The 123,446-nt window shown below is 45.8% G+C and overlaps 6 protein-coding genes across 10 annotated transcripts in view; 3 read left to right on the forward strand and 3 right to left on the reverse strand.

The window, feature by feature from the left end:
• Positions 1-2,914, reverse strand: part of CHP2 (calcineurin like EF-hand protein 2) — a 3,275-nt gene extending 361 nt beyond the window's left edge. Inside the window, exons 1-7 of the mRNA XM_032843982.1 lie at positions 2,711-2,914; positions 2,269-2,341; positions 2,067-2,147; positions 1,814-1,944; positions 1,340-1,401; positions 207-329; positions 1-15 (exon numbers count right to left, since the gene is read on the reverse strand). The exon at positions 1-15 is cut by the window's left edge and continues 361 nt beyond it. Of these exons, the coding sequence (XP_032699873.1) occupies positions 1-15; positions 207-329; positions 1,340-1,401; positions 1,814-1,944; positions 2,067-2,147; positions 2,269-2,341; positions 2,711-2,777 (552 nt within the window). The 5' untranslated portion in view covers positions 2,778-2,914. The remainder of the gene's footprint in view (positions 16-206; positions 330-1,339; positions 1,402-1,813; positions 1,945-2,066; positions 2,148-2,268; positions 2,342-2,710) is intronic.
• An 18,500-nt stretch (positions 2,915-21,414) lies between these two features.
• Positions 21,415-36,135, forward strand: ERN2 (endoplasmic reticulum to nucleus signaling 2). The gene is made up of 22 exons (XM_032843943.1): positions 21,415-21,510; positions 23,068-23,173; positions 23,515-23,548; positions 23,796-23,868; positions 24,805-24,877; positions 25,018-25,125; positions 25,363-25,464; positions 26,390-26,654; positions 28,413-28,491; positions 28,579-28,726; positions 28,838-28,959; positions 29,835-29,990; positions 30,253-30,418; positions 32,556-32,640; positions 32,788-32,977; positions 33,055-33,154; positions 33,246-33,448; positions 34,591-34,738; positions 34,836-34,963; positions 35,552-35,675; positions 35,757-35,824; positions 35,907-36,135. Exons 1-22 carry the CDS (start codon positions 21,415-21,417, stop codon positions 36,111-36,113), a joined length of 2,781 nt encoding a protein of 926 aa, XP_032699834.1. The 3' UTR covers positions 36,114-36,135.
• A 123-nt stretch (positions 36,136-36,258) lies between these two features.
• PLK1 (polo like kinase 1) lies at positions 36,259-46,636 on the reverse strand. 2 transcript variants are annotated; one of them, XM_032843942.1, is made up of 10 exons: positions 45,830-46,631; positions 44,987-45,155; positions 44,111-44,255; positions 43,145-43,238; positions 41,602-41,821; positions 38,849-39,004; positions 37,638-37,715; positions 37,293-37,447; positions 36,999-37,181; positions 36,259-36,769 (listed from the first exon to the last, which is right to left on the reverse strand). In XM_032843942.1, the coding sequence occupies exons 1-10, from the start codon at positions 46,235-46,237 to the stop codon at positions 36,563-36,565; spliced, it is 1,815 nt and encodes a 604-aa protein (XP_032699833.1). In that variant the 5' UTR covers positions 46,238-46,631; the 3' UTR covers positions 36,259-36,562. The 2 variants fall into 2 exon arrangements, with proteins under 2 accessions (XP_032699833.1, XP_032699832.1); XM_032843941.1 differs by having other exon boundaries at positions 36,999-37,447; positions 45,830-46,636.
• A 12,935-nt stretch (positions 46,637-59,571) lies between these two features.
• On the reverse strand, positions 59,572-77,113 carry DCTN5 (dynactin subunit 5). Its single transcript, XM_032844047.1, has 6 exons — positions 76,975-77,113; positions 76,166-76,234; positions 69,638-69,756; positions 66,543-66,654; positions 62,864-62,966; positions 59,572-59,789 (listed from the first exon to the last, which is right to left on the reverse strand). The coding sequence occupies exons 1-6, from the start codon at positions 77,020-77,022 to the stop codon at positions 59,692-59,694; spliced, it is 549 nt and encodes a 182-aa protein (XP_032699938.1). The 5' UTR covers positions 77,023-77,113; the 3' UTR covers positions 59,572-59,691.
• Positions 77,114-77,276: 163 nt separating this feature from the next.
• Positions 77,277-104,020, forward strand: PALB2 (partner and localizer of BRCA2). Of its 4 annotated transcripts, none has more exons than XM_032844043.1 (13): positions 77,280-77,469; positions 79,086-79,145; positions 79,283-79,385; positions 82,399-83,886; positions 86,628-87,430; positions 88,001-88,072; positions 90,081-90,242; positions 91,963-92,048; positions 92,833-92,994; positions 94,019-94,135; positions 98,680-98,767; positions 101,019-101,167; positions 103,531-104,020. In XM_032844043.1, the coding sequence occupies exons 1-13, from the start codon at positions 77,422-77,424 to the stop codon at positions 103,736-103,738; spliced, it is 3,546 nt and encodes a 1,181-aa protein (XP_032699934.1). In that variant the 5' UTR covers positions 77,280-77,421; the 3' UTR covers positions 103,739-104,020. The 4 variants fall into 4 exon arrangements, with proteins under 4 accessions (XP_032699937.1, XP_032699936.1, XP_032699934.1 ...); XM_032844044.1 differs by having other exon boundaries at positions 82,399-83,868; XM_032844045.1 differs by lacking the exon at positions 92,833-92,994 and having other exon boundaries at positions 77,279-77,469.
• Positions 104,021-108,532: 4,512 nt separating this feature from the next.
• Positions 108,533-118,172, forward strand: NDUFAB1 (NADH:ubiquinone oxidoreductase subunit AB1). The gene is made up of 5 exons (XM_032844042.1): positions 108,533-108,735; positions 114,521-114,637; positions 116,126-116,213; positions 117,136-117,235; positions 118,010-118,172. The coding sequence occupies exons 1-4, from the start codon at positions 108,568-108,570 to the stop codon at positions 117,225-117,227; spliced, it is 465 nt and encodes a 154-aa protein (XP_032699933.1). The 5' UTR covers positions 108,533-108,567; the 3' UTR covers positions 117,228-117,235; positions 118,010-118,172.
• The last annotated feature ends 5,274 nt before the right edge of the window (positions 118,173-123,446 follow it).

Below are 123,446 nucleotides of genomic sequence, written 5' to 3' on the forward strand. Positions count from 1 at the left end.
CATCTTCTCTAAGGACTGGTGGGGGGAGATGGGAGGTAGTCAGGAGCTCGGTCCTCTAGGCTTCTAACTTCCTCTCCCATCCCCAAAGCCCCACCTTTCCTCGGCGACCCCAGTCTTTCTGCCCACCTCCTCCCCAGTTCCTGTCCCAGGTCCATCTGTCCTGGGGACTCCTGATGTCAACTACCCAGGCCTAAGGGCATTCTGACCTTGGTGAACTCCAGGAAGGACACAGCCCCATCCCCATCTTCATCCGCTTCCTGTACCGTGCGGTCGGTGATGCTCTCCAACTGCTCTTCTGTCACCTGCACCCCAACCATCAGCCGGAGGACCTGGGAGGCATGGAGGGGGACAGCCATAAAGAGGAGGCCCTAGGGGCGCCTGGGTAGCTCAGTTGTTAAGCATCTGCCTTTGGCTCAGGTCCAGGATCCCAGGGTCCTGGGATCAAGTCCCCCACATCAGGCTCCCTGCTCAGTGGGAGACCTGCTTCTCCCTCTCCCACTCCCCCTGCTTGTGTTCCCTCTCTCACTGCCTTTCTCTCTGTCAAATAAATAAATAAAATCTTTAAAAAAAATAAAACTAAAAAAAAAAAGAGGAGACCTTAGCCCCATTCCCCAAACCTCGCCCACATCATCCGAAATGATATTACCTATTTTGTAATCTATCCCTCATCCATTTTTTTCACTCCCCACCATATCCCCCCAGTAATGTCCCCTACGGCTTCTCCATTTGAACCCCCACTTGTCTATTTTACACTCACTTGAACAGTATACCCAAACTCATTACCCAACTCCATATCTTATAACCCAGCTTCCCTCCATCTTCCACCCCATCCCCCACCTCATCTTCCGACTATTCCCCATTCCACCCTCCCCCCCACCCCGGCCACTCACTTCATCATATCTATTGCAGAGTTTCTGAATCTCAGCATTCTTGACATTTGGGGCCAGGTAACTCCTTATGGGCGTAAAGGAGTCTATCCTTTGTATTGAAAGATGTTTGGCAACATTTTTTACTTCTACCTACCAGATGCTGGTATTACTGTCCACTCCCCAAGTTGTGACAACTAAAAATGTCTCTGGATATTGCCAACAGCATTTAGGAGGCAAAATCACCCCCCCCCCCCCCCTTAAGAACCACTGATCTATTTCCAACCTCACCCCCAACTCTTCCCCATCCCATTTTCCAACTAAACCCACCCAGTGAGGGATTCCCACTTAATACCCCCCCCACCGGCATCTGCACCCCCATTGACCCGTCACCCGCCCCATCCCCCCACAACCTTTCACTTCAACCAACCACACTTCACACATCACATCCTTTGTCCTTTTGTTCTTCTAACCTGTAGCATCTCATGCCTGGAGATCTTTCCATCTCGATCCAGGTCATAGAGCTGAAATGCGACTAGAAGAGAATGGAAGGGGACAGAAAGGTGGGTCTTCTCTGGTACTCTTCCAGCAGAAGGTCACCCTGTCAGGTGTGTGTGTGTGTGGGGGGGTCATCTAGAGGCTCGCTAAGAGAGGGGGGTGCCGGGGCGCCTGGGTGGCTCAGTGGTTAAAGCCTCTGCCTTCGGCTCAGGTCATGATCTCAGGGTCCTGGGATCGAGTTCCGCATCGGGCTCTCTGCTCATCAGGGAGCCTGCCTCCTCCTCCTCTCTCTCTCTCTGCCTGCCTCTCTGCCTACTGATCTCTCTCTATCAAAATAAAATAAATAAAACCTTAAAAGAGAGAGAGAGAGAGAGAGAGGGGTGCCCAGGGCCTCTTTCTGGTGCGGTATATCTAGGGTCTCTCTTGTGGGGGGATCGCCACAAACTCACAACGAAGTTTGTTCATTCTGCTGTTGAGGGGTTCAGGTTGCTTGGGATCTCGCATGCCTGAGTCGTCGTCATCGACAGGTCGAAAATGAGCCAGGACTCTGACAAAGCCTGGGAAATCCACTCGCAGATTCCTGGGGGTAATGGAGCAGAGGCAGTGATCCCCTTCGGCCTCCCTCTGCTTCTGTCCCTAACTCTTCCCAAGCCCTCCCCCAAAAGTCCCCCCGCCACCCCGCCGCCCCCAGCGAGACCTCACCCGTCAGGGAAGAAGCTGTCTATAATGCGTTCCCCCAGGGGGTTCACGGCCAGCGCCCCAATCTGTTGCAGATCCACGCGGCTGTCAGGTCAAAGTTCAAGCGGGGTAGGTGGGGCAAAGACAGGAGATGGAGGGTTAGTTAAAGAGGGGAGTGGGCCCAGAGAGACAGAGGTGGCAGGTCCTGAAGCCGGCGCCCCCTCACCTCAGGTAGCCCTTCTTGTTCCTGTCCAGTGCCCGAAACCGGTGGTAGAGGCGGAGCAGACTGGCCTGCGAGACTGCGGGGCGAAAGGTGGAAGGGTGACAGGCCCGCCGGCGCTGGGGACGCGCGGCGGGACCCTCCCTGGGCGACCCCGGGCCGCGGGCGGGGGACACGAGCCCGCTGAAGGAGACGCCCCGGGAACCCCGGCGGGGCTGCGGGGGGCGTGGCGACGCGCTCCCGCGGGGGATCCGAGCCACCAGGGGCTGCCCCCTCCGTCCTCACCCCCCTCCCTCCCCGCACTGCAGAGCTCGAGGACACCTGGCTGCCCGGCTCCACCTGGCCGCCGGGAGCCCGGGTTCCCGCGCCCGCCATCCCGCACGCCCCCTGGAGCCGCCCCGGCTCCGGACCCCCCGCGTCCCGGCTCGGAGCCCGGCTCCCCGCTCACAGCCGGTCTCCCGCCGGATGCTGTCCCCGTCGGGAATGCGCGCGGCGTGGGAACCTCGGGAGCCCATGGCTGCGTGGGCTGAGCCTCCCGGCCCCGCACGCTCGCCTCCCGCTCCCGGGCGCGGCCGCCCCAGTGGCCCCAGGGCCGAAGGCCGCAGGCCTGGAGCCGAGCCAGGCTCGGGAACCCCTGCGTGCCTCGCCTCCCACCCGCGACCCGGGCGAACAGAGAACAATGCCCAGGGTGGCGGGGTCAGAGGGGCGGCGCGAACAACGGGGCGTTTCATCCCGAGCGGGTGAGGTCGCCAGGGCCCCGCCTGCCCCACGCCCGCCCGCCTTGCGTTTTCAAGCTGCAAGACAACCGACCCACGCCCCCCGCGCCCCCAGCCTCCCGCTCCGGCTCCCGGTAAGGCTGGGATCCCTACTTATCATCCAAAGAAGGAATCCACGTCCTTCTGGGAAGGGGACAGGTGGTGGGGAGGGGCGCTGGACCGCTTTGTCCCAATCCCCGGAAGGGTCCAGCCTGGGGCCCCTTCCCCAGGCAAGAAGACAGAGAAGAGGCATCGAAGGACCAGCCCCCCCCCCCAAGAAGGGTGGAGTAGGGAGAATCGTGAGCGGTAGAGGGGAGACTGGGTCGCGTGGAGGGATCCGTGGATTTGGAAAGAAGTGGATTGGAATCCCAGCTATGCGATTAACCCTGGACAAGTCAGTATGACTGGGCTTCATCTCTTTTGTTCCCTCCACATCGCCTAACTGTTGATGTTTAATTGGGTCAGTGTACAAATCAGGAGCTTTTTTTTTTTAAAGATCTTATTTATTCACTTGACAGATCACAAGTAGACAGAGAGAGAGAAGCAGGCCCCCTACCAAGCAGAGAGCCTGATGTGGGGCTTGATCCCAGAACCCTGAGATCATGACCTGAGCTGAAGGCAGAGGCTTTAACCCACTGAGCCACCCAGGCACCCCTACAAATCAGGAGCTTTAAGGAGAAATCCAGTTCCCAGCTTCTGAGAAATCAAGAGTTCAGACGCCACCAGACCCCCTTTCATGCCTGGCACACCTGGCCAACCCTGGGGAACAGTTGTCAAGGGTAAATAGGGCGCTGCTGCCTGTCCACTGGCTCCAGTCCCCAACCAGCTCAGGTCCTTCCTTACCTACCCCGTCGGGTGTCTGGTAGAAGCTCCAGGTTGAAATGCCTTGGATGTCTGGCCAGCCCTCAAGCACCACGGGAACCCACAGTCTGAGAAGTGCTTATAAACATCACTGTGACCAAACTTAATATAATACTAATGGCAACAACAAGGGCTGTTGTTTTGCCCTCACCATGCACCAAGCACTTTGTGAAACACAATGTACACGATTAGCTCACACTCCTCAAAGCACCTGCTAGACTGCCTGCCTCCCCCTTGTACATGGTGAAGGCCGCTGAGGGGATGCTTATGACCTACTGAGAAGCACGTATCCTCAGTAGGAGACATATCTACCCCAGGGGGCAAAAAATCCTAGTATTCTTGTGTACCAAACACAGATACACATATAGTGCATAGCCTATAGTATATCTGTGGTATTGAAACTTCACAGTATTAAAATTCCATGATTAGGAAAAATAGTCTGGAAACCCTATTAAGTGAGGGCCGTAATGAGGAAAGTGTGGAGAAACTCAGTTGTAAAGGAAAAGGCACCACAGGTGTCCAGTTTTAAATCTTCCATTATCCCATCTTCCCCCATCATAATCACACATTCACACAAATTTCCTAGGGGGAAAAATATATATAAGCCATTTATTACAGGAATTCAAGTTCATAGCCACCCTGGAGAGAAAAAAGCTGGAAAAACGATGGATCTCCAGTCGAAGCCTCCATGCAGAGACTTGGGTCAGATCAGCCTTGAAAATATTGATCTAAGAAGTGTTTACTTTTCTTTCAGATACCCCAGGGACTGAACAACAGGCATAAGGAAAGCTTGATTCCCTTTCAGATGTCCCCCAAGGACTGAACTGTGCGGGAAACCACATGGCTCCCTAATGCAGCCCAGCAACCACTCCTGTCCGAGGCTCTGAGTCAAGCTGTCAGTGTAGTTTGGGTTAGATTCTGAACCCAGGGAGGCTCAGAGTCCCTGGGATCTAAGCAGTAATCACCTCAAGCCAGCTGGCAATGTTGATCTTGGAAAGAGCCACTCCAGCCTTAATCTCTGAGTCAGCACTACACTAAAGTAAAGTGGGCCAGAGATTAATTAACAAATCCCATCCACACACCATCAACAAGCCTAGAGGAAAACACTGTGCTAAAATGCATTCCTGCTATATGCACATAAGTAGGCTTTTTAAAAAAATATTTTATTTATTTATTTGATAGAGCAAGCACAAGCTGGGGATGGGTGTGTGTAGGAAAGGGAGAAGCAGGCTCCCCACTGAACAGGGAGCCTGATGCATCCCAGGACCCTGGGGTCATGCCCTGAGCCAAAGGCAGATGCTTAACTAACTGAACCACCCAGGAGCCTGCAAGCGGGGTTTAAATCAACTTCAAAATATGCACAACTGCATCTTTTTGGGCCATTTAAAGGAGAGATGCTTTGGGGAGAATTTCATCTACTTTGAGGAGAATCTATCTGGCCTGGATTCAGGATGAACATTTGGGGTTTTTTGGTTTGTTTGTTGCTAGAAAGCCACATAAAAGTTGCTAGCCAATTTTGATGAGGCAATACTGAAGTTTAAATGGAAAAATGCAGATGTAAAAGTAACTGGGGGCGGGGGGGGGCGCCTGACTGGCTCAGTCAGCAGAGCATGCAACTCTTGATCTTGGGGTTGTGAATTCAAGTCCCACCGTGGGTATAGAGATTACTTAAAACAACAACAACAACAAACAAACAAACTTGGGGCATGTGGGTGGCTCAGTGGGTTAAAGCCTCTGCCTTCGGCTCAGGTCATGATCCCAGGGTCCAAGGATCGAGCCCCGCATCAGGCTCTCTACTTGGCGGCAAGTCTGCTTCCCCCTCCCTCTCTCTCTCTCTCTCTGCCTGCCTCTCTGTCTACTTTTGATCTCTGTCTGTCAGATAAATAAGTAAAAAAAAAAAAAAAAACTTAAAAAAAAAGAGTAGTCAGGAAAATATAAATCTCTTACAACTCAATAACAAAAAATGAACCCAATTTTTAAATGAGCAAAAGAACTCGAATAAGCATTTCTCCAAAGAAGATATACGAATGGCCAATAAGCCCATCGGCTTATTGCTTACCATTATTAGCCATCAGGGAAATACAAATAAAATTGCAATGAGATCATCACTTCAAACTCACTAGACTGGCTAGAATTACAACAAAAACAAACGCAAAAACCCAACAGAACAAACCAAAACCCAAACTCAAGACACAGTAAATAACAAGTCTCAGCCAGGAGGTGGAGAAATTGGAACTCTTTCATGCATTCCTGGTAGAAATGTAAAATGGTGCAGCTGCTGTGGGAAACGGTTTGGAGTTTTCTCAGTAAGTTAAACAGAATCACTGTATGAGTAATTCCACTGCTAGGACATGCTATAAAGAATTGGAAACATACATTCACCACAAACACTTGAACATGAATGTTCATAGCAGCATTATTCAGAGTAGCTACCAGGAGGAAATGACCCAAATGTCCACTGACGAGTGGATAAACAAAATGCAGTATGTCCATGAAATGGCATATCATTCAGCCATAAGAGGAAGAAAGTACTAATGCGCCCCACAGCATGGGAGAACCTTGAAGACACTATGCTAAGTAAAATCAACAAGACCACATATTCTATAATCCCATTTATTATGAGACATCAAGAATAGTAAAATCTATAGAGACAGAATGTAGACTAATGGTTGTTGAGGGCTGGGGGATAAGGGAATAAGGGAATGAAGCTAAAGGGTTTGAGGTTTGGGGGTTTTTTTTGAAGATTTATTTATTTATTTATTTATTTATTTATTTATGTATTTGACACAGAGAGAGAGAGAGAGAGAATAGAGAGATCACAAGTAGGCAGAGAGGCAGGCAGAGAGAGGGGGAAGCAGGCTCCCTGCTGAGCAGAGAGCCCGATGCGGGGCTGGATCCCAGGACTCCGGGATCATGACCTGAGCAGAAGGCAGAGGCTTTAACCCACTGAGCCACCCAGGTGCCCCATGAGGTTTATTTCTGAGGTGATGAAAATGTTTTAAAATTGACTGTGATGTTACGATTCCCGTTTAATATTTTGACTACATTTGTATGTCCTCTTAAACCACATTTAAAATTGCTTTAGGGCACCTGGGTGGCTCAGTCATTGGCCATCTGTCTTCGACTCAGGTCATGATCCCAGGGTAGTGGGATCAAGTCCCATATCAGGCTCCCTGCTCAGCGGGAAGCCTGCTTCCCTCTCTTTCCCTCCCCCTGCTTGTGTTCCCTCTCTTGTTGTGTCTCTTTCTGTTAAATAAATAAATTAAAATCTTAAAAAAAAAATAAAATTGACTGTGATGATGGTTGCCCTCTGAACATGCTAAACCCATTGAATTGGATGCTGTAAAGGGAAATTGCATGCTGTGTAAGTTAAATCTTAATAAAGCTGTTTTGTTTTGTTTTTTAAAGAATATCCAGGAAAGCTCTGAAAAGTAAAAGTAATGAAGGCAAACTAGCTTGAGCAGATTTTTAAATAGACTATTAAAGTATAATAACCCATGTGGTAATAGTGCAGGGGTCAACAGATTTAAAAAAAAATGGACAGGAAAGTCAGAAATAGACCCCAAAAACATACATGAATTTCACATGTGATATAAGTGGCATCTCAGATCAGCGGGGGAAATGTGGATTACTTAATAAATGTCATTTTGGGACATCTATCTTTTGGGGGGGATTTAAAGCTGTACCCTTACCTCCTTACGCCAAAATTAACTCCAGATAGAATGAAGGTTTAAATGCAAAATGTAATTGTGCAAAACTTGAAGAAGTCTCAGAATTTGCCATAATCTTGAACTGGAGAAGGTCTTTTTAAACATGAAACAAAGCCCAGAAACCATACAGAAAAGACTGGCAAACTCACAATGTGAAATTAAAACTTCTATATGGTCAGAAAGACAAACGGGAAAAACGTTAACAGTCTATATCAAAGATAAAAGATAATTTCCTTTAAAAAATTTTTTTAGATTAAAAATTTTTTTTTTAAAATAATAACTGTGTATTCTGAGCCCAAAGCACCCACTCCACACTCTCAGGACTAACCACCAGGGAGAAAGGCAAAAGATAATTTCCTTTAGAATACAAAGATATCTTAAAAAAAAAAAAAAAAAAAAAAAAAAAAAAACAAAAAGGAAAACAACAACAACAACAACAAAACCCCACCTTTTATTTATTAGGAAAAAAACTGATAAGATGTGAAATAAAAAGGGTAAAGAAGTCTACAAAGATACCTCAACATCACAAAATTTAAAGTACAAATTAAAACAGGAATTTTGGGGGGGCACCTGGGTGGCTCAGTTGGTTGGGCATCTGTCTTCGGCTCAGGTCATGATCCCAGGACCTTGGGGGCAGGGGGGCCCCTCCTCAGCAGGGCCTGCCGCTCCCCTGCTTGTGCTCTTTCTCTGTGTTAAATAAATAAAATCTTTTTAAAAAATAAAACAGATTTTTTTTTTAAAGATTTATTTATTTATTTAAGAGGAAGAGTGGCAGAGGAGCAAGGGAAGGGTAGAAGCAGACTCCCTCGCTGAGCAAGGCATATTGAGTATCGTGAAGCCAACGGACAGCAATGGGAACAAGTGGCTTTCACCCATCCATCCCAAGCCATCATTCTGGTAGACCTTTAGGACATGCTTATCCATCCCGGGAGGGAATCTCAGAAGTAAAGCCAAACTGTTCCCCACGCACACTCTGTTCTTCCTATCCATTCACATGAAGAGTAGTTACTGAGCAGGCATGGGCTGCATGAAGAGGGTCCCAGCTCTGGGATTTTCACTTCATATTATGCCACTGATGGTCAGCCTGATCATGGAAGGTCCTTATAATTCATGGTTTTGGCTCGACCAGTATTCACAGTGTGACGTCTGCGCAATCCACTCTCCCACTGATGGGCACCCAGATTTCAGTCCTCATGAATGATGCTGATACGAATATCCTTGTCCGTGTTCAGGAGTTTTCCTTGGGTAGAAGGCACATTTCTTGGTGAGGAAGGACTAAAATTGCTCCATCACAGAATATGTGAATATTTAACCCGAGGTCATAAAGCCAAACTGGGTTCCATAGACTGTGTTGCCCACAGTGTTGTATATGATTTTACACTTCTGTCACCAACGTATAAGCATCCCATATATTTGTAACCCAAATGCTCAGGATTTGTTGAACGACATTAAATAATTAAAGAAGAGGAGTATTAGGGTAAGGATCAGAGGAATCTCATGCAAACATAGAGTAGGCAGCTCTCTAGCGACGCAGCTCCCTTTGGGGCAGATCAGTTTCCATCCCTGTTTTCTTCTTTCAGGGTATTCCTCTCTCCCTCTGCAGGTCAGTATCCTCTAAAAGGCGCCCAGTGCCCCTCCGCTCCGTAATTTAGAACTGCCCTTGACTTTGGTTTCCACAACATCAGCTCTGGCTCCAATTCCACAGTATCTCACCATTCTAATGCTCCCCAAACTCTCCTTCTATTCATTCAGATTTTTAAGAAGAATAGACCTAGTTGGCTTAGCTGGGCTTAGCCAGTCCACTCTGAGGTCAAGCAGTCTTGGTCACTTTGAGACAAATGTGACTCCCTAGGTCCACACTTCTGCAGGGACTCCAAGGGCTATTCTAAAGGAAGAATTACACGTGAGACATGCATCCCCAAGGTGTTTTCCGCCTACCTTTGCCTCCCTCTCTCTCTGCCCCTTCTCCTTTTCCCCTTTCTATAAATAAAGGAATAAATAAATAAACGGGTATTTCATCCCTAATGCTTTTCATCCATGACTATCTATGTAAGGGTATCCTATCAAAATAATTACGCTGAGTGAAAGAAGCCAGAATCTCCTCGCCACCCCAAAAGTAGATCCTGTCTGATGCCATTTATATAAAACTCCACAAACTACAAACTTATCTATAGTGACAGAAAGCAGATGGGTGGTTGCTTGGGGAGAGGGGGTAGGCAGGAAGTGTGGGGAGAAGCAATTATAAAGGGGCACCAGAAAGCTTTTGTGTATGATGGAAATGTTTACTCTCTTGATTGCCTGATGGTTTTTTGGGCATATACATATGTCAAAACGTATTAAATCATGCACTTTTAATATGTGCAGCTCATGGCTGATCACACCTTACCTCAACACAGCTTTTTTTTTTTTTTTTTTTTTTTAAACAAAGCGTTTTGTGGGACGCCTGAGTAGCTCAGTCGGTTAAGTGACTGCCTTCTGCTCAGGATCCCGCATCGGGCTCCTTGCTTAGCGGGGAGCCTGCTTCTCCCTCTGTCTGTTGCTCTCTCTGACAAATAAATAAAATCTTAAAAAAAAAAAATGTTTTGTAAAGTTAATGTCACCATTTCCTGTATTTTTTATTTCGCTTTGTTATGTTTTGTAACATATATATCCATAATTTAGAACGGGGATTGTGAATGTAATTCAGCAATAAGTTTACATATACTTGAGGGTGCACGTTCGAAAACCTTCTGGCTGAGTGAGGTGTGTAATCAGGAGCATCCGGGAACGACCGATTGAAGCCACGGCAAGCCCCACTGACCGCTGCACTCTACTGCCCCCTGCTGTAAGTAGGTTTGTAGCCACCTTTACACTCACGCTCAGGATTTTAATGATGAGGATGACTTGAGAGATGTACCTAGAAACAAACTCTTCTAAACGACATGCACGCACATGCACACACACGCACACACACACATACATACACATATGAATGCGTTCACACATATTGCACACAAGCACACATGCACTCACGTATACATATACCACACACACTCGCATGAGCACACGCGCCCGTATACATACTCACATGCATGAGCCTGCATTCACACACGCACAGCAGGAAGCACCTCCACATCTTTTCACCACCACACAGCCTCAAGGGAGAGCAGGGGAGCAATTCGAAGCCACGAATGAGGAAAAAAACAAAACCAAAACAAAACCAAACAAACAAAACAAAAACAAAAACAAACCTTTTCAATGGGGGGACCTGGTTGCAAAGGGCTCTTGGACCCCTCTCCTGCCTAGCATTTCCCTTCATCCTTTCTCACAGTAGCTCAGAGACTTAAAACCAAACCCTTCGTCAGCCAGCCGACACGAAAAGTTAACCCTAAGAACTGTCCTGGCCATAGTCTGAGAACGACTCCCCAGTGAGCTCTGAAAGAAGCCCATGCTCAGGGCAGGACCAGGCAGGGGCCTCTTCCCTGTTGTTTCCAAGCACTTCCAAGATGGGCAAGTCCACTGCTTCCATCTAGGTTTGGGTTTGGGGGCAAATTAAGTTCTCTTTTATGATGTAATTAAATTTTAGGAAGAAAACAAAACGAAACTCTATGTATGAGACCCCTCACACTTTGACTGGAAGAGCACAGCTCCACAGGTCTGCTTCTCTGCTTGTTTTTAACCTTTTACAGAAATATAATCAGACACACGACCTGGTAAATTTCCAACAACCAGCTTTCCAGATGTAGTTCTGAAGTGCACATGGATTGATATTTTTATTTGCATTAACAAGGAAGTGAAAAGTAACACAGCAAAGACGTATTTTCGAACTTCCCAGTTCTTCAATGACGTGAACAATGTCTTTGCTAAAACAGATAAGAGGTTTCCAAGACCAGAAGAATATTTCTCTCATTTTTTTTATAGCATTCGCAGACAAAAAGCTTTTCTTTTCTTTCTTTCTTTTTTTTTTTTTTTTTTTTTTAGGTTGGCTCCATGTCCAGCATGGAGCCCAATGCCAGGCTTGAACTCATCACCCTAAGATCAAGACCTGAGTTGAGATCAAGAGTCAGATGCTTATCCCACTGAGCCACCGAGGCGCCCCATAAAGCACTTTTTTTTTTCATAAAGCACTTTTAAACTTCATCTACATCATTAACATTTTCTGCACTTTCTTCAGCCCAGGCAGTCAACAAAACAATAAATCAAGCCCAGCTTTGCAGTATCTGATGACTTACTTCTGTGATGTAAATTCTCCCGCTGCCTCTGGTTTCAAGCTGCTAATGAGATGTCGCCCAGCGTGCAGCTGGAATTCGAGGCACAGTAGCGATCATTCCATACTATTTCCACCACGCAGATAGCACGTATGCTAATCATCTCAAGAGCAGAGAGGACAGTAAAATGATTACGAAGTGATGCGTTTTGAGTACTTATTACATTCATTTTAAATATAATGTATTTAATCGTAGGTTTATAAAGTTAATTTTTTACGATGGTTGTGCTTCACGAACACTCACAGAATTCTGGAAAATAGAACAGTGGGCTCTCACGAACCTATTCTGGCACACCGATAGAACATACACAAAGACGTGCCATACAATCAGCACGCATCTCAGATTCCCTCAAGCAGACCGCGAGCCTCCTCGCTGTCGCTAGCCTCCTCTCCACCGCCCCGTTGGTGGGTAACCAATCCGCTGACTTCGACTGCACGGACTAACGGTGTACCGGCTTTTGCAGGTGACACAAGAGGAATCATAAACCTGCAGTTTGAAGTCCCACCGCTAGAGGCCTCTCGAGAGGCAGACAGAAGGCTCCTCCCAAACCCACTCCTGGGAGCTTACTCAATTCCCTCCGGTGCAAGGAGGCCGTGTGTTACTCATGACCCAAGCTGGGAGGAGATGGAGAAATAACTGAGCACTCATTCTGAGCATGGGTGAGTCCCCGGAGGAGATCTAGAACCACAAGTTTCCCAGGCGGAGATCTGGGGACCAAGTTTGGGCAGAGGAATCTCAGCTGGGCATTTGACCTCAAACCCCAGTGTGGTCTGCCCAGTGAGCTAGCTGGGCAATGAGCAATGAGGACTGCTTCTGCCTGGCTCAGAACAGGCGCCGCTGCCCCAGTGCCTCGTTTATCTAGACAAGGTGAACCCTCTGAAAAACACACCGAGGGAAGAATAGAGGAAGGAAAGTGTAACACAGAGGTTAAGTTCTGGGACCCGGGGGCCGAGCAGAACTAGCTTTGAAATCACCGTCTCTTCACTTCTAGCTTTGTACACTTGGGCGATTTGCTTACTTCTCTGAGACTTAGTTTGTTCATCTGTAGAATGGGAACAATAAAACTCTCCTTGCAAGCTGGCTAAGGGATTAAGTAAGATCATATATGGGAAGCAAAAGTCATATATATTTTTAAAGATTTTATTTATTTATTTGACAGAGAGAGAGATCACAAGTAGGCAGAGAGGCAGGCAGAGAGAGATGGGGGGAAGCAGGCTCCCTGCTGAGCAGAGAGCCTGATGCGGGGCTTGATGTGGGGCTCGATCCCAGGACCCTGAGATCATGACCTGAGCCGAAGGTAGAGGCTTTAACCCACTGAGCCACCCAGGTGCCCCAGTCATATATAATTTTAACGGTGGTTATTGTTATACCCAGAGGATGAAGAGAGGACTTCTATTTTGTTTGTGAAGGCGTCCTGTGAGCTGAACTCCTATGGACAGAACTGCCAGGGTATGAAACAGGGAAATTAACGCTGCTCTGTGTAGTATATAAACAGGTGCTTTGTTTGGGCAAGGACTTAGAAGCATACCAGTGCACATACCCCCCACATATGTACGCTGACTTTTTCATAAAGAGAATAGATGATTTTTTTGGAACAGCTTTTAATTTTTTTGCCACTTTTACCTCTTTCTGAATATAATATATTCCTGTCAGCATATCATAGAATCTTTGTCTACAAACCAATACATTGCATTCTATATTTTTATCCATGTTTGCAAAAAATAATTTACACATAGGGGCACCTGGATGGCTCACTCAGTTAAGCATCTGCCTTCAGTTCAGGTTGTGATCTCGGGTCCTGTGATCGAGCCCCGCATGGGGCTCCCTGCTCAGAGGGGAGTCTGCTTGTCCTTCTCCCTCTGCCCCTCCCACTGCTCGTGCTCACTCTCTCATTCTTGCTCTCTCTCTCAAATAAATAAATAAAATAAAATAATTTGCACATATATACATATGCATGGTTTTACCAAAACAGGTTCCTATCATGCTCTTTTCTGCATCTTGTTATTTTTTTTTAAAGATTTTATTTATTTGTCAGAGAGAGAGAGAGAGATCACAAGTAGGTGAAGAGGCAGGCAGAGGTAGAGGGAGAAGCAGGCTCCCGGCCAAGCAAGGAGCCCGATATGGGACTCGATCCTAGGACTCTGGGATCATGACCTGAGCCGAAGGCAGCCGCTTAACCAACTGAGCCACCCAGGCGTCCTGCATCTTGCTATTCTTAATAAAACATAAAGATCTTCCTGAATTAACAGATCTATTTTTTTTAAGATTTATTTATTTATTTATTTATTTATTTATTTGACAGACAGAGATCACAAGTAGGCAGAGAGGCCAGCCAGCAGAGAGAGAAGGGGAAGCAGGCTCCCCGCCGAGCAGAGAGCCCGATGCTGGGCTGGATCCCAGACCCTGGGATCATGACCTGAGCTGAAGGCAGAGGCTTTAACCCACTGAGCCACCCAGGTGTCCCCAGATCTATTATTTTTAGTGGCCATGTAATACTCTGAGGTGCCAATGTTGTGTTAACTAGGTCAGCTGTTTTTCAGTTGAAGAGTACTTGCTTTGCTTCTCCTTTGCACAAAGAACAATGCTGTGGTAAGTGCTCTTAGACCTCCACCATTAGAAGCCTTTAAAAAATATTTTCAATGTGTTTTTTTTAATATAAACTCTTCTATTGTTACGGGAAGGATTTCCCAAGCATAAGTTTTCCAGGTCAAGGGGGTTATGTGGTTTTTATTCTAAGTAAATTATTTCCAGATTGCATTCACAAAAGTCTATAACAATTTCCATCCCCAGTAGCCCCATATAAGAGTATGCTTGTCCCCAGATCCCTGTCAGCAAGAGGCTTAGCCTTATTTTTTCTTTGTTTAGACTTTTTTACTTCTTTTGATTATGGACATTTTCAATCTTGAAAGCAAATAGAATAGTATCATGAACCCCCAGATACTCACGACTCAGCTTCAGCAATTATCAGCCTTCTGCCATTACTTAGCCTTCATTTTAATTTTTGCAAATTTATGGGCATAAAGTGATATACTTGTTACTTTTTTAAAAATCTTGTTTTTACATTTCTCTGCTCATGATTTTGAGCACATTTTCACATGTTTGGAGTGGATCTTATGTAAGTTCTTATTCATAGCCTTTGCATATTTTTTGGTTGTTTTTCTTTTTCTTGCCAGTTTATAGGAGAAGTTTGTAGTATAGATGTTAATTCCTGTTTGTCTTCTGTCTTGCCAGTATTTTTCTAATCTGATGTTTGTTTATGGTATCTTTTGCCCTCCTAAAGTTTTTTATTTTTTAATTTTTATTTACTTATTTATTTATTTTTAAAAGATTTTATTTTTTATTTACTTTATTTATTTGTCAGAGAGAGAGAGCATAAGCAGGGGGAGCGGCATGGCAGAGGGAGAAGCAGGCTCCCTGCTGAGCAAGGAGTCCAAAATGGGACTTGATCCCAAGATCTGGCATCATGACCTGAGCGGAAGGCAGACACTTAACTGGTTAAGTCACCCAGGCATCCCTAAAGTGTTTTTTTTTTTTTAATATTTCAAATATATCCGGGTTTTCTTTTCTCTTTTCTCTTTTATAGTTCTGTATTTTCTTTAGTGTGTAAGAAACTACCCACCACTACCAACACCAAATGTAAGCTGGTAAAATCACTTTGGAAAATTGCTCAGCAAAATCTACTGGAGCTGGACATACACATATCCTATGACCCTAGCAGGTCTGTGCCTAAGGAGATAAGCAACAGAAATGCATAGATATGATTACCAAGAGACATGTGCAAGAATATTCATAACATTCCATAGTAGCCAAAAACTGGTAGGAAAAACATCAAATGCCCATCAAGGTCAATTACCAGTACAATGAGGTAACTGGTAATTGTGGTAATTCGTATAATGTAATATAATACAGGAAGGAGAGTGAACTACCAGTACATTTGGCTACATGGACAATCTCACAAAAATAATATTGAAAAAAGAGCCAGACATAGAAGAGAACATATGGTATGATACCATTGGTATAAAAAAATCAGCATAACTCATTTATGGTGTTACATGTCAGGATAGAAGTTACTCTTAGAACGGGTCCTAGGCAACCTTCCTGGGGCTGCTGGTCGTGTTTTATTTCTTGATCCGTGTACGGGTCAAATAGATGCGTTCCCTGTGTGACCACGATTTGTACACTTTTCTGTAAGTTTGATGTATTTTAATAAGAAACTGACAAGATCCACTTGAAAGCCTGTGTTTATAGCAGTTTTATTCATTACTCCCGAGACTGGGAAGTAATCAAAATGCCCTTCAGTGTAAATGGATAAATAAGCTGTGTTGCCTCCAGATAAAAGAATATTATTCAGTGCTAAAAAGTAAGCTATCAAGCCACGAAAAGACATGGTGGAAACTTAAATGCATATTACTGAAGAAGACCATTTGGTCTTCATCTGGTTAAGCCTCTGCCTTCAGCTCAGGTCATGATCACGGGTCCTGGTATTGAGCCCCATATTGGGCTCCTTGCTTAGCAGGAAACATGCTTCTCCCTCTACCTGCCACTCCCCCTGCCAGTGCTGTATCTCTCTCTGTCAAAATAAATAAATGAAAATATTTTTAAAGATTTTATTTATTTATTTGGCAGAGAGAGATCACAAGTAGGGATAGAGACAGGCAGGCAGAGACAGATGGGGAAGCAGGCTCCCCACTGAGCAGAGAGCCTGATGCAGGGCTCAACTCCAGGACCCCAGGGTCATGACCTGACCCGAAGGCAGAGGCTTTAACCCACTGAGCCACCCAGGCACCTACTAAATGAAATATTTTTAAAAATAAAATAGAGAAGGGAAGCCTGGGAGGCTCAGTCAGTTAAGCGGCTGCCTTCAGCTTGGGTCATGATCCCAGCGTCCTGGGATCGAGTCCCAAACCAGGCTCCTTGCTCCGCGGGGAACCTGCTTCTCCCTCTGCCTCTGCCTGCCACTCTGCCTGCCTCTCTCTCTCTCTCCCTCTCTCTCTGACAAATAAATAAATAAAACCTTTAAAAAAATAAAATAAAGAAGGCCACCTGAACAGGTTGCATACTCTACGATTCCAACTATATGACATTCTGGAAAAGGCAAAACTATGGAGACAGTGAAAAGATCATTGGTTGCCAAGGATTAAAGAGGACAGAGTCGGGGGCACCTGGTTGGCTCAGTTGGTTAAGCATCTGATTCTTGGTTTCAGCTCAGGTCACAATCTCAGGGTCCTGATATCAAGCCCCACATCAGGCTCCACGCTCAGTGCAGAGTCTGCTTGTCTCTGCCTCTGCCCTTCCCCCTGATCTCTCTCTCTCTCGTAAATAAATAAAAATCTTAAAAAAAAAAAAGTAAGAGGAGGGAGGGAATCATAGGCAGAACACAGAGGATTTTTAGGACAGTGAAAATACTTTGTATTACTTTTTAATGGTGGATACATACCATTATACATTAGTCCAAACTCATAAAATGTACAACCCAAGTGTGACCCCCCCCAATGTAGACTGTGGACCTTGGATGGTAGTGACGTCAGTGTGGGTTCATCGACTGTCACAAAGGTACCCCTCTAGTGGGGGGACATTGATAATAGGGGTAGCTTATGAATGTGTGGAGCAGAGGATATATAGGAAATCTCTGGACTTTCTACTCAGTTTTGCTGTGAATCTAAAATGGCTCTGAAAAATCAAATGTATGTTAAAGAAAGAGAGAAAGGTCACAGATGGAAGCTCCCTTTGCAGATGGCACAGCACCAGGAACAAGAGTTGTTGAAACCCTGGACCACACACCTAAGACTAATGTAACATTGTGTCAACTAGACTTCAGTGTTTAAAAATGCAAATCCAAGAGAAAGAAAGAGAGAGAGAGAGAGATTTACTTTCTTCCTGGTACGTAAATAATAATGCCAAGGCACTTTCTAAATTTCCCATTGAGGGGGGCCTGGGTGGCTCCGTCGGTTAAGCATCTGGGATCAAGTCCTATGTCAAGCTCCCTGCTTAGCGGGGAGCTTGCTTCTCCTTCTCCCTCTGCTCTCTCCTTGCTTGCGTGCTTTCTCTCTCTCTGTCAAATAAATAAATAAAATCTTAAAAATAAATTTCCCATTGCATTAAAATATCATCTTTGTCATTTATTAAATTCTCCCAAATACTGATATATATTTATGGATTCTCTGTTTGGTCCAACCGATATATTTCTCTGTTTGTCAGTTCCCATGAGGAAATGACATTGATACTGTACTTTTTTTTTTTTTATAATTTTATTTTTTATAAACATATATATATATATATATATATTTTTCCCCCAGGGGTACTGATACTGTACTTTTATCAGGTATTCTGATATCTGGTAACATAAGCACCCTTCCCATTTTTCTTTATTTTCACACTTTTCTCAACTATTCTCAGGCATTTATTCTTGCATATGATCTTTATGTTAGCCAAGTTTTAAAAACCCTGGGTTAATAGAATTTCATTATACTTGGAACTAATTTGGAGAAAATTGACATTTTAATTATGTTAAATCTTCCCACATAGGGTCACGTCTTTCCATTTGTTCACATTTTTGTTTTATATCCTTCATAAAACTTTATAGTTTTCCTCATAGAGGTCCTGTGCCTCTCTAGTTAAATTCATTCCTAAGCATTTTCTTTTTATTGCTATCATGCTCAGAATATTTCACCCATTACTGTTTCTGTTTTCTCCCCTCTTTTGCTAGAATGGAGGAAGGCTATTGGTTTATGTGTACTTGTCTAGAAGCAGAGCACATAATAGCACAAATTGACGTCGGAGAAGAAATGTAGCTTTATTTCTATATAACTCAATTTTACTTTTTATTTCAAGCTCCTTTTGTGACAGGTGGAAGAAATTCAGCCCCATCTGTTTTCTCCCGGCTCTTTTTCAGGGTGGGTTTAAGTTCCATGGAGTTTACATAATGCCAAGAGGCAAGAGGGCACTGAGTCCTTGTCATCATCATTGCCCATACCAGCTGGTGTCTCTTGAGATGCCATGCGGTCTTGCTTCCGCCATTGGGTCTGGTCTCTTGTCCTTATTAGTCTCTGCTGCATTGTTCCTCCTTTTTTTTTTTTTAAGATTTTTAATGTAATCATTAGAGAGAGAGAGCACGGGCAGGGGGAGGAGCAGAGGGAGAAGCAGGCTCCCCGCTGAGCAAGCAGCCCCACGTGGGGTTCAATCCCATGACCTTGGGATCACAACCTGAGCAGAAGGCAGACACCCAACCAACTGAGCCACCCAGGCGCCCCTTGTTCCTCTTTCTTTCCAAGGACTTTCTCTCCCCACCCCCTCTCTCCAGCTCCTCCTCGGGCATTTGGAAAACATTTTCCCACCTCTACATCACACTAGACAGTGGGAACCTCCCCAACACCCCCGTCTGCCCAGACACAGCATGTGGTGTCTCCAGGGCTCACTACCTCTCCAGATACAAAGCCCCTCTCCTCTTGATCCCACAAAGCTACACGGGGGCCGGTCCTTGGGTGACGAGGCTCTAGCAAGTTCTCACCCCCTACTCCTCCTTATTTTCCTTCTCTCTGAGCCTGGGAAGCGACTTTTCCACTTTTCTGCTCTCATTATTTATTCTCTCAGGTCTAGGTTCATGCTCTGAAGTGTTCAAAAACAAAAGCTAGAAGAAGCTTTGTTTTCTCTCTGTCCCTCCTCCTCCCTTCTCAGAGGCAATAAATTCAGAGCAGCCTCACCTGAAGAGAAGAGCTATCGGGGGGAAAAGAAGCTCTGGAGGAAGGAAAACATCATTAGTGTTTGAACATAGTAGCCCCCTAAAGCATATAGGCATAGGAAAAAACAAAACACAGGAGGAACTATGACAGAATGTTAACAAAGGTACTGTTTCCAGGAGGTGGAACCATGAATGAATTTTCTTCTTCCTATTTATATTTTCCTGAATGTTAGAAAGTCTCTACAGTGTGTATTATTCATATCATCACACACACAAATGATTTATTCGGGTTTTGTAGGTTGTCTATGCAAATTGAATGGATTTGCATGAGACATGACTATGAATCCAAGCATGATGAACAAACACCATATACATTTCAAAGTGGATGTACAGTATACAAAATACAAAGCATAAAGGAGGACTCATTCACACCGTCAGGAGCTTGGGCTGGTTTCTAGAGTGACAAGCAATCACTTCTGTTAGGAAATTAGGACCACCTGGCCAATTGGGAGTATTGGAGCAGCTAAGCTTGAAGGAGTAACCACGTAAACCAAAGACTTTATGATGTACACGTTCCTAGAAGAGGCTTCTTGCCACGAGGCAGTTGGGTTTTCTAAGGCTGCACTTGATGAAAATGGGATGACAAGGTGCCTCAGATCAGGTAGGTTCTTAAAAACAGAGCCTGAGGCAGGGGTTCTGACTCAAGCTGAGGTTGCGCCCTGGGAAGAACTCTCTAAGAGAAGGGGAGTGAGTGAAGGACAGGGACCTCCGCAACCCAAATTGTACCTCAGAGTTGGTTCCAGCTTGAGGGAAAGGGGCCAGTCTTTTGTTTCCCCATGTCAGTCAGTCGTGGGTAGGAGGGCACAGGATGCTTCAGTCAGCCAAGGACAATTCTGTGGAGAAAGCAGGGACCTGTGAGCTCTCAGCAGCCCATCCTTGGAGCAGCAGAGGGATGGGGGTGCCAGCCTAGCAAGTTGGGGTTACTTGGACAAGCCTAGGAAATCGAGAGTTAATCACATGCTGGGGCATGTGCAGCAGCAGGTGACACTAAAGACACCAGTGATGGTGGCATATTTGGGGTGGAGGCTGTGAGCCAGCTAGCAAACTCTTCTGTGACTATGGGGGCATGCCCAGGAGGGCCAGGGATGCCCAGAGAGGCAGAGGCAGAGAGGGGCAGAGCCGAGCTGCATGATCCTCAGATCAGCAGTGATTTTTACACCAGGAAGAAAGAGAAATGAATGAGCCCAAACGTGAAAACTAATGGGATCCCTGCAGGCCCTCTCTGAACCAAGTCAGGGAGGTCTGCCTGCAGCAAGGACCGGAACCACCACAGCAAGGAGTGCTGGATGCTGCCCAGTCTGGTATCTAAGGCATAGGAGGCTGTGAGTTCTGCAAAGACAGGTACTCTATCTCTCCTGCCTCCCGGACTGCTTAATAGATCAATATTTATTGAATGAATGTGTCCATCAGTTCATCCATATTCCACAGTCTCTCAATGAAAGATGCCTTAGCACAGTAACAAAGAGCACACGCTCTGAGGGCAGACGTCTGACCTTGAATTCCAGTGCCCAGCCTCTGCTTTTCCATCGGTAGTGCTGGGACCGTTGAATAACGGGGGAGGATGCGGAGCGCTTGGTAGAGTACTTGGTGCCTGGGACCGTCAGTCTGCATGAATGGCCTCGGCTGCTAACCTCCCCGCACTCTCTCTCTAGCAGAGTGACTGGGGGTGCCGTTGTGGGTGTGATGGGAAGGGCAGGCGGGGCGGGGGTGAGGGGGAAGGGCGGGACACCAGCTGAGGTTGCGCTCTGGCTACTGTGTACCAAGTGGCCCAGCCCAGGGCGGAGTCTCCTCCTGGCTAGGCAGGGTCCTTGCTGTCCCCTGGAGGCACTGAGGGACCTACTATGGTGAGTGCAGCCGGGGGCTGCGGCCCATGGCCCCCGCTCCGCCTCGGGCTCCTGCTCCAGCTCGTGGCGCTGCTCCGGTCGCCAGGGCCACAGGTGAGACATGGGGCGGTGGCGGGACCTCCAAGTTCTGGGCCTCGGACTGGGGGCGGGGGCAGTTGCTAAGCCATCGGGTTGAGGGTGGGGAGTTGAGGCCACAGGAGGCGCCTTCCCCTCCTCCAGGTCCAGAGGGCCTCAAATCAGACCCTGGCCAGGAAAAGCCTCCTAGGTTTGAGGGCTTGAGATGGCCCCACAAACACCCAGCTGGAGAGATGTGCCAGCATGGAAAGGCACTGAACAGGTGCCCCCTTCTGCAGTGTGGGGGTGCAGGTGGAGAGAACAGCATGGACTGGGTGGGGGGCCTCCTAAAAGTCCTGGGATCCCTGGTGGAGACACAGGGTCCACTTAAGTGTCCTCTGTCGAGAAATTCAGGTGGTTCATGGCCATTCTCCCTTACCCACACCTGGACCCTGGGTTCAGAACCTCTGGGATAAATAACTAGGAGTTGTGGGGATCAGGTCCTGTCCTGCCAGCAGGTAAGAGTCCAGTTGTACAGAAATGCAGGAAGAAGGCAAAGGCACCCAGAATAAAATTGACTTGTTCAGCCTGCAGTCCCCAGAATGGCAAACGGGATCATGGTGGGTTCGCCGTTCACGCCAGACCCCTGCCCCGCATCCCACTCTGGGTCCACCCGTGACTGCCGAGTAGGAATGAGAGACCAGGGTGGCCAGAGCAGGTGTTTCCAGAAAAATGAGAAAAACTAGAAAGGAGAAAAATTAGAAATCTTGACTTTAAAAAATGGAAATAGTTCCAATTGTAAAAATGGTTAGCTAATCAAAAACAAATGTGTAGGCATGATGATGGTCAACCCACCTCAGCTGTGGGCAACCTGTCTGCAGCTTCTTCTCAGACCAGAAAACAGGCTTCGAAAAGAGAGGGGTTAAGAGGCAGTTTTCCAACTCACCATCAAAACCACTGGCGTAGCTCCAAACCTGAGGGTCCCGGAGCAGGATGTGGCTTTTGCAGGGGTGTGGCTGGGCCACCCGGATGTTAGGTTTCCTGCTGGGCACTCAGCCTCACCCTGTTTGCTCAAGGAGGGGCTAGAGCAGGTGAGTTAGCCCAGCAGGGGCCCGATGCAAGGGCAGCTCCAGCCCTCCATCCCTTGGCTGCCCCCAAGCCTTGGTCCAGAGGACCCCAAGACCTGGCACCAAAAGCAGCTGGACTGGTCTGGGGAGGCAGAAAGGGGTCATCCCAAGAGAGCCAGACAGTGTGGCAAACGAGTATGGGATCAGGCCCTGTAATCAGAGGCTTGGTGGTTCAAGTACCCATTCTGTGTGGTCTTAGGCTCATTACCTACCCTGTGTAAGTCTTAGTCTCTCGCCCTCATTTATATAATTTACATAGTGCTGGGGACAAGAGCACTGGTCTTATTGGGAGGCTGTGAAGTCCTCTCATAAAGGCCCCAGTCTTCTCTAGAAAACCAGAAAGAATTGAGTGGTGGGGAAGGGGAGGGACTTTAGAGAGCCTCCCACCTCCCATCAATGGGGGAGCCAGTCATGCTTCCTTCTTTGTCTGTCCCCTTCTGCGAGAAGGTGACTTTGTTTCCCACTTCAGGTCCAGACCCTCAGGCCAGAGAGCCTCCTGCTAGTGTCCACCCTGGACGGAAGTCTCCACGCACTGAGCAAGCAGACGGGGGACTTGAAGTGGACACTGAAGGATGGTGAGCAGCGGGCAATCCCCTTCCTTCCTTGGACCTGTGACGTAGAAGATAAGTGTCTGGGATCTAGAATCCAATAAGCCGGTGTCTGCAGGCAACTGGACCACTTCCCAGCTGTGTAGCCTTGGGAAAGTCACTTCCCCTCTCTGAGCCTCCATATCCTCACCCATAAAATAGGGCCAAGGGTGAGGACCCTACAGAGCTCTTTGGGAGGATTAAATTACATGCAGACGAATGTTTGGCTCCGTGTCTGGCACACACTTAAGCACACAATGAACATGAGCTAGGCTTATCAGTGGGGAGTTGGAGGAGGTTACTCACGCTTCATGTCCCTGTGCCTGCAGATCCCGTCATCCAGGGGCCAATGTATGTCACCGAGTAAGTGAACCTGCGGTCTTTGAAGGAGAGGGGGTCTGGGAGATGTGGAAGCCACGGTTGTGTGGAGGGAGTTGGGTGGAGTGGGCATGGGGGCATGTTGGAAGGAAGGGAAGAGTTTGGCTATGGAGCTCTGTGGTGCCTCCCACAGAGTGGGCTCCTACCAGCTGGGAAGATGGAGGGAACTGGGGCACCCATGAACCCAGGGCGTGTGTGTCTAACTCTCCCCCTGTTCTCCTCTGCCCCACAGGACAGCCTTTCTCTCAGACCCAGCTGATGGCAGCCTGTACATCTTGGGGACCCAGAAACAACAGGGATTAATGGTGTGTTTCCTACAGTGTTTGGGGTAGAGAGAGAGAGCCCAGGCTGGAGCACCGAGGGGGCTGCATGGTTGGTGTCTGAGGGTCCTGCAGAGGGCCTCCTGCAGAGGACATTATGGGAAGGCTTTCCAGAGGCACCTGTTGAAAGGGGGTGGTGGGAGCAGCAGACTGTCGGGCCCCTGAGGGTGTCACAAGGCTTCTTCAGGACGCTGGGGGCTTCAAGGGGGAAACTTCCATCAGTTAGCTTTTACTAAATAAATAGTCACCCTGCAACTCAATGGCTTAAAAATACCAGCCGTTGATTTAACTCACCATTTTGTGGGATCACAGTTTTGGCTGGACTCAGCTGGGTGGTCTTGACTGAGCTTGCTCCGGCGTCTGTGGTCAGCTGGATGGCTGTCTTTCTGAAAGTTGGTTGGTGGTTGGCAGGCTTCTGAGAGGGACAGCTGGGCCAGGCATCGCTCATCCTCATCAGGAGAGCTTGGGCTTGTCCACGTGGTAGCAACAAGGGAACCAGAGAAAGGGCAAGGCCAGTGCACAAACCCTTGTCCAACTTTGCTTGTTATCACCTTTGCTAACGTCTTGCCAGCCAAAGCAAGTCCTGTGGCCAAGTGCAGAGTCAAGCGGTGAAGAGATAGATTGCACTTGGTTATGGACATGGCTGACAGGTCGCCTTACAAAGGGACATGCACACAGGGGAGAGAAGGCGTTCGTCTTCCACAGCGGGACTCCAATGGGGTCTATGGAATAGCACTCTGGATTTGTCACAGGGAATGGGGTGGAATGTTTGTTAGAACTTTATCCCATTGGAAGCCTGCTGTGTGACAACAGCCAAGTTACTGACACTCTCTGGGAAATGAAAATGATACTGATTGCCTCTAGTGACAGGTTGTATGTGTTTTTCTGCCCTTTCTCTTTCCTGGAAATGTTCCTTCTCAGAGGCTGCCCTTCACCATCCCTGAGCTGGTTCATGCCTCCCCATGTCGCAGCTCTGATGGCGTCTTCTACACGGGTAAGCATCTCTCCAGCCCGTGGGTCCAGGTCCAGGAGAGGACCTTGTTATGGGGGGTGGGGACAGCTGGGTACAGGACAGCAGGTAGCACACCCTGTCCCAGGCCATCTTGAGGGCTGGGCCACTTTCCACCTCCATAGGCCGGAAGCAGGATGCCTGGTTTGTGGTGGACCCTGAGTCAGGAAAGACACAGATGACACTGACCACAGAGGGTCACTCTACCCCACGCCTCTACATTGGCCGAACACGTGAGTCATGTCCCAGCGGCTCCTGGAAATTGCTTTCCAAGTTGAATCCTGCCCAGTCAGTCAATCTGTCAGTCTGCAAACATTGCCCTGAGCTGAAGAGACAGCGGTGACCCAGACAGATTGTGACCCTCGCTGACTCTGGCCTCCAGGATGGGTGCACAATGACATCCCCTAGGGTGGGTGTGGGAGGAATATCATACGGGCATTCCTGGTCACCCTGCTTCTGGGCATTCGCAGAGTACACGGTCACCATGCACGACCACCGGACCCCGGCCCTGCGCTGGAACACGACCTACCGACGCTACTCGGCACCCCCCATGGACAGCTTGCCTGGAAAATGTGAGTGCTGCCTTTCCCTGGCTCCAGCTTTTGAGCAAGTTCTCCGACTCAGGGAACGCTTACCAAGCCTCACCACATTCTGAATGACACACCCTTGGTGGACAACCCTAAGTGACCCCCCTCAACCCCCGCCAGACCCTCCTTTACCCTGAGCCGTCTTTAACATCCTCACTCCTCCATATTCCAAAGGAGCTAAGCCAGGTAACCCTGTGTGGCCCCTGTTGTCCTGAGTGACCCCAAGCAACCCACAAACACTCTGATGGGTCCTCACTGACCCTCAAAGTTGAACAACTCCTGAGAGATGACCCTAAGTGAACTCCCACAAGATTAACCTCCCCCAGATAATTCTGACCACCCCCTTGATACTATGACCATCCCATCCAACGGCCTGAGTGACCTTACAGGGGTCCCCAAGCCACCCCTTTTACCCCGACTTCATTTTGCATGGAACCCACACAAGTAACCATAACATATCCCAGCTGACACCCCCAGGGCCCCTGACTCAGCCCCTTCTCACCCAACTGACTCCCAAGTGACCCACATGCCTCCAGGCCACCTGATTATCTCCTGGGTGACCTTAATCAGACCATGGCTGACTACCCCACATTCTAAGTGACCTCTCTCAAGTGACCTGGACTGAGTCACACACCTAAGTCAGTTCTAGATGACCCTGACTGACCCCCATATCTTACATACCTCCCCGGTTGACCCTGACTGATCCCCTGATGGATCAAGGTGACCCAATACACTCTGACTGAGCTTCCCATGTCCTCCTAACCCTCCAGGGGATCTCACCTGACCCCCACACATGTGAGTGCCCTCCTGATGGCCTACCCTCCGAGGAATTCCCCCCACCTCCCAAAACGCTCTGAGATGCCTCAGGTCAGAGCTCCTTGCCCACACCTCCCTGGGGTCTTTCTTGCAGACATGAGCCACCTGGCATCCTGTGGGATGGGCCTGCTGCTCACTGTGGACCCGGGAAGCGGGGCGGTGCTGTGGACACAGGACTTGGGCATGCCAGTGATGGGAATCTACACCTGGCACCAGGACAGCCTGCGCCAGCTGCCCCACCTCACGCTGGCTCGGGACACCCTGCATTTCCTTGCCCTCCGCTGGGGCCACATCCGACTGCCTGCTTCAGGCCCTCGGGACACGGCTACTGACTTTTCCACCTCAGACACTCCGCTCCTGTAGGTGCCCATCCCTGAGGACTGGGGAGGAGCCCCCTGGGCGGACTGGAAGTTTAAGCATGACACACCTATACAGCTGAACCAGGAGCCAAAATATTTCAAACTGGGTATTTACAAAACTGATTGGCAAATAACCAGTGGCCAGCACCCCGCACCCCCCAGCCCCCACGGTGTCCCAGGACCTTTGGGATAGCCTTCTATTTGGCAACTGTAGAGCAAAATTGGCCTACAGGGGGCCTCTGGGTCTCCACTCCAGTGTATGGATGGTGCTTGTTCTGCGTGGCAGGTGCTGTGCCTTAGTGACTGTTAAAGACAAACCTTTCCCTTTTCCTACAGTACTGAATGCTTTAGAGTCCCCATCTTAGGGGACAAAGAGACAGGCTGGAAAAATAACAGATTACCCATTCATTCATTACACAAGTATTAATTGAGCACTTACTGTGTATTAGTTACCTGTCAGGCTCTGGAAGTACAATAATACAGCCTGTGTTCTTACCTAAAGAGATCTTAGAGTCTAGTGTGGAAGATGGGTGTGTAAGAGGACAATTGTAATAAGTATGATAGAGAATGATAAAAGAGAAGTATAGATTTGCCATGGGAATGTATAGGAAGGTTACCTAAATTGATACTGGGGGCAGGATGCAGTCATGGAAGGCTTCCTGGAAGAAAGGACATCTAAATTGAAACCTGAAGGATGAGTAGAAAGCGAGAGAGAGAGAGAGAGCGAGTGAAAGCTAGCATGCACATGGCAACCAGGGAACAGAAATTAAATAAGTCTGGAACATAGATCTGAGCATGGAATAAGGTCAGAGGGTGTTAAGCAGGGATCTTGTAGGATCATTGAAATGTTTGGACATTTTCTCCTAAGGCTAAGGAAAAGACATTGGACAGTTTTAAGCAAAAAAGTGATTAGAATCATCTTTTTTCATTTTAGAAAGACAACTCTGGTTGCAGTGTGGAGAACATCATAGAGTGGTAGAGCAAGGAAGTGTCCATGCATAGAATACTGCATTAGTTCAGACATGAGATGAAGGCCCTTTGGAATAAGGTGGAAATGCTAGAAATGGAAATAAGTGGAAAGTAAGAGATATGAAGGGGGGAAAACAGTAAGAATTTGGTGATCAGGGAATTTGGCGGTTGTGGGCAAGGAATCAAGGTCTGTGAGCAAGTGCTCCAGTTTCTAGAAGCACATAAGTGCTGTCCTTTTCAGAGGTAGGGAGCTCTAGAGGAGGAAGGGGGTGTAAGGAATGAAGTGCCAACTTCACACTTAGAAAACTGAGCTCTTGAAAAAGGTCTGGGCTAGACACAGATTTAGAAATCGTGACTCTAGAGTTTGTATCTGTTAGCTTCTGCCACATAACAAAGTACTCCCAAAACCTAGAGCTTAAAAACAATGAACATTAGTTATTTTTCAAGATTCTGTGAGTCAGCTGGGTGGTTTTCTGATGTGGGCAATCTGGTGGCTTGGCTGAGTCTGGATAGTTTAAGATGACCTCTTTCAACTCTATCATAATTGGTGGAATATTTGGCCTAGGGTGTGTCAAATGAGGTCCTCTCGTGCCCCAGCAGGCTAGCTGAGCCCTTCTCAAGCCACTGCTTATGATACATTTGCTATTGTCTCATTCTCCAAAGCAAGTCACATGGTTAAGACCAGAGTCAGTGTCGGAGAGCGCAACACAAAGACACAGGTACAGTGGTAACTGAAACTACCCACCACCATCACTCATCCTTCTCCCCTTTTTTCTTCTCCCTCACTAGGATGACACTGTATGTGGGGAAGGATGAAACCGGCTTCTATGTTTCTAAAGCACTGGTTCATACAGGGGTGGCCCTAGTGGTGAGAAGGGGTCTCTGAGGGGGCTGGAAAGAGGGGATGGGGTAGGAGAGGAGCCCCTCACTCATGACTCTCTATCTTCTGCCACAGCCTCGTGGACTGACCCTGGCCCCCATGGATGGCCCCACCACAGAAGAAGTGACACTCCAAGTCTCAGGAGAACGAAAGGGCTCACCTAGCACTGCTGTCAGATATCCCTCAGGCAGTATAGCCCTTCCTAGCCAGTGGCTGCTCATCGGTGAGATTCTCCTGGCTCAAATTTTGAGTAGATGAAGGGCCTATGAGCCCTGCTTCTGAGCTGGAAGGCTGATGTCACCTTCAGCCAGCTGACCTTTGCTCTGCCCCTTAGGATACCATGAGCCACCCCCAGTCCTGCATACTACCATGCTGAGGGTGCATCCCACCCCACAGAGTGGGACTGCTGAGAACAGACTCTCAGAAAACACACAGGCCCCCACCCTCTTCCTGGAGGTCAGTGCTAGAAGGGCAGAGGACATGGCGGGGACGGGGGGCTTGGCAGGTTGGGAGGGAGCCATTGGTATTGGACCTTCCCCTCAGGCTTCTAGGAGTACATCTGGGTGTGGGTCAACTGACATCACACAATCTCCTGGAAGAAAAACATACATATATGTTGTTATTGCCAGAAACATATTAGAAGTATCAAAGGATATTGGTTATCTAAATTGTGAAATAAGAATCACAGTTTTAATTTTACAGTGTATAAATTACAGAATATTTCTCAAGTTAGGAAATGTAAACAGAAAAACTATAAAACCATGCTCTACTGGGAGAGGGTTGGGCAAGAATCCCTAGTGGTTCAAGGTTAGAACAGCCATGACCTGCTCCCTCTCCCTCTGCCCCTACCCCCGCCCCACTCTCTTTCACTCTCAAATAAACAAATACATCTTTCAAAAAAAGAGAGAGAGCGGAAGGATGGAAGGAAGGAAAAACAACAGCAACAACAACAACAAACAAAAACAAACAAAAAACCCTAGCCATGAGGTGGAGCAGTAATTCTCAAATCTGGTTGCTCATTAGAGTAACTGGGAAGCCCACTCAGTCCCCACTGAACTGGAGATGGATATCTGAATTTTTTGGTGATTTCCCAAGAGTATCTGTGTTTTTTAGTGATGCCAAACCTTCCCACCCCCAGTTGCCCCAGATGCTGGTCGGTCATCAGCTAGTTTTGGAAGACCACACTTCTGGGACACCATGATGCTTCAGCACCATGGAGAGCACCCAGGCTATGGCCTCATGGATACTCTCTGCCCAGCCTGTGTACTGGGTGATGGAGAAGGGTTAGGGTTTCCATAGTGTGCTAAGAGTGAAAGCTCCTTTGTCCTCAGCTCCTGAGCCTGAGCCGTGAGAAACCTTGGAACCTGGAGAGGCATCCTGAAGAGAAAACCCCAGACTTGTATCCAGGGCTGGGACCCCAAGACCTGTTGGCAGCTAGCCTCACTGCTGTCCTCCTGGGAGGATGGATTATTTTCCTAATGAGGCAGGTAGGCCTATCACCCCTGACCTCAAGTCCATCTTAAGGTTTTCCTTGGGGGAACCCTGCCCCTCCTCTCCAAGACCACTCAGTAGCTCTCTCTCTCACCCAGCTCTGATTCTATCCCGTCTTTCTCCCAGCAGCTCCCTGGGCCTCTGCTACTATGTTCTGTATGTTCTTGGTCTGGTGCCAGGCTGTCTCAGGCACGACTGCTGGGCCCCACCACAGCAGGACCTGCCCACGGCTGAGTCCTCTTGTGCCCTGTATTTCAGCAGCAACAGCTGGTGGAGAAGGAGCAGCAGACCCTCTTGGCACCAGCAGACCATCCTCACATCTCACAGAATGCTCAGCCCCCACCATCAGGGGCCACCCCCCAGGGCCAGAAGAAGAGCCTTCCAAGCCCCGCAGAGCAAGCCCAGGCAGTCGAAGACCCAGAAGGTGAGCTTAAGTGAACAGGAAAGGGCAGAGTCAGGCACAGAGAACAGATGGGGCAGGTTTAGCTTCAAAGTTGTTTATTAGAAGTCACTATAGTACAGCACTTAAACCTGAGTAATAAGAGAGGATTTACAGCCTCCTAGAGAGTTAAGCACTCTAGAAATGTCCGCCATCATTCTTTATTTTTACCTTCAAGGACTCTCCGGCGGAGATAGAACTGGGTATAGATCTAACTCCACTAGCTGTTCACTTTGACAGGTGCCTTCCTCCTCTGAGCTTTGATTTTCTCATCTTTCAAATGGGAGTAACAACACCCACCTCATTGTATCACCTCATTATGAGAAGTTACCGGTATCATTATTATTAAATCAGTCTTACGTGATGTTAATAATATTTGTGTTAGTTTAACATCATATTTGGTGACAGTACCAGTAAATTACCTAAGTCTCATTTTTTTTTCCCTTTGTTTCTCTCTTTAGGACTTTTTACTTTTAAACATTTCTCTTTTGTCAATTAGACCTTATAAATGAGCCCTTTCAAGCTCCCCCTAGTATCTGAAGATGGCCCCAGGGGGGGGGCTTTTCCATGCTCTTATTGGTCAGCCTAGGCTACTTCTCCTGCTTCTTTGGCTCTGGGCTGGACTGGCCTTCAGTCCTTTGCATGAGCTGCTGCTGGCACCTCCTGGTCTCTGCTCAAACCACTGCCTCGTGCTGTTGTCCCCTTAACTCAGGCTGAATTGCGCCCCACTCTTGGCCTGATGTTTCAGTGCTGCTCCCCGCATCCACTCTGTGTTCACCCTGCCCCTGCAGAGACAGAGCAGCTCCCCTTCCTGAGGGGCTGGCTCCTCTAGCAGGTACCCACCGCACCTGCAAAGGTAGCCTGAGCCCCAAGGGGTTGCAGCTCTTGTCAGTTTACTGGCTCTGGGGGGGTTCACTTAATACTCACTCCCTGCACCCTGAAACACTCATCTCCTGGGGTCTTCAGACTCGAGTTGGATCTCTCCCCAGACAGGCCACACTCCATCTTTTCCCAAAATGGCTCTCGTCTAAGCACCCTGTTGTTCTTCTTGACATTGTCCTCCATTCGCTCCTCACCACCAGAGTCCGTCAGAGCCCGGCAACTCTGTCCCTGCCTTCTGAGCTTCCCACTCCCACCTGTGTTTCCAGGCCCTGAGCCCAGCCACTCCTGGGGGCTCCGGGTACACAAATCTATGTTACTGCCTGTATCTTGAGAGATGAGAGTGAAGTTTTCCTAAAATAACCCAGAGCAATGCTAAGGAACAGCTCGGTACTTTTCTCACTGATCTTGGTGCAGATTCTCATTTGCTTTTCCTAGAGCTAGTTGCAGAGACAGAAGTGGGCAGCCCTTCCAGAGTAGAGTATTCTTGGGGCCACCGCACTGCACAACTCTTGGGGCACAATGTATGTTTAGCTGTATGCATGGTGTCCCTTGGAGCTGAACAGGGCACAGCCTGGCCAGACATGTGTGGGTCGTTGTGAGGGGTGTCTCACAAGCTACCCAAAGGGAAGAGCAATAACTGTCCAAGCCTATAGACCTCTGCCTGCCTGCGTCAACCCCATCCTTCTTAATAGGAAACCAAGGCATTCCGGGGGCTCCCTGGTCCCCTAGAACAAACTCTGGGACAGCTTTGCATCCAAATGCCCATTGCTGTTCTGTCCTATCCCGGGGGGTCAGTCTTTCCTGGAACTGCACTCACCCTCACCATACTGACAGTTGCCAAGCCCACCTTCCTATTTGAAGCCAATTCCTCAATGAAAAGGGTTTGTTATTAATTGGTGGAGGTGGAGAGAGTGGCAGAGGAAGTAAATAAAGAAATCTGGGCAGAAAATGCCAGAAGAGGGAGAAGGATAAGGAAGATAATATAGTAGCCCATACCCCCACTCTCCTTCCACACATTCATTTAACCTACGGTAATGCTGTGTGGGATCATCAACATGAGTTCTACTTTACAAATGAGAAAACTGAGGGCACTGAGGTGAAGTCACTTCCCAAACACACACAAGGAAGCGGCAGCCCCAGGCTGGGCATGAAGGGTGGGAGACCAGAGAAAGGTGGAGGCAGTGGTGGGTCTGGACTGAGCAGCCGCTCCCTGAGACGGTGCCCTCTTCTCTCCCCTCAGCTGAGCAGCTTACCGTGGTGGGCAAGATTTCCTTCAACCCCAAAGATGTGCTGGGCCGTGGGGCAGGCGGGACGTTCGTTTTCCGGTGAGTAGGTAACCAGAAGCTGGGCTGGACAGGTGACTCTCATGGCACTTTGGGCCAGTCCTTCGGGCGGGCCAGTCTTTCAAAGGCTCCCAGAGGCGGGTGCAGAAAGGAATCTTTTCCTTCGTCTTCCTTCTCTGATCGCCCCAGGGGCCAGCTGGAGGGGCGGGCAGTGGCTGTGAAGCGGCTGCTCCGGGAATGCTTTGGCCTGGTCCGGAGGGAGGTCCAGCTGCTGCAGGAATCGGACAGGCACCCTAATGTGCTCCGCTACTTTTGTACCGAGCGGGGACCCCAGTTCCACTACATTGCCCTAGAACTCTGCCAGGCCTCCTTGCAGGAGGTGAGCCAGAGCTTGGGGGGTGGTGGGGTGGTAGCGGGGGTCCCAGGTTGCACAGTGATGCTCTGTCCCCTCTTCAGTACGTGGAAAACCCAGAGCTGGAGCGCTGGGGTCTGACGCCCTTGACGGCGCTGCAGCAGCTGATGTCCGGCCTGGCGCACCTGCATTCCCTACACATAGGTAGGCCCTGCCCCTGCCTCTCCTTCCACCCCACCCTCCAGCCCTGGCCCTGCCTTCCCCACAGCCCTGCTCAGCTCTGCTCTGCTCTTAGTGCACCGGGACCTGAAGCCGGCCAATGTCCTCATCGCTGGGCCTGATGGCCCTGATGGCACAGGCAGGGTGGTGCTCTCAGACTTCGGCCTCTGCAAGAAGCTGCCTGCTGGCCGCTGTAGCTTCAGCCTCCGCTCAGGCATCCCCGGCACGGAAGGCTGGATGGCCCCCGAGCTCCTACAGCTCCTGCCCTCTGACAGTCCTGTGAGTCCTTCCCTGGCCCCGTGCCTCTCCTGCTGTGGCCAAGCCTATTTCTTCATCTGTAAAGTGGCATAGTTCATCCCTTCTTACCTAGAGCAGTGGCTCTCATCCAGGGACCATTTCACTGTCCAGGGGGCATTGGGCTCTGTCTAGAGACACTCTTAGTTGTCACACCTGGTGGGTAGCGGCCTGGGATGCTGCTGGAGATCCTACAGCGCACAGGACAGTGCCTCATATTGTGTGGTAGGGGGAGGGGCGGTGTTGGAGCATCTGGCCCCAAATGTCAATAGTACGAGGGTTAAGGAATCCTGAGCTAGAAAAGGGTTTTCAATCTGCACTGTGCTGCAGAATCATTGGTAACCTTAAGAGAGTCAGAAGCCCAGGCCCCACATCCAGGGATTCTGACCAGACTAGCCTGGAGCACGTGACTCTAATAGGTAGCCAGGGAAAACCACTGGTGTCCAGGGTTTGGGGAGCACCAGAGGAGCGAATATAGTTGAAGCCCAGAGAAGTGTCTGACCCCCAGAAACCCCAGGATTATGGATTTCTGAGTTGTCAGTGTGTGGGTGGAAGATGAAATCATGCACACAGATGAGAGCACAGGAAAGGTCGTCGCTAGGCAAACCCCTGTCTAAATCAAGAGAAAGCAGGAAGTGGCCACCCAGAGATCCAAGGACTAAAGGATCTGATGTTATGAACTTGTACAGATTTTAATTAGTGGCCAGTATTTTAACTCTTGGGAAATTCCACATAACAATCTTGATTTTGGATCCTTTGGAAAAATCACAGCTCTGCACGTGGGAGAGTCCCCTGGAGTCCAAAAGGTCTCACTGCCGCTTCATTCCCTCACACCCGGCCAGCCTCACTCGCTTCTGTTACCTGCTATGCTAGGCCTGGAGGAATGCAGCTTGCACACGTGCACTAGCAGCTCAGGAGGGCCAAGATTTTGGACGAAAACCGTGGGCCCTTTCCGGTGGTGCAGAAGGCGGGAGGTCTCAGGTCGAGGAGATGGTGCTCAGGAAGCATCCTTGAGTTCTAGTCTGAACCAAACCCTTGGCGGACATAACAGCTTGTGGGAGAATTGAATCTGGCAGGCTTCCCGGAAGCAGGGACTGCCTCCTTATGTTGGTCTCTCTGGCCCCCAGACAAGCGCAGTGGACATCTTCTCTGCAGGCTGTGTGTTCTACTACGTGCTTTCTGGTGGCAGCCACCCTTTTGGAGAGAGTCTTTATCGCCAGGCCAACATCCTTGTAGGGACTCCCAGCCTGACTCACCTGGAGGAAGAGGCACATGGTAAGGGGGGATGGGGCCTGGCAGGGAATGGAGGAGGCAGGGCATGGGGCTGGGCGGGCCTGAAGCCATCCCTCCGACTCTCCATTTGCCCCTACAGACAAGGTGGTTGCCAGGAACCTGGTGGAGGCCATGCTGAGCCCCCTGCCCCAGGCCCGCCCCTTGGCTCACCAGGTGCTAGCCCACCCCTTCTTCTGGAGCAGAGCCAAGCAGCTCCAGTTCTTCCAGGTCAGAGGGAAATCTTGGGGATGGCCCCAACTAAGTCAAGTGTGGGTACTGAGTGATAAAGAGGAGTCCAGAGTGGCTGGGAAAAGAGACTTGTCTGCCTGTTCCAGAAAGCCCAGCTCCTTCTCGGAACCAAGCTCGGGCCTAGGCACCTATACGTTGCCATGCCGGCCCTCCACGGTCTGCTCACGACCAGACTTCCCAGCCCCAGCCTCCACCCCACACCCCTACTCACCCCTAACCCCCCAACCCCCCATAACACATGCGCCATGCCATTCAACCCTAGTTGTCACTCATGCTACACTGGTGCCCAGATAGCCCATCCCACTTGTGTGAACTTGAGCAAGGGACTTGGTGCCTCTGAGCCTGCTTGCTCACCTGTAAAATGAGGACAAGTGTACCTACCTCACTGGTTGATGAAGACCTAGCAGGTAACATGGAGACAAGGCACCAGGAAGCTGTACTCGAGGGGTAACAATCCTTTCCTAAACCAAGAAGCTTTTGCCGTTTTGCTCCCCCAAGCCATAGGGCACTCCTGGGCCTTGGCCTCTGAAACTGGTCATAAGGCTCAAGAGCTCTGTGGGATCCTAGGACGTCAGCGACTGGCTGGAGAAGGAGTCTGAGCGAGGGCCCCTGGTGGCGACGCTGGAGGCGGGGGGCTCCGTGGTGGTCCGGGGCGACTGGCATAAGCACATCTCTGTGCCGCTGCAGACAGGTAGAGGCCGGCCTTGGGGTGGGGCTGCCAAATGGAGGGGAACCCAGTGGGGGCAGCCTTGCCAGAGTTTCCTGCCCACAGATCTGAGACGGTTCCGGACATATAAGGGGACGTCAGTGCGAGACCTGCTCCGTGCTCTGAGGAACAAGGTGTGCTCTAGGGTCTGCATGGGGCCTGGGTCACAGGGCATCCTGGTCATGGCTAAGCAGGGCCCTCTCACCCTTCCTCCAGAAGCACCACTACAGGGAGCTCCCGGTGGAGGTCCAGCAGGCACTCGGCCATGTCCCCGACAGCTTCGTCCAGTACTTCACGGCCCGCTTCCCACGGCTGCTGCTCCACACGTACGGCGCCATGAGGAGCTGTGCCTCCGAGAGCCTCTTCCTGCCCTACTACCCACCGGCCTCAAGGGCCGGGAAGTCATGCCCAGCCGGGAGCTGAGGCCGCCAGACCAGGAGTGGGGCCCATGGCTGAGGCCAGCCTCGGTGGCAAAAAAAACTGGCAGAGTCTTGGCAGCCCAGGGCTTCTGGAGCAAAGATGTGTCCAGAGCCCAGAAGCCAGGCACTCTCAGGGATTACAGAAGAAATAGAAGATTCACATGTGTTTAATGTATATAAAGGCAAGGAAAGGACAGTCCCAGATTCAAGAGCAGTATTCTGTACAATGCATATGGTGGGGCTGAGGGGCAAGGGGAAGAGGCCATAGAACCCACACCCGAACATGTACAAAAATAACTTACACGACGACCCCCACCAGCAAGGATGATGGAGCTCTCCCCAGCCCCCAGGGCTGGGGGGCATATTCTAGAAAACGGCGCGAGGGGAGCTAACCAGTGCAAGCCAAGGTGCTGTGGGGGTGAGAAGGGGTGCCAGTCCGGAGGGGAGGAAGGCCTACGAGGAGGCCTTGAGGCGGCTGGCGGCCGAGCGGGAGCTCAGCAGTTTGTCCACCATGGTGCGGGCATAGCGGAGCCGGCTGGCCAGCTCCTTGGAGCAGCCGTATTCCTCCAGCAGGCTCAGGCGGTACGTGCGGAAGTCCCGCCTCTCGTCGATGTAGGTCACAGCTGCCATCAGTGGGCACAGGATGAGTTTGGTATGGTCCTAGGAGGGGAGACAGAGTTACCAGTGGCCTGAAGGTCCCAGCTGCTAGTACAGGCCAGGGAGTAGAGGGGAGACATTCCAGCTGACGAGGGGGGTTCCCGCCCCCACTCCTGCTCTTCCTATTGCCTGATGCCAAGCACAGGTCCCACACCTCCCACTCCCCACCCTACTCTGGGGGCCTGTGGACAGGTACAGGTACCTCACCCCGACCCTGCCCACCCCGCTTCACCTGGAAGAAGTTGATCTGCACACAGCCATTGCTGAGGTGCAGGATGATGGCGCTGCGGGTGCGAAACCAGGTGCGCAGGTAGGGTAGCCGGGCGAGCTCATCGCCTTCCCGGGGCGTGATGTTGGCCCCCGCCTTCAGCAAGTGTTCACTCATGTAGTTCCGGAAATACTTCAGGAGGGTGATCTGGTTGGAAAAGGAGGGAGGGAGGCCAGAGTTAGAGCCTAACCGCCCTGCACGTGCCTCCCTCTCGGCAGCCCCAGACCACGTGGCCACCAGCCACCGGCTGGCGCTCACCTTCTTCATCAGGGAGTTGGGATGGGAGCTCACGGTGAGGTAGGACTCGGTGCCATCACGCTCTATGTACTGCAGGCTGTCACCGTCATTGTAGAGGATCAGGCGTGTCGAGTCATTGAAGAGCACCCCCACGCTGTTGTCACATAGCTGGTACCCTGGTGGGTGGAGGGAGACCTCAGGAAGTGGGAGAAGGGAGCAGGGCAGGGCACTAGTGAGAGGCCTGGGATGGAGACAGGAGACTGTTGACAGCAGAGGACCAAGGAGCCAAAAAAGGCAAGAACCTGGAACAGCTCAAAGGGGCACCTGGCTATACCCGAGCCACCGCCCATTCTGGAAGCAACCTACCGAGGCCGTACTTGTCCGAATAGTCCACCCACTTGCTGACCCAGAAGATGGGGATGCAGGCAGGATCCTCAGCCTCCTCTGTGACAGAAACAGACAGATGGTTGGTCAGCACCCACATCTTCCCCTCCATTCCACTCATGTGGCCCATGCCAGGGAGGATTGCTGGGCACCCCACCCAGGCTCTTTCAAGAGTCCTGGGGCCCCAGAGAAAAGCCAAGCAGGGCCTGTGCCACCACCAAGCCCTCGAAAGCAGCAGGACAGAAAAGTTCCAGTTCCATTCATTCATTCATTCCGTCCATCCATGCATCAAAGGCCCACCCTGGACCAGGCACTGTCAACAGGTGCAATGAGCAATGGCATAAAACCCAGCCTTCAAGGAACTTACATTCTCATTATAGGGACAGAGGCTGATCAACATAAATATGGACAAAATAAATGTTATTTCTATCATGACGAGAGTCAGTGGCTAATGGATTATCTAAGTTTTTGGTTCTGAGTTATTAAGAAATTATCGGAGTATATACAATTCCAAATACATCAAAATGTTATGTTCGGGGAGCCTGCGTGGCTGTTCGTTATGTGTCTGACTTCGGCTCAGGTCATTATCTCAGGTTCACGGGATCAAGCCCTGTGTAGGGCTCAGTGGGGAGCCTGCTTCTCCCTCTCCCCCTGCTTGTGCTCTCTCTCAAATAAATAAAAATCTTTTAAAAAAAACTGTTGTGTTTAGTGCATGTGATAATCCCTTATTTAAATACAGGGGAGTAAGAAGTGCTCAGAGTTGGGGGCCAGGGAAATGCTCATGGAGGGACACTGGGGCAGACATCTGAAGGAGGTGAGTATGAGCCTTGCATATATGTGGAGGAAGTACATTCCAGAAGAAGGGAACAGTATGAGCAAGAGCCCTGAGTCTCTTGAAGACTAAGCAGGAATCCCCTTGACAGCTGAAGGAGCATATGAAGATGTATAAGGTACCACATGGAGGTGCTGGAAGATGGAGCACTTGCAGAGGTAGAACACATGAATCAGAAAAAGACAGGCGGGGCCTTGAGTGTCAGGCTAACCCATTTGGATTTTAATCTATAGAAAAGCGGGGAACTAACGGTATTATGGAGACAGGGCCTGGACAAAGCCCCAGACACTCTGCGGTGGCGACTTCCCCGCCCTCTCCAGGTGCACAGGCAACCCCATCCCCAGGCCCCTACCATGCCCACCTTGCCTCACCAGCCCCCGCTCTGAGGGCTTGGATGCATTGACGCTGTGTAGCTGCTGTAGCATATCGCCCAGGTGGCAGTCAACCACCTCATTGGTCTCCCGGACCCCTGGCTCCTCTTTTTCCCGGGGCCGCTCAGGCATGGGGTTCTCCGTGCCTGTGAAGAAGATGATGCATAGTCATTAGCTGGGCACAAAGGCAGCAGGTGGGAGGGGAATGGGACCCTCCGCCATAGCTGGTACTCTCCCCAGAGAAAAATTATTTTAGCTGCCATTGCTTTGGGTCAACTGAGTCAGTGCTGGGTTACAGAGCAGCAACAGCCACACTCATGTGACAGGAGCATGGGACTCATACCTCTAGGGCCAAGCCAAGCCCTTAAGGAAGGTTTCATGGTCACACACACCAAAGAGCTTCAGATGCTCTGGCCTCTCCCCCCATACTGGGCCCTCCAGGACACCACCAGTCACTCTGGGAGACGGTGTGAAGGCACCACCAGCTCGGAGCTGCCCAGCCAAAAATTAAAACCCAGAAAAACAGGAGGGCTTGGTTAATCGTATACAGCTCATCAACAAAATGGATTAAGCAGGCATTTGTTGAAAACATGAGATTTTTTTTCCACCCCCAAGTTTTATACAAACGTCCAAAGAGTCTGAAAAGATACACTTTCAGATTTTCTCATTGGTTATATTTGGGTTAGAAAAGCACAGATGGTTTTTTTATTGTCTTTATGCTCTAATGTTTCTTTCCCAACCAACACATGTTAGTTCTCCTTGTAGAATACGGAATTTGTCTTAGAATATTTTTAAGATCAGAGTTTTTAACTTAAAAATACTATGCTGTGGTAAGAACTGAAATGTGAAATAATATATTTGGGACTTGCTTTAAAAACCCTAGCAAAGGGGCGCCTGGGTGGCTCAGTGGGTTAAAGCCTCTGCCTTCGGCTCAGGTCATGATCCCAAGGTCCTGGGATCGAGCCCCGCATCGGGCTCTCTGCTCAGCATGGAGCCTGCTTCCCCTCCTCTCTCTCTGCCTGCCTCTCTGTCTACTTGTGAGCTCTCTCTCTGTCAAATAAATAAATAAAATATTTAAAAAACAAAAAACAAAAAACACCCTAGCAAAGGAGGGGCGCCTATATGGCTATCAGCTAAGCATCTGTCTTTGGCTCAGGTGTTGATCTCAGGGTCCTGGGATGGAGCCCTACATCGGGCTCTCTGCTCAGCAGGGGCGTCTGCCTCCCCCCTTCTCTCTGCCTGCCTCTCTGCCTACTTGTGATCTCTGTCAAATAAATAAATAAATAAATAAAAATCTTAAAAAATAAAATAACAATATTTTATACATTATAGGCCAAAGAATAAATCCATGAGTACATATTGATACAATTAACGGAATAAATACTTGAGAGAGAAGCGACAGCTCTTCCTTAGAGAAGAGTTCTGATAAATTAACTTAGAAGGAGTGGGGAAGAGAGAGGAATCTCCACTAGAATAACACATTAGCAACTGCCTTAGTGAGATCCCAGGGGATCCACCGAGATCCACCAAGGATACAAGAGTTTGAGGAGAAACAAGATTGTCTCAAAGTAGCTCAAGCAAAGGTATCTGATTAGTTACGAAGGGAAAAATTGGAACTCTGAATCAGACCCCACTCTAACCAACTGCTCAAGATTAATATTACCAATAAAAAGAAATGGCAAAAATAAACAAAAAAAGGAATCCTTAACGGTTTAATTATCAAAAAAAAAAACCCACCCCAAAACCAAAACAATATTAGATTACAACAGAAACAAATGAATTTATATGTTAAATTGGTGCTATATCCACACAGAGGAAAAAAAATATTTCAAATAACCTTTTTAAAAGCACTAAATACCCTTAGTGAAATATTCTAAAGACAAATGGACTTGAACAAGCTAAAACATCACTTGAAAAGAAAAACAGTAAGAGGAACTAGTTTATAGATGTTGAAAAATATATGCATGTTAGTATAAGGAAACAAGATTGTCAGTTGAGATACAAGAACAAAATCAAAGAAATAAAAATCTTAATATTGTATTTGAACTGGACACTCATAAATTACAAAAAGTAGTAACTCCACAATAGACAAAACAATATTGTACCAGTGTTAAGTTTCTTGAACTTGCTGTGTCATGTGCTACAGTTATGTGAAAGAATCTTTGTTTTTAGAAAAAATACACTGAAGTATTAAGTGGTCAAGGGCAGGACATATACAACTTACTTTTAAGTGGTTAGGGAAAAAAACTGGGTGTATACACACACACACACATGCACATACACACTTATATATATACTAAAGAGAAAAAGGTAAAGTTTAAAAAAATATTAATTGGTGGAGAAAAGGGAGCTTTTGTCTATTCTTCCATCTTTACATAATCTGACTGTTGAATGTGGTGGGGGGGTCCACTGCATTATGCCCTACATATATATTTGAAATTTTCCATATTTATTTTCAATGAGCCATCATTGTGTGATGTTAGGAATTTTTTACATGCTAAGAGTTTTTCAGGTGTGGCATTCAGTCCACTTGCCTTTTTCTAGGTGACAGGTCTGATCCATCCATGGTTAAAGGCCCTGTCTTTCCCCACTAGGGCCCACCCAGGGGCAGGGCAGTTTGCCCTGAGTGGGGTGGGGGCTGTGGATTCAAGGACAGGGGCGGGTCCTACACACGCCTGGGCTCTGGGAGCCACCTATCCACACAGCTAAAGCCTAGGCTCTCTCTGGGGGCCTACTGTTTTACCTTTATTGAGGACTGTGAGAGGTTTCCGGCTGTTGGGGTCCAGACTGCTGGGAGCAATGGAAAACCGGGGTGCAATTGTGAGACAGGTGATGGGGAGCCGGGCAGGGATGTAGCCGGAAGTAAAGAACTCGTCATTGAGCAGCTCATGAATGGTGGGGCGGGCAGTAGGATCTGTCTGAAGCATCTTCTGGATGAGGGAGGCGGCCACAGGGTTGACATGCTGGAGCAGAGAGGGAGCGCAGTGAGTGGGACATAATGGGGAACCCAAGCGCAATGCTGTCATAGGCACTGCAGCCCCTGGCTCACATACACCCTGTGAGCCATGTTTCCCAAACTGGCTTTACTGAGTTGACACATGTCAATCTAAGCTGTGAGAATGATCACTTCTCTTTTTTTGAGCCTCAAGAGTCCTCGGATTTCCCTTGAATTTATTCCAGGGCAACTTAACTTGTTCACCACTAGGGTAGCACTTGAGAACATAGGTTGTGGGGTCTTAAAGACTTGATTAGCTCCCAGTACTCTCCCTAGTACTGCCCGTGATAGAAGCTATGGCAAGTAACCCGACATGCTCAGGACTTTGTGTCTTCATCTGGAAAGTAAGGACATAGCAACGAGCCTAGAGTCCTACTAGGATTCGATGGGGTTTAACCCAGCACAGGTCAAAAGCATAGTAACAGCTTAGCATTAGCTGTACACTTACTATGTGCCAGGACAGTGTTCCAAGCTGTCATGTGTATTAACTTGCTTACCCTTCACAAAAACACCTAAAGGGGCAGAGGTCTCTATTACCATCTCTCTTTCGCAGAGAAGGAAATGGAGCACAGAGAGGTTAAACGCCTTTCTAAGAATATGTATTTAAAGTGGTGAAGTCGGCACCCACTCCAAACCCTCGAGGGTCTGTCCATCTGAGAGTTAAATGATGCTTCGTGAGAGATTTTGTCTGTCCTCATGCAGACAGGGCCCTTGACTTCATAGGAGTCAAGGCTACCAAACCGGAAAGCAGCCACGTGTCAGGCTTCTGCACAAACAGGCTATTCCTTTCAATGCACTGACGCCAGTGGTTGTGAAAATGCACATCACTTTGGATTTGGGGTGGTTCAGGACTTGCTTACTGTACACAAGGTACCCTGTGAGCCGCTCCCTTTTATAAATGGAAACTAGAGTTCAAAAGATTCAGGCCACTTGCCCAGTTATCTGGCTACTACGTGGCAGAGCCCAGTTAAATCAAGGTCCATTCCCTGAGGTTAAGCAGCACTTCTGTGTCTGCCTCCAGCTCCCTCCCCATTTTTTTTTTCTCTTTCCACATCTTTTGGGTCATCTACCCAACGTCTGAGAATCTATAAACTCTCTCCTCTTAGAAAAAATGCTTCTGTGCACACATGTCAAGCTCTGTATGTTTTAGTCAGAGCCCTGTGGCTATCCTAGGGGTAGGGGTGACCTAGCTCTGTCCCCAGGATATGGCTCGGCTCAATAAACAGCTTTTGGGGGGAAAACCCCTCAAAACAAAATATATTTAAACTTTAAAAAAAAGTGCTTTAGTCACCTTGGGAATACTGTAGTCATTCTTCTTGATCCGGAGGTAGGTCTCTTTAAGGCAAGAGGTCTCAAAAGGTGGTTTGCCCACTAACAATGTATACCTGTAAGCACAAGGGGGCGGATTTGGCTCAAGGCTCCCAACCAAAACCTACCTGCCAGAGGAATCATCTCAGGGTGGGCATCTGGAAATTCTGACTTTGGGGTCCTTGAGGATAGTCATCAAGTCCACAGGAGCCAGGGCATGGGTGGGGCTGAGCCCTCAGAAGAAGACAGGTGACAGCACCAGGACTCTTAAGGCCAGTAGTGACTTTCCAGCTGGAGCCTGTAGAAATCCAGGGCCCCAGAGGCTGCAGGCCAGTATAAAACAGGTCCCAGTGTGCAGGCTACCTGTCCTTATAGAGACAGCCCCACTTTGATGGCTCTGAACTGAAGGCATGAAGTTTTCATTTGAAAAACTCTACTGCAGAGAAGTCTGGAAGCCACTGCTACAACTCACTTTTAGTTCTCCAGTACCTCGGCCAACAACAACCAAACAAGAGAACACCCAAAAAGGCCCAACCCTCTGCCCACCACCCACCTGCTTTAAGAGGCCTTGATCAAGACTTTACTGTGCATGGAAATCACCTAGGGATTTTGTTAAAATCCAGATTCTGAGCCAGTCAGTAGCCTGCGTCCTGAGATTCTGCATTTCTAACAAGTTTCTGGGCAATGCTGCTGCTCTGTGGACCACACTTTGAGCAGCAAGGGCTTAGAGCTGCTTTGTGGAGGTCCCCCCACCCCCATAGCCCAGGCCGCTGCAAGAATCCCACAGGATACACCAGTGACAAGAAAAGATATGGAAGTCAGGCTTTGTTTTTGGGCAAATCTGTTCTCTGGAGCAGCCTCTCCATAGGCAGAAAGGTCCGAAGGATAAAGTCAGCCAGGTAAGATGTCCAAAAGGGCCAGGTGGGTCTGAAGACAACTCCCAACTTACATGATACACCCAATGGACCACACGTCCACCTCGAAACTGTGCCCTTTCTTGCTCAGCACCTCAGGAGCTATGTAATTGGGAGTCCCGCACAAGGTCTTCTTGCGTTCCCCGTCATATTCCACTTTGGTTGCCAGTCCAAAATCCCCTGGGACAGAGGGAGGAAGAGGGGGTATTCAGTTGCTAGCCTGTCCTCTGCCAATGCAGAAAGCTGGTACAGATGTGACTGTCAAGAACCAGGGTCATTTGATCCCTCTGGCTCCTACTCCTCATAAGCAGCAAGGCTTGTCCTGGATTCTTCCCACCATGATGGCTCAGGGCAGTGCCCCTCCTTGGCCCTACCCTTAGAAAGGAGGGCCACATTTCTAAAAGGGAACAGATGGAAATGGCACAACTCAAATGCCCTCAAGGAATCAAGCAAGTAAAGGTCAGCACTGCTATTTGGCAAGTTTGTGAGTTAAGAGCAGGGAGAGCTGGGGGCTGTGGCAAATCTGAGGGAGCCTAAGGTGAACAGCAGCTTTTTAGCACAGCAAAGAGCTGCGTGAGGGCATACTGTCTTAGAACTGCAGGGGCTTCCAATTGTTTAAAGAGAGTTCCAAATCTTAATTTTTATAACAAGCATCCCAATTTATGTCAATGGAAACGAATTCAAATTCTTTTAAAAAGTACTGTGTAGGAGCACTAAAAAATGCATCTGCAGGATACAGGCTTGGGCTCCGTTTTAAATTTCTGTGCTAAAGAGAGGATTCTAGAGGCCATCAACAGCCCAGACTTCTACCATCCTCTTCCTCCCTCCTTTGTCTCCTTCCTATTTCCTCTCCCAGCCTCCTCATTTCGGCTTCTGGGGGTGTCAAGCACCCCTGCAGGCCCAGCACTCACCTATTTTCACCTCCAGATCCTCATTCAGGAAAAGGTTGCCCAGCTTAAGGTCCCGGTGAATAACCCGGTTTCGGTGCAGGTACTGGCAGCCAAGGACAATCTGCCGAAGGTAGTAGCGGGCTTCCGGCTCGGTCAGTGCTTTCCTCCGTTTGTGCAGCTCCAGGAGAGACTGAGTGGGGGAAGGAGAGGAGCAATGGGGAGCCGGTACCAAGGCACAGAGGGAAGGGCTTGTCATTAAAGCAGCCCAGGACACCCCCCACCCTCCAGGAGAGCTAGGAGCTGTTCTCTCCCTAAGACTGGCCCCTACCGCTCATAGCACCCCTTCTCCCACTAGCTGCCTCCCAACCCTTCTACCTGGAGCACCTCTTTCAGCTGCGCTCCCCTCCCGGAAGCTCGGAGTCCACAGTATCCCTCCCTAGGCCTTTGCGCAGCAGGAGATCCCTCTCCAGCCGCCTCTCTTTCCGGAAGCTCCGAAGCCAGCTCCAACCACCCTCTCCCCGACCCAACCCTACCCCGGAAGCTCCCGACTCGCAGCACCCCTTCCCCGGGACTCCTCCCTTAGCAACTCCGGAAGCCCCTGCGTCCAGTACCAGGATTCTCCTCCCACTCGCGCCTCCCCCGCTCCGCTCAACACCTAGGTTCAGGAGCCTCCTTTTCCACCAGCAACAGTTCTCAGGCACCACTTAACCGGAACCCCCTCCCCTAGCGTCTCCAAGTGCCAAGCACCCTCTCCCCTCTCCTCAAGACCTTTACAACCCCTAGCTCGAGGTTCCCAGCACCTCTTCTCTAGCAGCTCCAAGCTCCTGGAGCCCCCTGCCCTGGTCCCGAGGCAGCGACACTCACCCTCCGGCGGCAGAGCTCCAACACCACGAATACGAAGTCATTGTCCTCGAAAAAGCCGTGGAAGCCTACGATGTGCTGGTGGGCGAGGCTGCGGTGAATGGAAATCTCCATGGACATCTTCTCCTTCTGGTGCGGCTTGAGCAGCAGAGACTTAGGCACGATCTTGCCCGCGAACACCTCCTTAGTGTCAGCGTCCGAGATTTCGAAGCACTTAGCAAAGCCTCCCTTCCCCAGAAAGCGTCCCCGCAGGTAGCGCCGCCGGCTGCGCGGGTCCACTAGGACCTCCGGGATCTCTTTCGCCGGCGGAGCAGCCGCCGGGGCCCCGGGAGCTGCACCTCCGGGACCCCCGGCTTTCCCTGGGTCCGCTGGTGCCCGCGCCAGCTTCCCTGCAGTTGCCGCCGCACTCATGTTCCCGGAGCTGCTCCACGGACCTAGCAGAGTCTGGGTAGAGGCTTGGCACCGCTTCGCTCCTCCTCGAATTCAAACGCGGCGCCGGGAACGTTACAAGAGCCTGCGCGCCACTGATTGGCCGCGGGGATTTAAAATCCAAACCCGCCCGCCGCGCGGCACGATGGGAGCGCTCTACACCGCGGCCTCCTTTAAACCCGTCCGCAGCCCGGGTGGCTTGGGGAGAGAAGCTTGATTGACAGGGACTCGTGCACAGCCGACACGTGGGAAACCTGGGAAACCGTACCCAGCGAGCGGATGCCGAGACCGGCCGGAGGAGATCAGGGAGTTCAGGGTTTCTTCCTTTCTCTGCGGCCGGGAAAGGTCCTGCAGTTCCCATGTACCTCCTCCAGGAAGCTTTCCCCAATACCTTCCTCCAACCCCACCCCGCCTTCTAGACTATAAGCTCTTGAGAATAGAGATCTGTCAGGGCAGCCTCAGGCAGCCGCCTCCGAGACAGCTGAGCTGTGCTCAGCAATGTTCCCAGACACCCCAATAAGCTAAAATCCAAGTAAAAACATGGAGCTTGCCAGGCTGATGCACTTTCGTGGCTCGGTCCCTACCTCCGGGGTAACAGCTGCTCCTAAGTCCCTCCAGAATATAGAGCAACTCCACTCAAGCATATATGGTTCAGGGACCACCAGCATTACCATCACCTGGGAACTTGTTAGAAAATTTCAGGCCTTACCGCAGACCTCCTGACTCCGGAGTCTGCCTTTCAATGTGACTGCCAGGTGATTCCCACACATTCTGATGTTCCAGACGCACACTACCAGGGCCCCCCACGATGCAAGAAAGTTGTCTGGCTTGCTCACTGCTGTATTTCCCAGGGCATAAAATAGTGGACCCTCAAGTCTCTGGTGAGAGGAAGGACGGCTGGTTGGCAGAATGCCCAGCAAACTGGCAGGCCAAGGCCATACAGCTCGCAGGGGTGTGTTTTGTTTGGCCTCCCATTTTTGAAAAATTGGATTCATTTACAGCACTTAAAAATCAAGACAGCTCACATAAAAATTCAGATTGGTGTTTTTTCCTAACAAAAACTAGAAGGTCCCGCTGCTCTATGTCTACCTATTTTCCCAGCTTGTGATAGTGCCCAGCTATTTCCCTCTCTGCCCATTTCCCTGACTTCCCAAAGTACTGGAGTGGCAGACCTGGAACAGCAAAAAGCCAGTTCGAAGCCCTTTTTCTGTGCACCCTTGTACCCTATGATGTCTCGGGTAGAGCCCACCAAGTATCAACCATAGTCTAAGTATCTCTTTACCTGCCTCCCAATAAACTGAGAGGTGATGATGACATCTTTCCTAGCCCATGTCCCAAGCTCCCAGAGCAATGCCTAGTAAAAAGGAGTAACTGAAATGTTTGCTGAATAAAAGGAAGTTTTTTTAAAAAAGTTATTATTTTTTATCCTTGTGGTGGGTAATCTTTTTATTGAAGTTTAAGATACGTAGAGAAAAAGTTCACATAACTGTACAGCTCAATGAATTTTCAAAACGTGAACCCACCCCACGTAAACAACACCCAAAATGAGGAAGAGAACACCACCAACACCCAGAAGCCCCCCGTGTGCCCTGTTTTGGGAGCCCCCAAAACCAGCCCACAGTTTGATGACTACTCACAGGACTCAGCATAGAGTCTTACTGTCATCAGGCTATAATTTATTACAGCGAAAGGCTACCAGGCAAAATCAGCAAAGGGAAAAGGTACAGAGAACAAAGTGCCGAGGAAACTGGGCACAAACTTCCCAGAGCCCTCTCCCAGTGGAGTCACACAGGACACACTTAATTTCTCCAGCAGTGAGTTACGATAACAAGTGTGAAATGTTATTTGCCAGGGAAGCTCCTTAGAGACTCAGTACCCAGGGCTTTTACTGGGGGCTGGTCAAGTAGGCACCCTCTGTCTAGCACATAACAAAATTCTGGATTCCTGGAAGGAAAGCAGGTATTCAGCATAAACCATATTGTTTTACACAGTTCAGGCACAGGGAGCCACTCATATCATTCAAGGAGAACCCTCTCCACATCCAATTATCCAGGTGTCAGCAAAGGGTCAGCCTTGCAGACAAAGAGAGCAGTGTCAGGCCTACTCTATTAACTCTCTTCTGTACTGGCCTCCACCTAGGCTGTTGGCCCAGGCTTCGATACAGCAAATTTATTATCATTAGGACCCCATGCAAAAGGATGAGACCAACCTGCAGTATACTGATCTCAGTTATGTTCCTTAGGGGTCCCGTGTTTAAGCCAGTTAAAATAAATCCCATTAACAATACAAGTCTATTTTAGATATGGTATAAGTGAACTATACCTCAAATTTAAAAATAAAAAACAAAAAACAAACAAAAAAACACAGTCTATCTTAGAATGCCAAGTGGCTTCCTCCAAACTTCTGTATGATTCATTTCTACCTGGCCCGAGGTACCAATTCAAGTCCAGCACAGCCGGTACGTTCAAGCTGATCTGAAGCCTTCCAGGACTGAGGCAGTGTGGCAAGAGGGCACAAAGACAGAAGTACAATCCCAGAGGGCAGAAGGTCCCCCGGGAAACGAGTTTGCAATGTTAGGGTACCTCAAGCAGGACATATGTTAGGCAGTGGAGGTTAACAGGGGGCCCATGTAAGCCTCCTGCCATGTGGCCTCCTGCCCAGGAGTTTCCAGTCCAATCTGAAAGATCCAACCAGCCCTTGGTTCTGCTTGTCCATGATACAAGTTTATGCATCTCGTGAGTGTCTGTTGCATGTGGAAAGTAGAGGAGCCCGGGCCCTTCAGTCAGCGGTGCCAGCTGTGAGCACAGGCTTGGCGGTCTGAACTTCAAGCACTCCAGTGCGTGCAAGGGCAGCTCTGGAGTCTGATGTCAGGAAGAGCAGAAAGCTTCCAGATAGAGTTCTGAAGAACCAAGATTGTAAATGCCACCCCCCGACTTGCCCAAGGCTCCCCAGGTGTCAGGACTTTTTTCCACTGTTACAAAATCTACAGCCCCGACGTTCAGCAACCCAACAACATTCTTTCAATTACTCTTCTCCTCCTCCAGGCCTTTTATCTGCAAGGGTATGTATGCAGGAGGCACAAATATATTTTTGCGGATAAACATTTTTATCTCACTTAGCCAGAAAGACAAATTCAGGAATTGGTCGGGATGTGGGCTGAACTGTATCCCTAACCACCCCCTTACCACCAATTCCTATGCTGAAGCCCTCACCCACAGTACCTCAGAATGTGACTGTATTGGGAGACAGGGCTTTCAAAGAGATGATTCAATTAAAATGGGGTCACTAAGGTGGGCCCTCATCTGACCTGACTGGCGTCCTTGTAAGAAGAGATTAGGAGACAACACCGAGGGGCGACTATGGCAGGACACACGAGAAGGTGGCCATCTGCAAGCCAAGGAGAGAAGACTCAAGAGAAATCTAATCTGCCGACACACTGGTCTTGGACTTCTGGCCTTCGGAACCGAGAACACACATTTCTATTATTTAAGCCCCCCAGTCTACGGCATTTTGTGATGGCAGCCCTAGCCGACTACTGAGGATGAAAGCCTGAATTTTCAAAAAATTTCAAAATGGGTTCACAGAACCTCCCACTCCTTTTATCCAGTGAACAGCCTTGATCAATCCCTCTCTGGAGACAGCTCTATTCAGATAACGAACCTACCTTACCAAGTATGGATGGGGCGGCGAGGCGGTGGCGGGGTGTAGCATGGAAGTAGAATCAGGCTATCAGCCCACTGTGGTGAGTTGCAACTAATCTAGAAAGCCGAACACAAGTTAGTGGCAGTGAGACATCCCTGTCAAGAAGGCCCAGAGTCTGAGCTGTCAACAGCAAGTGGAGGAGTCACACTCCCTGTGATGAGCCATCCCCCAACGTGCAGCTGTTGGCAGGGATCACAAATTAGGATGCGGGTAGCCTCCACATTAGTGAAGAAGAGCTGACCAGCAGCTTGATCTTTGATGGTCCCGTCAGAGAACAAGCCCTCTTCTGTGGGGATGTGAGTGTGGCCTGATGGTCCAGCCAGCATCCACGATGGAGGTTTTCATCCTTTAAAGTTCCACAGAAGGGGTCCTAAATCCCAGTGGTCACAGGGTCTGAGTCCAATTCACAGAGCCTGGGTCTGCTTCCAGGGCAGCATAGCTCCTGCTGGGACTGAAACAGCTACCGGCAACCTGTTAACAGTTTTCAGCTTTGTCACGTCCAGACAAAAAGAATCAGGGAATCTGGGATTCCAAGACAGCCAACTGCTTCTCTTTGGCTTGTTGAAGAAAGACATACTGCAATACCCGACAGCCATGGTCCAGGTCCAAGGGATGAGCAAAGCTTCTGTGTTCTGCTCTCAGTCTTGGAGTCCGAACTGACTTGCACCAAACCACATGCATCAGACTGGCTAGTTATCAGCCTCCATGTGTCAGACATTTGATTTCCACTAGGGCTCACTGGCAATTTAACTGCTTTCCCCAATTCCAAATGTGCACTGCCATCCAGAAATTGCCTCTCTTTGATGTCTTCCCTTCCAGAGGTTCCAACAGACAAAAATCATAGCAAAAATCATCGGTCCTGAAAACTTGTTCTGGTTCCAATACTCAAAGAATTTAAACTCCAACACACCACTCGTAGCAAAGAGGAGAAAGCCGTATCCCACCAACAACTTCTTGATTTAATTTTCTTTGCATCTCTCTTTGATTGGGATGATCCCTCTAGCATTTATGAAATTGTAACTATATAACATTTTAAATCGGTTTTATCATATTTCCAGATATAGAAGCCACAAAATACAAAGTCATTTTTTAAAACTTCCCTTTTTTTTCTCATTGCAAATTTACTCAAACCCCTAGCAAATTCAGCATTGAAAGAACTATAACCACAGGCCTGAAGTGCTCTTTTTTGCAGAGGTAGAAATAACGCCCCATAAGATAAGACTTTGAAGCAATGGGATAAAAGGCCACTTAACACCAACTGCATGTATATTTTATTTATTCCATTTAGGAACATTTTTAAAGAAATGATAAAGCATTGAAGAAGCTTTAATTCCCTTCCGATCTTTAACAACTGTTTTCATATAACTTCCTAGTTGCTGTCAACATGGACTTTTGATCAGTACAGCTGCAATTATGCCACATTAATACCCTCTATTTGCAGAGTGTCCGTGAACCCTTACTGAGCCCTTACTAGATGCTAGGCATGGGGCTAAAAGCTTTACAGAGATGATCTTCCTGAATCCCCACAACGGCCTTATTCCCATTTTGAAGAAGAGCATATAAGCCCTTCTGGATTAGGCTACTGCCCTAGGTCTCATAGGCAGGAGGTGGCAGAGCTGGAATTGCAACCTAACTCTGCCAACTCCAACATACCCCTCATGCTGCCCGTGGGGGCCTTGTCTGTCTGGCTAGCCACTAATCCCAGACTCATTTGTTCACTCCCTCCCTCCCTACCAAAAAGCAGTATGATGTATACCTTAAACTCATGGACCAGAGAACCCTGGATTCAAACACCAGTTCCTCCCCTTACTAGCTGTGTGACCTTGGGCAAATTATTTAACCTCTCTGTGCCTCTACTTCCACATCTATAAAATGGAGAGAATCATGTCCATCTTCTAGGATTCTATGTGGGACATTGCCTCTCTCTGAAGGTTCTTGTGAAATGCTTCTGTGAGGACAGCACTTCAAACACACCAGGCACATGGCCATGCCTGCTGCTGTTGTGATTACTGAAATAAAGAGAAACTGTGGCTATTCCCCAGAAGCTAAGGGTCTCCAAGAGGCCTTGCAGTTCCTGAGTCTCAGACTTCCTTATTTTCCCCTTCCTCTGGCACTACTGCTTCAGCAGGCTCTCGCTGTTCCTATGCAAAGCCAGAAAGCATGCCCCAAAGACACTAAATGTTAGCTGAATACAGTTGAAGAGGTGTGTTGGTAGGACCAAAAAAGACCAGGGTTGGATGTCCAGACCCAAGGTCTGAAAGCCAGAGAGGGTGTGGACTCCATTCCTGTCTCTTCTCTTGGATGATTTTCATATGTATGAACCATCTGTGTGATGGCCAACAGACCTGGAGATACAGAACACGCCATCTCCTCTCCTTGGAGAAGCAGGGAGGTCCTGTGCTAACTCTTCTCACTTCAGAGTCTGGGTCAGAGTGCATTATGAAAAGTAGGTGTGGCCAAGCCACGAGCAAAAACTTAAGGACTTAAAAACAAAGGATTAACTGACTGGGCAGCAAGGATCCTCCTCTGAGCCAAGTGCTTTTGGAGGCCCAGGATATTGGGGGAACTGCATAAAACATGGACTTTGCAGCCAGATAAGACTTGGCTTTGATTCTAGCTCAGTCATTAATGAGCTGTGTGATACTGGGCAAATTTGTTTAACCTCTCTGAAGATCAGTTTCCTCCTCTGTATAATGAGTTGTAAAGATAGTTGATAGTTTTGATAGCTGGGAGGATTAAATGTTTTCTAATAAGTGCTGGGCAACGAAGGGTGATCTCTTCTTTGTGATGGATTGATTATAAATGAACAGATGTTCTTAATTTTATTCTAAATTTTAAAATATGTAAGAATGTTGTCCCTTATACTATGAGCGATTTCACTCAAGTTGTATCACTTCCTAATAATAGTTGTTAAACCTACCAGTCATTGAGCGCTTACCCTGAGCCAAGATTCCTGCTTTACATGTATGGACGCATTTAAATCCTCATAACAACCCCTACGCATGTTCCCCATTTTATGGATGAGAAATCCAAGGTTCCACAAGAGGAGACAACCTCCCCAAAGTCACAAGGCTAGTAAATAGCAGGGCCGGATTTTGATTTGCCTGCTTCCAGTGCCCACACTCTTCACCACTATGACCCCCAAAAAAAGGGCCCCCGGGGCCCCCATCAGAGAACACTGTTTCCTTGGTTGACAACTGTTTTGAAATAACCAAGCCATAACACATTGTCTCAACACTGCCAATGTCATTACAGGGGCCTTACAGCTCCGTAGAAGCCAACACCCCAGGGGACCAGCCAGCTAGATCTGATCACCCAAGGCAACCAACCAGGTCCATTAATGCTAATTTGTCCTGGAAAACGGCTGAGGGCAAGTCAAAACATGTCTGGGGCTCCATGTTCTAGACCCCTCTGGGCTCTCACTGGCCAGATCAATACACCAAGAAAGGCCTCCCTAGCCACCAAGATCTCTTCTTTATAGCTTAGAAACGTCCAAGGATGTATTAAATAAAAGCAATGTTTGTCTGAGTCACTTCAAGTCTGTTATCAGCCACATGGGTCAGAGTGACTAAGAAGGGAACCTGTGGCCTCGAGCCCTTGAGTGAAATGGCCCATGCAAAAGTGACTAATTCAGAAGCCACTGCAGATCCCAACTGACCATGGGAGCCCTGTGCAACCACATGCAACAGATCAGTCAACAGGAGGCACACGAGTCAGTCATTCAACCTTGTCCCCTGTACCAGGGATCCCACAATGTGAGACTTATATCTAGGCTGGGTAGGGACTCAGGGGAGGAGGGGCTCATATCCACATAATCACCCCATTAAGTATGTGCTGGATACCCACAGGCTCACACCTGACTCCTCAGGAACTCATAGCTGGGTGTGCTCAGACAAGAACACAAGCATATAACTAGAATTTTATCCAGATCTTGACAAGGGTCCCTCCGCAAAGTGCTACTGGGTCCACGAGGAAGGAGTCCCAGGCAGAAGAGCATCCTCTAAATGGCTCTTTATTGAACACTCCACTTTAGCTAAGCAACATCCTCTCTGTGCCAGGCTTAGCTACCTCTCACAAGGCATGCTGCCCTCCCCCTGCCCCCGACAAGACCAAGAGTAATGAGAGATTGGACAGGTGGTAAGGGTAGGCAGGGAGACTGAGGAAGTGAAGACCACCAGAGGAAAGGAAGAGGCTTGAACTGGACAGCAGGTGATTTTTCCTGTCCAGCATCCATTCTTCTCCTCTTCTGGTAATATCAACCCCCACCCAACCACCAGGTGCCAGCTCTCAGGCCATGTGGGTATGTGCCTCAGGTCTAGGCAATCCGTGCATTCCACCTTCCTGGCCACAATGATTACTTGAGGCTGGATACAGCCCAGGTCTGGGCCAATGACAGCCTGGTCCAGGGGTTCTGTCAAGGAAGGGGAGCTCTTGGGGCGCCTGGGTTAAGTTGGTTAAGCAGCTGCCTTCGGCTCGGATTACGATCTCAGGGTCTTGGGACTGAGCCCTACATTGGGCTCCCTGCTCACTGGGGAGTCTGCTTCTCCTTCTGACCCTCTCCCTGTTTGTGCTCTCTCAAATAAATAAATAAAACAACTTTAAGAAAGAAAAAAAAAGGGAAAGGGAGCTCTTTCTACCAATAACTGGAGCTGCAGGGTCACTCTTGAAGCCTGAGAATGAAGCCAACTCAAAGGGAAACAGAGTCAAGAGCTGAAGAGACAGATCCCTGATGATGCTGTTGTGAGTCTTGGAATACGGCCTGAGGCCCCATCTGACCATGGCCTTGTCAGCATCACAAGCCAGTGAATCCCCCATCCACCCTAAGCCAACTGGAAAGAGTCCCAACCGAGGTTTCTCCCATCAGCCCGCTCTTCTGGGAGTACTGTGAAGACAAAGAGACTTTCTTCTCTGGGGTTTTAAAGGTAATTATCTGGTGACAGATTGTCCCAGGGGTGAGAGCCACCATGGAGACAGAGTCCAGCTGGTCTTTCCTAGGATACATAAGACTGTCAACAGTCTTTCTAACAGTATCAGTCTATAATTATAGACTCTTTTACTGTTTGCAGTAGCTATTGTTTCTGCCTTCCAAGCACCTTGCTTTGGTGATGGGCTCTGCTGTATCTCCACCATGGGGGGATGGAGGAAAGCTCATGACCCATATCAGGTTTATTGCAGGGCCTTGGCTGAGGTGATTAATCTAAGAGGGTATGGGACTCACCAGAAGTCACTGAGAACCTTTCTGTGGGACTTTCCCAAATTAGAACTGGAGGGAAGAAGCCTTTCTTTCAGGGTCACCAAGCTGGGAGGGTACAAGTTTGGAGCTATCAGCTGCCACGTGCCCCAATGCATGGAGAAAGCCCGTTTGCAGTAGAAGAAAAGGAAGCCAACACACAAGCCTAGGAGAGCTTGCTTATTGTCTCCTTATGCTGAATCTTCCCCTCTCCCTTTTATTGTTAGAATCTCCCTCCTCAGAGTTTTGGCTACCCAGTGTGACTAAATTTACAGCTTCCCTTGTACCTAAGTACGGCCGTGCGACAAGACAGGAGCAGCTTCACTATTTGAGGACTTCATGGGGCCCAGCCTCCTACTTGCTCTAATAACCTGCCTATTCCTGCATTCTTAGGTGAGAGAGAAGTAACCTTCTAACTTGCTGGAGCCATGGTATTTCCATGGCTTCTTTGTTACAGTGGTCTAGTCCATACCTTTACTAATGTGCAGATGAAAAAGATATAGAAAATAGGGGCACCTGAGTGGCTCAGTCAGTTAAGCCTTTAGATCAGGTCATGATCACAGGGCCCTGGGATTGAGCCCCTCTTCAGGTTCCTTGCTCAGCGGGGAACCTGCTTCTCCCTCTCCCTCTGCCTGCCGCTCCCCATTTGTACTCTCTCTTTCAGTCAAATAAATAAATAAAATATTTTAAAATAATAAATAAATAAATAAATAAATAAAATCTTAAAAAGATATAGACGATAAAGAGCTATATATGGGGTTTAAATCTCTGGAATTGTTGTCCCTGCAATGGTAACATTATTACCTACAGAGTGCTAGTAGCCATCTTTGATGTTTACACATAGTAGCTCATTTAATCCGAACCAATTCTGTTGGGGTACTATTGTCATTCCCATTGCATAGCTTAGGACATAGAGCAGAGAGATAAAGTAACTTGTCTAAGGTCCATACTATACTGCATCTCAAGCTAGTCTTTTCCATGATTTCTTGTGCAAGCCAATAAAACCCCTTTCTTACTTAAATTGGCTCAAGCTGGATTTCTGACACTTGTAACAAAGCAGTCTAAATGGATTTTTGTCTAATCCAGCTTGCAGATTCCTCTATAGAGTGCCAACCATATGGTACGGAATTTTAAGACACTATTTCTTGACTGCAAGCAAGATAATTCTCCCATGAAACCTGCTCTGATTAGCTTCTTAAACCACAACTGCAGTTTAACAACAGGGCACACTGCAAGGGGACAGTCTTCTCAGAAGGAACTGTCTGTGGCAGACACTGTTGGATAATTCATCCAATATCCACTCCCAACTCCCTTACCCTTGCCTGTCTGAAAAAGCAAAATACTCTCTCAGTTTTCTGTATAGCGAGGATTGGCCAGATGATACGATCCGGGGCAATGAAAGGTATTATAGCGGGGAGGAATTCCAGCATAGTGATAAAAACTACGGGCTGGGGGCACCTGGGTGGCTCGGTGGGTTAAAGCCTCTGCCTTCGGCTCAGGTCATGATCCCGGGGTCCTGGGATCGAGCCCCGCGTTGGGCTCTCTGCTTTTTTTTTTTTTTTTAAAGATTTTATTTATTTATTTGACAGAGATCACAAGCTGGCGGAGAGACAGGCAGAGGGCGGGGGGGGGGGAGCAGGCTCCCCACTGAGCAGAGAGCCCGACGCGGGGCTCGATCCCAGGACCCCGGGATCATGACCTGAGCCGAAGGCAGAGGCTTTAACCCACCGAGCCACCCAGGTGCCCCTAAATAAATAAAATCTTTAAAAACAAAAAACTATGGGCCGTAGGGGCACCTAGCTGGCTCAGTCATTTAAGCATCTGCCTTTGGCAAAGGTCACAACCCCAGGGTCCTAGGATAGAGCCCTGAGTCAGGCTCCCTGCTCAGAGGCGAGTCTGCTTCTTCCTCTCCCTCTGCCCCTCCCCCTGTTTGTGCTCTCTCAAATAAAATAAAATAAAATAATATGAAGAAAATAAAAATCTTTAAAAGTATGGGCTCTAGAACTAGAATGCTTTGACTTACTGTCATATTAGGTGTATAAATTTGGGCACTTTACTTAACCTCCTGTTCCTTGAGGACAGTAAGTGTATCTACTTTATGGTGGTTGTATTAAAAAGTTAACAAATGTACAGAACTCATAAGAGTAACTGGTACTTGGTAAACACTCTATAAATATTAGCAATTGCCATTTTTGTCACCTGTATGTGCCAAATATGGAACATCTCTAAGGCGTATCATTAAGTAAAAGCAGCAAGATGAGAACAGCACATCTACCATGTGCTCGCATTTCTATGCATAGAGAGGCTAAGGTACACGTATCTATCTGCTCGTGCCTGCAGACTGTCTCTTGTAGGACATACCCAAAACTGTTCAGTAGCTGCCTCTGGGAAGTAGAACATGGAACTGGGATTCTGGATTGGGAAATTCTACTTCACTGTATGTCCCCTCTTTACTAACTGGATTGGATTTTTGCAATCAGGTACTTGAGTTACTACTTAAGGCTTTTAAAATCATGTTTAGGAGGCTTTAAACAATCCCACTTTCTCTTAATTTCCATTGTTCACAACAAAATAGGCAGTCAAAAAAAATGATATGTCAATTACATCTCAATGAAGCTGGAAAGGATAAACTGAAAAGGAAAATGGACAGTCAGTTGCATGGCGGTCAGCTTCTTTTTAGAGGTATTCAAACACAGGCTGGATGGCATTCTGTTAGATGCCCTGGAATATCTCACTAGCTAATGAGAGGTAGCTTAGACAGCATCAAAGCTCTGTCAATTCCAACATTTGTCTTTAGGGTGGCACAAAAGGAGAAGGGAACTGGGGAAGATGCCAGGAAATGACCCAAAAAAAACCCCAAAACAAAACAAAAACCCTACAACCATCACAGACTACTGGTATCAAGGCACACAGCAGATGTGCTCCAAGGGCAAGCTTAGTCTCATCTTACCAGGGCAGAGCTGAATTGCATGGCTATGCTGCCAGACATGGGTATGACTCCTGGGTCAGCCATTTCGTCACTGTAGGGACTGGACCAAGTTATCTAAGATCTTTGAGTTTTCTCTCATCTATAAAATGGGAATAACATCCCACCTCCTGGGTTGGCATGAGCCATAAGCAGACTAGTGAATGTAAAGTCTATAGCAGGGCACCAGACATGCACGGAAGCAGCCGAGGAAGTGAGGTAGCCATCACGGAGGAGGAGAGGGAACACTTTCAAATGATTTGTTTCACGTATCAATCTTTTAATGCATTAAAAAAAAAAAAGACAAACTGGAAAACAGTTTTACATTGACCTAGAGGAGATCATCACATATAGCCATTTTAACAAACCCCACAACCACATATTAAGTCCAGACAGCTCCTGCTAGATCCTAACCTTCAAGGCTGAACTGTCTTACCCTGTTCACAGAAGAATCAAAGCATTAAGCAAAGCCAAGGTTCTCAGACCTTCCCTTCTAAATCTTCCTTTTAGACCAAGAGGACAGAGCAGAACCAGGCAGGGTTGTGTTTTTATTCAGGAGATGGTTAATAACAATATTGGAAAATTCATTTACTCCTTGGAGCTCTGTGCCCACAGAATGATTTAAGAGGCCCCTGTGTATATATGTGATTGGGTCTAGGTAGAGATATTTTGGTCTGAACTGTGAGGTTTATGGCAAATAGAGTGGATGAATGGCTCTAGGCCATAGGACAAGTGTCACAAATGCTACGTCTTCAAGGAAATAAGGCATATGCTGTTGCCTCCAAATACTGTGAGGCAAGTAAGTAGTGACTACCAGACTAGTCCATTCATATAGCAGACTCCTACTTGGGTCTTTGCAAAAATAAAATCTGGGTGCTGAGGGCCCCCCTTTTAGTGAAAGCCAAAGGCCCTAGAACAGAATGCCAGAAAGTCTTTTATTAATTACTCTGGGCTAAAAAGACACTTAAGGTCATTTCAGGAAGAAGAAAAATGCTAACCTCCCTTCAAGTTTTAGTAGCCAATAGGAATCTGGGCTCTGAAAAGTCACACATACTTTCCCCCTGACTGCAAGACCATGGGCAACTGTGGCAACTCAGGAAAAGTGAGAGCGAACCATGTGAGCAGTGTTTACTGTGGGCAGCTAATGGCCGTGAGCAGTAGAAGAGCTCACAGCCATCACACTGGGGCAGTGCTCTGCTCTGTGGGCCTGTTTTGGCAGAATCCCGTCATCCACAGGACCAAGGGGTGGGAGTGTTGGGAACAGATGATTCTGTGTTCCACAGATAATGGCATGAAGGGACCGTTAATAGATAAGGTTTAAGCACAGCATTTGGACACAACTCCTTTAGACATTCTGTTATTGAAGTCTTAAGAGCTTAGAACCTAGAAGGATTGAGAAATTCTAAAGAATAAAGACAAACAGAAAAAGAAGGTGAAAGGTATCAAAGACACAAGAGCTCTTTGTAGATGCTGGCTGGCTCACTTTGTCCTCAAGTTCATCTTAGAGCTCACATGAATTTGAGACATGAGGCAGAGACATTAGACCTGTGTCAAGGGCAAAAACTTCTGGTAGTAGCTCTTGGTGACGTCAATCATCAGCTCCTGGGTACATTCTGGGAGCTCCCCTGAAAATAGTCCTGGGAAAAGAAAGACCTGGTCAACCAACAGGAGCCGAGGGAGGCCAGCAGCTCTGATTTCTGTTTAAACCCCTATGGGCCCTTTTCTTTACTCATGAGTGTCTAAATGCTAGGTCTTCCAGCTTCAACGCTAGCAGAATATTTCTACTGACCATATCTTCAAGATGATATTTTTGTGTTGGGGGGAGACAAATAATGCAAATTCCCCGAATGGATAAAGACCTTCCAGGTAAAAGAGGTTCATACATTATTGCATGAGCTGAAGAGTTAAGGCATCTCCGATTACATGGGAGGTTGTTCCAGACAAGGATTTGCCCATGCCCTGGATTCTGATGTGACAAGCCCAGGTGAACACTCTCTGAGGTAAGAAACTGCTCTGTTGTTCATATAACGAAGCTGAATCCAATCCCCAAACCTGCTACATACAGAAAAATTGTGGATGGGAGTAGAACAGAAATATCCTACCAAAAGACAAAAAACTGTATTTAAGGATTTCAGGGAAAGAGGCACTCTCATCCACTATGGATAAAAGCATACGTTTGTACCACTATTTGGAAGAACAACTCTGGAAAATCTAGCAAAACTTTTAAAGGTTCATACCCTGTGATCTGACAACCCAACTTCTAAGAATTTATCTTACAAATAACCTTGCCCAAGTGAACAATATAAGTATAAGAATATTAATGCAGCAAAGTTTCTAATAGTGAAAAGCCAGGTACAATATCTAATGGTCCATTATTCCAGGAAACTGGTCAGTTACATTACGGTGTATTTATGTAGTGAAAACCACGCAACCATGAAAAGGAATGAGGGGAATCTCTACATACTGACAAGAAAAGATCCCCAAGATAAACTGTTAAAGCAAATTTCCAAACAGAATAGAAAGTGTGCATCTGTTTATACAGGTGTGAACAGTTTTATATACCCATGTTATATACAAAAGTACACACATATGCACAGATACGTACACACACCTGTGCATTAATGCACATACAAAACAAACACATACACTTGCATATATATACACGCAGAAAATAACAGGCAGGACAGAAAAAAGGTCTAAAGAATACAGAATCCTCAAAGGTACCTTTTATAAATGTGCAGTCTGTGTTAGATTTGCAAACATGTTTGGTCTGCACAGTATTTAATCTTTTTAAAAAGCTAGCAGCCAACATTTAAAAATTCAGAGATATCATGTAGATATGCAGATTTTTAGCTCCTCATGAACTATCAGAAATTCTTAAAATGTTAGCTCTGTACTCTTAGCCAGCCATGACAGGCTGTCATTTCAATCACGTCTGTCTGACTCCTACAGGCAGTTTTGGCTTTTTGGTTCCTGACCCAGATTCTTTCCGGATGGAAAGAATTGTCTTTTCATTTTATTCCACTACTCAGTGGAGCCCTCAAAAATGTGCCAGTTGTCCTAAAATTTTAGGTCTCTTTTTTAAAGACAGAGATTGCCAACAGCAATATCTAGATGGTTAACTTTTGTTTGTCAAACTACTAAAAATGAACATGGCAAGGACCTTGTCACAGCACAGAAAGTACTGGACTCTAAATATGGGGTCTTAAGAACTAATCAAGGCTTTCCCACAAACAACCTCTGACCCTGTGGACAACTCAATCTCTCTAGGCCTCAGTTTCCCCATCTACACAATCATCTCTAGGGTCTCATGCAGCCTGAATCCTCCATCAGAACCTCCAAACAGTGCTTACTTGGATTTCAAATACCAAGTGGTGTGTCTCCCTGTCTTGGCCATCAATGCCCAAAGACCACTGCTGGTTCTAAGGACCCTGAATAAGTTAAAAGAGATTAAGATATTACTCTGGTAATAGACTTCTCACCTCAGAGGGTGAGACGGTCTGACAATCAACCGAAAACAACCACTGAGGCTGTTCTGATCTGTGCATGCTAAGAACAATGATACTTTCTCACAGTGGGAACCCAATCTAGGGAGAATCACTCAGCAAGGCTCTCCTTCCTCCTCTGCAAATGCAGAGGTACATGGAACAGCAGAATGGCCCATTTCCTCCCCAAGGAATCTGAATGGATGATTTTGCACATCTTTGAAACCCACAGTCAATGATCTGAGTGATGAGTTTTTTAATTGGAAAAGCAACTAAACCACCAAGGGGTACATCTCATATATTGTCAAATCTCTCACTACATAGCATCTCCCATCTGTGAATCTCTGGTGTGCCTCTGTCCACGCTGCATGAGTTCAACCATGTAAAACCATCCACAGAAGAGATGAGACTGCCTTGGGGTAGGGGTGGGGGACATGAGGTTTTCTTCTTCTTTCTTCTTTCTTTTCTTTTCTTCTTCTTTCTTCTTATTTCCGCTTTCCTGTGTTTTTCAAGTTTTCTAGGAGGAGGGTATATTACTTTTGTTTGCTCACATGCTTGGCCATTGGGAACTCTGAGCTCACAAGGGCTTTACCTGAGGGCATTCTGTCAGCCAAATTAGAGAGGGGATGTATTTGCTTCTCTTGGGTGTCCCAGAGGTATCATTGGCCTTAGACCATGTTTTATGTTAACTCTTCAGTTTGGGCATTCCTGGGTAGTGTGGGAAGTATAAGTTCAAGACCCCAAACAACATGAAGCCATGTTAGAATTCTCTGGAAGATTTTTCCTTTTTCCACCCAGAGCCCAGACCAAGAAAGGCTTGCTTCTTTGTACTTTTTCTGTGCTGGTGGCAGGTTGACTCTAGATCAACTTTTATTGAGAGATCACCCTTCAAGAGGATCTCTCTGCCTTTCAAGGCTTTTTCTCTCATCCCCACAGGAGTATCAAACCTTAAACTACTCTATTTATTAAAAAGATGCATAAGCCTAACCAGGCTTATAGTGTGGGTTTAGTCTCCTCTTTGCTTCTGACCCTTGAAATTTCCTTGTGAACCCAACTGCACATTTAAAAAGATACTGGTTAGATTTTTAGATAGCATTTCTAGGTAATCTCTAGCAGGAGAATTTTTAAATTAGCTAGATCAATACATTGTCAAAGATAAAAATTGCATGCATTATTTTTGCGATGGAAAATGAGCCTGAGCTTTCATAATCAGCACCCAAGCTTACCTGGGCAGCCTGAGAAGATGGTGAATGGTGGCACCACAGTTTCTGGGGGTAATACTGTGTTGTCAAGAATTTTGCAGCAGTCTTTCAACACACATCGGCGCCCCTGAAATTAAAATCTTGTCACTAGGAAATAGAGCAGGAAATGCTCAAGTAGAAGTTGCCTGGTCTGCTGCATGGAATGCTATTTTATATTTTCTCCATTCATAATATCATACAATATATAGAGCCAAGAGGTTTGGCCACAATTCCCTACTTCAGGTAGCCCATGACAAGCAGGAAGAGGTAGGGGTATGAGTGTATGCATGAGCATGCGTGTGTGCATGAACTTGGAAAAAGGACAGTTCAGGTTATCTTAGATGTTACAGACTGAAATTCAGTTTCCCAAGAGTTGTACCATTTTCTGTCTTTTTTCTTAAATTTAGTGGACATCTACTTTTTTGTTTGTCCAACATTTGATCACCTTTCTTCTGGTAATAGTACCTGTATTGTCCTTGGTAACACCCTTCTGCCCCTGACAGTCCCCTATCCTAACCCCAAACCCCAAGCCTGGCTTCAAGGACTGTTTTATGGAATGAGCCAAATCAGTCTGATGAATCACAATATCAAGGCTTCTGCTGGCACTACTGGGAAAAGAAGTTCTTTCCATCGGGGTTTCTAGAGGACAGGACAGACATTTGGACCAGCTGTCTTGTTTCCACGAGGGAAGAAACTGCCTGAGAGCTTCCCAGAGGAAAGTGGGAAAGAGAAGGAGACTAATTCTCATGACATCAATTGAACCCCTAAAGCCACATGTGTACACAATTGGGATCAATTTTTACTCTTGGTTCATATTAGCCATAGTTTGTTTTGAAGGTTTAGGTCCAGCCTTATGCTTGACTTTATCCACTGCAGAATTGAAAAGTGGCAACTTTTCAATTCTGCATCACCCACAGCATTTTGAGGGCAAGAAATAAGGTCTGGAAGATACATCTGTTTCCTAGTTTAAGGGAAAGGGGAGGTTTCTTCTATAAATAGATTAAAGTTGTGCCTCAGACTACCTGCCGAGTAAGTGAAAGTTTCAGTCTTCACTGACTACTTTGACATCACCAGGGCCTGTGCATTCACTTGGTTCTGGTCAGAGGATCTGATAAAACATACTTGGCTGACAATGTGGAATCCCCAACAACATCAGGAGAATGCTAACCTGTCTAGATCTCAGATTTTACCAAAGAATATGAAAGATACTTTGATTTGGTTGTATTAAAATTTTCCTAATTACTAATAAATACCCAAATGTATGTATTTCCAGGGATGTCCAAGTCGATTGCTAAATGAATGTTTTAGAAAGCTTATACCTTGAAGGTCTAAAATTTTTAAGTGACTAAGCTGTCTCTGGCAAGGTGGATAATAGCCTTGGCAATACTTGGCACTATCCGTAGCTCAGAACAAGTTATAACTGCAGCTCTCCATTCATTCTTGGAAAGTTCCTTCCCATGAGTTACCTGCTAGTGGCAATTCCCAAAATACAGCAGGTGGCCAGCTCCCCTGATGACTCCCAAATTAACTTAAAGATGTCCTATGACACCTAGGCTCCTAATAATTCCAACTAAGCACATGGGGCACTGGGTGGAAAGAAGCTGAATGTGCTGCGTGAGGCATGACCCATTCACACAGAGGGCTCTGTAGACAAAGGGCCCTGGAAAAGAAGACCAGTGGGAATAAAACTTCCACTGTGTATCATCAGCCACCACCCAGCCTGGAGGCACCTGCTGGGTCCACTAGTTAGCCACTCTGCCCACTCAGGCAAATGATGTTCAATCAGCTTCTAGAGCATTCTGGGCAAACTAATCAATTAAACAGCAGCAGAAGTCAGAATGTGGGTACTTCTTAGGAATGAGTGTACTGGCAATAGATGAGGAGGTGAAAAGCTGAAACTGCTTCTTTATTCTTTCCTGGAGGACTTTCCCAGGAGGAGTCAAAAACTCCATGTTGCCAGTATTACGGCCACCTGTATCTCCTGACAGAAGTTACTCCACATCCTCAAGCCTTGGGCTCCTCCTCTGGGAAACAGAACATAAAATCAAACCTGCAGGGATGCTGTGAGGATTAGAGACAATGAACATAAAACTCACAGTACAGTCACAGTGCCCATGAAGACTGTCTGTGAGGCTCTTTCTGCAGGCACCTGGGCAACTCTGATGGACACTTATAACTTCACGCATCTGAACAGCAGTTAGATCACCAAATGGGTGCAGTCACAAGAGTCTGTGGGTCATGGGGACAGCTGGACTCTAAAAGAGTCCCTGCTAGCTCTGAGATTCTAGAGCTCTAAAAGGATCTTTCTCCTGAGATTACTTGGGAATTTGTAAAAGGCTCAGCAAATAGGTACTGCCAATACCCAACAGTGACGATGTCTGAAATGATGTATCAGAAAGTGGCACAAAAACGCAGAGTACGGGACAAAAAGACTAGAACTCCCTAAGCACTGGGAAGAGCATTTGGATTTTAACATTTCAGACATTTAGCTCCGGGGATAAAGGACGGGGCTAACACAGGAAACTACTATGAACATGTCATCACTCTGCAGAAGAGAATGTCGGAAAAATCCAGCTGTGGCTTAGAAAGCCAGCTTTTGTCACACAGAATGAGCAGACAGAATGGGTTTCACGATTTTCCCTCTTTCTTCAACATCATGCCAAACAAAAGACCCTCTGTTTCTAAGACATATGAAGGGACTTCTCTGGAGGAGAATATTTGGCAAGACAACCACTTCTCTTAATTCTGAATAACAGGTCAGACTGGGATGTTTTCCACAGCAATGTGGCCCTCCACGGCACGGTCCATCTTTGCTGTGCTCTCGTGGCTTGTAGAATGTGACTGCGTGGTTTATGCAAGTATTTTATACTTGAATACTATCCAGAACAGGGAACCACCTCTGTATTATTGGGAATAACCATTTAAGTCCTTGGCTTTTCCTAGAAGCTATGATTTGGGTATAAATTCAAAATCTAGGAGACATTTTCCCTAAACCTTAAGGCAGTTCAGCTCTGGTCATTAACATTCTCACCCAGGATGCGCCCATAAATCCCAACTGAAATCAAGCTCTTCATCAATGAAATACTAAGAAATCCAATTTCCGAAAGCCTTGGCCCGATGAAACGAGGAGACGCCAAGCCTCCTGAGCACTGAATGTCCAAATGTCCACTGAACAAGGGCCCATGCGTGCCCTGCACACCCACCGCCCTGAACTACTTACAGTTCCCTTAATGACACGCCCCTTGTCCCCCCACTAGACTGTACGATCCTGGAGGTAAAGCACCAGGCAGGCCATGGAGCAGGCACGGCTATTCATACCGCCTGGGCTCAAATCTCAGCTTTCCACTTCACAGCCCTGTCAAATCCCTAATTTCTAAGGTCTCCAGGCTTATCACCTAGGGATAGTAACAGTTAGCTACCACCCGTAGATGGTTATAAGGGTCAAATGAAATAATCAAAGGGAAGAGTTTAACATCATATAGAAGAAATTAGATAAAATTTAGCCATGATTATTAATGCCTAGAAATCTTCAAATCCAGTAATAATCCCAGTAGACCAGAAACTACTTCTACCCTGCTTGGCCACAGCAGCAGAGGCCCACGGATGTGAGGGACGGAGCTGGAGGACAGGGAAGCTGTTTAGGCAGCCAAGACACCATACTCACAATCACACAGTTCTTGCCAACGTGAACGTATGAGCCAATCTGAGCTGCGTTGACCACACAATCTTCCTCAATAAAGACATGGTCCCCGATATGTAAAGGAAAGAATGCAACGCTAGAGAAGGAAAAGAAGATGAACAACAACAAAAAAAAGGTCAAGGTGATTTGCTTTCGGTCAAGGTTTATAGAACTGCTGATCATACTCTCAACTTCATCATCTTGTCTTAATAAGACTGCTCCTAGCAAGGAAGGAATCCTCAGGCTAAGAGAATTCTATGATGTTGGAGATAAATGTGATTACTAGCCCAAAATCAGAAATATTGGACCGGGCAGTGTACGAGGAAACAGCAAGACCAAAGTGGCAAGACCTTCCAAGCTAAAAGAGCTGGCACCAATGAATGAATGTTTTGCTCAGTCCTGCCTCCTTGGAAAGGCTCATAGGTTACATATTTGGTAATCTGCCCAAGATGTTGTAGGGGACTGACATCAGTTCCTGGGATATATTTTCTACTATTCAACATTCCAAAAATTTGTATATTCACTGATTTTACTAAGTGCCTATTTGCCAGACTCTATGTTAAAAATTGGAAATATAACGGCAAGCAAAAATGACACTATCCAGCCCATAAGGAGACAGCAATCAAGAAGATTAAACAAATGATTATTTAAGTAGTTATTTACAACTATGATAAGTACTACAGAGTAAAAAATACCAAGTTATAAGTAGAGACTTTACCTAGATTATTAGTTTGGTAAAAGTATAATTTTTTTTTAAGATTTTATTTATTTATTTGACAGACAGAGATCACAAGTAGGCAGAGAGGCAGACAGAGAGAGAGAGGAAGGGAAGCAGGCTCCATGCTGAGCAGAGAGCCCGATTCAGGGCTCGATCCCAGGACCCCGGGATCATGACCTGAATCGAAGGCAGAGGCTTTAACCCACTGAGCCACACAAGCGCCCCAAAAGTTTAATTTTAAGTGACATTTAAGGGGCATCTGGGTGGCTCAGTCGGTTAAGCACCTGACTTTGGCCCAGGTTATGATCTCAGAGTCCTAGGATCAAGCCTCATATTGGGCTCTGCACTCAGTGGGGAGTCTGATTCCTCTCTCCCTCTCCCTCTACCCATCCCCATGCTCGTCTGCCCTCTGAATAAATCTTTAAAAGAAAAAGTGACATTTAAGCCAAGACCTGAAGGATGAGTAGGAGTCAGTAAGCTTTCTCCAGACTTCTGACATCACTGCTATTCTCCATGATTCCTCAAATGTCATTGACAGTGGTTCTATGATCACATTTACAAGTAACTTCAGTACCTTGGGATAGAAAATATTTGGACTAGAACTAAAATAAAGTAGCTGGATGCTCACTGGCTCTATCTAGTCCTGTGCTCTGTTTTGTCAGGAATATTTTGTCAGAGAGGATACCTGTCCTCCCTGGACCTATAGCTTATTTAAATTTTCCTTAATCCATTTGTATTTTTGATCTGGGACCCTTGTGTGACAATGAATTCCTTGATCTTATCAGTCTATAGCAGCACTGTCAGCACCTGAATTTTAAATTAAAAATTCCAAACTTGATATTATTATCCAGTTCTATGATCTATTATCTAGTTCTTGTATAGAGCTATGTGAGGTGGGGGACAGGGGAATCCATACTTACTTGCTGTTTCTGTGTTGCTATTTACACTTTTGTATTCCTATATTTCCCATGACTATTCCTAATTACACAACCTACTGTTCACCAATAAACCCCCTATTTATTCTCAGTGCTTTTCTGAGACCACAGCCAGCACAGTAATGCTGCTATCAGAAGGGGGAGCCAACAACTCGGGCAGAGAACCTGTCACAGTGTGGAACCACAAAAGCCCACCGCAAGGATTTCTCATTTCCCCCAACAGCCTTCTGAGCTAATAAGCAAATGTTTTCACGTGAATGATTTGCCCTGGCTCCCTGCTCCCATTCCTGTATGTAATGGAAAGCCTGGAGTCTGACTCCATTCTGAGACATGCAGGACGATTCCTGTGTGCTTCACTCCTTGGTAGTACAGTCTGAGTTGGTTGCTCTCTTTACTGTTCCTTCCTAACCGTGTTCAGCCTTGTGACAGGACTGTCACATTATACAGGGGCTATCACAATATAGTATCACATTCTATAGTAGTCATCTATGTATGTAAGTGTTTCTACCACTAGGTTTTTGAAAACTGTAAGGCAGGAATGTTATTTCATCCATCTTTTATGTACCCACCTTATAATCTACTGACTGACATAAGAAAGCACTCAATCAGTGCTTGCTGAATTACTCAATGAAATGCAGATGATGCCATAGGTAGAAGCCGGAGGGAAAAGAGGGAGAGGTAAAAACAACATCAACAAAAATATACCAGCACATCAAGCATAGCTGACAGTTTTCCTGCCCTGTCCATGACTTCCCTGGATAATCCTTATTACCATTGAGAGAACAGTGGGCCTGACTTGTCTCTGCCCTCCTGGTCAAAACTGTTTAGACCAGGGGTGGGCACTTCACTCCAGCTGAGCCAATCAGATTCCCTCTGCCAAGATTCTGGAAGTAAGACCTAAAATCTTTGGCTGCTATCTGTTGAAGCCTAAATAGAGAACTGATATAAATAATGAGCTGAGGCAGAATGGTTGGCTCCACGAGAAAAGGGGGAAGACAAAGTCAACATGAAAGAGAGGAGAGGGAAGCAGAAATGCAGAGACAGAGACCAACAAGAAACAACATAATCTCGGTGATAGAGCGACAGACAGAACAGCTGTCTTGATTCTGGCTAGCTATTCAAGTATAAGTTCTAGTCCCTATGAGGCCTGGCCCCTTTTCCTACCCTTATATTCCATAAATATGCCTGCATCTCTTCATCAGAACCCCCTCTGCCTTTGCCAATTCAAGTGGATTCTGTTTCTGGCAACCAACCAACAACCAGACTAAGACAACCACCACCAGAGTTGAGTTCATTACAGTGAATTCCTCCTCAGTGACCCAAACAATAGCACAGACCCACTCCTTACACCACAACTCAACACTTGGAATACACCACGCGTAGCAGCGTCTCGCACATGACTGAAATTAGGTAAGTAAATTACATACCCTTTGCTGAATTTCTTGAATGGTGGCCTTATGACACTCCGACTTTTCACAACACAATGACGTCCAACTCTTACATTTGCCAGATCCCCTCGGATAATACAGTCATTCATCACAATGGTCTACAAAATAAAGCACATTTTATTTTTTTTTTTTAAGATTTTATTTATTTGACAGACAGAGATCATAAGGAGGCAGAGAGGCAGGCAGAGAGAGAGGAGGAAGCAGGCTCCCTGTTGAGCAGAGAGCCCGATGCCGGGCTCGATCCCAGGACCCTGGGATCATGACCTGAGCCGAAGGCAGAGGCTTTAACCCACTGAGCCACCCAGGCACCCCCAAATAAAGCACATTTTAAAAAGCTACCAACATGGCCTGAAATACAACAAAAAAGAGTAGGTAAGAAGACACTGAAGTTATGCTATGATCTAGTGAGTCACATGTTCTCTCAAAAGGGATAACTTTAAGGTAATGAGAACCGCCTTCTTAACACTGTCTCAGCTGAAGATGTTCCCAGCATACCATGAGCTTTGCTCTTAATATCCCATAAACAGGACTTGTTGAATGAACAGATCTTTACTAAGAATGCCTTAGTTGACCTAGTTTACTCACCTTCTCAGATTCACTTGGTTTTACCTGCCCTTAAGCCTTGGCTGCTTGCTAAGTGAGAATCCAGGCTGCTCCTACCTTTGTCCAATCTCCCAATACTACTGACTGTCTCCAACTTCATGCTCCTGGAGGTAGACCTATTGAGCTCCTGGTTCCTCTCCCAAATTCTGGACTCAGATGAAGTGCAACATTGCAGGGTATGATATCCAGCTGCCCCGAAGATTGCCTAGATAGGCTGCAGGGGTGAAAAACGTAACTCAGAAGTGTGGGGGAATTAATACCCCATACTTGGTAAATAGGTACTCTGGAAATGTCTTCTGAATAAATGAGGCAAAAAAAAAAAAAAAGTGCATATGGCCGGGAAAAGTAAGCTGTGACTAGGACTCATGAGGTATTATGTATGCTTAGGCTTTTTCCCTAGAGGATATAAGGAATCAAAGTTTTTAAGCAGAGGATTAACAGACTGAATCTTTATTTTAGAAATATTACTCTGAAAGCTGTCTACAGTGAATGGAGGGGGCAGGTAAGACTAGAGAGAAAGTGACACTTTAGATGACTACAGTGAATCAAGGTAAAATGAGAGGATGGGCCTTCTCTATAATAGTTGTGCATGAAGAAAAGAGAAATGGAAGGTAGAGGAATCTGTTCAAGCCTCTAGATCTACTAATTAAGAGGGAAGAGAGGGGCAGAGAGACCACATTCAACAACTGTGTAAGTAGAATTGGTCAAATTAAAAGTTTGAAAATTCTACAGAACTATGAGCCAGTCTCTTCAACATATAAGCGGCATGGGGAGAACAACAAGCTGGGGGAAAAGAACTGTTACAGATTTGAAGGGTACTAAGAGATACACCAACCAGATGCAATGTATACTTGACCTTGTTTGGATCCTGATTTGAATAAACCAACAGTAAAAAGACATGTTAAGATACTAGAAAGATCGGGGCACCTGGGTGGCTCAGTGGGTTAAAGCCTCTGCCTTCGGCTCAGGTCATGATCCCAGGGTCCTGGGATTGAGCCCATGCTGGGCTCTCTGCTCCGCAGGGAGCCTGCTCCTCCCCTGTCTCTCTCTTCCTGCCTCTGCCTACTTGTGATCTCTGTCTGTCAAATAAATAAATAAAAATCTCTTAGAAAGATACTAGAAAGATTGAACATGAACTGAGGATTATATGATACTAGAAAATTACTGGTTTCTTAAAAAATATATCATGATAAGGGTACTCTACTCATTTTTTAAAAAWTTTTTTTAAAGATTTTATTTATTTGACAGAGCAAGACACAGCAAAAGAGGGAATACAAGCAGGGGGAGTGGGAAAGAGAGAAGCAGGCTTTCCGCCAAGCAGGGAGCCCAATGTGGGGCTCAATCCCAGGACTTCAGAGTCCTGAACCTGAGCTGAAGGCAGCCGTTTAACAGCTGAGCCACCCTGACACCCCTAAAATCTTTAAATCTTAGTGATATATACTAAGTATTTATGTGTGAAATAATACAGTGTTTGCAATTTGCTTTAAAATACTCCAACTCCCTGCCCTCTCCCTGGTCAAAATAGGTATGGGTTTGTGGGGCAGGTACAGAGATGAAACAAGGATGTCAAAATAACTGCATAAGCTGGTGAATGAGTATATGGAGGTTCATTATACGTTCTCTCTACTTTGGACATGTCTAAAAAGTTGCATAATAGGGGCGCCTGGGTGGCTCAGTGAGTTAAGCCTCTGCCTTCGGCTCAGGTCATGATCCCAGGGTCCTGGGATCGAGCCCCGCATCAGGCTCTCTGCTCAGCGGGGAGCCTGCTTCCCGGCCCCCCTGCTTGCCTCTCTGCCTACTTGTGATCTCAGTCTGTCAAATAAATAAATAAAATCTTTTTTTAAAAGTTGCATAATAATACCAGTGTACACAACAACATGGATAAATCTCAAAAACCTTATGCTGAGTGAAAGAAGGCTGACAACAATGAGTACATGATTCCGATTACAGGCAACTCCAGAAAATGCAAACGTAATCTCTATTAGTGTTGTATCAGTGGTTATCTGGGGCCAAGGGTAGTAGGAAGACTGACTGCAGAGGGGTCCAAGGAAATGAGGGTGATGGAAATATTTTATATCTTAATTGTGGTAGTGGCTACATAGTTGTAAGCATCAGTCAAAACTTGTCAAACTGCAGGACACCTGGGTGGCTCAGCTGGTTAAGCATCTGTCTTTGTCTTGGATTATGGTCCTGGCGTCCTGGGATCGAGCCCCAAATCAAGCTCCATACTCAGTGGGGAGTCTGCTTCTCCCTCTCCCTCTGCCTCTACCCCCTGCTGTGCTTTCTCTCTCCTTTTCACTTGCTCTCTCTCAAATAAATAAATCTTAAAAAAAAAAAAAAAACTTGTCAAACTGCACATTTAAAATGGGTACACTTCATTGCATGTAAATTGTGTCTCAATAAACATAACTTTTAAAATGTTCCACTGTAGGGGCACCTGGGTGGTTCAGTCAGTTAAGCATCTGCCTTCGGCTCAGATTATGATCTCGGGGTCGTGGAATCAAGCCCACACTGGGCTCCCTGCTCAGTGGGGTGTCTGCTTGTCCCTCTCCCTCTGGCCCTCTCCCTGCCTCATGCTCTCTTTTGGTCTCTCTCTCTCACATAAATAAATAAAATCTTTAAAATAAATATTCCACTATAAAATGTTAAAAATGAAAAAAAAGGGGAAGAGAATCTATATGATCTGGTCATTGTTTAGATATTGGGGAAAAAGAGAAAGAGAGTCCAGGATGAAAGTCTAGAATAGGGTGCGCAATTCTGGGGACTGGACTGGATGACAAATTCAACTGTGAAATGTTATTTGAGGTATCTGTGGGAAAACCAACTGGCAGTTATAAATGAAGGTCTGGGGCCCAGGACAGAAGATCAGGGTACGGATGTAGATGGAGAACACCTCAAATACAGGTAAATTTAGATATGTCACTTGTCTGAACACCAGGCTCTGAGAAATTACTAAAAATGAAGTGGGCTCATACTTCGAAAAGTTTACCAATCTCACCTGCATATATGCTCAGTCTATAAAACCTCTACCAGTAAAAAGACAATTTCTCATCAGCTGTTGACTTAAATGACTATAGTTCCTGTTGGTTTTTAAAAACAGTCTACTTCAAGGTTAAGGAGATATCTGTTTCTAGTATGTACTCTTTCATCTGAAATCCTTCATTTACTTTAACCATTGTTTTCTGTTTATGCTTCCATCTACAATCAGAGAAAATGACTTCCTTTTCTTTGGAAGAAAGCAGAATACCAAGAAGTTCTGAGTATTTGGTAATGGTTGTTTTTGTTATACTGTGTTTTAAACAAAGATAGCAATCTTAATCTGGAAATAAAGAAAATCCATAAAAGTCCCTTAGGCAGCCTAAATTACACTCCCATTTGGAGAGGCAAACACGGAAAACATAAGTAATGGATATCACAGGAGGTCAAAGAGATTTAACGTGAGCGACTCAAATCTTGGTTTCCTGTCTCATAAAGAGTGGAGCTGAAGATGAGAAGTCAGATTCAAAACAGAGGCAGCAGGATGTTAAAATGAAAGTGAGTGCATATAAGGACCTCACAGGGAAGAAAATGGTAGTAGAGCAGAGTTCACTGAACTCGACAAAGGATAAGGCAGAGGTGGTAAGCTGGAGGTCTAAGAACTGCACCCAGAAACCTGTTTTGTTTGGCTCACATAGCCTGTTTCATCATTTAAATTTAGTACTATTATTTGAATAGTGGGACATTTTGCACTAAAAAAAAATCCAGACTTCCAGTTTCTTTTGAGAAAATATAGGCCTATATTCCCACATAGCAACAATCAGTTTGAGTTTGGCTAGAACATGTACGCGTCAACTGACCAGATCCCACCACTCCCTGTTGTTGGCACCCAGTCTTCCTTACTCATTTGACCCCTGCCTAACCCTATAGGCACTGTGACACCTGATATAAGGGTTTAGGAAAATAGAAATCTGTAAGGGACAAAACAAAAAACTGGGAACAAAATAACCAATAGGAGAGGGGATAAATGGAACCGTACACAGTAGTGAAAATGCACAAACCACAGTGAATCACAGAAACAGGATTGAGAACAAAGGTCCTTATTAAGTGTGATAGGTGTTTCCTACTGTGGTTATAGTAGTAAGTGAGCATTAAAAAAGTAGATAACAGAAAGCCAAGTAAAGCTAAAGTATATACGTGTATAGTTTACATGGATGTAAACATGTATATATGTATTAGTTTACAACCAACAACATGGATGAACTTTGAAAACATTATGGTAAGTGAAATAAGCCACACAAAAAAGGACAAGTATTATAGATCTAGATTAGGCAAATTCACTGAGACAGGAAGTGGACTGAGGTTATTAGTGACTAGGCCCCGTGTGGGAGGCAGGAGTGGGGAAGATGGGGAGGAAAGAGGGAGTAATTCCTAAATGAGTATAGAGTTTCTGTCCGGGTGGTGAAAGTTTTAGAAATACATAGTGGTGATCATTGCACAATGGTTGTAAATAGAATATATATTTTTAAGTAGGCTCCACACCCAGCGTAGAGCCCAGTGCAGAACTTGAACTCATGACCCTGAGATCTAGACCTGAGCTGAGATCAAGAGTAGTATGCTCAACCAAATGAGCCACTCGAGCACCCCAATTTTAAATATAATTAACACCAATGGATTGTACACTTAAAGACAAAGTGGCAAATTTTGTCACATGTATTTTATCACAATTTAATAAACAGATGTTTCCTAAAAATCACAGAAAATGTTTTGAAATTACCTAAGGGATTTTTTAAAAACTCCACAATTTGCTAATCTGCTAATCAGATTGGGATTAACGGATTTTCTAATTCTGTGCAGGAAAAGTGTGTCTGTAATTACTAGTTATACTTAATTATTGAGCTACGCTTCTATTAAATCTCATGTTATGATGAGCTAATGGAGACAGCAATTGTCTCTACTAAAAAAATTTATGATTGCTTGATTATAGTGAGACTGTCTTCCCTTTTAATTTAGAGATATAATATTTCAAAGACAAATGGCAGGAAAAACAGTGGACTTCAGTGTTTGTCACGCTCAAATATATCTTGATATTTTCTCTGGTTCTGATATGTCCTAATATTATTCCCATGTTTATACTTTTCTCTCTGCTATTTCAGTTCATTCAGACTACAAATTCTCAGCCTATCATATTCCATTTTGCAAAGCTGTTTCATAGTTTAGTGTCTTTCCCAATTCTCTCTTTAAATTTTATTTGTTTGACACAGAAAGAAAGTGCATAAGCAGGGAAAGAGGCAGAGGAGAGGGAGAGAAGCAGACTCCCGGCTGAACAGGGAGTGCAACTCAGGGCTTGACCCGAGTTCAAGGACCCGAGGGCGCCTGGGTGGCTGAGTGGATTAAGCCTCTGCCTTCATCTCAGGTCGTGATCTCGGGGTCCTGGGATCGAGTCCTGCAAGGGGCTTTCTGCTCAGCAGGGAGCCTGCTTCCCTCCTTCTCTCTCTGCCTGCCTCTCTGCCTACTTGTGATCTCTCTCTCTCTCTGTCAAATAAATACATAAAATATTTTTAAAAAAAGAGTTTCAGTTAATGTTGAATCATTATTACTAAACAATTATATTATTATACTTTATAGCTTCTACACTTAAGTGTTTCGGTGCCTATTTATGTTTGTGTCCGGTAGTTTAGGGCACACTACAACACTTCATAATAATTTCAGTTCTGGGTGCCATGCATAAAGGGGAAAAGGTTTTCTGTTGCCTCCTTTTATTGAGTCTTTTTTGTATTCAATACAATTTGGAGAATGAAAATAAGGGAAATTTTAAATGTACAGCAATAAGTGGGAGACGTGGCAACATATTCTCTGCCCTCCTAATGTGATAACTAGTGGAAAGAAAGCAAAGGCATGCATCCTGGAACTGGCTTTGTCCCTTACCTTGCCATTGAGAACGATGTTCTGACTTCCGCACAATACCGACTGGCGACTAACTTTGTTTCCAGATGCCTGAAAGCAAAGAGCAGAAAATGGGGCTGTGCAAACTGAGTGGATTCTGGGCTACGGGTTTCCATCCAAAAAAGCTGCTACCAGAGAGGAAAGGACTTTCAATGGGGCGAAGTCCCCTGATATCCTGAGTACGGGATATCAAAGCAAAGATGGATTAGGAAACTAGGGATTCCAAGAAGGGAATCCAGAATTTGGACGTGGTAGGTCTAGAGCCTGATAACATCAGAGACGGGGATTCAAGTTTCAGTTCTACACTTGTAGCCCTAAATCCGGGATACCGACTTAACCGATATCAGAGTTGCAAGAATTCAAGCAACGCTGACTGAGCGCTTACCCTACTTCGAGCAATTTACACACATCATGTATTGACTAGAAAGGACCTAACCGTCTTTCAGCATACAGTAATAAATTACGACACGTTAGTTAAAAAACAAACAAACAGACAAACAAAAAACACCCTTCTGAAAGGCTCGAAGCCTGGAGTTCTTGATATTAAGGTGGATGAGACTTGTCCTGCTTTCTGGAAGGCATTTTATCTTTAGGAAATAAGGAATAAGTAAAAAACCTAAACCTGCCATGCAAGGAATAAATAACAAAGCCGGGCCATTCACGAAGTGACTGTAGGTAATCTCGGACTAAACGCCAAAGGGATCCGGGATGGGATAGGGACAGGATGGAGACACCAGCTTCGGAGGGACGCAGGCTCGGAAAAGGGAGGGCAGATGTCTAAACACGCGTACCGTCTCAATGTACTCGGACTTGTTGTAAAGCAGCTCGCCCAACTCCATGGCCACCAACTTCCCGCAGCTCCGTTCCTGTCAATGCCTGTCAGCCGGTCAGTCTGACTGGAATTCGGGCGACTTCCGGCCGCCCCTCCACTTCCGCCCGCTCCTCCACTTCCGCTCTGGGCGTCCTGCGCTCTGATCCGCAGCTCGGCTCTCCGCTAGTTGGCCCCACTCCATTACTCGGCCGTCTCCGGCTGCGCGTGCGCAGGTCGAGCGGTGGCTGTAATTGGCCGGGGGAGACGGCGCGCGGTTCCTGCATGGGCAACCTGGTGGCGCGCAGTGGGTATTCCACGTGCCCGGTTTCCTTCCGCGGCGCCTGCGGGGCCCAGAGCCAGCTGGGACCCTCGTGTCCGCAGGCCCGGGGCCGGCGACCGCTGCTCCTTCCGTTCGACTTCCAGCCCAATGGAAGAGCCTCCCGGGAAGCCCCTCAGCTGTGAGGAGAAGGAAAAGGTGCCCTGGGTGTGCGGGAAGGGCTGACTCAGAACTGACTCCTTGCCTAAGATTTTAGGCGTGTCTTTGTTTCCTCGACCGTCCGGGGGTGGCCGTGACCTCTGACCTACGGCCTTGAACAAATTTTGAAGAACCAAGTACTTTTTGACATCCTCGCCACCCCCACACACTCTCAATCTTGGCTTTTCCCGCCCATTCCCTTAAGTAGATCTCTGAACAGCCTAATGATTCAGACCTTTTCGCGCGTGTATGGGCGGAGGTGGGATATTTGGAAGGATGTGGTTGTATTCCCTAACCACCCCCCCCCCCAAATAGTGTGGTTTTCGGTCCACAAATAGTATAAGCCGAATGGTTCTGCAACTTCCGTTTTACTTATCCGGGTTTCATCCATGTTAATGTTAACCTACCTTACTTTTTGAAGTTCTTCATAGTGTTATGTATTATGAAAGTGTCATCTTTTCGTTCGACAAGTTGGAGAGACTTTGAGGGTTGTTTCCAGCTTTTGCTTCTACAGCAGTGCTGCTCTGACCAATCCTTACCCATACCACTTTGTGCTCCTGCTGATGATGTTAGCCTGAAAGTATCTGTGCTGGCTGTTCCAGGCACTGTGCTAGATTCTTCATTCACATTAGTTATCAGTCCTCTTATCCCAGCCTGCCTTCCAGTGGAGGGTGAGATAGATCATTTACAAGTCAAGAAGATAGTTCTTAAACGTTGATAAGGTTGGTGGTAAAGAGGACCCTGTGGGAAGCAAACTAGCTTAGAGATTAAGAGCACAGATTCTAGAATCCAACTACCTGGGTTTTGATCATGCCATTTATAACTGTGTGATCTTGGACAAATTGCTTTTCCTCTGATCTTCCCAAAGCTACCTCCTTCCTCCTTTAGTTCCGGGCTTCACTGGTAGTCCTCAGAAATTCCTCTCTGGCCACGCTACCTAAAGGAGCTCAGGCACTCTCACATCTCCCTGTTGATCTGGGTGTAGAGTACCATGTGATATCCTCTTGTCTGTGTATTCATTTTCTTATTAATTATCTGTATCCCTCACTTGTTAAGCTTGACGACCCTAGTTCTAGCATCCGAGACCATAACTGAGAGTGGTTATCAGTTGTTGTTCCAGGTACTACAGATACCGGGACCTTTAACTGACAAGAGATTCATTTGTTGGATGAATGTCTGAGGATGACAGCTCCTGCCACCTTCAGGGATCTCCCAGTGAGATGGAAGGAAACAGAAGTAAACAGACAGCAGAGTATATAATAAGTATTGTGATAAAGGAAGCACAGCAGAGAGGTGGAATGTCCCACCTGGATTTCAGGAAGGACCTAGAATAAAAATCGAAGTTGAGGCTTGAGGAATCAGTAGGACTTAGCAAAATGATTTGGGGAGGAAATGCTCCACGTGGTAGGAAGTGTTTAGGTCAAGGTGCTTAGGTGTTAGAGAGCTTGGTGCTTTGTGAAAACTGGAAGAAGTGTGGAACTTGCTACTTCCTCCTCTATCTGTTGCTGAGGGACCTGCTAAGCACTGCTTACTCGGGTCTGATAGGCACTGTATCCCTTCTCTCTGACTCCTCCTTTCTACATGCTCAGTATTGTTTGCTGTTTTTCTTCTTCCAGTTGAAGGAAAAATTAGCGTTCTTGAAAAGGGAATACAGCAAGACACTGGCCCGCCTTCAGGTGAGTGAATCTTAACTCTCTCAAACTGAGATATTGTAGGATGAACTATATACAAACAATTCTTCGTAATAATAAAGCTTTAAAAAAATACTTATTTTTCTTACATTTGTTCCTTGAGCGGCTTTTGTTTCCTCTAGCGTGCCCAAAGAGCTGAGAAGGTTAAGAATTCTGTTAAGAAAACAGTGGAAGAACATGATTGCTTGCTCCAGCAGGAAATTTCACCACAGCCGAACCACTCAGGTGAAGCTAGTGCTTATTACTTATGCTTACTGTATTAAAGTGTATATATAATTCAGTGGTTCATTGTGTATTCACAGGATTGTGCAAACGTCATTATCATCTAATTCCAGAACATTTTCACCACCCTGAAAAGAAGCCCTACACCCATCTTACTGCCAGCCCCTGGCAACCCCTAATCTACTTTCTGCCTCTGTGGCTTTACCTATTCTGGACAATCCATATGAATGGAGCCATGTAATATGTGATCTTTTGTAATTGACTTCTTTCACTTAGCATTGTGTTTTCAACAGTCATCCCTCTGTACTTACATCCAAGCATGCATTAGTACTTCACTTCTTTGTGCAGCTGAATACCATTCCATTGGATAGATGTGCCACAATTTATATATCCATTCATCAGTGGATGGACATTTGGGTTGTTTCTACTTTTTAGTTATTATGAATTTTGGCCATTATGCTGCTATGAACATTCATATGCAAGTGTTTGTGGGGACGTATGTTTTCGGTTCTTTTGGGTTTATCATTAGGAGCAGAATTGCTGGATCATATGGTGATTCTCTGTTTAACTTTTTGAGAATCTGCCAAACTGTTTTCTGCAATGTCAGTACCATTTTACATTCCTACCACGATGCGCAGGGTTTCCAGTCTCTGCACATCCTCACCTATACTCGGCATTTTCCATTTTTAAAATTACAACCATCCTAGTGGATGTGAAGTGGTCTCTAATTATGGCTTGGATTTGCATTTCCTAGTGACTAATGTTGAGCATGTTTTCATGTGCTGTTGGCCATTTTTATATCGTCTTCAGAGAAATACCTAGTCCTTTGTCAATATTTTAAATCCGTTATTTGCCTTTTTGTTCTTGAGTTGTAAGTGTTCTTAATGCATTCTAGCTATTAGGTCCTTATCAGATACACACTTTGTAAATATTTTTCCCGTTCTGCGAGCAATGAACTATTCTTTTGGTTGAATTGTTCATTTGGTTGCTCTTTCCCCTCTCAACGTTTAGAAAAAAAAAATTAAGCATTTGTATATGCACAGAGAAAAAAATCTGGCCAGAGGTGTTCTTAAAAACAATGGTCATGGGCACCTGGGTGGCTCAGTCAGTTAGGCATCTGCCTTTGGCTTGGGACGTGATCCCAGAGTCCTGGGATCGAGCCTCACATTGGGCTCCCTGCTCAGCAGGGAAGACTGCTTCTCCCCCTCACCGCTCATGCTCTCTCTCACTCACTCTCTCTCTTTCAAATAAATAAATAAAATCTTTTAAAAAAAACCAACAACAACAACGTCATGATTCATGTTAATAGGTATTTATAATCATAAAATTGGAGACTATTGAAATAGAAAGGTGGTATTAAAATTACTTGAGCAGGAAAAAAAGACATGAAATAAAAAATTAGGTGAGATGGTGGGGGAAATGGGAAGGTATTGTTCAAAGGGTGTAGAGTTTCAGTTATGTAGAATGAATAAGCTTTGATATACAGCATGGAACCAACAGTTAATATTACTGTATCATATACTTGAAATTTGCTAGAAGAATTGATCTTAAGTGTTCCTACCACACACACACACAATCATAACTATGTGAAATGATGGATATATATTTTTTTAAGATTTCATTTATTTGTCAGAGAGAGAGAGAGAGAAAATGGCAGGCAGAGGGAGAAATAGGCTCCCTGCCAAGCAAGGAGACCAATATGGGACTCAGTCCCAGCACACTGGGATCATTACCTGAGCCCAAGGCAGATGCTCAACTGACTAAGCCATCCTGGCATCCCTGGAAATATTTGTTTTAAGATATATTTATTTGAGAGACAGAGAGAGAGAGAGAATGTGGGGAGGAGGGGCAGAGAGAGAAAATCCCAGTCCAACTCCCACTGAGCACTGAGCCTGACAGAGGGCTTGATCCCACACCCCAAGATCATGACCTGAGCTGAAATCAAGTGTCAGATGCTTAACTGACTGAGCCACCCAGAAATGATGGATATTTTAATTAGCTTGATTGTGGTAATGTTTCACAACATATACCTAAATGAAAACATCTCAGTGTGTACCTTAAATACATACAGCTTTATTTGTCAATTGTACCTCAGTAAAGCTGGAGAAAAAAAACTAAAGAATTAAAAAAACAAATCTTCCCTTTTGTGTTTAAAATAAAATATCTCTGCAAAAAAAAAAAAGAAAAAACTAAAGAAAGATGACTGCAATATAGATTATCTTTTAGTTTAAAATCATATTTTCCAGCACAATTGTTTGTTTATATTTCCTTAAAATTATTAGTGTATTAGAATATTAAAATTTGAACTTTGAGCTGCCTGAATGAAATACCATTGACTCTTTCTTAAATAACGTAGTACTTTTTTTTTTAAGATTTTATTTATTTATTTGACAGAGAGAGAGGGATCACAAGTAGGCAGAGAGAGAGGGGGAAGCAGGCTCCCCCCTGAGCAAAGAGCCCAATGTGGGGCTCGATCCCAGGACCCTGTGAACATGACCTGAGCCGAAGGCAGAGGTTTAACCCACAGAGCCACCCAGGCACCCCTGCAGTACTTTTTTTTTTTTAAGATTTTATTTATTTGACAGACAGAGATCACAAGCAGGCAGAGAGGCAGGCAGAGGAGGAAGCAGGCTCCCTGCAGAGTAGAGATCCCAATGTGGGGCTCGAACCCAGGACCCTGGGATCATGACCTGAGCCGAAGGCAGAGGCTTTAACCCACTGAGCCACCCAGGCGCCCCTTTTTTTAAAGATTTTATTTGTTTATTTGAGAGAGAGAGAGAGAGAGAGCATGAGAGGGGAGAAGGTCAGAGAGAGAAGCAGACTCCCCATGGAGCTGGGAGCCGGATCCGGGACTTGATCCTGGATCATGACCTGTGCCAAAGGCAGTGGCTTAACCAACTGAGCCACCCAGGCGCCTCGTAAATGTAGTATTTTTATACAATATTTTAAAATAAATAATGGAATTTTTTGGCTTCATTTAAAAGGAAATTATTAATTTTAGAAATTTTTTTCTCAGAACATAAAAATAAAAGATCTCCTTATGACACATTACAAATCAACACCCATCTGGATGAAGAAACTGGAGAAAAGACACCTATCACACTTGACGTTGAACCTGAGTCCTTCAACCCTGGACATGGCCCTGTGGAGGAACTACATATACAAAGAACAGGTGATATCCAGGAACATTTTCCCTACCAGGTCAGTGGCTCTGGTGCTGAGAAAAGGCTGAGTAAGCTGCAAGGGAGAAGAAAAAAGCAGCAGAAGAGAACATATACTGCACAGGCAAGAGAATCTTTCTTTGACGCGGATTCATTCCTACTCTCTGAGAAAAGACTAAAGAAACAGGAGGAAATCAATAGAGAAAACCCTAGGACACTTGTAAATGAAACAACTTGTCGTTCAGGTTCTACGTCTGACATTCCTGGTTCTCCAGAACCAGTGACAGAAACTAACGTAAGGGGTATATTAATTCCACCAACTGCCAAACCACAAAGAGGTGTCAGTGCTCTAATAGGAGGAAATAATTTCTCCAGGGTTCCTACGGTTGCTTCATTTACTCTGTCAAATAGCAGTAGTGGTCAGCACCTTGAACATAAGCCTCCTAAAGGTGACTGTGAACTCACTCCTCACAATATAAAAAACATTAACCCTGCTTCACCTGTAAACCTAAAGGCACAAGGCAGAAGCATGACGGTCTCTACAGATAACTCAGAGGTAAACAAAGCTGTAAGTGCAAGTGGCCAGCTGCCTAGAAGTCCTGACTTAGAGGCGGATAATTCATACTCTGTAAATGAACTCATTTATGGTAACTTACCAGCAAATGAAAACCAAAACTTAAAAGGACAGAATCACACAGAGGAGTCTTTACCATCTCCCCATAACACTCTTGAATGTAGAAATGAAAGTCTTCAGGAAAATGAGGTTTTAGGTCAATCTATGAGTCTTAGCCCAGAAGTAATCTCCCCTGCTTCTGCAGAAGGTCAAACACATTCTTGTACAATGGTCGAAGGCCTTCTGTTTCCCGCAGAGTATTACGTTAGAACAACACGACGCATGTCAAACTGCCAGAGGAAAGTAGCCCTGCAGGCTGTCATTCAAAGTCATTTGGGTGTCAGAAAGAAAGGTTTTAAAAATAAAAGTAAGGAGAAAACTATAAATTTAAACCTTTGCAGTGAAGAAACTGACCAGAGTGAAATTAGGACATCTGACACACGCATAAGACAACTAAGTTCAAGAAGACCTGAGAAATGTCTCTTGTTAACGGAGGTCAACTCTCCCACTGGGCCTACTGAAGCTAACCTTCCCAGGAAGGCAGTTACCCAGCCATCTGGTAGAAGACATGGAGGAAAAAGAAAGACAGTTTCTCCACCTGTATTAGATCATCATCAACTACTTTTGCCAACTCCTGGCACAGCAGGTGTTCATAGATCCAAGGAAGAAGTCACCTTACACGAAGATCTGGATGAAAAAGCAATTCATCATGGTAAAAAGAGAATTAAAGGTAAATCAAGGTGTGGTTGATGATGGTAACCAATACATAATACTTACTATGTTCCTGATAGGTTTTTTTCCGGTTGTTTTTTGTTTTTTTTTTTTAATTTATGTGAGAGACAGTGCAGAGGGAGAGAGACAAGCTGACTCCATGCTGAGTGTGGAGCCCAGGGCAGGGCTCAATCTGATACCATGACCTGAGCCAACACCAAGTCCGAGGCTTAACTGAGCCACCCAGGTGCCCTGTGCCTGCTACTTTTTTTTTTTTTTTAAGATTTTATTTATTTATTTGACAGACAGAGATCACAGGAAGGCAGAGAGGCAGGCAGAGAGAGAGGAAGGGAAGCAGGCTCCCTGCTGAGCAGAGAGCCGGATACGGGGCTTGATCCCACCCCAGATCATGACCTGAGCTGAAGGCAGATCCCCTAACCCACTGAGCCACCCAGGCGCCCCTGCCTACTACCTTCTAAATGTTGTGCAGATACTAACTCCTTGAATCACCAGAGCAACCCTACATGAGGTAGAATCTGGTTTTAGCCTCACTTTACGGACTTACAGAAGCTGAAGCACAAGGATCCTAAAGTGACTAATTCATTCAAGTGACAGAGCCAGGATTCAAACTTGGCTCTGTGGTACCAGAATTTGTGAATGTGGTTGAAACATTGACATTGAAAGGGAAAATATATTAGATATTTACCTACAATTAGTATTTATTCGGGTACAACACAATCTATCCATAGAGAAAAGTTTTATAATCTATAGAGGAAGTGTTCGAAATATATGTCAGAGAGTGAGTCCACTAACAAACTATCTTAGGAATGACCATGTGGGGGCACCTGGCTGGCTTAGTCCAGAGAGCACAAGACTCTGGATCTTGGAGTTGTGAGTTTGAGCCTTCCTTACATCGGGTGTAGAGATTACCTAAAAATAAAAATCTTAAAAAAGGGTGGTGGGGGGATACAATTGTGTAGTAAAACGCAATACATCTGAGCAACTTTTTTGGGTAACATATCTAATATAGCCTCTCTGCAATCTGTGGGACATGAGATTTTGGAGGAGAGCAAGTGACAGAATTTTCATACTTTTATCCATTTACTCTGGAGTTCTCATATTTGACAAAGCAGGCATAACAACTAGATAATTCACTCTGGTTCTGTATTAGACAACAGCAAAACTTTCTTACTGTTAAGGGCCAAATAGTAAATATTGTCTTTGTGCTCCATCATAGCTAATGAAGTGTAGTGGGAAGGTGGCCGCAGACAAATATGAATGTATTCCAATAAAACTTTATTTACAAAAACAGGCAGCTGACTGCTCTCTAGCATTTGGACAATAATTAATTTTTAATTAATTAAAAGACCATAATCATTATGACTTTTTTATTGTAATCTTTAAGCCAACAAGAATATAAAGTAATCAGGAAGTAGGACATTCTAATAATAAACTAGAAACATTTTTTACGTACTTTGAAATAATCTGCGGTGGTTTTAGTAACCTGCTGCTATATTAAACATTTTTTTTTCTTGAGGTGACCTTCACATTACATAAAATTAACCATTTTGAATGAAGTTAATAATTCACTGGCCTTTAGTATATTCACAGGGTTGTGCTACTAGGACCCTTACCTAGTTCCAAAGCAAGTTCATCACTCCAGAAGGAAACCCCGTGCCCCTTAAGCACTTCCTCCCCTTTTCCTCTCCCTACCCCAAGCCCCTGGCAACCACCAATATGTATTCTATCTTATGGGTTTACATGTTTTGGGTATTTCATATTAAAGGAATTAATAGACCATGTGACTAATAAACTATGTGTCTGGCTGCTTTCCCTTAGCTGGTTTTCAAGGTTTATCCATGCTGCAGCGTGTACCCTTACCTCATTCTTTTTTTATGGCTGAATAATACCCACTGTACCTATGTGGCACCATTTATTCATTTATTAGTTGATGGATGCAGCTTTCCCCATCTTGGGCACAACTCCAGCTTCGGGCTCCCAGGCACGCTGTGACAGAGTGTCTGCAGAGGTGGTCAGGCGAACTTGCTCTACATTTTGAATGGTATAGAATGCTGGCTGCTTTAAGAGTAGTAAATTACCGGGGCGCCTGGGTGACTCAGTGGGTTAAAGCCTCTGCTTTCAGCTCGGGTCGTGGTCTCAGGGTCCTGGGATCGAGCCCCACATCGGGCTCTCTGCTCAGCAGGGAGCCTGCTTCTCTCTCTCTCTCTCTCTCTCTCTGCCTGCTTGTGATCTGTCAAATAAATAAATAAATAAATAAATCTTTAAAAAAAAAAAAAAAGAGTAGTAAATTACCCTGCTTGAAATTTACTACTTCAGTGAGATGAGCCAGCATTTTGTAGACTGTACTCTGGGAGCCTATTGGAATCATGTTTTATAGTTGGAATCAAAGTTTTTTAAGAGTAGAAGGGACTTTAGAGTTTCTTAGTCCAGTTCCCTTAGGAGACACCAGAGAAAATGAAGTGAACTGACTTGTCCAAAGTAACAGTGGGTCAGTGGCAGAGCTGGGACTAGACACTGGTCTTCCTTCACTAATGCAGTAAGCACCATACTGTTTTTGGTACTGTGAAAGGAGAACTGCCAGGTAGTTACCAAGCTGTGGCCAGCTTTTGAACCATTCACAGAGGTTTCAGAGTCCTGGATGGGAAGAGTAATGAACATTTTGTGCTGCCATGGTGTTTAGAAGCTCACACTCTGTTGGGTATTGGTATTTGTTGTTATTGTTGTTCCTTTCTATTTTAGGGAAGGACAATCATTGTCCAAAAGAGGACTCCCTTTCTTCCAGAAATAATGCTTATCTAGCTTTGGATTCTGCTGCGTTCGCGGCTTCGTTGAAGGAGAATGAAATGCTAAGTTTAAAGCAGCTGTCATCTTTTCTCAAAACCACAGACTTTCAGTTACCCGATGAAATCTTTGGACCTCTTAAACTTGAAAAACTGAAGTCCTGTTCAGAAAAACCAGAAAAAGTTGAGCCTTTTGTATCAAACATGTATGGACAGAAACACCTTAAGGAGGGAAACTGTAGTGTTTTAGAAGAACTGAGTCCTAAACAAATCGATATTGAAATGGAGGACTTGGAAGAGGAAATTATTGTTCTCCCGGGAAAAGCACAAGCTAAAATGTCAGACCTAACAAGCCGGTCTCAGAAGAAGGGCCTTTCTTCATCTATATTACTTTTCACGCCTTTAAATACTGGTGCCCCCGAGGATAAAAACAGGCCCACAGCAGAGATGTGCTCGCCCACTTTCCCTATCTTAGGCACTACTCCAGCTTTTGGCTCCCAAGCACACTGTGAAAAAGTGTGTTCAGAGGTTGAGCCAACTTGCTCTAAACCCCAACTTCCTCACTTAAAAGACAGTGATCGGAAACAATGCGACGGTTGGGCCAGCCCATCAAAATCAGATGGCAGCCTGGTTGTGTCAGGTAGAGGACAGCCTTCCTGTGACTGTGATTCTGGTCCCTGGGCAACTCCTTTTCCCACCGGGTCAGTCACTCTCAAAGACAATCAGCTGTGTGGAAATCCACACCCAGAGTCATGGAAACAGGTATAGTCCGCTTCCCTGGTGAGATTTTCTATGGAGAAATGAAATATCTTAGTGAATTTGGATACCATATGACTTCCCCTTTTTTTTTTTTTTTTTTAAGATTTTTATTTATTTATTTGACAGAGATCACAAGTAGGCAGAGAGGCAGGCAGAGAGAGATGGAGAAGCAGACTCCCTGCTGAGCAGAGAGCCCGATGCGGGACTCAATCCCAGAACCCTGGGATCATGACCTGAGCCGAAGGCAGAGGCTTTAACCCACTGAGCCACCCAGGCGCCTGCCCAGCATATGACTCTTACATGTTGGCTTCTCAGTGTTAAAGAGTACTGTAACATGTCTCTGATAGACTTCACTGTAACCATTAAGTTCAGTTGGACAAAGTCAAAGTTAAGAATGTATTTTTTAAATATGGGGGATCCGTTCCCTTTGTCATTAAGGAAGCAGTTGCATATGGAGGTTGGCTGCTTTTATCAGAGAAAATAACACATACTGGGTAGCCACTGATGAAGAATGAGCAATGCTGGCAGACATGTATAAAGCTTAGATTAATGGTGTGACTTTTATTTCCACAGACTGAAGTAGCAGACCTTCCTGCTTGTAATAGCTTAAACCCAGGCCACCTTCAATTGGTTTCAAAGTTAAAGGTCAGAAGACTGTTCCCTTATGTTGTCTTGTGTCTTACATGTGCAAAAAAAAGTTAATGAATTGCTAGGAAAATCGGGAAGAATTTGATCTATAGCTTCTCATTTTTTTTTAAGATTTTATTTATTTATTTGACAGAGGTCACAAGTAGGCAGAGAGGAAGGCAGAGAGATAGAGAGGTGGAAGCAGGCTCCCCGCTGAGCAGAGAGCCCGATGTGGGGCTGGATCCCAGGACCCTGAGATCATGACCTGAGCCGAAGGCAGAGGCTTAACCCCCTGAGCCACCCAGGCGTCCCTCAAAGCTATTCTTGCATTGGTTTTAGTAACTTCATTTTTTAAAGAATCATTTTTTCTAATTTATAGGTAAATTTCATTTGCATTTTCTAATTTATAGGTAAAAAAGTTATTTATTATTCTAATAGGGTTTGTGTTTGTTTTTTGGGAGGGGGTTTGTCTGTGTGTCTTTAGTTACACTTCTCTCTCTCCCTAGTCTCTATTTTCTCAAGTATTTTTTTTTTGCCTGCATCAAACTTAAGAGATTTTCCATTCTTTGGGCCTCCCCCAAAAAACTAGCTTTTGCTTGTATTGAGTGTTAATTAGGTTTTCTTGGTTTGCTGTTTATTTCTGTTACCCTTAATAGTTGCTTCTGTTTTTCGTTGTGCTTACTTTCCCGTTCTTTTGCTAATGTCTTGAGAGGTTTTCTTATTCTATTTTTATTTTTCTTGGTTTTTTTGATCAATGCCTTTATGATTATAAATTTCATTTGGAAATGCTACTTCAGCCATTCCCTGTGTGTTTGGGTGCATGGTGCTCTCTTTGCTCATTTGGAAACACAGTTGACTCTTGAACAACATGGGTTTGAACTGCAGAGGCATAATTACACGCAGACATTTTCTTTTGCAGTAAACAGAGTACAGAATTATATATGTGTATTTTTTCCTTTATGATTTTTTCATAATATTTTCTTTTCTCTATACTTTATTACATATAATATATAATATATATAACATACCAAACATGTATTCATTGAAAGTTTATGTTATCAGTAAGGCTTCCTGTCAGTAGTAAGCTTAGTAATTAAGTTTTGGGGAAGTCAAAGTTCACATGCAGATTTTTGACTGTGTGGGAAGTCAGTGCACCTAACCCCACATTGTTCAAGAGTCAACTGTATAGTATGTTGTTTCATTTTTATTCCCTCTTCAACCCATGGGTGTTTCATCAGGATGTTTCATTTCCAAATGGGCAGGATCTTAGGGGCTATGTTTTGTGATTAGATTTGAATCTGTTCCATTCTGGAGCTACATGTTATACATTTTTAGATTTATCATGATAGAAGTGTCGGGGGGGGCAATTTTTTTAGTTCATAAATTTTTTTTTAAGATTTTGTTTTAAGATTTTATTTATTTGGGGGCACCTGGGTGGCTCAGTGGGTTAAAGCCTCTGCCTTGGCCTTGGGTCATGATCTCAGGGTCCTTGGATCAAGCCCTGCATCGGGCTCTCTGCTCAGCAGGGAGCCTGCTTCCTCCTCTCTCTCTGCCTGCCTCGCCGCTTCCTTGTGATCTCTCTGTCTGTCAAATAAATAAATAAAATCTTAAAAAAAAGATTTTATTTATTTGACAGAGAGAGAGATCACAAGGAAGCAGCGAGACAGACAGAGAGAGGGGGAAGCGAGAGCCCGATGCGGGGCTCGATCCCAGTACTCTGAGATCATGACCTGAGCCGAAGGTAGAGGCTTAACCCACTGAGCCACCCAGGCGCCCCAGATTTTGTTTTTGAGTAATCCCTTCACCCATCGTGGGGCTTTAACTTAACAGTCCCAAGATCAAGAGTCACAGGCTCCGCTGACTAAGCCAGCCAGGTGCCCCGCTCTTTCTTTTGGTCTATAGAAAACTTTAATTACATTTTACTTGGTATTTAATCCTTATAACCCAGCACTTTTCATACTTACTCTTTTCATGAAACAGACCCCATGTATGGCCTTAACGTAACTGCGGTTGCTGTTTATTTCAGAATCCTAACGGTTCCTGCTCCGTGGATGTGAGTGCCACATGGTGGGAAATAGCAGGTTTCAAGGAGCCATGTATCATAACTGCCTGTGAATATGTGGTTTCTCTTTGGAAACCACTTGATACTTGGCAGTGGGAAAAACTTTATTCCTGGCAATTCACAGAGGTAAGTCAGAATCTTGGAGCTGAGTGCGGTCTTCATAAGCATTTACATGGTAATGTAGATGGGCAGCTACCGAGAATGGGACCCATGACCATGCAAGACAGAGCTGAGACGGGTCCTTTCTCCCACCATTTCATTATGAAAATTTTCAATCATAGAGAAAAGTTGTATAGTAAGTCCCCATATACCCCCCATCTAGAATAGAGTGAACCTTGTGCTTTGTTTATTTTTATCATGTTTTTTGAGAAATGGATTTTTATGTTGAGCATATTTGAGAAGCTTGGAATTTTGTGTCTTTTCTAACTTCTAAACTTGCTGAGACCCGTGTTCCTTACCCCTCACCAAAGCGTTGTTCCTGCTTCTTTTCTTTTCTTTTCTCTTTTATTTTAAATATTTTATTTATTTATCTGACAGAGAACACAAGTAGGCAGAGAGGCAGGCAGAGAGAGGGAGAAGCAGGCTGCCTGCCAAACCGAGAGCCCGATGCAAGGCTGGATCCCAGGACCCTGAGATCATGACCTGAGCCGAAGGCAGAGGCTTAACCCACTGAGCCACCCAGGCGCCCCCTACTTCTTTTCTTTCTATATTTTCTTCTAGTCCTTGTCCACCTTCAAACATAACATACATGCTTGCAATCCTGGTGTGCTTAAAATTTTTAAATTGGCCTTTTCTCACTTAAAATATGAACATTTTTCCTTGTTTCTACATAGTCTTCATACTTTATTTTTAATTTTTTTCTACTTTATGGAAGTACGATTGACAAAATTGTAATGTACTTAAGATGTATAATGTGATGATTCGGTATTTTATTCACTGTGAAAGAACTCCCACAGTCAAGTTCATTAACATGTATCATCAGCTTGAGGTGCTTGGGTGGCACAGTCGGTTAAGTCCCCGACTCTTGGTTTTGGCTCAGACTGTGATCTCAGGGTTGGCGCTCAGCACAGCCTGCTTGGATTCTCTCTCTCCCTCTGCCCCTCCCCATCCCGTGCACTCTCTAATAAAGAAAACTAAACAACAAAAAAAATCAAAAAAACATATCCACTCACATAGTTTTTTGGGGTTTTGCTTGTTTTGTTTTTTGGTGTGAATGCTTATGATCTACTCTTAGCAAATTTCATTGTTCTCCAGCATAGCCACAGCCTCTGGCACCATACTTCCTTTGCATAATAATGCTTAATAAATATTTATTTATATGAATTAACTTATTTTATTATTTTTTAAAATAAACTTATTTTAAGATTTTTCTTTTGAGACAGAGAGAGAGAATACGAGTAGCGAGGGAGGGGCAGAGAGAGAGAAAAGCAGGCTCCCTGCTGAGCAGAGAGTTCTACAGGGGACTTAATCCCAAGAACCTGAGATCATGACTTGAGCCAAAGACAGACGCTTCACCAACTGAGCTATCCAGGCACCCCTGGGATAAACTTACTTTAAATGGCTACACAACATTCCATTTGTCCACATGGCAGACTTTATTTAATTATTCCTTTATTGTTAGAAGTGTAGAGTGTATTAAATAAACGCTACCACACACATGGCTTTGTATAAGCTTATTTTGATTTACAGCTTAGAGAAAGGGTGTTTGCTAAACTTTCTCACCTTTGTTCGTTATTTGAAACTGTCCTGGTGCAATGAGAATAGAAGAGAATGTGACAGATTTTGGAAAATTTAGATTAATTAAAAGTGAAACAACCAAGTATAATTTTTGGCTTTTTTATTTTAGGTTCCAGTATTACAGATAGTTCCAGTGCCTGATGTTTGTAATCTCGTGTGTGTGGCTTTGGGAAATTTGGAAATCAGAGAAATCAGGTATATAATTCTCAAGGAGTAGTTTTTTCTTTTCTCTTTATCTTTGTCTCTGTCAGCTTGTTTTAAATGCAAGTTATAACCTAGGCTTGAATCTTAGAATCTAAATTTAGGGACAGGTGGATGGCTCAGTTGGTAGAGCATGCGACTTTTGATCTCAGGGTTGTGGGTTCAAGCCCCATGTTGAGTATAGAGATTACTTAAAAATAAAATCATTTAAAAAAAAATCTAAATTTAGATCCAAGAGAGATTTGTTTTAAAAAACCCTATCAGTGGGGGTCCCTGGATGGTTCAGTTGGTTAAGCAGCTGCCTTCGGCTCAGGTCATGATCTCAGGGGCCTGGGATCAAGTCCTGCATCAGGTTCCCCTCGCAGTGGAGTCTGTTTCTCCTTCTCTGTCTGTCCCTCCCCCATTCATGTTCACGCTCTCCCTCTCAGAATAAATAAACAAAATCCTTAAAAAAAAAAAAAAAAAACCCTATCAATGGAATGATATCTCTGACTGAAGCTTCCATTTAAAATTGGAACTTCAGGGCACCTGGGTGGCTTAGTTGGTTAAATTCTGACTCTTGATTTCAGCTCAGGTCATGCTCTCAGAGTCATGAGATCAAACCCCGCATAGGGCTCTGCCTGGGCATGGAGGCTGCTTAGTATTCTCCCTCTCCCTTTGCCTTTTCCCCTTTTCTAAAAAATAAGTAGATAGATAGATAGATAGATAGGACCTTAGTCCTTTCATATTGAAGGCTAACTTCTGACTTCTCCACATTTTCCCTTGTACTTGGTTTTAGGGCATTACTTTGTTCCTCTGATGGTAAACGTGAAAAGCAAGTACTACTGAGTTCTGGAAATATAAAAGCTGTGCTTGGCCTGACAGAGAGGAGGCTAGTCAGTAGCAGTGGGACCCTTTGTGACCAACAAGTAGAAATCATGACATTTGCAGAAGATGGAGGGTAAGATGTTTGGTTTTCATGATTAAAAGAATGCTTTTATCACAGGCTTTCAGAGAAAGATCACTAGCCTGTTGTTTTTCTGGGCTGTAGGTGTTGTATACCAGGTTCTGCCTCAACACTAGGCTGTATCGTGGAGGCAGTTTAGGGAGGGGGGATCTCAGTGTAGCAGGAGGGAAGCCCCTGGAGAGGAGAGACTCAGCAAATGAAGTTTATTCTTTCTTCGTTGTCTTTGAAATCTCTGTTTACCCCTTAAAAATCACAAACATCTTAAGATCCTAGACTCTTTTTTTTGTTCCGCACTTGGTTTCCATTGCTTCAGTTACTATCTAGATGCTGACTACTTGCAAACGTGTATTTCTAGCTCTGACCTCTTTCTCAGCCTCTGGACCTGCGGGTCTAATAGATATCTTGTAGGTATTTCGGATTCGACATGTTGAAAATGGAACTCAGAGCATCCATTGTGCCTCTGATATGCTTGTTACATTTTTTGTGGTTATTTATCTGTCTCTTGTAATAACAGAGGGTATGGACCTTGTTTGTTGTATTTATTCCTGACTGTTGTAGTAATCTAGGCAAGAGACAAATAATTGCTTGCTTAAGTTAGCCAGGTATTAATGGAGACGGGGAGAAGCAGACAGATTAGAGAAAGAGGAGACTAGCATCATTAGGGCTTGCTGGTTGAGTAGGTAGAGAGGAAGGAAAGAGAGTAATGTCCAGGTTTTTTGTTTGTCACCTGGGTAGACAGTGATACAATTTGCTGAGATAGAAATGCAGAAAGAAACACAGGATGTAAAGAGAGAGATGGCAAGTTTAATTTTGGATATGATGAATTTGAGATGCTTGCAAGTATATCCAGGTAGGTGATATGAAAGTAATTAATTGTAGGAAGTTTAGGATACACGTTTTCTAATTTTTTCTGGTATTAGATTAGTATGTATTATGCATGGTTCAGTAATATGTACAAGGGCTGCTTAGAAACTGCTTTGGTACAAAGTGCTGATTTTTAATACTGTTTTAAATGCAGAAGCAAAGAAAAAAGATTTTTGATGTCCCCTGAAGAGACTGTACTAACTTTTGCTGAGGTCCAAGGGATGCAGGAAGCTCTGCTTGGTACCACTATAATGAACAACATTGTTATTTGGTAAGATTTCTCTCCAGGTCCTCCATTTCCTCATCTTAATATACCTCTAATTTCACAGGGTTGTTAAGACTAGATAAGAGACTCCGTAAATATAATTGTGTTTTGGGGCACATGGGTGGCTCAGTTGGTTAAACGCCTGAGTCTTTATCTCAGTTCAGGTCTTGATCTCAGGTTCATGAGTTCAAGCCCCACTTTGGGCTCCATGCCCAGTGTGGAGCGTACTTTAAAAAAAAAAAAAATTTTTTTATCGTATTTTTTTGTTTGTTTGTTTTTTACTGTCAGATGATACATACTTGTCTCAACGAGAACATCATATTAATTCAGAAATTATGAAGAAGATCAGTCTGAGTAGACTATTTTAAAATAAATGAAACTTTACTCTTGTCAAAAAGGTACAATTGGGAGTGCCTGGGTGTCTCCGTCGGTTAAGCATCGGCCTTCAGCTCAGGTCATGATCCCAGGGTCCTGGGATCAGACCCCATATCAGGCTCCCTGCTCGGAGGGAAGCCTGCTTCTCCCTCTCCCACTCCCCCTGCTTGTGTTCCTGTTCTTGCTGTTTCTTTCTCTGTCAATAAATAAATAAAACCTTAAAAAAAAAAAGGTACAGTTTTTCCTGCTTCTGGTTAATGGCTTTTATCAGATCAGCTCTCTTACCTCAGATAACTATAAACCCTGAACAAAGTATAAAAAACAACTATTTGAAAGCACTGGAGAATGAGAAAAAGAAAAAAAGATACTGGAGAGCATTCAGCAGGAAATATCAGTGGGCAAGTATCTTGTTCCTACGGTTTTAACTAGAAGGCAAGCCCTAGTCTGTGCACTGGCAGACTAAAAGCCTGATAGAAAACCTTCTGTCCTACTGGCTTAAAGAACCAAAGGACAGAGTTCAGGGTGACCACAGTAGCTAGAAAGTAGGGAGAGAAATGCCCAAAAAGAGAGCCAGAGAATAAGCCTCAAATTCTGGCTCTAATATTTACCCTGTAATCTGGCTGGCCTATAAATTGCATGTACACAGGGCAGATTGAAGCAGCCCAGATAAGGCAAAAAGAACTGAATTGGGTTTTCAGCATTCAGAATTTTAGTTGAAGCAAATTAACTGTTTACTAGGGGAAAACAATCAATATTTTTCAGAGGAATCTAACAGAATCCAGAGTTTATGTGACATGTTCTGTTCTTTCTTTCTTTCTTTCTTTTTTTTTTTTAAGATTTTATTTATTTATTTGACAGAGAGAGATCACAAGTAGGCAAAGGTAGGCAGAGAGAGAGGGGGAAGCAGGCTCCCTGCTCAGCCAAGAGCCCGGTGTGGGGCTTAATCCCAGGACCCTGGGATCATGACCTGAGCGGAAGGCAGAGGTTTTAACCAACTGAGCCACCCAGGTGCCCCTCTGACATGTTCTTAATAATGTCTACAATACAATCCAAAATTATAAAATATATGTGTTTAGAGGAACCAAATTATGAATTTGTGATAGAAAGACCAGAGTCAAGGAGTCCCTAGCCACCTCTCTTTCCTGATCCAGGGAGAACCACACCCAGCCAAAGGCATTTTCAGAGTTAATTTGTATTAAGATGATAAGCTGGATTTTTTTTTTTTTTTTCTCTCAGAAGCCTTCTCCTTTAATTGATTCCTTAGGGCAGGATGGGTCTTGGTAAGAGGAAATTGTGATATTAATATCCTTGCTACCTTACCTCTTCTGCGTTGTCCAACCCTAACCCTCTAATAATAAACCAGGAAAGCATGGTCCTTGAGAGAATCTTTGTCCCCTCCCCACCAGGGAGCCTCTGAAACTGACCGTGTTCTAATCTGCCAGGAGATCCTGTTTTCAGACGGCCTACCGTCTAGAGCAATAGATTTCCACTTCTGGCACCTTGCTCGGTGTTTGCGCATGGAGGTCTTATTTGAGGACAATGTGCTTTACAAAAGTTGTCTTTTCTATTCTTTCCATTATTTCAATAGTCTGGACCTTCATTATTTGGTTCCTGGACTATTAATATAATCTAGTAATTGGTTCCCTTGCTGTCAATGAATATCCCATTTCCAGATCTTCTATTATACTACTACTGTATTAACATTCTTTTTCCCAATCCTCCCTGCTCTCCCTGAGAAATAAAACCTTCAGGAAGGCCCACACTTTCTTGCTTTCTTCACTTCCTTTTCCTCAGTGCTTTGGGGAAAGATTTTCTCCAGCCAGTCCATACTCCTTAGCTCCCAGTTTTCTTCCTATCCTTCATTTCTCCCTTTTTTCTAATAGTAACCTTTTGGCAATTTTTTTTTAAGATTTTTTATTTATTTGATAGATCACAAGTAGGCAGAGAGGCAGGTAGAGAGAGGGGGAAGCAGGCTCCCTGCTGAGCGGAGAACCCAATGTGGGACTTGATCTCAGGACCTTGAGATCATGACCTGAGCTGAAGGCAGAGGCTTAACCCACTGAGCCACCCAGGTGCCCCATGGCATTTTATATATAATGGATCACAACAAAATTTGAGGGTGGGGGGGGACCTCTCTACTTAGTCTAAGCTTAAGTGTGAGTTTAAGCGGTATCTTCAGCCCCATAGTTGCCTTGAGCAACTAGTAGTACTAGTAGTACCTCAGCCTTCATTGACCTTTCCCTCTCCGAATTCATATTGCCTTTATTTTTTTTTTTTCTTAAGTTTTTAAGTACTGCCCTTATAGGCTAATTTGTATCATGGAAGTTCTTGAAGATAGGTACATATCTTCTATTCTCAGTGCCTTAGCTCCTTGTTTAGGGTACTTAAAGATGTATAGATCATATGGTCTATCAAAAGCTGTCATTTCGGTGCACCTGGGTGGCTTAGTGGGTTAAAGCCTCTGCCTTCAGTTTAGGTCATGATCCCAGGGTCCCAGGATGGAGCCCCGCATCGGGCTCTCCGCTCAGTGGGGAGCCTGCTTACCCCTACCCCTGCCTGCCTCTCTGCCTCCTTGTGATCTCTGACTGCCAAATAAATAAATAAAAATCTTAAAAAAAAAAAAAAAAAATTGTCATTTGCCATTTGGGTTCTATATACTTTTATATTTACACATAGTAGTTGGTCACCTTTCCTGTTTAACTGCTCGTGGGTTAAATGTCTAAAGCAATTCATGTTATACTCAAGGTTCAACTGGCACTTTTAGAACCTCTTGCTGAAGCTCTGGCCATTTAATCTTGGTCAAGCTATATTAGCCGAGCACTCATCTCTCAATCATTTAATAGACACTTGAGTCTCTACTTACGTACTGCTATCTGTGAAGGATGTAGACATGAATCCTCATTCCAAGGCCTCTAAAGTCTAATAAGTAAATAAGATTGCTTTATAGTTCCAAGTGTACGAATCCAGTACAATCCCCTTACAATTCAGACAAGGTCAAAGTGAGAGAAATTTGGACAGTGCTTTGGGACTTGGGGAAAGAGCAGTTACTAAACATAGAGCATGTGCTAACCTCTGTAGGAGATAAACCCATTGTTGTCCCTGGCGAGGAAAGTCTTGCATAGGCACGCAAGCACTGAGTTTCCCTCCTTTAGTTTTTACACACACAACATGCTCCACAGAACGTTCTGACGTATTTGTTGAATGAATACATTACGCTCTATTACAGTGTGTATTGAATTAAAAATGAAGCATATGGACAGTACTGTAGGGAGGTGGAGAAGAGGAGATTTCTCTGGATTGGCGCAGACTGGGAGCAGTGACAGAGTCTAGGTTGAGCTCCTGCCGCTGGGAGGAGGCAGGACCAATCGAGGCCAGAAAGGAATGGAGGGGCATTGGTGGGTAAGAGGGTTGGGAATTGGTCAGTAACGGGGAGGGTGTTGGGAGGCTAGCTTAAGCAAAGGTGCAGAGCCAAGAATATGCACAGTGAGGAGCAGTAAGTCAGAGAGTATGGCGGCACTGGATTCTTGAGGATTATAAACACCACAAAAAAGAACATGCACTCTTGTGGCTAATGAGAAGCCAGCCAAGGGTTTTTCAGCAGTGGCATCCCAGGACAGAGCAATGACCAACATCACAAATGCTCAGTAATGCTAAGGAGTGGTTCCAACAGACTTTTTCTCCTTTAAATTCACCCTCTTCTCTCATTTTTTATCCCCTTCGTCTTCCTATCTCTCTTTATTACCTTGGTCTAGCTCTAGAGACAGAATTATAAATCTTTTGAGGTATAATCTCCCATCTAATTAAATTTGGTTTCCTGACCATTGTCTTCCATAGAAAATTTAGGTATAATAAAAGTGGGACAAAATCATAATGCCAACTGTGTACCTGATTTCAAATGAGAAAAGGGAAAACTTTTCTCATGAGTTTGGAGAGATTTATTCCTAGTGACATAGCAGATTCCATCTAAGGCTGAACTATCAACTTAAACTACTGGCAATGTTGACTAATAGTTCTTATTTTTAGCTGAATCTGTAACTAAACAAAACTAAGGTACCATGTCGCTTAGTTTCTCCCTTGGTCACCTCCTAAAGGATGCTGTGACATATATGAGAATATTATGTGAAAACCAGTATGCTGGAAGAACGTTATCAGCTTATTTATTTTTGATGTCTAAGGAATTTAAAAACTGGTCAGCTCCTGAAAAAGATGCACATTGGTGATTCCTACCAAGCTTCTGTCTGTCACAAAGCCTATTCTGAAATGGTAAGTAATCTGTTGGGACCGCTTTGCGTCTACTTTATGTTGCTGTTGGTCTCACTGAGTAAGAGCAGTAGCTTACTAAGAGGTCATTAACAGTCCCTCTCTGTTGCCTGGTTGGTTTTGTTTTTTCAAAATTGGGTATTAGTGTTTGTCCTTCCTTGAAATTCATGGATGAAAATAAATGTTGGTATAATGTGATGGCTTGGTGAATTTTCTGGCCGTATGACCTAAGGAAAACATTTATTTCTAGCTGTGCATTTGTACCAAGAAATACCATGCCTGTTAACCAAACTTGGCTTGCAAGCACATTGCCATAAATGATGTATGATGTGACTGAATGCCCTTAGAGAGGACGATTAAATGGTCCTAGACATGTGTGTCCTTTAGGCTTTAGTGTTCTCACATAGAAACGAACACAGCTTCTCAGCCACTGTGTTAGTAGACTTGGTTTACAGTCTAGTATGGACATCTGAACGGGCTGAAGGCAGCTTCCCAGGAGTGAGGGGTAACCCTTAAGTACCCACCATTGAGCCACAAGCAAAGGCAGTAACAGGTAGCTCCACGCTTGTGTGGAAATTGACTTTTCCAGCCTCAATGGTAGCCCTGTGCACATCAGCACCCCAGGCTTAGAATGCAAAGGGCACCCTTTTCCCTAAAATCTGTGGAATTGAACTCAGAAGTTGTGTGATCTTAGATACAATCGTATTATCTTGAGTCTTTTTTTTTTTTTTTAAGATTTATTTATTTGAGAGGGAGAGTGGGATGGGTGGAGGGGCAAAGAGAGGGAGAGGGAAACTTAAGCAGACTCCACTCTGAGCACAGAGCCTGACATGGGGCTTGATCTCACAACTCTGAGATTCCCACCTGAGCCAAAACCAAGAGTTGGGCGTCTAACCAACTGCACTACTCAGGTACCCCGAGGTTAACTTTTCTCTTCCTTACAATAAGAGGCTTGGTTTCATCTCTGGAACTATTACATTTCCCTACTAGGCATTAAAATGACTTCCTATCTTTGTTATTACAACATTAATGTCTACCTGATAGTGAAACATTTAACATTTAACATAGAAATGTATGAGATAGCACATAAAAAGTTCTCCATGAAGCCAGCCTCTGAAAATAAGCTGATATCTTAGTGTAGGAATCAAACTTTGTAAAAAAGATCAGGTGGTTAAAAAAAGAAAGACCAGGAGATAAATATCTTTGGGTCTGTAGGCCACTGGTTTCTGTTGCACCTGCTCTGCCCGCTGTGGCAAAAAGTCTGCCGTAGACAAAATGAAAACACATGCCCGTGTTCCCTGTAAACATTTTCAGACAATAAAACGTTCCAGAACTTGAATTTCATATGACTTTTTCACGCATCGCAAAATATTTTTCTTTTTTCCGACCATTTCAACATGCAGAAACCATTCTTCGCTCATGGGTCAAACAGAGATGAGCCCTGAGCCAGATTTGACCTGTGGGCCATTGTTTGCCAATCCTTAGTTAAGTGTATGGCATGTAGCCTTTTCTTGACTTGGGTTTCTAATTATAAAAGTAATTCATTCTCATTATAATAATTCAGTCATTCTAGAAATGTAGAAAGTAGAAATGAATGTTATTAATCCTAATATGGTTCTATAATTAATTTTCCCCCCAAAGAGAATTACTTTCAGTATCATACGTATCTGTGTGATATGTATGTGTCCACACACCATAATGTTATTATGAGACCATGTCATTTGAAAGCCAGGAGAGGTCTGTAACATTTTGCCACAAAGATAACCACAGATGATGGCATCTTTTTTGGTCACTCTTGCTCTTCGAGTGCAAATAGGCTATCTGCAGACTGGCCTAAAAATCTAGTCACCACTTTCCAGATGATTTTTATGGGAAAATGTGTTCTGAGTTTTCAAAAGCCAAGTTACCAGTGAATATCCGTAGTTTGGGGACTCCCTCTGCATGTTTCTATGCCCTCTTTCCCTGTGACAGCGTTTTCCCAAATGGATGGCATGAGATTGGTTGTATCTAAGGTGGAGGAAATTAGTGAGGCCGCTGGGTTCCCACCTGCAAGGCTGGCTGTGAGCCCTGTTTTAGAGATGCCAGAAGTCCAGCTCGGTGATGATCTCAACAGTTTTTTTTTTGTCTGAAAAATAAAAGCTAGCGATTAAATCCTGCATATTGATTATTCTTGTAATTCTTTGGTTTTGTCTCTGCCAACCCTTTCTTTCCCTCTTGCTGATTCATTTGGTTATTAATTTTTCTCTTAAATTAGGGGCTCCTGTTCGTTGTTCTGAGCCATCCTTGTGCCAAGGAGAGTGAGCCGCTGGGAAGCCCCGTGTTTCAGCTGATCGTGATTAACCCTAAGACAAGCCTGAGTGTGGGTGTGATGCTCTACTGTCTTCCTCAAGGGCACGCTGGAAGGCAAGTGTGTGCTGCTGTTCACTGAGTGTGACATTTTGGAAGGCACTTGGGCATATACAAAAACCAGACATCTTTTTGTCACTTAGATGAACGGAAAACATGCAACATGGCAGAGCATCGTAAGAATGTTAAGAAGCAGAAAGAAGTGTAAAGCTTAGTAGATCTGAGTCAAACCCCAGATTCCCTACATTTTGAATCCCAACAGTGTGGAGTGGGATAGGTATTTCATGTGTCTCCAAACCCTGTTTTTTCCCATAACAAAACCATTTGGAATACAAACAGTAACTGGTATTCTTTACAAAAATGTCCTTTCCATAAAACTTAAATTAAGGGGGCTCCTGGGTGGCTCAGTGGGTTAAGCCCTCTGCCTTTGGCTCAGGTCATGATCTCAGGGTCCTGGGATCAAGCCCCACATCGGGCGTTCTGCTCGGCGGGGATCCTGCTTCCCCCCTCTCTCTGCCTGCCTCTCTGCCTACTTGTGATCTCTGTCTGTCAAATAAATAAATAAAATCTTTAAAAAAAAAAAAAAAAACAACCCTAAATTAAGAAAGTTTTAAGTGTTACTTTAGGAAGGCATCTTTTACTTTGAAAACAGACTGAGTCTCCGTGATGTAAGCAGCTGCTATATATCTGTTGACTGATGAGAAGATCTACTTATCAGTGATAGAGCTATTGGCATCCCAGGGGTTCTGCGACCTACCTAGAGCTCTTGGCAGTGCTGGTATCGTTAGGCCAACCCAGCAATATCTGAATGTGTCATTCCCAGAGATCACCTTTATCAACGTTTGAAATTAGCAGCAAAGACTGAAAATAGATCTAGTAAGTCAAAATCACAAAGTCTAGCTTTAACAATTTACAGAGATAGGGAACCTTGATAAGTACAGTATGTGTTTTTGTGTTTCTTTGGGTCTTGTGCAGTGCTTCCTGGATCACTTTCTCAAAGACAGTCTCTCTCCCTCCGCACATAGCCAGCGGTGGCATATCTGCAAATGTTGTTAGCTCAACAGGAACCTCATAACTATCACCGGCCATACATGCTTCCATAGCGAACTTGTTTCTTTGGATTTGAAGAGAGAAGCGTAGTCACTGGCCCAGAAATTGAGGATGAAGACAACTACTTTGATCAAGCATTTCCTTCATCACTGTCCTAACCCATTCGATTAGCAAGCCTTAGAACCTATCTAGTGCCGATTGTGTAGAGGCCACCTGCTGTTTCTCATCTCGTGGAAATAGGAGAAAATTAGAGACTACTGTTCAGTGTGCAAAATGCCATGAGGCTTGCAGTGTTTGGGAGCACAAAGATTGGAGGGGTCCCTTACTGACAGTGGAGGGCTGGGGCAGACTGTCAGGGAGGACTTTCTGGAATTTCAAAAGAGCCATTGGGAGTCAGCCACACAGGGTGGGTGGGAGCCCAGGATAAAAAATATTCAGGTTGCTCCGAATATTCCCTGAGGGTTAACTGTTTCCCAGACCCTCTTCCAGGTGCTGGGGGTATGGCAGTGAGGAATAACAACTAATTTATATTAAGCACTTCCAGTGCTGAGTTTTTTATATCAACTCCTACCATATTCCTGTTTCACTGATGAAGTTGAAGAACTTGCCCAGGGTCACACAACTCTTTGTTAGGATTCAAACGCAGGCTACTGACTGCAGAGCCCTTGTCTTAAAAAGACAATCAGGTTTCTGCTTTATGATGTTTACATTTGGTAGGAGAGAGATTCAGCAAATATAGAAATAGGATAATCTCATAAGTGAAAACAATGTGATGGGGCACCATGTATGTGTGTACACTTATGTAGACAGGAGATTGGATCTGACCTTTCTACAGAGGTGACAGGCCTGAATGATGACAAAATCCCAGGCATGCTAAGCTAATGTCTGCTAAAGAGAGGGTGAGAGGGGTGCCTGGGTGGCTCAGTGGGTTAATCCTCTGCCTTCGACTCGGGTCATGTTCTCAGGGTCCTGGGATCGAGCCGCCTCTCGGGCTCTCTGCTCAGCAGGGGGCCTGCTCCCCCCACCCCCTGCCTGTTTGTGATCTCTCTCTCTCTGTCAAATAAATAAATCTTAAAAAAAAGAGAGAGAGGGCAGAGCAAGAGCAAAGGCGCTGAGGTGCGCGGAATTTTGCCAGTTTGAAGAGTGGAAGGCTCCTGTGAGCTGGGGTGCAGGTGGTACAGGGACTGGACACATGATTGTGTCTAAAACAACATCATGCTTGCGGGCAGTCCTGGGGTGGCAAATATGGGCATCATATTTATATGGATTTTTGTTCTTGTGGTTGCTTTGGGAAGCATGATTTTGGCTTAAAGAAAAAAAAAATTCTTTTGATAAGTGATTTGAATGGTCTCTTCTCTGCTTGATACTAGGTTCCTGGAGGGGGATGTGAAAGATCATTTTGCAGCCGCAGTATTGACTTCTGGAACAATTGCCATTTGGGACTTACTTCTGGGTCACTGTACTGCTCTCCTCCCACCTGTCTCTGATCAGCATTGGTCTTTTGTGAAATGGTCAGGTACAGATTCCCATTTGCTGGCTGGACAAAAAGATGGAAATATATTTGTGTACCGCTACTAATAAGATAAGATGAAAACACAGCGTTCTGGATTTTTTGACCAGTTAGTACTTTTTAGAGTTGTAATGTAAAGAATATCTGGGAGACATTTAAAATAATTACTTATATTCATTTAGACACATTTTTTATTCTGATGGTAGTAGCACCACTGATCTTGAATGTTCATTTAGATTTACTTTGGGAGAAATGATTTTAGGTTGATTTTTGTAATTCCTCACATCTGCACATTTGCTTTTAATGGTGTACATAAAGCTTCAGATATTAATAAATATTTATTTTGATAATTCTGGTTGGCTTATTTTTTTTCCTATCCTTTTATGATCATTTTCAGAACTAGTTATTTTACAACTAGAATACTTAGTGATGCTTGCATAATAAGTAAATTTCAATTAACTTAGGATACTAATGTGCAATATACTTTCTATGCTATTTGTAATGCCTTATTTTTACGTACCTACTAAAGGTAATATGAAGCCTGTTAAGGAATGCCAGTTTAGAAAAGCCCTTGTTCTTTTACATTCTCACACCCATCCTTGATTCAAGCGCCTGGGGTGTCCCTAGAGTCACTTTGAGTCAACACAACTGTATATCCTGAGCCCATCATCTTCACCTTTGCCTACTTGATTTGAGAGATACAGATCCTTACAGTTTTTATCGTGTAGTGTCATTGGAAATTTTGTCCCATGCAATAAGTATTTATTTGCTCACCATTCTTACTGAAAGAGTAAATATTCATGATCCATATAACTTAATTATTTGTTACTTCTCTCTCTCTTTTTTTTTTTTTAAGATTTTATATATTTATTTGAAAGAGAGCATAAGCAGGGGGAGATGGGGCTTGATCCTAGGATCCTGGGATCATGAACTTAGCTAAAGTCAGATGCTTAACCGACTAAGCCACCCAGGTGCCTCTCTGTTACTTCTCTTTTATTTTATTTTGTTTTAAAGATTTTATTTATTTGTCAGAGAGAGAGAGAGCACAAGCAGGGGGAGCAGTAGGCAGAGGGAGAAGCAGGCTCCCTGAGCAGGGAGCCTAAGATGGGGTTTGATTGCAGGACTCTGGGATCATGACCTGAGCCAAAGGCAGGCACTTAACTGACTGAGCCACCCAGGCGCCCCTGTTTCTTCTTTTTTAAAGGCACCTTTTTACAATGTTCACTAGGATGGATTTTCCTAACTTCATTACTTCCTTTTGGTACCTCTGCGCTCTCTCTTACACTTGTTCTGTTCCCACTATCCCTAGCCTAAACGAGATATTTTTATTTGCTAGCGCGTCACAGATACTAGCTTTTCTTTTTCTTTCATTTTGTTTTCAGTGGTCCAGGATCCATTGTTTATGCACCACACCCATTACTCCATGCAATACGTGCCCTCCTTAATACCCACCACCAGACCCTCCTAACCCCCCTACCCCCCTCCCCTCCCAATCCCTGTTTGTTTCTCAGAGCCCACAGTCTCTCATGGTTCATCTCCCCCTCCGATTTCCCCCAACTCACTTTTCCTTTCCTTCTCCTAATGTCCTCCATGTTATAATAGAGAGCTTTTCACAAAGATCTCATTTACCCAAGGATCTTGAGAAAATACCATCTATAAGATTTAAGAGTTAGGAAAACAGTAGAGGTAAGCAGTAATTCCAGTTCAGTAACGGTTGAACAAACACTGAGCACATACTTGAAATAGAAGGTATGAAAAGGCTTGCTGTGAGGCCATGGCCCTTGGGAAGTACGCAGTCTGGCGCCTGGGGGGCTCAGTCAGTTAAGCGATTGATCTTAACCTCTCCCTCTTCCCTTACCCCTGCTTGCACGCTCTCTCTCTCTCAAATAAATCTTTTTTTTTTTAAGATTTTATTTATTTATTTGACACAGAGAGAGATCACAAGTAGGCAGAGAGGCAGGCAGAGAGAGAGGGGGAAAGCAGGCTCCCTGCTGAGCAGAACGCCGGATGTGGGGCTCGATCCCAGGACCCTGAGATCATGACCTGAGCCAAAGGCAGAGGCTTAACCCACTGAGCCACCCAGGCACTCCTCAAATAAATAAATCTTAAAAAAAGAAAAAAAGTACACAGTCTAATGAGGGAGACTGTGATGCAAAACAATAAATACTGTGTTTTAAATTTAGAGGGTATGTTTACAGTGCTCAAAGGATGGGCAGTTAGCCCAACAGGGGGGAGTTCTAGAAAAGCTCCATGGATGATGATAACTAGCTGAGTCTTGCCGGGTAAGTAGGTCAGAGCAGAAGCAAAAGATATTCCAGGCAGAAAGGACAGGACGGCATGAACTACAAACTACTCACTGTTGCAAGAGAATGGATCCTGTTGTGGGGGATGGAGTGAGGAAGTGAGAAAGGTAGCCAGGGGGCTGGTGACGCCTGCTAACAAACTCGGACTTTATTCAGCAGGCGTAGGGACTGCTGAAGGGTTTGATCTTCAGCGATAAGCTCCCACTCTAGCAACACAGCCAACAGTGGATTTCCGGTAGACAAGAGTGGAGGCATGAAGATGACCAGAAGGGCCTCATCTGCAGCAGGGTCTGTGCAAAGAAAGACCTGACCCGGAGAAGAGATTTAGGAAGGAAAAGATACAAGCAGGCTAAATGAGTGCATGATTTAGGTAGAAGAAGGAGTCTTAAATTTTTGGCTTGGTGGGTAATGGTCTCAGCAGCTGAAACAGAACACACAAGGGGGAAGACAGTTCATTTGAGTACTTACAGATCATCTGGTAATCAACAGTTGGATAAAGGACTCTGAAGCCCAGAGAAGAGGCCAGGGCTGGATGCAGGTGGAAATGAAACCCTTTGGGGTGCATCAATTCTGAAAACTTGGGTTTTTAGGGGCACCTGGGTGGCTCAGTTAAGCAGCTGCCTTCGGCTCAGGTCATGATCTCAGGGTTCTGGGATGGAGTCCCGCATCGGGCTCCCTGCTCAGCGGAGAGTCTGCTTCTCCATCTCCCTTGATCTGCCGCTCTCACTACTTGTACTGTCTCTCTGTCAAATAAATAAAATCTTAAAAAAAAAAAAAAAGTTGGGTTTTTAAAGTTAAGCGTGGGTCAAAGAGGACCATGGGGAACAAAGTATGTCATTTATTTTATTTTTTCAAAGTATGTCATTTAAATAAGAGGGGACTGGTGTGCCTGGGTGGCTCAGTGGGTTGGGCCTCTGCCTTCTGCTGGGGTCATGATCTCGGGATCCTGGGATCAGTCCCCACATCTGGCTCTCCGCTCAGCAGGGAGCCTTCTTCCCCCCCCCCCCGCCTGCCTCTCTGCCTACTTGTAATTTCTTCTCTGTCAAATAAATAAATAAAATATTTTAAATAAATAAGAGGGGACTTACTAGTTTTGACAAAAGGATTCAATGTAACACAGAAATACAGATAGGTTGTGGGAAGAGAGGGTTGCAACTTGGGGCTTAGTAGTCAGTCAGGCTCTTGCATGCTCCCTGTGCTGTTAATGCTGCATGGTCACGTCACACATCTGTCCCATGGGTTTGGCCCAAAGTTTGGCCAGGAAGGAGCATCAGAGGCTGGTGTGTCACTGGTGGCTTGAACCCATTTCATGGGCCCTGATCCTTGTCCTCCAATCAGATTTTCTGGTGCCGGTTTTTTGCAGAAGTCGAGGGTTGCCACCCAAAATGGAACTGGGCCATTTATTCACTGACCATTCCCAAAGACGGGATACAATTATGCTTCCAACTGATTAATAGGCAGTAAAGTGATGGTGATGGAATCAGGATGCTAGAGAAGCCTGGTGTCAACTGTTTGCACTGCTGGGGACACTCTGTTTGGCATCGCCAGCAGCAGGATGATTCCTGAGCCTCTGTGTTCCCTCCCCCAGAATGATGAAAGTCTCAGGTCAGATATTACCTCCTAAGAGGCCTTCGGGCCCACCTTTCTACAATAGCGCACCTGCAGTACTCCCTCACTATCCCGCTCTCTACTGTTCTTCATTGTGCTTATCATTACTTCCCTGAATTTTTTGTCTTAGGGGAGGTGTTTATTTTTACTTATTTTCTATCTTCCCACTAGAATGTAAACTCTATGAGAATAGACTGCCTGGCTTGCCCACTGCTGTAGCAACAGGCACATAACTACCAGCACATAACAGGGTGTACTGAAGTTCTTTTTTTTTTTAAGATTTTATTTATTTATTTGACAGAGAGAGAGAGAGAGAGAGATCACAAGTAGGCAGAAAGGCAGGCAGAGAGAGAGGGGAAGCAGTCTTCCTGCGGAGCAGAGAGACGGACGCAGGTCTCTATTCTAGCACCCTGAGATCATGACCTGAGCTGAACGCAGAGGTTTAACTCACTGAGCCACCCAGGCGCCCCCAACAGGTACTCAAGTTCTTAATGAATGCATAAATAGAAATAACTTTACAGCAGTGGGATGGTACTATGCAGTCTATTTTATTTTTATTTACTTATATTTTAAAATTTATTATGTTTTTTCCGGTAATTTTATACCTATATAATTATATATATAGTTTTATATATAATTTTTATATCTATATAATTTTAATACCTATGGAATAATTGCAGCGTCAAAACTTCTAAACAAATGTGTGCCAGAACGTTTAGAGAATATATAAAAATAATTTCCTTTCTTGTGTCAATCATTAGTATTTAGGAAAAGACCGGAGGAGCGAGGTTCTAGCCCTACCAGCCTTTTGCCTCTAGCCCTGGATGGCAGGACCGCGCACCCCGGGGGAGCAGTACCGCCAGGAGCCGCTAGGGGCCGCTACGGCCATTGGCGTCCGCCTGCGCCGCTCTGTGCGTCCTGTACGCCGAGCGGAGTGGAAACTGGGCCGGAGGGCGCGGCGCAGTGCATCTTGGGTCGGCGTAGCCATGGCGGTTCGTGTCCTTTCCGCTTGTGTCCGTCGACTGCCCGCGGCCTTCGCGCCGCTGCCCCGGGTTCCCACGCTGGCCGCAGCCCGGCCGCTCAGCATCACCCTGTGCCCCGCGGGGGCTCGGACGAGGCCTGGGGCTCCGCAGACAGCCTCGGTGCTCGCGCAGGTGACTCGCGGTGACTTTGCTGGGGCTTGGCAGGGGTCAGGGATCGGGGTGGTGCGGGGGAGGGGCCAGGCAGCGGGGCCACGCGAGCCACGGCGGGGGTGACCGGCGACATCTGGCTTTCCACCCGTCCCAGTCCCTCACGGTGCTTGGTCGACCCCAGACCGGAGTGCAGTCCTAACAGTGAAACATCCCTGGGTTCGAATGCTAGCAGCCACTTTGCGAAACTTTGGGCAAGTCTCTTGACCTCGCCACTCTCGTCTGAACAGCAAAGTGGGGGGTACTATTCTCTACTTCGTGGAGGTGCAATGAGGTTTTGAGAGCATTTATTTGGGGTGCTTGTAAACCTCATATTGGTCCCATTTGGTCGTAGTGATAACGACAAATTCCGTGATAGCTTTCTAAGGGAAAATTGATGACAGGGTGCAAAAAGGAAGCCACACTGGTCTACAACCTTCTCTAGAGCAGTCTGAGCCCAGGATTTCTCCCTGTAATGCCTTTTGCCCGTTTACCGGCCTCCTGGAAGTAAAGATGGGGAAAAGTAGTATCTAGCCTTTCTGATTGATGACACCTTTGTGAGACAGAAATTCTTGTTACGGTAGTGATTTTCAGCCCTAGCTGCGCATTCAAATCACTTGAGTAGCTTAAAGTGGGGGAGGCAAAAGTCCCTTGCCCCCCACCCCCACCCCTTTTGATTTACTTCTCAGAGATAAGGCACTGGCATGTGTTTTCATTTAAGTTTGCCACGTGACGGAAGGGTTCGGCCAAGATCAAGTACTGCGTTAAGGTAGAATAAACTCTCAAGGCCAGGTTGAGAAACCCCCAAACCTGTGAACTTAATATGATAGTGGTTTTAGCATTTCAGTATTGAATACATTTAGAATAAAACATAAGGATGCCCAGACCAAATCAGTCATTATCTCCAGAGTTGGGGTCTGGGTGTCTGTTTTTAGAAGTCACCAAGTGATTCTTTTGTGTGGCTAGAGTTGAGATGTACTGACCATGTAATGGATTAATTCATAGGGCATTGGCCCCATTGCCTGAATCAAAAGGTTAACAGTGTCACCCTGAAATTAAGAGTTAAAAGGGCATTATGTAGACTTGCCAAGTATTTTGTTCCTGAGACTGATTTTCACAGTAGGCTAAAATGCAAAGTGATTGTCCTTATTCAAAGAGCACTGATTCTCAGACTTAGTTGTTACAGATCCCTTGGGTTAAAATATAGAATCTGGAAAGGGGCCCAAGAGGCTTCATTTCCAATGGGCTCCCAGAAGATTCTGTTGCTGCTGGTCCTTGGACCATGCCTTGAATAGCAGGGTGCTCAGAGATGTAACCACTACCTCTGCTTGGTTCATACACAGCAGAAGGAGCATTTTATTTATATTTATAAAGTGGTTTTGACTACGTGTTCCCATTTAAATCCTTTGCCGATTGAAGAGAGAGTAAATACTTGTTCATTCAAAGAAACTGAGGGACAGGCTGTGTGCCAGACCTTATTTTAGGTGTTGAAGGGTACGGAGATACATATAAAGGAAAGATACGAGGTAATATCTCATTGGACACTGCAGCCTCATGTTAAAGTTGCCAGCTCATTCCCTGCTGCTGTGTTCCCAAGGCTGTTTACACTGTTTGTCTTGGTTGGTTCTTTACCTCTCTGTTCCTGCCCCTTGGCACTTTCTTTCTAATCCTTAAATGCTGGTAAATTCCAAAGATCTCTTACCCACAATCTCTTCCTTGTCTGTGTCTTCACTCTGTTCCCCTGTTTCCCAGTTACCCCAAACTTCTACCTCCAGGCCTTGCTCATTTCATCTGGACTGTTGCTCACTGCACCTGTTCTGTTCCATAGATTTTTTTTTCTCCTCAGATCCATCCCCTCTGCTGACTCCAGGGCAGCTAGTTCTTCATTTATATTCCAACTCTTTTCCCTCCCAAAAGGAACTAAAGCAGTTCTCCTGGATATAAAAATATGAGACGGTATAAAGCAGAAGGTAAGAAAAAAGGGTAGTGGCCTAGAATGGAACCTGGAAGTCTTGCACTTTATCCAGACAGGGCGCAGATCTGAACTGTCTCAAAGCCAGAGCACAGAGAGGACTTCCTAAGAGTTCTGTGGGGCACAGTACCCAGATGAAGGCAAAACGCTTGTGCAGGCAGAGTTTAGCTGTTTTGTCTTTTTCAAGTGTCTGCAGCGCTGGGCCTCTTGAACCTCAGAGCTTGTGTCCCACCTTAACCTTCAGTCTCTAGTCATGAACTCATTTCTTCCCACACAGACCCACAATGAGTCCCATGCCTCATTTTCTTGGCCTGGCCTTTCCTCCTTGAATGTCCTTGTCCTTCCAAGGCTAACTCCAAGTTTGGTATCTCTTCCTTGCTTGTCAGGGACTGAATGACAGTTCTTATTCAAGAAGCAGCCTACAAATATGTCTGTCATGGCTCTTGCCACATTTTTTTTTTTTTAAGATTTTTTAATTTATTTGAGAGAGAGCGCATGAGTTTGGGGACACGCAAAGGGAGATGGAGAAGCAGACTCCCAGCTGAGCAGGGAGCCGGCCACGAGGCTGGATCCCAGGACCCTGGGATCATGGCCCGAGCGAAAGGCAGATGCTTAACCAACTGAGCCACCCAGGTGCCTCTCCTCCTACATTTTTATTACAACTTAAATAATCTGTTTGGCTTGATCTTTCCCATTAGACCATAAGCTTCTCTGAGGGTAGTGGTCATGTTTCATTTTTCTTTGTAGTTCCAACCCACAGTGCTTGGCATATGAGGCAGAGTTCGCAGGCTGCTGAGACAGTCCTGTGTGTGAAGACAAGACATAGCCACAGGTGAGGACAGGTGTGCGTATAGCACAGAAGAGAGACCTAACGAGCACTCCCGGTGAGCACAAACCCAGAGGTAGCAGTTGCTCACGCACTCAGAGCAGGGTGTGACAGCACGTGCAGAGGCCGGGAGAGCCTGGTGCTCTTACGGCTGACTCTCAGGGTGTCTGTAGAATGGAGAGCCCCGAGTCAAGATAAAGATGCAGGCATGTTGTGAAGGGCACTGAGGAATGTGGATGTTCTGTTTAGGCTGCAGGGAGTGAACATGAAACAAGGTTTGTTGAATAAGTGAGATCTCCTAGTCAGCCAGGCTTGGTCGCCCAGTAAACATGATGGTGAGACAGTGGGAAGAGTGGAGGTGGGTTCTCAGGTCTCTGGCCAGAGCACCAGTGGTTGACGAGGAATAGAGGTCTTTGAGCAGGCATTTTGGAAGACAGGTAAGGAATGTATTTCCAAACTGATGTGGAGGTGTCTGCTCCCAGGGGGAGCAGCCCAGGGGGCAGGTGGCAGAGCTGGCCGGCAAAGTGCTCTCCTAAGCTTTAAACTGAGGTTCCTCAGTTTCCCCTAGAGATGTACTGAGTGGAGACAGATGAATTCTGATAGATGAACCAGGTTATTGGTTTCTTCTAGTCTAGAGGGAAGTCACTCTTTTCCTGCACACGGTGCCCTCTCCTACAGCTGTGGGAAGTGACTTGTGTCACATAGAATTGTTAAGTGTAGAACTCCGGGGAGAAGACAACACCAGAAACATTGTTGGCCGTCGGGGACACTGCTGAGCTGCTTGCCTGTTCTGTGCCTCCTCTTTCTTGTAACAGCTGAGATGGAGCAGGAAGGAGGCAGTAAGGCCCTCCCCAAAGGCCAAGGTGGGAGGCCAGGGGCGGGATGCCTTTCTCTGTCTCCGTTTCCTGTCTGTAAAATGGGACTGATGTCAGAACTAAAGGAGGCAGTGGTTTGTAAAGTGCCCAGCACAGCGCCATAGTCTGACTGATAAGAAGTCCCTAAAGAGACCAGAAGGGGAGGCTCAAGAGGGAAGGAGTAGGATCAAGTACTTGGGGCCACAGCTGCCGCCAGTCTCGGACCCCAGCCTCCCCAGACATCGCTCAGTAGCACTCACTGTGGTTGTGCCTGGCAGTGTCCTGAGCCTTTCACATTCCCTCAGTGATGCCTCACAGCGGTGCTGGTACCTTTGTACTGTGGCTTATCCCCATTTTACAAGTAAGGAAAGTGGCGTTGGAGGGTTAAGTAACTTGCCCCAGGCCAAACAGCTAGTAAGAAAGCTAGTGCCAGGGTACAGGTGTAGGCAGTCTTACTTGCAGTCGGAGCTGTCACCCACTAGACCTGCCTGCTCCATGCTGAGCCCACTGTAGCCCCCCGCCCCCAACACTTCGGACTGGCCTGTGCTCTCCAGGTGGAGACCTTCACTTTCTCCATGTGGTGTCCAGTGGCCTAAGTGTGGGGACTTGCTGGTGTGGCTGGGGATGGTCTGACCCCTAAGGGGCCCCTTGGGTCGTTATGTACCGTGTCCCCTCCCCAGCCTCATCCTTCCTCCTGGGCCTTGCGGTGAAGCTCCCGTTTTCTCTTTCTCCTCAGCAGTAATCCCTGCTCATACCACTTCTTGATGTGCACACAGGCAAGACCTCTGTCAGATCCTTCCCCCTCAAACTTCTCTTTTGTCATCTAATCTCCCTCTTTCCCTTCTGCGTCTTCATTTAATTTGTGGCTGGGAGACTTACAGTGATTGTAGATAAGTAGGCCTGGAGATGTTCCCCCAGCAGAGGTCTCTGGAACCCACACTGCAGTGGGAAAGGAAAGGACACTGCATACATTGAGACCGAAAAGAACCAGTGCTCTTAAACTCTGAAAGCACTTAGAAATACCTGTAGAATATCTATGAAGCGCCTCATCTAATCTCTTTATAGCTTGCTGATTAAACCTGATTTCAGTACTTGAATTTTTTTTTTTTTTTCCAAGATAAATATTTCTTAGTGGTGTATACAGGTTTGGTTCATTTGGCTGTGTCATGATTTTCATAGGCCTCTGTCAGGGACCTGAGTACCAACACGCAAACCCACTTTCTAAGGAGAAATGCTGTAAGAACTCCAAATTAACTTACTTAAGAACTCAAGTGAACGTTAAAAGGTAAACCAGTTCAGATTAGGGACTTCCACAGTGAGCGGAACTGTCAGGCACAGCTACTTTGTTTCCTCTTGTTCTGCAGTGTACCCTCCACAGCTTTACGCCTGATTAACTGTAAATTGGAGTTCCTTCCGTATTTGGTGAAAGAATCCAGCCAGCAGCCTAATACCTAGCTGATTATCAAGTAGGCTGGTATCACAGACATTTGAGATCCTACTCCTACCACGGCAAAAATCAGAAACGCTCATGGTTTTGCTGGTGGCCATACGACAAGCCTCTCCTGCGGGGAAACAGATGGACCATGAGGTGCTGTGCGGGTTGGTAGCCGGCTTGTTTGTGCTGGCTGACGTCAGAGGCCGTTTAAGACCTTCCTGCGTGTGCTCCTCCAGGGAGCTGCCTCTCTTTTTACCATGACAGCCCTTTCCAGGTGGGCCATTTTGACTCCAGTGTACTAACGATCGAAGGTAACAGGGCCTTACAGGGCAGCCTGGCGCTGCAGAAGGTGCCGCAAGAAGACACACTCCTCTGCAGACTTTGCGCGATTTTAGCGGCAGCTCCTCCTGGAGCCAGTAGAGTGGCCAGAGCGCTGGACGCAGGCCCCATGGGGGGCTGAGCCAGGCTCTGAGGGGAGGGGAGGCCCGTTTTTATGCTGCTGGACTGCTAGGGCTTCTGAAAATATCCAGTGTGGTGACTCTAGGTGGCCTAATGGTCCCAGCTGAAAATCAGAGGAGGTGGTTCTCGGAAGCACTAAAAGCTCTGAAAGGTTCCTGTAAGCTGGTGCACTGACCTAGAGGCATCTTGGGTTCAACAGCTCTTCCTTCCTGCCCTTGTTCTAGGTTCCACTCACACAGCTGTGCCGCCAGTATAGCGATGCACCCCCTCTGACGTTAGAGGGGATCAAGGACCGTGTTCTTTATGTGTTGAAACTTTATGACAAGATTGACCCAGAAAAGGTATTTGTGTGGCTTAATGTTCTTTCTTTAAATGAGTATTTATTTAATTCATTTATTTTTAAAGATTTTATTTACTTATTTGACAGAGAGAGATCACAAGTAGGCAGAGAGGCAGGTGGAGAGAGGGGGGAAGCAGGCTTCCTGCTGATCAGAGAGCCTGATGCGGGGCTCGATCCCAGGACCCTGAGATCATGACCTGAGCCAAAGGCAGACGCTTAACCCATTGAGCCACCCAGGTGCCCCTTTAAATGAGTATTTAATCAATGGTACAGACTTCAGAGGGTCCAGAAGGATATTTGGTAGAAGGTCTCCCTGACTCTCACCCACCCGGTTCCCCTTCTGGGAGGCAGCCAGTGGAACCAGCTTCTCCTAGATCTTTCCAGAGATACTCAGTACATATGCAAGGAAGTGTACTCACATATGTTCGTATGTGTATATTTTATGTACTATGTGACCTTCATCTCCTACCCTTTTATTTATTTTTAAAGGTTTGTTAGAGAATTGTGCATAAGTGGGGTAGGAGGAAGGGCAGAGGGAGAAGCAGACTCCTTGCTGAGCAGGAAGGACTCTGGGATCATGACCTGATTAAGGCAGATGTTTGACTGAGCCACCCAGGTGCCCCCACCCCCACCGCTTACCCTTTTTAAAAAGACACAGAAGTGGTAGACTATACTATAAACATTGTTCTGCAGTGTTTGCTTTTTTAACTTAACCACCGGCATTTTTCTCATAGTAGTACATAAATTCCTTCTTTAATAATTCAGTCTGCTGTGTAGGTAGGATAGTGGGGTTTTTATTATTGAGGTCTAATTGACAAACAACATTAGTTTCAGGTATACAACATAATGATATTAGTATAATGTAAGTTGAGAAAAGGGGGGGTTGCGCGCCTGGGTAACTCAGTCTGTTAAGTGTCCAACTCTTGATTCCAGCTCAGGTCATGATCTCGGAGTTGTGAGATTGAGCCCCGTGTCTGGCTCTGCACGAGGCTTGGTGCCTGTATAAGATTCTCTCCCTGCCCCACCCCAAAACTGTGAACTAATCTCAGTAAGTCTAGTTAACATTCGTCACCACACATAATCACAGAAATTTTTTTCTTATGATGAAGATTTTTAAGATTACTCTCCAGCAGCTTCAGATACGCAGCTTAGCCTTAAGACTGTAGTAACCACATTGCACATTACATCCCCAGGATGGTTTTCCCAAGCAGTGATCACAGATCTTACCAAAATATATAAAGTGAAATCCATCATTAGCTTTGTGTGTATTGTTAAGCATTCCAGAACCAGCTTGAGTAAGTTAACAAAGTGCACCAAGTATGTGCTGGCACAGCTTAAACATAAAATGGTGGTTATCACTTCATATTTAAAATATGGCCTCTTTACAGTAAGCATCTTCTATATAACTTTTAAGTGACATCATACCTTTTATCTTGAGAAGCAGATACTGTCCCGGCTGAGTTTTGTGTTTGGTGTTCTTTTCTTGCAGCTCTCGGTAAATTCCCACTTTATGAAAGACCTGGGCTTAGACAGTTTGGACCAAGTGGAAATTATCATGGCCATGGAGGACGAATTTGGTAACAGGCTACGTTTGGGGTCTGCACAGTGTGATTCTTGATTTAGGTGGAAGAAATGTTGGGGGTCACAACTGGGATTTGAGTCAAATATATAAATAGAGCCCCCCCTCCCCCCAGTGCGCTTACTGGGGTAAGGTGGATGGGTCAGGTGAAGTCAACACCAGGGACAGTGCACTCACTTAGAACGTACTTGACATGGGGCTAGCAGAGTGCCCAGTGTGGTGCCGAGGGCTGAGTGACCAGGAAGGGCCTGGGGGTGGGATTTGGGTGCTCTAGGTGGGGGCTCTAAGACAAAGGCAGAACCTACCTGTGGAGAAGCTGAGCACACCTGAGCACCCTGAATGGCCGTGCCCAGAGAAGTAACTGGGTGTGCCCAGGACACAAACACATACACACATAGGCCTGGTTTCCCATCATGCCTCTCTCAGGTTATGCTTCTTTCTCAGACGGTTGTACACAAGAGGTCTTTTAAGGGTCCATGGCTCAGTTTTAAGTAGCCTGAATGAAAGCCAAGGGGCTTCTTTGCTATCCTACAGAGCAGAACGTGGTTCAAGTTCCTCACAGATTATGCTCACTAGAGGGATGGTATCAGTTAGAGGTAGGATGGGAACATGGTCATGAAAATGTTCTAGAATTAGGTGATGATGATTGTTGCACAACTTGTGAATACACTAAAAAACACTGAATTTTATACTTTAAATGGATGAATTTTCTATCCTATGAATTACAGCTTTTAAAAAAGAACCAGCTGTTACACCCAATATGATACAATTGTTGTCTAGAACATAACTGGCCCATAACTTAAATGGGACTGAGGGTTGCTGAAAAATTTTGATGTACTTGTGGGTGGTATGGCAGCGTGAGATGCGTTTAATTTTAAAGTATTTGTTTTTCTACATAGCATTTTACATTTTACTTTTAGGGTTTGAAATTCCTGATACAGATGCGGAGAAGTTAATGTGTCCACAAGAAATTGTAGATTACATTGCAGATAAGAAGGATGTATATGAATAAAATATCAGGTAAATAATTTGACTTACAGAATGATGTCTTCCCATAGAATTAACCTCTCTGTAGTTCTTCAGTAAAGTAGGAAGACCCGGGAAGAAATGCAAACATTGGAAATCCTTGACAGATTTTCACTGGTTATAAAACAGAGGTCCTCTCTGGTTATCTGCCATTCAGAGGGGCTGGCATTAGTGATTATCTTTATCCTTGAGACAGGCCATGAACAGTTCATTCTTGGACAGGACTTCCTTGATTGTCAGCCTTCCTCACAAAAACGGTCTTGTACAAAACACCGAGCAGGGCAACCCAGAAGCAGAGACCCCTGCCGCCCTCAGTTTCACCTTGGAAGTCAGCCTAGCCTGCTGTCCCGGAACCTGAGATGGCCTGACTCCTTAATCAGGCAGGAGACGCCTCCTGGGTTAAGAGGCTAGACTCTGGAGTCAGAGAGCTTTATTCTCAGCTCTGTCGAGGTCTGTAAGTTTGGTGATCTTGGGCAGGCCGCTTGGCCTTTAAGCCTGTTTCCTCAGATGGAAAATGGGGATAAGGATAGGACTGAGGCTTTCCTGAAGGTAAAATTCAGTAGTGTATACAAATTACTTAACACAGAACATATAAAGAAGCCTGTCAGTAAACATTAGCTGTTTTTCAGGCTCTAGTATTATGATCAGTTGACTTTTTAAAAATAAACATTAAGTGTCTGTAACTTTGATTACCCTATATTGAGCACATCAAATCACTGAAAGTCAGTGCACCAAAAAGAAACACTGACCTAACTTTGTCTTTGCCAGACCCCCTTTTTTCACTGAGAGAAGAGTTGGAAGATGCTGGCGAGTGTCTGGAAGTGAGAACGCGTTTTGGCATTATTGCTGCCTTTGACAGAGTAATTCTGTTTAGACTTGTATTTAAATTGTCTGTTTTTTCCTTTGAAAATAAATCTATAAAGCCAACATTTTTCTTAGTCTTCAGTTTTTCAGTGCCTATAAAGTGCTTATTTATATTGACTTTGCTTAATATTTTATCAAGCAGGCTTCTGTTGGGCGTGGAGCCCAGTGCAGGACTTGAACTCATCATCCTGAGATCAAGACCTGAGCCAAGATCAAGAGTCAGATGCTGGGGCGCCTGGGTGGCTCAGTGGGTTGGGCTGCTGCCTTCGTCTCAGGTCATGATCTTGGGGTCCTGGGATCAAGTCCCGTGTCGGGCTCTCAGCTCAGTGGGGAGCCTGCTTCCCTCTCCCTCTCTCTCTGCCTAACTACTTGTGATCTCTGTCAAATAAATAAATAAAAACCTTTAAAAAAAAAAAAAAGGGGCGCCTGGGTGGCTCAGTGGGTTAAAGCCTCTGCCTTCGGCTCAGGTCATGATCTCAGGGTCCTGGGATCGAGCCCCACATCGGGCTCTCTGCTCAGTGGGGAGCCTGCTTCCCCTCCTCTCTCTCTGCCTGCCGCTCTGCCTACTTGTGATCTCTGTCTGTCAAATAAATACATAAAAAATCTAAAAAAAAAAATAAAAAAAAAAAGATGCTTATCTGAGCCACCCAGTCACCCCAAGTCTTAACTTTGCTTAATAATTTTAAAGATTTTCTGATTAGTCACTGGTATTCATGCATATAAAGAAAAATGACTTTTCTAGCAGTACATCTGAAATTTCTCTCCCATTGTCTTCAGTATAAGGAGTATTAGTGAAAAAAGGACTTTTTGTCTTAAGTTTATCAGTTGTGTAGTTGGCACCAGCATGTGTGACCAGCTTTTCCTCCCTGTCCTATGGATCTCTTTCCAAATTAACAGAATTTAATCCTTTGGGAGGATAGAAAGTTCTCTTGGCTCCTGGAAGGTCAGTTTGACCTGGGTCCCTCTGCCCTCCTTCAGTAAGTAGCCACACCGCACCTTTTGTTCTTAGCACCTGTGTGAGGTCCTGTGTGAGGGCGGAAGCAGCCAGATGAGCTTTCATTGGAGACCTGTCAAAGTAATTGCTTTACTTTTACTGAAACTGCTAGTTTGTAGGAGGGAGGAAATCAAGGGCTTGTGATAGGTAGCAAGTAGTGACACCGAAGTGCAGGGACTGTGAGGGACCCTCAGCTGGCAGAGGCTCCTGTGGCTGCGGGTTGAGATGGGCCTGGGTTCCCTCCTGGGGATGCCTGATGCTGCCAGTTCCTGCTCTGTCGCTCCAGGCACATGAAGCAGACAGACCTCCTTCATCAGTAACAGGAAGCACTCATCATTACACTGCAGCTTATATATACATCTTTATTTATTTATTTATTTATTTGACAGATCACAAGTAGGCAGAGAGGCAGGCAGAGAGGGGGAAGTGGGCTCCCCACTGAGCAGAGAGCCTGATGCGGGGCTAGATCCCAGCCAGGGATCTGATCATGACCTGAGCCAAAGGCAGAGCCTTAACCCACTGAGCCACCCAGGCGCCCCGCTTAAATATACATCTTAATATGTACAAGTTCTTGGAAGATGCCATATTGGTGCATAAGAAGCATCCTTAATCTGGCACAGCAGCACCTAATCCGCAAATAGCTTGAGTGTTTCCTAGGTGCTGGGGAGCCACAAGGGAACAAAACAGGCTGCGGTGGCTCCTTTGATGGGGATGGACCACAGTTTAACATCTGGGGTCAGCTGTTCTGTACCTTTCAGCCCTTGGCAGCTGCACTTTTTGCCCAAAAATGCATCCATGTTCGTTTCTGCTGAAGGCCCCACAGTTCTGCGGCGCTGGCGCTGAACAGACCGCTTTGCTGCCATCTTAACCACACACGTGGCAGGGATACCCATTCACGTCCTCTGTAGCTGGGAAAGTCTAAGAGGAGCCAGAATAAGGGGGGGAAAGTCACGGAGTCCACACAGATAATTTGCTGATGATGCTACTTTAGGATCTGGATGTGAAGCAGCTGCAAAGATCTTTTACTCTTTAAGAACCTGCTGGAAAAACCTTTGACAGACTCGTGTGCCAACACAGGTAGGCAGTGAACTGGCCCAGGGTAGCATTCCAAAGGGTGTGTGAATTCAAACAGAATAAATGAGATTGTGTGCATTTGTTTTTTTGGTAAGATTTTATCTGAGAGCAAGCATGAGTAGGCAGAGAGAAGCAGACTCTGTACTGAGTATGGAGCCCAACCCAGGGTTCGATCCCAGGACCACAAGATTATGACCTGGGCCGAAGGCAGATGCTTAACCCACTGAGCCACCCAGGCGCCCTTGTGCATTTGGATTTAATAGCCTCTCCTGCAAATGCCTTTGAGGATCTGTGGTAGGTCATTTCCTTGCTGCCGGGGTGGCTGTGAGGCCAGTCCTGACCGGCTTCCTGCCCGGTCTCCCGTACTTTCACATCACTCTTTGCTCTTCTGTGTCCCCCCAACAGCAAGCGCATGCATTCACTCCATGAAACCACTCTACGCCCACCAAGGACCAGGCACACTGCGAGGCAGGGCCTGAGCACACATCTCCACTCTCCAAAAGCTCACGGTGTGTAGACTTCACGTCCACGTGCTGCGTCCTACACGGCAAGAGCAGTAATGCAGCAAGCCCCACTGCTCCCGATCTGATGGGCTGAAAGGGACGTCTACCTCCGGGTCCGCCTGGAATCATTTTACCTGAATCTGATCACAAGGAAATGAATCTAGAACGTGGGACTTTAAAAACATGTGTCATGGGGAAAAAGACCAGTACAACTAACTATTCTAAATTAAAAGGGACCAGAGGTATGTCCACTTCATGGAATGTGAAAGGACCAAGGGAAGATGTTTTGAGAACTGGACCATATGTAGGTGACACAGCAAGTCCTATTTCTCAGGTCTAGTAACAGGCCTGTGGAGCACACATTCTCAGGGGACAGAGACACCCTGACATTCTGAGGTAAAGCAACAAGATGTCTCCGGCTAAACTTTCAGAGGTTCAGCAAAAGAACAGTGGAAACAGCACAGAGTGAGCAACTGGCAGCCGGGGACAGGCATGTGCACTTGTCTGCACATATGCGTGTCTACTCAACTATTCCTTCCACTGCTCGGTTTGAAAATTGTCAGACCAAAAACGCTGAACTTCCTGATACATGTTACACAGAGTATATCGATGGCATACAGGTGGATAGCCAACCCTATGAGATTGGCTAAATGGAAACAATTCCAAAAAAAAAAAAAAATTTACACAGTGACATGGAAAGATCAATTTTTTTTTAAAGATTTTATTTATTTATTTGACAGAGATCGCAAGTAGGCAGAGAGGCATGCAGAGAGAGAGAGAGGAGGAAGCAGGCTCCCCGCTGAGCCGAGAGCCTGATGTGGGGCTCGATCCCAGGACCCTGGGATCATGACCTGAGCCGAAGGCAGAGGCTTTAACCCACTGAGCCACCCAGGCGCCCCAAGATCAATGTTTTAAATAAAACATAAATAGCATGAACCCATGTCTGTAAAACACATATCCAAATGTTAGTAATAAATGCCATGATATGGTAGAAATACACTGGCTTATTTCTGTCAATCAGTATTTTTTAAAAAAAGATTTTTATGCATTAGAAAGAGTGAGAAAGAGCATGAGAGGGGAGAAGGTCAGAGGGAGAAGCAGACTCCCCATGGAGCTGGGAGCCCAATGTGGGACTCGATCCCGAAACCTTGGGATCATGACCGGAGCCAAAGGCAGTCGCTTAACCAACTGAGCCACCCATGTGCCCCTGTTCATCCGTATTTTTAAAATTAAAACCAGGGCGCCTGGGTGGCTCAGCTGGTTAAGCATCCGGCCTTCGATTTTGGCTCAGCTCATGATCTCAGGGTCCTGGACCTATGTGGGGTTCTATGCTCAGCAGGGAGTATGCTTGAAATTCTCTTTATTCCCCCTGCCCTCCCCACTGTGCTCTCTCTCCCTATAAGATAAATAAATAAATCTTAAAAAAAAATTATGAAGGAGCGCCTGGGTGGCTCAGCGGTTAAGCCTCTGCCTTCGGCTCAGGTCATGATCCCAGGGTCCTTGGGATCAAGCCCCTCACTGGGTTCCCTTCTCAGCAGGGAGCCTGCTTCTCCCTCTCCCTCTCCTGCTATACCCCTGCTTGTGCACACACATGCTCTTGCATATGGTCTAATAAAATCTTAAATTAAAAAAAAAAATAAAAGTACGTGACAACTGAGCAGAGGTGCTGATGTTTGGGAAAACGCTGGCAGGCAATGAGGCCCGAGGAGAGCTGCTAGCGTTCTGTGGGAGCTAGCCAGGCAGGCAGGAAAGCGGCATTGGTTTGGTCAGTCTGCGCACTGCTACAGCATGAACTCATGGGCAGGCTCCTGACTGTGGCTGGGATCAGGTCACAAAGCAGGGGTTTAGTCTGGTTAAGGAACATGTCAGCAGCAGATTCCCTATAGGATCTATAGGGAAGACAGGGTCAGATAAATTTGGCCAAAGGGTGGGCTGAGGGGATGGGAGTGGTGGTTACTGGAAAAGCCCATGAAAAAAATGCAGATTTGGGGACTGGGAAGACAAGGGATGGACTGGGAAGATATTCTGGGAATAAAAATGGCAGCACTTGGTCAGATAAAAATGGTAGGAGCCTAGGATCTCAAGCGTATGGCGTGGGTGCTGCCCGAGTTGCTGTCTGAAGGGCGACAGAACTAAGGGCAATAGAATTTCAGTTGGGGACTGTTGGGATTTGTTTGCGGGATACCCAAGCAGATGACAACCAGCAAGAGCTCAAGAAAAACTCTGGACTGGAGTCTAAGTGTCTGCCAGGCACTTCCCCAGTGCTAGTTCCCTCCACCTGCTAAGTCCCCGCTGAGTTAAGCTCTCTCAGCCTTAAGGGCTTGAAGTGAGAATGACTAACCCTCAGTTCCTGGGATGGATCCTTACATGTGTGACTTTTACCTCCTTCAAGGATGGATCAGACCTAAGAACTGAGTGAGAGGATTACCTACCACTTGAAATTATTTTTAAGCAAGTACATGTATTACTGCTTTCATTTTATTTTTTTAAAGATTTTACTTATTTATTTGTTAGAGTGAGAGAGAAAGAGCACAGGCAGGCAGAGGAGAAGCAGGCTCCCCGTAGAGCAAGGAGCCTGATGCGGAACTTGATCCCAGGACGCTGGGATCATGACCTGAGCCGAAGGCAGCTGCTTAACCCACTGAGCCACCCAGGCGTCCCTACTGTTTTCATTTTTAACATGGTAGCCAATTAATAAGTCAGGGTTCACAGTTTAAAAACAGAATTTACAAATACAAGTTGGCGTCCTTAACACACCTACAGCTAAACC

Source organism: Lontra canadensis, unplaced genomic scaffold (assembly GCF_010015895.1).
Source record: "Lontra canadensis isolate GAN:19392208 unplaced genomic scaffold, GSC_riverotter_1.0 scaffold146, whole genome shotgun sequence".
NCBI lineage: Eukaryota > Metazoa > Chordata > Mammalia > Carnivora > Mustelidae > Lontra > Lontra canadensis.

Excerpts from the sequence above, each read along its gene's own strand:
- PLK1 (XM_032843941.1), bottom strand. The coding sequence starts at position 46,237 with ATGAGTGCGGCGGCAACTGCAGGGAAGCTGGCGCGGGCACCAGCGGAC. Across the intron at positions 44,256-44,986 it reads GGATCTGGAGGTGAAAATAG|GGGATTTTGGACTGGCAACC; the intron begins GTGAGTGCTGGG and ends CCTCTGTCCCAG. Across the intron at positions 41,822-43,144 it reads ATGACTACAGTATTCCCAAG|CATGTCAACCCTGTGGCCGC; the intron begins GTGACTAAAGCA and ends TCTCTGCTCCAG.
- DCTN5 (XM_032844047.1), bottom strand. The coding sequence starts at position 77,022 with ATGGAGTTGGGCGAGCTGCTTTACAACAAGTCCGAGTACATTGAGACG. Across the intron at positions 76,235-76,974 it reads AGTCCGAGTACATTGAGACG|GCATCTGGAAACAAAGTTAG; the intron begins GTACGCGTGTTT and ends CTTTGCTTTCAG. Across the intron at positions 59,790-62,863 it reads CATCTTCTCAGGCTGCCCAG|GACTATTTTCAGGGGAGCTC; the intron begins GTAAGCTTGGGT and ends TTCTTTTCCCAG.
- NDUFAB1 (XM_032844042.1), top strand. The coding sequence starts at position 108,568 with ATGGCGGTTCGTGTCCTTTCCGCTTGTGTCCGTCGACTGCCCGCGGCC. Across the intron at positions 108,736-114,520 it reads CAGCCTCGGTGCTCGCGCAG|GTTCCACTCACACAGCTGTG; the intron begins GTGACTCGCGGT and ends CCCTTGTTCTAG. Across the intron at positions 116,214-117,135 it reads GGCCATGGAGGACGAATTTG|GGTTTGAAATTCCTGATACA; the intron begins GTAACAGGCTAC and ends TTTTACTTTTAG.
- ERN2 (XM_032843943.1), top strand. The coding sequence starts at position 21,415 with ATGGTGAGTGCAGCCGGGGGCTGCGGCCCATGGCCCCCGCTCCGCCTC. Across the intron at positions 28,492-28,578 it reads ATACAGGGGTGGCCCTAGTG|CCTCGTGGACTGACCCTGGC; the intron begins GTGAGAAGGGGT and ends CTTCTGCCACAG. Across the intron at positions 28,727-28,837 it reads TAGCCAGTGGCTGCTCATCG|GATACCATGAGCCACCCCCA; the intron begins GTGAGATTCTCC and ends TCTGCCCCTTAG.
- PALB2 (XM_032844043.1), top strand. The coding sequence starts at position 77,422 with ATGGAAGAGCCTCCCGGGAAGCCCCTCAGCTGTGAGGAGAAGGAAAAG. Across the intron at positions 83,887-86,627 it reads TGGTAAAAAGAGAATTAAAG|GGAAGGACAATCATTGTCCA; the intron begins GTAAATCAAGGT and ends TTTCTATTTTAG. Across the intron at positions 90,243-91,962 it reads ATTCCTGGCAATTCACAGAG|GTTCCAGTATTACAGATAGT; the intron begins GTAAGTCAGAAT and ends TTTTTATTTTAG.